Source organism: Microcebus murinus, chromosome 31 (assembly GCF_040939455.1).
Source record: "Microcebus murinus isolate Inina chromosome 31, M.murinus_Inina_mat1.0, whole genome shotgun sequence".
NCBI classification, from domain to species: Eukaryota; Metazoa; Chordata; class Mammalia; order Primates; family Cheirogaleidae; genus Microcebus; species Microcebus murinus.
The window spans coordinates 1,552,258-1,696,436 of NC_134134.1; the positions used below are offsets into that span (position 1 = coordinate 1,552,258).

Consider the following 144,179-nt stretch of genomic DNA (forward strand, 5'->3'; position numbering starts at 1 on the left):
TGTCTATGAAAAATTAGCAGTTATGATTTCTAAAAGAATCATGGTTGTCAGTATATTTTTAAGGTCATACATCTATGATAGTATATATGACAGTATATTTTTAAGGTCAGACATGGATGATAGATACCGTTGCTAATTTGCTTTCTAAAGTTTTATATATTCAAATTGTGAAATATATTCACCTGAGTCTAGTCAGTGAGATACTTTGTTATTTTCATTTCTTTCAGAAGTGTCTTCCCATTGCACCAAAGAATTATTGCCAGAGCAAGGCATAAAAGACCCATTTCAGAAATCAATACTGAGACTATATGGAAGCTGTGGCCTTGAAAATGTACACTTAAAAAGAGAATGGGATTGTGTGGTAGAGTGTAAGAAGCAGAAAGTATGTTCTGATGGCCTTACCCAATGTCTGTCAAGTTGCCATAGAAAAATCTTCAAAGGTTATAAATGCATAAAAGTCTTTAGTAAATCATCAAATCTAAATAGACACAACAAAAGACATACTGGAGAAAAAACATTCAAACTTAATGAATGTGGCAAAATTTTTAATCACAGCTTTAATGTATCTGGACATAGGAAATTTCATATGACAGAGAAATCCTACAAGTGTGAAGAATGTGGAAAATCCTTTAACTGTTGCTCAAAACTTATTATACATGGGAGAATTCACACTGGAGAGAAGCCCTACATATGTGAAGAATGTGGCAAAGCCTTTAACCAGTCCTCAAACCTTACTCAACATAAAAGAATTCATACTGGAGAGAAACCCTACAAATGTGAAGAATGTGGCAAAGCCTTTGCCTCGTGTACAAAACTTACTGTACATAACAGAATTCATATGGGAGAGAAACCCTACAAATGTGAAGAATGTGGCAAAGCCTTTAACCAGTGCACACACCTTACTCAACATAAAAGAATCCATAGTGGAGAGAAACCCTACAAATGTGAAGAATGTGGCAAAGCCTTTACCTGGTGTACAAACCTTGCTCTACATAAAAGAATTCATATGGGAGAAAAACCATACAAATGTGAAGAATGTGGAAAAGCCTTTACCCAGTTTACACACCTTACTCGACATAAAATGATCCATACTGGAGTGAAACCCCACAAATGTGAAGAATGTGACAAAGCCTTTACCCGGTGTACAAATCTTACTCTACATAAAAGAATGCATATGGGAGAGAAACCATACAAATGTGAAGAATGTGGCAAAGTATTTACCCAGTGCATACAGCTTTCTCGACATAAAAGAATCCATTCTCGAGAGAAACCCTACAAATGTGAAGAATGTGGAAAAGCCTTTACCCAGTGCACATACCTTACTGAACATAAAAGAATTCATACAGGAGAGAAACCTTACAAATGTGAGGAATGTGGCAAATCCTTTACCCAGCCCTCAACCCTTACTCAACATAAAAGGATCCATACTGGAGAGAAACCCTACAAATGTGAAGAATGTGGCAAAGCCTTTACCTGGTGTACAAGCCTTACTCTACATAAAAGAATTCATATGGGAGAGAAACCATACAAATGTGAAGAATGTGGAAAAGCCTTTACCCAGTGCACACACCTTACTCAACATAAAATAATTCATACTGGAGAGAAGCCCCACAAATGTGAAGAATGTGGCAAAGCCTTTAAGCAGTCCTCAATCCTTACTCAACATAAAATGACCCATACTGGAGAGAAACCCTACAAATGTGAAGAATGTGACAAAGCCTTTGCCTCATGTACAAAACTTACTGTACATAAAAGAATTCATATGGGCCAGAAACCATACAAATGTGAAGAATGTGGCAAAGCATTTACCCAGTGCACACACCTTACTCGACATAAAAGTATCCATACTGGAGAGAAACCCTACATATGTGAAGAATGTGGAAAAGCCTTTACCCAGTCCTCAACACTTAGTCAACATAAAAGAATTCATACTGGAGAGAAACCCTACAAATGTGAAGAATGTGGCAAAGCATTTACCCAGTGCACACACCTTACTTGACATAAAAGAACCCATACTGGAGAGAAACCCTAAAAATGTAAGAATGTGGCAAAGCCTTTACCAGGCTAAGAGACCTCACTCTACCTAAATGAATCCATACAGGAAAGAAACCATACAAATGTGAGGAATGTAGCAAAACATTGTCCCAGTGCTCACACCTCTACATAAAAGAATTCATATCAGAGAAAATTTCTACAAATGTGGATATTGTGGCAAAATCTTTACAAACTGCTCACATCTTATTGGACATCAAAGAAATCATACTAGATAAATGTTAGATAAATGTAATGTGTATGGAAGTGCTTTCCCAAAGTATTAGCCTTAAAATGCACAACAGTACTTACAGTAAACTATAATAATGTAGAGAGCTGACAATAGCTTTAGTTATAACAGAGATCTTATTGGACATGGGAGAACTTACACTGAAATAAATGCTCCAGTATTTTCTCAAACATTGCTCAACATCACAACAATTTTAAGGAATAGAAATCTTATAAATATAATGAATGTGAAAAAATATTTATGCAAAAGATATACCTTAGAGAACAACAAAGAATTGATACTTAAAACTACAATACAGATATAATAAATTTCAGAATGCAGTTAATCAAAAATCAAGTCTAAACAGATATCAGAGGACTCACGACAATGCACTGAGTCACTAACATATTCTCACATTTCTTTAAACCAAGTTTTTTATTATACAGAACACCCAGTTAAAATAGTTGATTTTTTTGTATGTCAGCTTTAAAAAAGAGGGAGATTTTCTGAGAGTTATGTTATATGTAAGATACACTTTCTGGTTAGGGTGCAGTTAAAATGTAATAAAGCATGATTTTTTGCTATTTTTAACATGCAAATACTGATGTTATTCAACTTTAAATACAGTAGATGGTATGTTTTCATTCTTTGCTTGTATGTGAATGTGTGTGGTTAATGATAGCTACATCACATTTTTTCTATCTTAAGAATACAGTCTGTGTATATTAAGTAGGCATTATTCATGTACTTTTCCATGGAAAATTGAAAACACTGAAATGTAAGATTTAGGAAATGGAGAGGTACTATGGAGATTTCTTATAACAAACAGTATTTCAGGTGATGTATGATGTAGGTATACAGACTCATATTCTTCTCATTATGATCAGAATGAAAAAATTACAATATTAGAAATAAATTGTTTTATAATTGCACATTACAATAATAAAATAGAATGATATTTGGAATGTTTTTAGATAACATGTAAACTTAATGTGTTTCATTAAATTAAAAATATTTTTAATGTGTCAAACATGTTGTAGATAGAATGAAGTGTTATTTTCCACCAACTTTAACCTATCCCATGTTAGTCATAGTCATATCCCAAGTGTTATTTTGCACCAAATTTAACCTATCCCATGGATTGTAAAAATGTACTTTTGGGTTACACAGTACAAAGACATCATTTGTGATCCTTTTTATCAGTGGCTCTACTTTGAAGAATAATGTTTCCAAAGCTTTTTTTCATTATATTTATAATTACATTGTTGCTGTAATGCTTATAATAAAGATTTTGCACTTAATGAAAATCCATACATTTCCGAACATGGAATGAGTAGTTGTTACATTCTATCCTACATTTTTCTTTCAACATGCGACCTTCCTGCCAGTGAAACAGAAATAAGCATATTTTTTTATTTATATTGAATCAAATATATAAATACATCACAGTTTAGTTGAATTATAGTTGTAGCATATTTACAGAATAAGTAATTATGTTTGTTTGAATGTGGATGTACACTTATTTTGAGCAGAAAAGAAGAAATATTAGACAAAATGGGTAATTTCAAAAGTGTTGAGAATTTACTAGCAAACTAGAAACTTCAAAGATTCTGAAAGGAAATATTTTGTTCCCTTTATATTGAATTAATTGTTTAAAACCCTTAAGCCTCTGAATGGGAACCTGCCCATGCCAATCCCCTGTTCTTACATGCTTATTACTCATGCTAGGCCTAGTATGTTTTTTTATTATTTCAAAGTTCATTAAGTATTGGTTATGTGATGTGATCTGCAATTACAGCAAAGATTGTTATGAAACTTACTGGTGCTCATAAAATTACCTGAAGGTATGAATAATTCCACAATGTAGTAATATCATTTTACTTAGTACATTCTACCTTTTCATTCTAATTTGGGAAGCATATTGAAAGCACTTGTTGGTTACTGTTTCTTTTACTTTTGGTCATCGAACTAATTGATTTATTGACTTTATCAGGCTACTTTGTTCAGGTAAACACTAAGAAGGATTTATAAATTATGGAGTTGATTTTATATTTAAATAGGAGAAAAAAGTACAGGACAGTGTTAGATATGTAATAGATGCTTCATAAGTAGCAGTCAATATGTCTGTGGGAGTGAGCTTGTGGCTGCAGAGAAGAAATTGAAAATGTCCGGGGTAAAAAAAAGTCATTGATTTTGCATGTGGAGTGAAGGGACAAACAGAACAACCAACTCTTGGAATTTATAAGTGGAAATTCTGCTTCTTTCATTTCATAATTATCTCCAGTTTTTTGCCATTTTTTATCTTCATTCACTTCTGCAACTGTATCTAAGCCATTCTTGTTTTGGCCTCTGCTTGTGCTACAATATTCTCACCATTGTGCTCACCCCCAGCCAGTTCACACAGTAACTTAAAAGTTCTGATGAGCAGTGTAGAATATTTTTAATTTCATGAAAAAAAATTTAACTAGAGAGCTTGAGACCATTTACAGGCTATACATACAGCATTCTGATTATTTAATTAAGATTAGAGAGTTTCAGTTTCCTAAGGTTAAAGTTAGAGCCTTAAAGTCCAAAGAAAGATGAACAATTCTGAAGGCCAGAGGATTAAATCAGGAACTCAGCATTGTTTGCTTTGTAAAAGCAAACTGTTACTAGATCCTAACATATAACGCCATAAATATGAAAATAATTACAAGAAGTGAAGCATTACAAAGTGTATGATGCATATCTTAAGTACTATATAAAGAAATATGAGAATTTGGCAATCTCTTAATGGGGATTTTAGGTAAATAGGATTGAATTTAATTTTCTATGAATTACTTATAGTACAACATATGCATCCATCTAGAATCCACTTAGTGTGTATTTTCAGGGTTAGAACATAATGGAATGATTTATCTGGATTGAAAATATTTGCAATAATCTTTATGTGATATTTAAATCTTAGATAATTTATTTTACATAACTTCAGCTTCCTTTATTTTAGTAGGTGCAGGGTACAGTACACAGTTCTCATTTTTAGTCATCTACCTTTGGCCAACAATTCAGTCATTCTTTCTAAGGGAATTTCAGGGATCATGGCTACTTTTTGATTGAAAATTTCATTAGTGATTTTGGATGAAATCTTGTTATCTGTGCTCACAGTGGCCAGAGGGGAGACAGTGAGCACCACATACCTCTTCAGTCCTCTTCCATAACATAATCTTCAGCACCAGGAAGTCCAGGTGTCTTTAGTTTCAAATAAAAGCATTAAAACCCCTTTCATGTTCTATGCTGAATTATGAATCTGTTGGTAAATAACAGAGTTCCCTTGCTTAGGACAGACAAATGGAATGGCAAAAGCAGCACTCTCACTCTGTTGCCTGGGCTAGAGTGCCATGGCATCAGCCTAGCTACAGTAACCTCAAACTCTTGGACTCAAGCAATCCTTCTGCCTCAGCCTCCCTAGTAGCTGGGATTACAGACATATGCCACAATGTCCTGATGATTTTTCTATATATTTTTATTTGGCTGATAAATTTATCTCTAGATTTAGTAGAGACATGGTATCGTTCTTGCTCAGGCTTTTTTCAAACTCCTGACCTTGAGTGATCCTCCTGCCTTGGCCTCCAAGAGTGCTAGGATTACAGGTGTGAGCCACTGTGCCTGGACAGCACAGACTCTCTTCACACCAAGAGCTCATTTAAAGAATTGGCTCAAATAGAAAGGTTAATTCCTTAGGATTGGAAATCTCCTGTGCAAATAGTTATATTTCCACCTACAATTTTACAGTGCACCACTTGATGCAGGACTCAGATGTGTCAGAACCCCTAGCTAAATGAGTCTACAGACCCACCAGTAAAAATGTCTGGCACAGATTATGGGTCCACACCTCTCATCTCTCACAAATATCAACTCACAATGGATGAAAGACGTTATCCTATGGCATAGTAGAAAATGTTGAAAATACTCTTACATACTTCAGCCTAGACAAAAAATTTAGGAAGATTACCCCAAAATCAATCACACCAACAACAAAAATAAATAAATCAGGCCTCATCATACTAAAAAGTTTCCACACAGCCATTAAAAGTATAACTAGAGCATACAGACAACCTAGAGAATGGGAGAAAATATTTGCATGCTATATATTCAATATATTGCTAATAGCTAGAATTTATACATTAGTCCAGGAACTCAGTAAGATAAAATCAAACAACCTGATTAAAAGTGTGCCAATATATGAACAGAAAGTTTTAAAAAGGACATGTACTATGGCCAAGAAGCATATGAAAAAAGTGTGTACATCTCTATTCATCAAGGAAATGCAAATGAAAACCAAACTGAGATATCCCTTAACTCCAGTGAAAATGGCTTTTATCAATAAGCCTAAATAAGTGTAGGTGTGGATGTAGAGAGGTAGGAACACTTATATATTACTAGCGGGACTGCAAACTGGTACAATCTCTCTGGAAAGTTATATGGAGACACAGGAAAGTACTAAATTTAGAACATCCATTTGATCCAGAAATCCCACTACTTGGTATCTAACCAATGTAAAAACGTCATCCTATAATAAATACATCTGCACTTTAATGTTTATAACATCAAAATTTACAATTGCAAACAGGTAGAAACATCCTTGGTACTTATAAATACATTAATATAAATATATCTATAAATAAATATAAAATGTGATATATGTATACCATGGAGTACTACTGAGCCTCAAATTCAGTGGCTAAATGACAACCTTTTATATTATCCTTGATTGTGCTGGAGGCCTTTCTTTAAAGTAAACTATCACAAGAATGGAAAAACAAGCACCACAAATAGTCCCTATCAAATTGTTACCAATCGATCAACACATATGTGAACAAATGGAAGTAAAATCCAGTGGGTATTGGGCTGTTGAAAGGAGGAGAAGGTGTTGGGAAAATCCACTCCTAATGAGTGTGGTGCACACGATCTGTGGATGGGCACAGTTGTAGCTCTGATCAGTCGATGCAAAAGCAATATACATATTCTAAATGATTTACTCCGATAATATTTTGAAATTAAAAAAACAATTTTGTAATTTGTAAGAAAGTTTTGAAAAGTTCATCTCTGTATCTCTTTAAGATATTCTTTTTATTTTAATTATTGTAAAATCACAAAAATTGAAATCTTAATTACTTTTAGTTGTTAACATCAGTCATGTGAGCTATATTTATATCATCATGTACTATATTGTCTGGAATGTATGTAGTAAGTAAATGTGAATTTCAGTACACATGAGAAAACTACCTGTTTTGCCCATTGCCTAACTGCTGACGAAAAGCATTATGTTTTCTGTTCCTAGGAGTGTAACAGCTTAGAAATATCCTATCCATACAATCAAAATACATCTGTCTTATTGTGACTGAGGTTTCATTAAGCATATTGTCATCGAGGTTTATCTATATTGTGGATGTTATTAGAGAATCTGTTTTTTTCTTAAGCTGAGAAATAATCCATTATTTCTACATTTCAAATAGTATTTATCTGTTCATTTGGCAAAGGCAGTTTGGGTTGCTCTCATCCACTGACTTTTGTGAATTATGGTGAAATAAATATGCATATGAATAGAACTCTTTATTTTACAATATATGCAAGAGCTTATTTGTGTTTCTTTCTCATTCATTGGTCCAGGTGTCTCTGCCATTAGATAACTTCTTTGACTACTGTATCATTTTTTTTTTATTTTTCTATTTTTATTTCAGCATATCATGGGGGTAGAAATGTTTAGGTTATGTGTGTTGCCTTCACCCCGGAGTCAGAGTTTTAAGTGTGTCCATGCCCAGATGGTGCACATCAAACTCATTATGTTTGTATATACCCATCTCCTCCTCCCCCTCCTACGTGCCCAACACCCAATAAATGTTATTCCTATATGTCCACTTAGGTGTTGATCAGTGAAACCAATTTGCTGGTGAGTACATGTGGTGCTTATTTTTCCATTCTTGGGATACTTCACTTAGGATAATGTGGTTCAGTTCTATCCAGGATATTACAAGAGGTGCTATATTAGTGTTGTTTCTTATAGCTGAATAGTACTCCAAAGTATACATTTTTAATGTTTTAAAATGGGTAAGTGTGGTACCTATAGCATTGCCTCTCTTTTTGGTGATTGTTCACATCTTTGTGGTCTCTTGAGATTTCATATTATTTTGGGGTTTGCTATTTCTATTTTTGAAAATAATGAAATTGAGAATTTGAAAGGAATTGTATTTAATCTGTAGATCACTTTGGACATTTTCACAACATTAGGTCTTCTTCCCTTGAACAAGAACATGTACAAGAGTATGTTGTTTATTTTCCTATGCTTTTGAATTTCTCTGTGTTTTTTGTGTCACTTATCTACAGTTTCATTTCATTCTGATCAGAAATTGTGTAAAATTTCAATTTTCAAATATTGGTTAAGACATGTTTTGTGTCTGAACAGGTAGATTTTGTAGGAAGAATTTTTATGAGCTATCAAGAATATTGTATATTCTGTTATTGTTTCACAGAGTGTTCTCTATATATGTGTGAGGTCTTGTTGCTCTCTAGTGTTTTCAAATCTCCTGTTTTCTTACTAGTAATTTGACTGTCTTTATTAGTATTGAAAGTGGAATACCATGCTATCCTATTATTTTTATGTACATTTCTTGCTTCAATTGTGTCAATGCTTTTTATATATTTGAGAACCTTTATGTGAGATATAGATAGATATCAGATATATCTATTATATTTAAAGGGTTCTCAGTGAATGACCTATTTTTATATTAAATGTCCTTGTTTATCCCTTGTGGCAGTTGTGACTTAAAGTATATTTTATAAACTATAACATTTTGCACTTCTAAACTAATGTGCCTAATATAATTTTGAACTCCACTGCTCTTGTATGCTGAGCATTTTCATGGTATGTCTTGTTATTTCCTGTCACTTTTTGTCTATTGCTTTCACCAGATATGAAGTCAAGTCTCTTTAGAGAGAATAGAGTTGGACTTTTTAATTTCTTTATTTAACTGTGTCTTCTGAGTAGAAATACTAGTACATAAATATTTGCATAATTGTCTAAAAGGGACGGATTCAAAATTGCCCTAATATTAATTGTTTATTTAACTTTTGTCACTATTTAGTCTTTCTTTCCACTCCTTTTCTCCTCATTCCACCTCACTGATTTTTAGTGATATATTTTGCTTCTGTCGCCACCTTCATTTGTGTATTGCTTTAAACATTTTTCTGGTGTTCACTGTGAGAATTACCTAAAATTTTTGAAGTTGCAACTTATGTTAAACTCGTGACTACTTAACTTCAATTGTACATAAAAATTCATAATATTTATATCTGCCCTCAACTTCATGATATAGATGTCAGTAACTATGTCTCTTTACATTATGTCAATTAACATGTGGGAATGATCATTTTTACTTTGTCTTTCAAATTTGATAGCATAATTAAATGTTTTTGCACCATCAATATAATACTGCAGAATTTTATGTTTGATATGTGCATATCTTTCCCAGAATGTTATGTAATTTTCTTGGAAGATAGAAACCAGACATTCAAAGGCCATCAAAAACCAGATGTATGGACACATGCCATTGGTTTGAGTCTCTTTTGAAAGGGAATCCAGGAAATGGAATTTTACTGCTAAAGTGAGAACTCTGTATCAGTGGGGAGGAAGAGTTTTGCTGGGTAAATATAACAAATGTTCCTTCCCCTTCCATATGGTTCTTGGTGTCATACTCATCTGGGGTGCCATGAAATATTATCACTTATGACTTCTCAATGAATCATGTTTGCAAATATATTTTGAATGCCATACATCTATGATGGAAGTAAGACTATGGTATTCTATTGCACTTTCTTGCTAATGTGCTTGTTATAGTTTTGTATATTAAAATTATGAAGTATATTTACATAAGTATAACTAGTGAGATACTTTGTTATTTTCATTTCTTTCAGAACTCTCTTCCCATTGCACTGAAGACCCAATGCCAGAGCAGGGCATAAAACATTCATTCCAGATATCAATAATAAGACTATACGGAAGCTGTGACCAGGAAAATGTACTTTTAAGAAAAGACTGGGAGTGTGTTGATGAGTGTAAGAGGCAGAAAGTAGGTTATGATGGTCTTATCCAATGTTTGTCAGGTAACAATAGGAAAATCTTGAAAGGTTATAAATGTATAAAAATGTTTAGCAAGTCCTCAAATCTAAATAAACCTAAGATAAGACATACTGGAGAGAAAAGTTTCAAACATAATGAATGTGGCAAACCTTTTATGCACAGCTCAAAAGTTCTTGGACATAGGAAATTTCACACTATAGACAAACCCAGCAAGTGTGAAGAATGTGGAAAACCCTTTAACTGCTACACAAATCTCACTATACATAGGAGAATTCACAAAGGAGAGAAACCCTACAAATGTGAAGAATGTAGCAAAGCTTTTACCCATTGCTCAATCGTTACTGAACATAAAAGAATTCATAATGGAGAGAAAACATACAAATGTGAAGAATGTGGCAAAGCCTTTACCCAGAGCACACACCTTACTCAACATAAAAGAATTCATAGTGGAGAGAAACCCTACAAATGTGAAGAATGTGGCAAAGGCTTTATCAAGATTGGAGACCTCAATCGACATAAACGAATTCATACAGGAGACAAACCCTACAAATGTGAAGAATGTGGCAAAGCCTTTTCCTGGTGCTCAACCCTAAGGCGACATAAAATATTTCATACTGGAGAGAAACCATACAAATGTGAAGAATGTGGCAAGGCCTTTACCCAGTGCACAAAACTTACACAACATAAAAGAATTCATAGTGGAGAGAAACCCTACAAATGTGAAGAATGTGGCAAGGCCTTTACCCAGAGCACATATCTTACTCAACACAAAAGAATTCATAGTGGAGAGAAACCCTACAAATGTGAAGAATGTGGCAAAGCCTTTAACAAGATTGGACATGTCCATCGACATAAACGAATTCATACAGGAGAGAAACCCTACAAATGTGAAGAATGTAGCAAAGCCTTTACCCGGTGCTCAACCCTTACTGTACATAAAAGAATTCATAGTGGAGAGAAACCCTACAAATGTGAAGAATGTGGCAAAGCCTTTAACAAGATTGGACATGTCCATCGACATAAACGAATTCACACAGGAGAGAAACCCTACAAATGTGAGGAATGTAGCAAAGCCTTTACCTGGTGCTCAACCCTTACTCTACATAACAGAATTCATAGTGGAGAGAAACCCCACAAATGTGAAGAATGTGGCAAAGCCTTTACCCACAGCACACACCTTACTGAACATAAAAGGATTCATAGTGGAGAGAAACCATTCCAATGTGAAGAATGTGGCAAAGCCTTTATCAAGAATGGAGACCTCAATCGACATAAAGAATTCATAGTGGAGAGAAACCCTACAAATATGAGGAATGTGGCAAAGCCTTTACCCGGTGCAGAGAACTTACACAACATAAAAGAATTCATAGTGAAGAGAACCCCTACAAATGTGAAGAATGTGGCAAAGCCTTTACCCAGAGCACACACCTTACTGAACATAAAAGAATTCATAGTGGAGAGAAACCCTACAAATGTGAAGAATGTGGGAAAGCCTTTAACAAGATTGGACATGTCAATCGACATAAACGAATTCATACAGGAGAGAAACCCTACAAATGTGAGGAATGTGGCAAAGCCTTTACCCAGTGCTCAACACTTACTCTTCATAAAAGAAATCATAATGGAGAGAAGCCCTACAAATTTGAGGATTGTGGCAAAGCTTTCATCCAGTGCTCACACCTTAATCTATATGAAAGAGTTCATAACAGAAAAAATTTTATAAATGAAAATTGTGACAGTCTTTAATAACTGCTCCAATCTTACTCATCATCAAAGAAATTATACTAGATATAAGTGAGATAAATGCAATGACTTTGGAAGTACTTTCCCAAAATATTAGCTTTAAAATGCACAACAGTACTTATACTTATGTAAACAATAATAATGTAGAGTGCTGACAATATCTTGAGTTATGACAGAGATTTTATTGGACATGGGAGAACTTTCACTGAAATTAATTCTCCAATATTTTCTGAAACATTGTTCAACATCACAAAAATTTTCATAGATAGAAACCTTACAAATATAATGAATGTGAACAAATATTTATGAAAAAGGTATGCCTTAGAGAACAACAAAGAACTGATACTTAAAACTCCTTTACTGATATAATAAATTTCAGAACACATATAATCAATATTAAGTCTAAACAGATATCAGAGGACTCACAGGAAAATGTGCTGAGGCACTAACACATTTAAACATTTCTTTAAACCAGGTTGTTGAGTATAGAGAATAACTCTGTTAAAATAGTTAGATAAATTATTTTTATATCAGTTTTAAAAATGAGAGATTTTTTGAAAATTATAATGATGTGTAAAATATACTTTCTCATCAGGGTGGGATGCAAATGCAATAAAGTATAATTTTTTTTGCAACCTTTGACAAGGAAATACTGATGTTATTCAACTTTAAAAGCAGTAGATGCTATGCTTCATTTTTAGTGTGTATGTGAATGTCTATGGTTAATGATAGCTGCGTAACAGTTATTAGAAGTCTTTGTGTATTAAGTACATATCATTCATATACTTTTCCATAGAAAACTAAAATCACTGAAATGTAAGATGTATGAAATGGAGAGGTGCTGTGTGGTAGACTTCTAACAAACAGTATTTCAAGTGATATATGATGTAGGTATACAGATTAATATCCTTCTCATTAAAATCAGAATAAAACAATGACAATATTACAAATAATTTGTTTTACTTATTGTGCATTCGAATAATGAAACAGTGAATTTTTAAATATTTTTAGATTACATGTAAACCTAATTTGTTTTATTAAATTAAGAAAGGTTTTTGTTGTGTCAAACGTGTTGTAGATTGAATGAACTGCTAGTTTGTTACCAACATTAACCTATTCCATGTTACTCAAAGTTGGAGGCAATGGATTGTAAAAATGTACTATTGGGTTACACAGTAAAATTAAATCATTTGTGATCTTTTTTTCAGTGGCTTCAAATTTCTAATTCTTTGAAGAATAATGTTCCCACAAGTTTTATTTTTTATTATTTTTATAATTCATTGTCACTGTAATGCTTATAATAAAGTTTGTCCACGTAATGAAAAGCCATATATTTCTGAACGCTGAAAGAGTACTTGTTACATTTTATGCTACGTTTTTCTTTCAACGTGCCACCCGTCTGGCCAGTTAAACAGAAATAAACACACTTTTTTATTTATACTGAATCAAATATACAAATACATCACATATAAGATGAACTTTGGTTGCAGTAGATTTATAGAGTAAGTAATTATGTTTGTGTGAATATGGATGTATACGTATTTTGAAAAGAAAAGTAGAAATATTGAAAAAATAGTTAATTTCATAATTGTTCAGAATATAGTAGCAAACTAGAAACTCCACAGATTCTGAGAGCAATTTTTTTGCTTTATGTTGAATGAATTTGTTTAAAATTCTAAAGTCTCTAATTCAGAACCTGCCCGTGCCTATCTTTTGTTCTTACACGGTTATTACTCATGCTAGGCTTAATATATTATTTTATTAATTGGAAGTTTGTATTTATTGTATATACGACCTACTCTGCAATTATAAGAATGATTTTTATAAAATTTAATTGTGGCTCCAGGTAAGAGATTGAAATGTCCAGGGTGAAAAATGTCACTGATTTTCATGTGGAGTGATGAGACCTGCAGAACAAACAACTCTCAGAATTTGTCAGTGGGAATTCAGCTTCTTTCATTTCGTAATTATTTCCAGTGTTTTTTTTTTTTTTTTTTTTTGGTCTCTTTTTATCTTCATTCCCTTCTACAAATGTATCTATGCCATTCTTTTTTCTGCCTGCACTTGGGCTACAATATTCTCACTGTTGTACTCACCTGCTGAGAGTGAGTACACATAATACTTTAAAGGTTCTGATGAGAATTGTAGAATTAATTTAATTTGGTGAAAATCATTTAACTATAGAATTTGAGGGAATTTATTGGCTATACATGCAGTATTCTGATTACTTAATTTAGATTAGAGAGATTCAGAATCCTAAGCTTAAAGTAAGAGCCTTAAGAACAAAGACAGATATACAATTCTGAATGCCAGAGGATTAAATCAAGAACTCAGTATTGTGTGCTTTGTAAAAGCAAACTGTTATCAGATCCTAACATATAATGCCATAAATATGAAAATAATTTCAATAAGTAAAGCATAAATAAGTGTGTGATGCATACAGTAAGTACTATATAAAGAAACATGAGAATCTGGCAATCTCTTAATAGAGAGTTTGGGTAAATAAAGAAGTTTGAATTTAATTTTCTATAAAGTACTTATAGTACAACCTATGCATCCATCTAGAATCTACTTATGAGTGTGTATTTTCAGGGTTAGAATATAATAGAATTATTTCTGTGTATTTAAAATATTTGGAATAATATTTATCTGATATTTCAATCTAGAGAATTTATTTACATGACTTTACCTTCCTTTATTTTAGTGGGTGCAGTACACAGTGCACAGTTTTCATTTTTAGTCATCTAACTTTGACAAACGATTCGGTCATTCTCTCTAGAGGAATCTCATGGATCATAGCTGCTTTTTGATTGAAAATTTCATTAGTGATTTTGGATGCAATCCTGCTTTCTATGTCCACAGTGGCCAGAGGGGAGACGGTGAGCACCACATACATCTTTAGTCTCTTTCATAACATAATCATCAGCACCAGGAAGTCCAGCTGTCTTTAGCTTCAAATAAAATTGTTAAAGCCCCTTTCATGTTCTGTGCTGCATTATTAATCTGTTGGTAAATATCAGAGTTCCCTTGTTTATGAATGACAGGTGGAATGACAAAAACAGCACTCTCACTCTGTTGCCCAGGCTAGAGTGCCATGGCATCAGTCTAGCTCACAGCAACCTCAAACTCTTGGGCTCAAGCAATCCTTCTGCCTCAGCTTCCCTAGTAGCTGGGATTACAACCATATGCCACAATGCCCTGCTGATTTATCTATATATTTTTATTTGGCTGATTAATTTCTTTCTATTTTTAGTACAGACACAGTCTTGCTCTTGCTCAGGCTGGTTTCAAACTCCTGACATTGAGTGATCCTCCTGCCTTAGCTTCCCAGAGTGCTAGGATTACAGGTGTGAGCCACTGCACCCGGTCAGCACAAACTCTCTTTACACCAATAACTCGTTTAAAGAATTGGCTCAAATGGAAAGATTAATTCCTTGGGTTTGGCAATCTCTTGTGTGAACCGTTATATCTCCGTGTAAACTTTTAAAGTTCACCACTTAGTGCGGGGATTAGATGTGTCAGAAACCCTAGCTAAATGAGTCCACAGACCCACCAGTAAAAATCGATGGCACAAATGATAGGACAGGAAATTTGGTTTGATATTAATGCTTAACTAAAATATGATGATCAAGCTATTTCTCAAATTCAACAGTGCTGTATTAAGAATGGAAAAAGATAGCTTCTCTTAGACTGTAGCTTCCTATATAAATGTTAAACAAAATGTTAATGAAACTCATGTAGATTTTATTGCTAGATTGTAAGAAACATATGGTGCAAGAAATGGTTAGTCCTCCTAATTTAAGAAATATGGTTTTACATATATTGGCTTTTAATAATGTTAAATCTAAATGCCAGCGGCTTTATGCCCAGAAAAATTAAAGTGCATGGTGCCACCGCTGCCATGGCTGCTGAGCCACCAATGCTGTGGCTGTGCTCAGCCAGGCAGCCCAGCTCCAGCTCCGCACCACCGCACCCCAATGGCACCTTATGGAGGAAGGGGATCACCTGGCTGCTGAAAAAACTTTTAAGAATTTGCCATTATTTGTCCTGGTCCGACAGGCACATTAATATTAATAATTTGGTCATATTTTTGTTACATGAAAAGGAGTATTAATGCATTTAGGTGTAATTGATTCAGCTTATTCAAAAGTAATTTCAGTTATCAAGGAAAATAGCTCCCAATCCCACAATTTCCATCTGAAGATGGGATCCAAAGTTCAGTGAGCACCTGCCTTTAAGTTGCAAAATTATCTCCTCCTGTATTAACTTCAGAAGCTTGTTTTTTATTGGAATTTAACCAATTATCAAAAAAAGAGAGTCTCACTAATTACCCAGTAAGTTTATGGTGCACTGTTTAGGACAAATAGGGCTGTCTAGACTTCTTCCTTCAAAGCTAATTATTATTCATCTAGATAACATTTATGTAAAAGTTAGGATATGCTTAGTTATGTACAGGAACGACTTTATGTGTCCCTTTGCAATCTCTCAGTGTATTGGCACTGTGCACATCACATTGTGATTTGAGTAATAAAAGGGTTTCTTTTAATTCTCTTTTACCTTTGTGGAGTGGTTTTCTTAGTTTGATACTCTTTACTATTAATACTTCCTGAACACTTTCCAGAATTAAAACTGCAACATAAACATAAAATGTGCCCACCATTTCTAAATTAGAAGGGCTTTGAACACTAGGTTCCTTCTTGAGCTTCCAGTCTGTAACCAGCAAGTCTGAAGCAGAGAGCTTCACTGTCCCCACATCTGAACACAGTGAGTTCTCTAGACCTCTTTGGTGTCTAGTGTTCCTCCGGAGTATAGTTAGACCAGATTCCTGTGAATACACTCCCATAGGATAATAATTAGTAGTTCTATCCTTTCTGTAAATGCATCTCACATCTTTAGAACTTATATGGATTCAGATACCATTGGCCTCGAACACAAATGGGAACAATATTATGCACAATGAATTGGACACATAAACTCCCTTTCTGCCTTCAATTCTTGCCGAAATGCAAGGAAATGGGCAGTGAGCCCTACTGAATTCATGCCTCTCTAGAGACCTAAATCTGCAGCTCTGAACTCTGAATCCAAGGTCTGAGTTTCCTAGGATGCATTAGAGCAGCTTCCAAAGAGGAATTTCTCTTCCTGTTTTCCTTCCCTCTCTGTAAAAGCAAAGAATACACAAATTTGATCCAAACTAAACCTGGCCTCAACCTGGAATTTGCAAGAAAGGGACACGCTTTGGACTGAGGATGGATCAAAATATCCGGGGAGAAATATGCTGCAGTGTAAGAGATCAACATGGACTTGTAAGCGGACGTTGAAAAGACCTATTAGGGATAAGTGTAAACAATCTTCCAGATCTTGTGTAGTGTCATATTATAGTTGCATGAGGAGAAAAGAAAGGCTGGCACCACATCTAAATTTTTCTGTAAATTATTGAACACTTATTACTCACCTTTTCTTGTATAATGAGGATTAAATCACACAATGTAAAGGCTTCTTGACAGTGCAACAAACCATACTTCTGAGCACATAGGACATGCTCAGTAGACATTGCATTATGTTGCTCTTCATATGGATATTAAGTATATGTTGTGATGAGTGTTGGGCAAAAGGCAGTATGCATGCTGTGCTTTCTGTCTCTACTGAGTGCTACCAATAATGGATCTATGTTGAGCAACATCAGCACTAAAAGGGACATGGCTAAGAACCCAATTAATGTGCCCCTTCCACCCCAGGAGACCACAATTCTTAGAGTGAGGCCTACAGTACCACATGATTTATATTCTCATTGATGTTTCAGACACAAATTTAAGGTAATTACCTTTCAGCTAGGCTTTCAATTAGGATAATCTGGCTAGATTGAAGAAACACCATCACCTGCCAGTTGGGCTGGATGGGAACATCCATGTGGTTTTAATTGTGCCCCAACTAATTCTAATTTGAAAACAGGTCAAGCATTAGGATTCCTGCATATATTCATGAGAATTGGGTTTAGCCTTTGTTGTAGAGGAAAGTCACAGGTTCTGCTCTCTTGGGCTTGTTAGAGGCAGATCACTGTGGTCAGATTCCCATTCCTGTAGCAGAAACTCCTGGCACCTGTAGCAGGGGAAGGTAACCAGAATAAAAAACAGGAGAACCTCACATTTTGGTCTCCATGAATGAGCTGATCATAGCTGACTCTTTACTGTAAGCAAGAGTAATTGAGTGTAGCCCTTCTGCATTTTATGTTCCTCCTGCTTGTGAATGTGGTGGAAACAAGGGATGAAATTGTGCTCACTGCTTTAAGTGCAGTCTCAACATTTAATTCTAATTGATTTACAAAATCTCAGCTGAAAAGAAATTTCAGAGTAGGAGAAGAGGAAGAAGAAATGGCTGGTTTTCAGGTAAGTGTGTCCCAGATTAGAGGTTGTGTCCACTGTTTCTCCTAGAAAGTCATGTAGAACTTCAGTTTTTTGAACTTGTAAACCTTTAATTTTTTACTTTTGTTGTGTATGCCTAAGAAGTTTGTAAGTACATTTTTTTTCTTTCTTCTTATGATAGTCAAGAAGCTCTGGAAAATCCTTCCTTCCTATATAACAGAGCCTACTCTACATTCTCGCCCAGAAGCTTCCTAATACAATAACCCGATTTTATAAGAACTGTATGATATGTAATATGAAAATGTGCCCATTGTGACAGGTCAAGATAGAATAGTGTGGATGTCTGAAATTCCTGTTGGGCATTGGATATAGTCTTTGAATTTGAACTCTCAAAGTTTTATCTGGTTGCTTTATCAGCTATACATAAAATATCATTAGGAGAATTTAGGAAGAGGATAGCATTGATAGTGTAGGATAACCAGGAAATTATGGAAAGAAAGGAAAATAGAAGACTTACTCTGTGTGATGCTAAAGTATTTACATACATTATTAAAGATAACAAAACATGGGAAACTTCTGTATCTGAAATTTGCATACAACTGATGATTTTTCATGGTTACATATTGTTGGCCACTACTATCCCAGCGGTGATTTTGTATTCTACTCTTTTGCAATGATGCCTAACAACAATTTGTCCCACTAAAGTGGTATTAATTACATTCACTTGCTTAAGATGCTCTCTGAGAGATTGTTCCCATATAAAGTTAATTGTGTTTTTTTTCTCTTTATCATTAAATGTCTCATGGAGATTTACTGAGTGATGTGCATGAAGGATCATATTTAATATGGAAGCTCCCCTTTCTTCTTGTAGCTTGCTTTGAAAAATGAGGGCTATCATCTGTGTTCTGTTCTGATGAACTGAGATAAATTCTACCTTTTACTGGATGTTGACAACATACTCTCCTTAGGCAAGAAGCATTGATATCAGCAGTTATATCATGTGCCATGCAGAGATTCAGACCCCACCCCAGATCTCCTGAATCAGAATCTGTATTTTAACAAAATCTCTAGTTCTTCATTGTACTCGTAAAAATTAGGTGATACTTTCTAACTCACTATGTTTCTCTATGTGAGAAATATGCACAATTTATCAATGTGATGTAAATATAACACCCATAAATTTATATTACTGTTGTAAGGCCCTTAATTTTGTATTCAATGATTTATCATCCAAAGCATAATCATGTGCACACTTTTTCATACATCTTTTGTGATCCTCATTCCAGCGGATAAGAGAATATGTGCAAGAATATCAATGTGCTAAAAATTATCTTATTGGATAACTGCAGTCACTCGTATGTCAGAAACAGTTCTCATAACTCATTTTGCTTGCAGTCAAATTAAGAACTCTCTCTATGACCACTTGGGAAATATGTGTCTTTTTACAGGAGCTGGTGACATTCAGGGATGTGGCTGTAGAATTCTCTCCAGAGGAGTGGGCATGCCTTGACAATGCTCAGCAGAATTTGTATAGAGATGTGATGTTGGAGAACTATGGAAACCTGGTCTCCCTTGGTGAGGATCACTTATATACAGAATTCATATTCCACATTAAGGCCATTACTTTTTTTTTTGATAGTTTCTTAAAGGTTTCTACTTTACATGAATGAATTTTATTTTTTTTTATTTTTATTTTAGTGTATTATGGGGGTACAAGTCTTAAGGTTACTTATATTGCCCATGCCCCCCTCCCCCCTTGAGTAAGAGTTTCAAGCATGTCCATCCTCCAAACATTGCACATCTTACTCGTTGTGGTTGTATACACCCATCCCCTCCTCCTCCCTCCCACCCTCCTGACACCTGATAAATGTTACTCATATGTGTCCCCTTAGGTGTTGATCCGTTAATACTAATTTGCTGGTGAGTACATGTGGTGCTGGTTTTTCCATTCTTGAGATACTTCACTTAGTAGAATGGGTTCCAGCTGTATCCAGGAATATATGAGAGGTGCCATATCACCATTGTTTCTTAAAGCTTAATAGTATCCCATGGTATACATATAGCAAATTTTATTAATCCATGCATGAATTGATGGGCACTTGGGTTGTTTCCATAGCTTCACAATTGTGAATTGTGCTGCTATAAACATTCGAGTGCAGGTGTCTTTTTCATAAAGTGACTTTTGATCTTATGGGTAGATGCCCAGTAGTGGAATTGCTGGATCAAATGGTAGATCTACGTGTATCACTTTGAAGTATCTCTATATTGCTTTCCACAGAAGCTGAACCAGTTTGCAGTCCCACTAGCAGTGTAGAAGTGTTCCTATCTCTCCACATCTATGCCAATATTTATTGTTTGGGGACTTTTTACTGGAAGGTCATTCTTACTAGAGATAAATGATATCTTATTGCAGTATGCTCAACATCTCTGATCATCAGGGAAATGCAAATCATTTTATTCTTAATGTATTTTTAATTTTTGATCTGTTCTATGTCTATGTTGTATAATATTAGAATCCAAGGTTCAGAATAACATGGCAGCATTTCAATTTCTCTACATTCTCAACATATTTATGTATGTATGTATGTATGTGTATATACGTTTACTTATTTAAAAGTTCTCAATGTAATCCAAACGTTCCCAAACAGCAAATGTTGGTGTGGATGCAGAGAGAGAGGAACGCTCCTACACTGCTGGTGGGACTGCAAACTAGTTCAACCTCTGTGGAAAACAACATGAATGAATTTTATATCCATGCTTTTAAAGAAAATTTGAAGATTTTGGTCCATAAAATAAAATCATTAGATGTCTCATGTTATCTTGGACCTTTCCCTTTGTTGGGATTTCACACTAGATTAGTGGTTACTCTAGAAATCAGGGTATAAAATTGTTGTCTGCACCTTGGAATAGAATTTGCACCTCTTATTTATTTGGTGCTAATGGGAATTGGTGCTCTAGTCATAAATTAAATCAATTTTTATCATTCTACAGGGTCTGTGAGAAAGCAATATGTTGCAAAGGAGTTTTCTAGAACCTTCTCTAATATTCTCTCTACTAAGGATAGTACTGCATTAGTAATTGGAAAGTCTTCAGCAAGAGTCATGTGAAATTTCTCTAATGAAACAGGTCTTGCCGAGTCAAAGCCAGAGCTGATCACGTGCCTGGAGCAAAGGATAGATCCCTGGATTATGAAGAAAGAGGAAACAACAGCTAAATATCCAGGTAGGTGAGATTCAGTGAAGTAGATTAACAAATGTTAGAGAGCGAAAACTCAAGGAGGAAGGCAGATATTAAAAAGTGGGTTGGAATATTCTGCTCTTTTGGAAATGATTTTTAGAAGCCTGTGTATGTTTCTCTTTATCTCACAGAAGGACATCTTCTGTCCCACGCTCTTAAACTCTCTAAGAACTCTACCCATGCAGTGATCTTCCTTAGAATTCAGTGAGAGCCAAACTTGTTCTCATGGCTTATAAGGGAATATATTATCTGTCAGCATTTCTATTGCTTAGGAGTTATGGGATTATCTGCATATTTTAAAGACCATGACATTAAACCATCTTTGACAGTATTTCAGTTTTCTGTCCTTTCTGGAGTACAGTGGCTGATCATAGCTCACTGCAACCTCAAACCTATGGGCTCCAGAGATCCTACAACCTCTGTCTTCCAAATAACTAGATCTATGGGCATGAGCTACCATTTTGTTATTATTATTTTCTTATAAAAATGGAGTCTCCTCGTGTTGCTAGGGCTGGTATCAAGATCCTAGCTTCCTTCTTGCTTGGTCTCCCAAAGTGCTGGGATTATAAGTGTGATCCTCCATGCCCAGGTCCATGTTTTAAGTTCCTTTTGATGCCTCATTTCTGAAATGTGTAAAGGGGAATAGTGAAGATGTTGGGATTTGTTTCTGGAATGCAAGAAACACTAGGGAAAGATATTTATATTTTCTGCATCATGATTTCCAATTCTACGTTTTCAGAGGCAATCCTACAGAAAGTCAGATTCACTAATTTTGTACAAATGCATATCCTCTTCCTAAATGTAAAAATATCTAATGTTATTGACTTAAAATAATCTTTTTCTAGTATAAAATGAGAGTAAAATTTCAACTTTATTATACCCAAATACCCAAACTATAATATAGTTTATTTTCTCTGTTCACCTTATATAATTCTTAAATACACTGTCTCATTCAGTGCTTCCAATAACTGAATATATTTATACTCCCAATTGATAGATAATACTTTGATAACTTATGTTCCATAATTTCCTCCTATTTAGTAGCATCAGAAATGTGTCACTCATATGTGTGTGTGAATATATTTCTGTGTGTGGGGTGCTTAATGGGTGGAAGTCTCCACAAATAATATTTGTATAACTGCATAAATTTATTGTACACACTGTAGTGATCTGATGTGTGTATGAATGGTAAAACAATATAATTAAGGTAATAAACATATCCATCATCTCACATATTTATCATTTAATTATAGTGAGAACATTTATTAATAGTGAGTTCTATGGTCTTAAAAATTTTAAGCATATAAAACATTATTAATAACTCTAATCATGTTGCCATACAATAGATCTCCAAAATCTATTCATGTTATAACTAAAAGATTTTACCCTTAAAATCTCCTCATTTTTCCTTACTCTACACCCTGGAAACCACTGTTGTACTCTTTACTTTTGTAAATTCAACTTTAAAAAAATTATCCATAGCAGTATTTATCTTTCTGAGAATGGCTTATTTTACTTAGCATAATGCCTTCTATGTCCATCCATGTTGTTGTGATGGCAGGATATTTATCATTTTCATGGCTTAGTAATATTATATAGTGTGTGTTTGTACAGTCATTTTTTATTCTATTCAACAAAGCAGGCATTTAGTTTGTTTCCATTTTCTTGGCTAATGTGCATAATGCTGCAATATATATGGGGGTGCAGAATCTTCTTCAGATACTGATTTTACATGAGTATACTCATAGGTAGAATTGGTGAATGACGAGGCAGTTATATTATTTAAATTTTTTAACAAATCTGTATGATGACACTATCCATTTATAATCAATAATAGTCTACAGGGATGGATTTCCTGCACACTCTTGTCCTCACTTATATGTCTCTTGTTTTGGACATTAGCCATTTTAAAAGTCTACAAATGTGAAGAATGTGGCAAAGCCTTTACCCAGTGCACACACCTTACTCGACATAAAAGAATCCATTCTGGAGAGAAATCCTACAAATGTGAAGAATGTGGCAAAACCTTTACACGGTGCACACACCTTACTCGACATAAAAGAATCCATAATGGAGAGAAACCCTACAAATGTGAAGAATGTGGCAAAGCCTTTTCCCAGTCCTCAATCCTTATTCAACATAAAAGAATACATACTGGAGAAAAACCCCACAAATGTGAAGAATGTGGCAAAACCTTTACACGGTGCACACACCTTACTGAACATAAAAGAATCCATAATGGAGAGAAACCCTACAAATGTGAAGAATGTGGTAAAGCCTTCACCCAGTGTACAAAACTTACTCTACATAAAAGAATTCATATGGGTGAGAAACGATACAAATGCGAGGAATGTGGCAAAGCCTTTACTCGGTGCACACACCTTACTATACATAAAAGAGTCCATACTGGAGAGCAACCCTACAAATGTGAAGAATGTGGCAAAGCCTTTAACCAGTCCTCAATCCTTACTCGACATAAAAGAATCCACACTGGAGAGAAACCCTACAAATGTGAGGAATGTGTCAAAGCCTTTACCCAGTGCACAAACCTTACTCGACATAAAAGGATTCATACCGGAGAGAAACCCTACAAATGTGAAGAATGTGGCAAAGCCTTTACCCAGTCCTCCACCCTTACTCAACATAAAAGAATTCATACTGGAGAGAAACCCTAGAAAAGTATAGAATCTGGCAAAGCCTTTATCCAGCTAAAAGGCCTCACTCTACATAAATGAATCCATAGAGCAGAGAAACCATACAAATGTGAAGAATGTGGCAAAGCATTTTCCCAGTGCTCACACCTTAATCTACATAAAAGAATTCCTATCACTGAAAAATTTTACGAATGTGAGATTTGTGGCAAAGTTTTTAATATTTGTTCACATCTTATTCAACATCAAAGAAATCATACTAGAAAAAAGTTAGATAAATGTAATGAGTATGTAAGTGCTTTTCCAATGTATTAGCCTTAAAATGCACAACAGTACTGAAACTTAAAGTAAAATATAATGATGTAGACTGCTCACAATACCTTTAGTTATAACAGAACTTACCAGATATGGGAGAACTTACACTGAAAGAAATGCTCCAATATATTCTAAATATTGCTCAACATCAGAATAATATTAAAGAATAGAAACCTTACAAATATAATGAATGTGAAAAAATATTTATGCAAAAGATATACCTTGGAGAACACAAAAAGAGTTGATACATAAAACTACTTTAATAAATTTCAGAATGCAATTAATCAAGAATCAAATATAAACATATATCCGATGACTCGCAGTGCAATACACTAATGCACTAACAGATTCACACATTTCTTTAAACCAGGTTGTTCATTATAAAGAACTACCCAGTTAAAATAGTTAGTTGATTTATTTGTATGTTAGCTTTAAAACAAGAGAGATTTTCTGAGAGTTATAATTACATGTAAAATATACTTTCTTGTCAGTGTGGGGTGAAATTGTAATAAAGTGAAATTTTGTTTTGCTATTTGTGACAAGCAAATACTGATATTATTCAACTTTAAATACAATCGATGGTATGCTTTCATTCTTAGCGTGCATGTGAATGTGTGTGGTTAATGATAGCTACATCACATTTATTAGAGGTCTTTCTGTATTAAGTAGGCATTATTCATGTACTTTTCTATGGAAAATTAAAAACACTGAAATGTAAGATTTACTAAATTGAGAGGTACTATGGAGTTTTCTTATAACAAACAGTATTTTAAGTGATGTATGATGTAGGTATACAGACTAATATTCTCCTCATAATCAGAATGAAAAAATTACAATATGAAAAATAACTTGTTTTAATATTGCACATTATGATAATAAAATAAAATGAAATTTGGAATGTTTTAGATTGCATGTGAACTTAATTTGTTTCATTAAATTAAAAATATTTTCAATATGTCAAACATGTTGTAGATAGAATGAAGTGTTATTTTGCACCAACATTAATCTATCCCGTGTTATTCAATGTTGGAGGTAATGGATTACAAAAATGTACTGTTGGGTTACACAGTACAAAGACATCATTTGTGATCCTTTTTATTAGTTGCTCTACTTTGAAGAATATTGTTCCCAAAGCTTTTTTTATTATATTTATAATTATCTTGTTGCTGTAATGCTTATAATAAAGATTTTGCACTTAATGAAAAGCCATACATTCCTGAACATGGAATGACTAGTTGTTACATTTTATCCTACATTTTTCTTTCAACATGCAACTTGCTTGGCCAGTAAAACAGAAATAAGCATATTTTTTTAATTTATATTGAATCAAGTATGCAAATACATCATGGTTAAGTTGACCTATAGTTGCAGTATATTTACAGAGTAAGTAATTATGTTTGTTTGAATGTGGATATATACTTATTTTGAACAGAAAAGAAGAAATATTAGACAAAATGGGTAATTTCAAAAGTGTTGAGAATTTACTAGCAAACTAGAAACTTCAAAGAATCTGAAAGGAAATATTTTGTTCCCTTTATATTGAATTAATTGTTTAAAACCCTAAGCCTCTGAATGAGAACCTGCCCATGCCAATCCCCTGTTCTTACATGCTTATTACTCATGCTAGGCCTACTATGATTTTTTATTATTTCAAAGTTCATTAAGTATTGGTTATGTGATGTGATCTGCAATTACAGCAAAGATTGTTATAAAACTTACTGGTGCTCATAAAATTACCTGAAGGTATGAATAATTCCACAGTGTAGTAATATCATTTTACTTAGTACATTCTACCTTTTCATTCTAATTTGGGAAGCTATTGAAAGCACTTTTTGGCTACTGTTTCTTTTACTTTTGGTCATCGAACTAATTGATTTATTGACTTTATCAGGTGACTTTGTTCAGGTAAATACTCAGAAGGACTTATAAATTATGGAATTGATTTTATATTTAAATAGGATTAAAAAGTACAGGACAGTGTTAGATATGTAATAGATGCTTCATAATTAGCTGTCAATATGTCTGTGGGAGTGAGCTTGTGGCTGCAGAGAAGAGATTGAAAATGTCCAGGGTAAAAAAAAGTCATTGATTTTGCATGTGGAGCAAAGGGACAAACAGAACAACCAACTCTCGGAATTTATAAGTGGAAATTCTGCTTCTTTCATTTCATAATTATATCTAGTTTTTTGCCATTTTTTATCTTCATTCCCTCTACAACTGTATCTAGCCATTGTTCTTTTTGTCTGTGTTTGGTCTACGATATTCTCACTGTTGTACTTAACCCCAGCCAGTTCACAAAGTTTTTAAGAAGTTTTTTTTTTTTTTTTTTTTTTTTTTGAGACAGAGTCTCGCTTTGTTGCCCAGGTTAGAGTGAGTGCCGTGGCGTCAGCCTAGCTCACAGCAACCTCAAACTCCTGGGCTCGAGTGATCCTTCTGCCTCAGCCTCCCGGGTAGCTGGGACTACAGGCATGCGCCACCATGCCAGGCTAATTCTTTATATATATATCAGTTGGCCAATTAATTTCTTTCTATTTATAGTAGAGACGGGGTCTCACTCTTGCTCAGGCTGGTTTTGAACTCCTGACCTTGAGCAATCCACCCGCCTCGGCCTCCCAAGAGCTAGGATACAGGCGTGAGCCACAGCGCCCGGCCTTTTTAAGAAGTTTTGATGAGAATTGTTGAGTATTTATAATTTGGAGGAAAATAACATTTTAACTAGAAAGCGTGAGACCATTTACAGGCTATACATATAGCATTCTGATTATTTAATTAAGATTAGAGAAATTCATTGTCCTAAAGTTAAAGTAAGAGCCTTAAAGTCCTATGAAAGATAAACAATTCTGAAGGTCAGAGGATTAAATCAAGAACTCATTGTTTGCTTAGTAAAAGCAAACTGTTACTAGATCCTAACATATAACATCATAAATATGAAAATAATTACAATAAGTGAAGCATTAATAAGTGGGTGATGCATATGGTAAGTACTATATAAAGAAATATGAGAATTTGGCAATCTCTTAATAGGGAGTTTAGGTAAATAAAGAGCATTGAATTTAATTTTCTATGAATTACTTATATTATAACATGCATCCATCTAGAATCTACTTATGAGTGTGTATTTTCAGTGTTAGAATATAATAGAATGATTTCTCTGGATTGAAAATATTTGGAATAACCTTTCTTATCTGATATTTCAATTTTAGAGAATTTGTTTTACATAACTTTATCTTCCTTTATTTTAGTATGTGCATGGTGCAATACACAGTTCTCATTTTTAGTCCTCTACCTTTGGCCAACAATTTGGTCATTCTCTCTAGAGGAATCTCAGGATTCATGGCCACTTTTTGATTGAAAATTTCATTAGTGATTTTTGATCCAATCCTTTTTTGTATGCTCACAGTGGCCAGAGGTGAGACAGTGAGCACCACATACCTCTTCAGTGTCTTCCATAACATAATCATCAGCACCAGGAAGTCCAGGTGTCTTTAGCTTCAAATAAAAGCATTAAAACCCCTTTCATGCTCTGTGCTGGATTATGAATCTCTTGGTAAATATCAGAGTTCCCTTGTTTATGAGTGACAAATGGAATGACAAAAGCAGCACTCTCACTCTGTTGCCAAGGCTAGAGTGCCATGGCATCAGCCTAGCTTACAGCAACTTTAAATTTCTGAGCTCAAGCAATCCTTCTGCCTCAGCCTCTCTAGTAGCTGGGACTACAAGCATATGCTACAATGCCCTGCTGATTTCACTATATATTTTTATTTGGACAATTAATTACTTTCTATTTTTTAGTAGAGATATGGCCATCTTCTTGTTCAGGCTGGTTTCAAACTCCTGACCTTGAGTGAACCTCCTTCCTTTGCCTTCCAGAGTGCTAGGGTTACAGGGGTGAGCCACTGGGCACAGCCAGCACAAACTCTCTTGACACCAAGAGCTCACTTAAAAAATTGGCTCAATTAGAAATGTTAATTCCTTGGGATTGGAAATCTCCTGTGTGAACAGTTATATCTCTGATTAAATTTTTACAATTCACCACTTGGTGCAGGGATAAGATGTGTCAGAGACCCTAGCTAAATGAGCTTACAGACCCACCAGTAAAAATTTCTGGCTCAAATTATGGGTGAAGAAAATTGGTTTGATATTAATGTTCAACTAAAATGTGATGATCAGGCTATTTCTCAAATTCAACAGTGCTGTATTAAAGTATGGAAAAAGATACCTTCTCTTAGACTGTAGCTTCCTATATAAATGTTAAACAAAATGTTAATGAAACTCATGTAGATTTTATTGCTAGATTGCAAGAAAGATATGGTGCAAGAAATGGTTAGTCCTCCTAATTTAAGGAATAGTATTTTACATATATTGGATTTTAATAATGTTAAATCTAAATGCCAATGGCATTATGCCCAGCAAAATTAAGCAGCATGGTGCCACCGCTGCCATGGCTGCTGAGCCACCAAGGCAGTGGCTGTGCTCAGCCAGGCAGCCCAGCACCAGCTCCCCACCACCGCACCCCAATGGCACCTTATGTAGCAAGTGGAGCACCTGGTGGCTAAAAAAACTTTTAAGAAATTCCCAAAAGATTTGCTCAGACATTTAAAATGCAACTTTTGGCTGAGACTTTTGGCACAAAAGGTAATTTTAGAGAACAAAAACCATCTTGTGACAATGGCCTGTTAATACCATCTATTGATATATATATATATATATATATATATATATATATCAGTTATATATATATATCAGTTATATATATCAGTTATATATATATATTAGTAGATGATATAGCTTGCTGGACTCTGAAAATTGCAGAAATGTCTACAGAACTCATATGTTCAACACTATGTTTTTCAGTCCTAGACACATTGTAGAATATATTCCTTCCTCAATGAAAGAATGAGTGAATGAATAAAATATACAGTGGAGAACATCACAGACCTTAACCTCAGTGTTTAGGTACTTACTAAAACTAGGGGTGTCTTTATTCTCTGCTGGAGATACTTTTGTTTTTGTATTTAAGAAATACCTATATTCTACAAACTATCTAGAAAAATCAAATTCATAGAAACAAAAATTAAAATAGTGGTGCCAGGGACTGAACAAATGGAAAAATGGAGCTATGTTTACTGGGTGTAATAAAGTTCTGCAAATTTCTTTCACATATAGTGTGATTATACTTAACACTACTGTACTGCATACCTAACAATGTGTAAGATGGCAAATATTATATTGGGTGCATTTTACCACAATTTCAAATTGCAAATTACCTATATAGTCACCAAGTGGTTTAGAATAGGACAGGGTTATTCTTTGTATATTATCACATTGGTGATATTGGCCATGTTGGCCAGAATGATTTCTCATTCATGAACCCCCATTTTTGTTTCCATTTTTGCTTTTATTCAGATAACCCATAGAGGGTTTTGATTCTATGTATGTGCTTAAAATTGGGAGAGGTTTTAGACCTCTTTCAAAATATTTTTTTTTAGAAAATAGGTATCCAAGCTGAGTTCCAATATTATGTCCATTACCTTGTGGGTTTGCCCTACACAGCAAGCCCTTTCCTTACAGCATTCAGGGGCAGTTCTAGTAACAAGGCAGGTCCTCAGAAGCCAGAGCATGTGAGTGGAGCAAGAAGAGGGTGGGGCATGAAAGAAGATCCTGAGAGGTGAGAACATGGTGGAAGGGGTGTAGACAGGAAAATGGGTGACCTGAGTGATCTCTACTCCAGCAGAGGAGAAGCACAGGAATGCTTTTGTCTCAGGACAGCAGAAGACCCTGGACCAGGCCAACTGCCAGAGAGTACTGAGAGAGCTCTGGACTGGATCAAGCAGTGGCAAGGCCACCATGGCACACCAGAGAGAGAAGGTGATCTAAGACGATATTCATCAGAACTAAATTGATCTTGTGTCAGGTGGCTTAGAGGGTGGAGGATGGGATGAGTATATACATACCTAATGCTTGCAGTGCTCACCATCTGGGGGATCAACATAATGGAAGCTCTGACTCATGTGGGGCAAAGGCCATATACATAATGTAAACATTTTTACCCCTGCAATATGCTGAAATAAAAAAAAAATTAAAAAGACCTCAATCTTTTGGGAAAGGTACTACAAGGAGCTACTAACCCAAAATGTCTATACTCATCATTACAGAAATGCCCTCCAGAAGTGAGAGACATGGTGATTGTTACAATGGGCAAGAGTGGCGAGGGCACCCCAGGAAGGAGGAGTCAGGGGTGAGGATGGGGGTTGCAGGTGATAGTGAAAGAGAAGACGTCTTTTTGCACACCCCAACCTCTTTCATAGACTTCAAAAATAGTAAATTTGGAAGGGGTGTCTCATTCCATATCACAGTGGTAAGTAGGCTTAAATTCCATCAATTCCTTAATATTTCTCTTACCTGACTCCTATGTTCTTACCTCAGGAAGAAATACCATTCTGCACTTCATCTCACTTCTAATATTGCCTGAATCTACCTCTCTCCTTCCTCAATGCCAAAACCTCAGCAGGGCCCTAGTCACTGCCACCGTGACTGGTCTGATGGGTTTCCAACTATGCTTTTCCCCTGAAAGTTGGCTCCTCCAACCCACCCCCTACACCACTACTAGCTAGAGGGATGCTAAACAGCCAGTTTTAACACATCAATCCCTCCATAAAATTCTTCAGAGCCCTCCACAGTCTCTGAGCTTTCATAATCAGTATATAAAGCTCCTTTGGATTGGACTCTAATTCCTGATAGTTTCCTTCCATACTCTCCTTCATCATTCCGCCTGTGTTATTTTCATAAATGTTTAAGTATCTACTATGCAGCAGCCACTGCTGAAGGATACTACACATGACCCATGCTCTCTCACCATTTACAAATAAATGGAATTCCTAATGACACCATGCCATTTTCTACTACTTTACCTATACAAACATTGTGGTTTTTTTTTTTCTATTCCTGAACTCCTTCTCCAACTCCTGTGCCTAATTAGCTACAGTCCATAGAAGCCTGACTACAGAGATAAAATATAGTGTGTTTTCTTTACTTATAACTTACCTGGTTTTCTTTAGGAGCCTCCAGCCACAAATTTCAGAAAAAAAAATTAAGTCTAATTCCCATTTTACAAATGAGAAAACTGAGAGTCAGTAAGCATAAAGAACTCGTTCAAAGTTATATACCAAGTAGACGAGCTTCATTTGCCCAAAAGTGGTACTTATAAGTATGCCATATGCCTTCTTTCCAAATGGCTTGTTTATGGAAATTTTTGCATTACTTATAGGAGCTTTTGGCTGTGAAGAAGTTATGCTATATACTGAGTGGCAAAAATTTGGTCCATTCAACCAATTTAATTAATCCCTTCTGACAACTTTAAGACTTTATAAGGAAGCACATTCACTCAATTAATGTCCCTTAGGCAAATGATACATTGGGGTAAAGTGAGAGAATACTAGAACTTGTATAGATGTTTACTTTTATCCTTAAATGTAGTGATGATGCTTTGCTAATATACTGGTACTAGTAAATAAAGAGTATATGTATGAATTTTAGGGGTGCATGCCCCAAAGTATTTTACTCTAGGAGTTTGAGAGAAATAGTATAAGGACCCTGTTCTCTACTGACATCTGCACCTTTCTTTCTATTCTCCACACAAATCGCACCACTTGAGCCAAAACTCACCAAGCTCACACTCAGGTTCTTCCCACATATCCTCACACAGTACACTCATTACCTTCATCCAGGCCCCTGATCAAATGGATCTCCCTAGGGGCACAAGACCCACACCCCACCCCACCATCAACTCTCCTTCCACTATTCCTGTTTTACTCCTCTCCATCACAGTTACATTTACCTGACATTATATATTTGTGCCCATCACTACAAACAGAATGAAAGCTTACAAAGCCTGGGAGTCTTCTCTGTTTTGTTTCCAGCCTTTTCTCCATTGCAGTAGGAATTATGACCTGAATGGATGAATGTAGATTTTGCTCTCTGTTACCATGTACACTCCTGAGTGTACATCATCCTTTGGCTAAGCTTGTTTGGCTGCCTTGTGGGTTTGTATTATGTACAGGCCAGTACTGTCTCTTCCTATGGCTGGTGTCTGCTTGGCATCCAAGAGAACATTCTTCAATACTGAAAATGTTTGGTATCCATGCAATAGTATAAGCTGTAGCCTTTAAACACATGTTGCTATTTAGCTCTAACTAGCTCTTAGTCTAGTGTAACTAAATTATTGTATATGGTTCTTCAGAATGTTTACTGTAATTGTGAGAGGATTTCAATTTATAGAACTTTAATTAAGGTAAAAATATTTCAAATATACATGTTCAAATACAACAGTGATTATGCTCTCTCCTCCAATGTGTCAAATGTCATATTCTAGAACTCCTTTATGATTCCTTAGTAAATCCTGGTGAAATGCAAATGTAATTATTTACTGAAACTAAAAGAAGAAGGGCAGGGCAAAAATGAATTTAAAGTGCTGGAAAGTGCCTTGTGATTTAATTTAGAGTAATTATGTACAGATTGTCAATATATCTCTTTCAATCTGTCTCGAAAGTTAACAAGTAAGGAACAACCACGGCAGAACAACCAGACATCAAGGGTGATGTCATCCTTTCTGCCTGTTTCACAGAACCCAGAATCCCTGGCTTATTTTTGTCCTCACCATGCTGGAAATCCTGGTCCTTTCTGGAAACACCACAGTCATCCTTCTCATTTAGCCCTACCCACCTCTCCACTGCCGTATATATTTTCTGATGACCAAGCCATCTATCATGTAGCAGTTCTATATGTCCATGTTTGTTCCTCAAATGGCCCTCAACTTTCTCTCTAGGGATCATGACATCTCTCTCACTAAATGTGGCATTCATTTCTTTCTTCTCATCACCCCGTCAGCAGCAGAGTGTCAGATGCTGGCCGTCCTGGCTTAGGACTGCTACGTGGCCATCTGTCACCCATTGCACTACCCCATCCACATTCCCCATGTTCTCTGTGTTCTCCTGGTACTTCCATCTTGGCTGAGGAGCGTGCTGAATGCCTTGATCCATGTGCTCGGCCCTCTGACTTTCCATAACTTCCCTTACAGGAAAGGTCATCATTTTGTTTCTGTGATCCCAGCTGTATTTAACAGTCTCTGCTGACACGTCCCTCTATATAAGGGTCTTTTTATCCACGGTGTTATTTTCCTCTTCCCTCCTATCTTAGCTATTATGGCCTCCTATGTATTTATACTGTCCACTTGACTAGTTGCAGTCTCAAGCCTGGGGCACATGGAAACTCTTGCTACTTACTTCTCTCACATGCCCCTGGAGTCTCTAATCTATGTGGCTTCAATTACCAATTCCCTTCTACAAAAGTCTCATTCCCCTGAGCAGGAGAACTGGCCTCTGTCATCTACACCATCCTAATGTGAATGCTCAACCCACTCATCTACTATCTGACAAACGGGGATGTCTTTGGAGCCCCCAGGAGAGTTCTCAGAAAATAGGGAATATGACATATTTAACTTTCCACTGAAAATACAAATCTAAAACAATGAAACATATACATTGAAATATTGGGATTTACCATATGTAGAGAGACATATTCATATGCATTTAACTATAAAGTCAGATATTTTGAGGAACAGATCATGGACAAAAAGAAATGATCCTGCCTTGAAAGTTGATATGTAAATTGGTCATTTTCTTCCTTTTATTCATTTCTGTATTTGTACTAAAATATAATATATTTGGAATGTGGCTTATTTGTGCACTATATCAAATATCCATTTCTTATTCCTGTGCAATCATCTTATTTGGTCATTGTTATTTACTTTCCTACATTTTTGTTTTTAATTGACAAATAATTGTATATGTATATATTAGACACAGTGTGATGATTTCATCTACGCATACTTTGGGAAAGATATGATAAAACTAATTGACATTTCTCAAAAGACAGAAATCAATGTTCAACAGATATATGTCAAAATGCTCAACGTATCTAATCATCATGGAAATGAAAGTTAAAGCCACAATGAGCTATTTGCTCACACCTGTGAGAATGCCAGTTCTCAATATGATGATTGCTAAGTGCTGGTGAGGATGTGGGGAAAAGGAAACACTTGCATATTGTGGCTGTGAATGTAAATCAGGATAGACAAATTTATTTGTATTACAATAAATCTGGGGGGGTACCAGTTGTGTTTGTTTCTTTGATGAATGTATGAATTGTATAGTGTTAAATTCAGAACATTTATTGTATCAATCATTCAACGAATGTAGGTTTCACCCAGTAGATAAGATTTGATCCCTCAATCCCAAACACCATCCTCCCTTCTTAGCCTTAAAATCTATTTTCTCAACACAGCCATTGTAGAAAATAGTATAGAGATTCCTCAAAAATGAAAATTGAATTACCATATGATCCATCACTCCCATTTCTAGATGCATATTCAATTGAAGCAAAACCAGTATGTAGAAGATATATCTGTCCTTCCATATTCATTACAAAAATATTCATTCTAGCCCAGGTATAGAAGCAGCTTAAGCGTCCACCAGCACATGAATAAATGAAGAAAATGAGGTGCATTTACACAATGAGCCTTCAAACAGAATGAAATTCTCTCATTTGTGACAACATGTTTTGAACTGGAGGACATGATGCTAAGTAAAGTAAGCCAGGCACAGGAAGACAAATACTGTATGATCTCACTTATCTGTGGAATCTAAAGAAAGCTGATTTCATAGTGGGAAGTGTGGTTACCACAGAGAGTGGGATGGGGAAAGAGAAAAACAAAGGGTACGGAATATCTGTTTGTGCATTTTTTAAAATTCATAGACCTCTAAATAGATGAACCATGGTATCTTTACATAATTATCACCATTAAAATGTAGTAATATTCTAATATTACTATTGTAGACAAGGTAATAATTTGTATTTTTTAATATATAATTTTTTCCTAAATTTTAAATTTCCCCTAAAATCACCCTAACCCTAACTTCCTGGCATGAGATTACTAAATCAAACTTTATTGATACATTGATAATTTTCAAATAAACTTGACTTTTTTGCTTAAGTTACTTTGAAATCATACTTGATTGACTTTTATATTTGCTTTGTTACTCAATATTTGGTATTTTTATAAAGTTTAGGAAAGAAGTATGGTTTTTATATTCATTTTTTTATTACAAGAAAATATGAGAGTACAAACATTTTAGTCACATTTTATATCTTTGCCTCTCCCTACCAAGGGTTAGAGTTATGCCCTTCTTCTTCATGGAGATCAAGGCATCCCTAAGATGTGGGTCTTCCTCCAAACTCCTGAATCCCTGATGAACACCACCACCATTTGAGCACCATACTTTTAATCAATTAGTACCAATTTGATGACTAGTACATGTGGAGCCAGTCTTCTGATCTTGTGTCACTTCACTTTGCATAATGGGCTCACTCAATTCAGGAAAATATAAGCAGTGCTAGCTCCTTGTCATTTCGTAAATTGAATAATATTTCATTGTAAACATATACCAAATATTAATAATCCACTCATGTAATGACAGGCTCTTGGGTGTTTTTTATTATTTTACTTTAAAATTGTAACATGCTCATTAATTTTATTTCATCAGAATTTGTATCTTCAGAAGTGTAGATTATTATCAAATAATCAACTGGTGTCCTGAAAATTTCATCACACTATAGGAGCTCTTTCTAAGAATGGCCATGGAGAAAGGTGAACTGCAATGCAGATGAAAGCTAATGACTTATTAATTACACTTAGGATACCCTAGGTCACTTTGTAAATCTTATTATGCCTTGGCTGGGAAAAGGCTAGATTGATAAAGCATTCCCTCATTCCTCAGGTATAGAAGTGGCTCAGGGGAGAATGAAGGGTGGAGCAGAACAAAAATGGAATGGCAGCCTTATCCATCTCTCCAGGTGGAGCAATTGCTGGAAACAGCACCAAAACGGGGCACCATTGTCCCCAAAAGAACCAGAGATCCTAAGTATCTGCCTAAGATTTGAATATCCTTTTGAAAGATTTTTAAAAAAAGGTTTTTTAAGAATATTTTTCTGAAACTGAGAAACATCTCTTTGAAATGATATATCCAGGAAGATAATTTCCTATCCCAAAATTTCAATAAGATGGGATCCTAACTTCAGAGAGCACCTAGCTTTAAGTTGCCAAATTATCTCCTCCTGCATTGATTTGAGACACTTGTATTTTATTTGAATTTAACCAATAACCATAAAAAGAGTCTCACTAATTACCAAGTAAGTATACAGTGCACTCTTTATTACAAAATAGGACTGTTTAGTCTTCTTTCTTCAAAGCAAATTATTATTTATCTAGATAACATGTATGTAAAAGTTAGGATTTGCTTAGTTATGTACAATAATAACTTTATGTGTTACTTTGAAATCTCTCAGTGGATTCGCACTGTGCACATCACATTCTGATTTAATTGAGTAATAAAAGGGTTTTCTTTTAATTTTCTTCTAACTTTGTGGAGAGGTTTTCTTAGTTGGAATCTCTTTTAATATTTCCTGAACACTTTCCAGAATTAAAAATGCAACATAAATATAAAATGTGCCCACCACTTCTAAATTAGTAGGGCTTTGAACACCAGATTCCTTCTTGAGCTTCCAGTCTGTAACCTGCAAGTCTGCAGCACAGAGCTTCACTGTCCCACATCTGCACACAGTAAGTTCTCTAGGCCTCTTCGGTGTCTACTGTCCCTCCAGAGCATACTTAGAGCAGATTCCCTTGAATACACTCTCATAGGATAATAATCAGTTGTACTATCCTTTCTATAAATGTATCTCACATCTTTAAAACTGAAATGGAGTCAGAGACCATGGGGCTCAGACACAAATGGGAACAAGATTATGTGCACTGTGTGCAACGCATAAACTCCCTTTCTGCCTTCTCTTCTTGTCCAAATGCCAGGAAATGTGCAGTGAGTTCTACTCAATCCAGGCCTCTCTAGAGACCTAAATCTGCAGCTCTGAATTCAGAATCCAAAGTCTGAGGTTCCTCAGAAAGCCTTAGAGCACGTTCCAAGGAGGAATTTCTCTTCCTGTTTTCCTTCCCTCTCTGTCAAAGCAAAGAATACAGAAGTTCCATCCAAACTAGACATGGCCTCAACCTGGAATTCACAAGACAGGGACATACTTTGGACTAAGGATGTACAAAAATCTCAGGGGAGACATATGATGCAGTGTAAGAGATCAGCATGGACTTGTAAGTCGAGCTGGAAAAGACCTTTTTAGGGTGAGTGTAGACAATTTTCTGGATCTTGTGTCATCTTGTATTATACTTGAGTGAGAAGAATAGAAAGGCTGGCACCACATCTAAAATTTTCTGTAAATTATTGGACAGTTACTACTCACCTTTTCTGGTATAATAAGGAATACATCACACAATTTAAAGGCTTCTTCACAGTGCAACAAACCATACTTCTGAGCACATAGCACATGCTCAGTAGACATTGCATTATGCTGCTCTTCGCTTTGGAAATTAAGTATATGTTGTGATGAGTGTTGGGCAAAAGGCAGTATGTATGCTGTGCTTGCTGTTTCTACCTGAGTGCTACTAATAATGGATCTAGATTGAGCAACATCAGCACTAAAAGGGGACCTGACAAAGAACCCAATGAATGTACCCCTTCCACACCAGCTGACCACATTTCTTAGAGTGAGGCCCACAGTACCACATGATTTATATTCACAGTGATGTTTCAGAGACAATTTTAAGGTAATTGCCTCTTATCCCAGGCTTTCAATTAGGATAACCTGGCTATATTGAAGAAACACCATCACCTGCCTGCTGGGCTGGGTGGGAACATCCATGTGGTTTTAATTGTGCCCCAAAAATTCCAATTTGATACCAGGGTCAAGCATTAGGACTCCTACATATATTCATGAGAGTTCAGTTTAGCCTTGTTCCAGTGTAAACAAGGTTCTTCTGTCTTGGTTTTGGTAGAGGCAGATCAGTGTGGTCCAGATTCCCATTCCTGTTGCAGAAATGCCTGGCACCTGTAGCAGGGGGAGGTAACCGGAAGAAAAGACAGGAGAACCTCACATTTTGGTCTCCATAAAGGAGCTGATCATAGATGTATGTTTCCTTTGACAAAGAACAACTTAGTGTAGCCTTTCCACATTTTATGTTCCTCCTGCTTGTGAATGTTTCAGAAACAAGGGAAGAAATTGTGCTGATGCCATTAAGTGTAGTCTCAGGATTTAATTCTAATTGTTCTACACAATATCAGCTGAAAAGAAATTTCAGAGTAGGAGTAGAGGAAGAGGAAATGGCTGGTTTTCAGGTAAGTGTGTCCCAGATTAGGGTTTGGGTCCACTCTTTTTTCCAGAAATGCATGTAGAACGTAAGCTTTTTGAACTTGTAAACCTTTACTTCTTTACTTGTGATGTGTATGCCTAATAAGCTTTGTAACTACATTTTTTAAATTTTTTCTTACAATAGTCAAAGATCTCTGGGAAATCCTTCCTGTACAGGGCCTGCTGTACATTCTCTCCCACAAGCTTGTTAATACAATAACCAAGTTTTATAACAAATGTATGACATGGCCGGGCGCGGTGGCTCACGCCTGTAATCCTAGCACTCTGGGAGGCCGAGGTGGGAGGATTGCTCAAGGTCAGGAGTTCGAAACCAGCCTGAGCAAGAGCGAGACCCCATCTCTACTATAAATAGAAAGAAATTAATTGGGCAACTAATATATATATAGAAAAAATTAGCCGAGCATGGTGGCGCATGCCTGTAGTCTCAGCTACTCGGGAGGCTGAGGCAGGAGGATTGCTTGAGCCCAGGAGTGTGAGGTTGCTGTGAGCTAGGCTGATGCCACGGCACTCACTCTAGCCTGGGCAACAAAGTGAGACCCTGTCTCAAAAAAAAAAAAAAAAAAAAAAAAGAAATGTATGACATGTAATATTAAAAATGTCCCCTTCATGACAGGTCAAGATAGAATAGTGTGAATGTTTGAGATTCCCATTGAGGATAGGATAGAGTCTTTGGATTTGAATGAGGAAGGGAAACAGATACTCTCAAAGTTTGATCTAGATGATTCATCATCTCTACCTAATATAATATTAGGAAAGTTCAGAAAGAAGATAGCATTGATTACCTAAAATAACCAGAAGATTATGGAAAAAATATAAAAGACTTGCTCTGTATGATACTAAAGTATTTACATACATTATTTTTTTTCTATTTTTTTATTTAATTTACATATTTTTTTCTTTTTTTTTAATTTTTAAGAACATGTTCTGTAATATACATACATTATTAAAGGTAACAAAACATAGGAAGTATCTACATCTGAAATTTGCGTAAATCTAATGATTTTTCATGGCTACATATTGTAGGCCGCTACCATCCCAGCAGTGATTTTGTATCCTCCTCTTTGCAATGGCGCCTAACACCAATTTGTCCCACTAAAGTTATGTTAATTTCATTCATTTGCTTAAGATGCTTTCTGACAGATTCATCCAATATAAAGTTAATTGTTTTTTTTTCTTTATCATTAAGTGCCTTGTGGAGATTTACTTACTGATGTGCATGAGCCATCACATTTATTCTGGAAGCTCTAATTTCTTCTTATAGCTTGCTTTGAAAAATGAGGGCTATTATCTGTGTTCTGTTCAGATGAACTGAGATAAATTCAAAGTTTGCCACTTACTGGATGATGACAAAATACTCTTCTTAGGCAAGAAGCATTGTTATTGGTAGTTAGTTATATCATGTGACATGCAGAAATTCAGACCTCACCCCAGATCTACTGAATCAGAGTCTGTCTTTTAACAAAATCTCCAGTTCTTTATTGTACTCGTAAAAATTAGGTGAAACTTTCAAACGCTCTTTGTTCCTCTGTGTGAGTAATATGCACAATTCATTGATATGATGTAAATATAACACCCATAAAGTAATATTACTGTTGTAAGGCCCTAAATTTTGTATTAAATACTTTATCATCCAAAGAATAATTATATGCACACAGTTTCATACATCTTTTGCGATCCTCATTCCTGTGAATAAGAGAATATATGCAAGAATATCAATGTACTAAAAATATCTTATTGGATAATTCCAGTCCCTCATATGTCAGAAACAGTTCTCATAACTCATTTTCCTTGTAGTCAAATTACGAACTCTCTCTATGGTCACTTGGGAAATATGTGTCTTTTTACAGGAGATGGTGACATTCCAGGATGTGGCTGTAGAATTCTCTCCAGAGGAGTGGGCATGCCTTGACAATGCTCAGCGGAATTTGTATAGGGATGTGATGTTAGAGAACTATGGAAACCTGGTCTCCCTTGGTGAGGATCACTTATATACACAATTCCTATTCCACATTAAGGCCATGAATTTATTTTTGCAGAGAGTTTCTTAAAAGTTTCTACTTTACATGAATGAATTTTATATCAATGGTTTTAAAAAAACATTTGAAGATTTTTGGTGTATAAAATAAAATCATTAGATATCTCATATTATCTTGAACCTTTCCCTTTCTTGGGCTAATATATATATTTCACACTAGATTAGTGGTTACTCTAGAAATCAGGGTATATAATAGTTGCCTGCACCTTAGAATATAATTTCCACCTCTTATTTATTTGGTGCTAGTGGTAATTGGTGCTCTCATTATAAATTAGAAATAATTTTTTATGATTCTACAGGGTGTGTGGGAAAAAATATGTTTCAAAGGAATTTTCTACAATATTCTATAATGTTATCTCTACTAAGGATAGTACTACATTAAGAATTGGGAAGACTTCAGCAAATGTCATGTGCATTTTTTTCTTACAAAACAGGTCTTGCTGTCTCAAAGCCAGAGCTGATCACATGTCTGGAGCAAAGGATAGAGCCCTGGATTATGAAGAAAGAGGAAACAACAGCTAAATATCCAGGTAGGTGAGATTCAGTGAAGCAGATAACAAATGTTAGAGAGGTAAAGCTCAAGGAGGAAGGCAGATATTAAAAAATGGTTTGGAATATTCTGCTTTGTTGGAAATGATTTTTAGTAGCCTTGTATGTTTCTCTTTAACTTACAGAAGGACATCTTCTGTCCCATGCTCTTAAACTCTCTACAAAGTCTACCCATGCACTGATTTTCCTTAGAATTCAGCAAGAGCCAAACTTCCTGTCATGGCTTTTAATGGACTCTATTATCTGTCAGTATTTCTATTGTTTGGGGTGATATGAGAATATCTGTACATATTTTGAAGACCTGTACATTAAATCATTGTTTGACAGTTTGCTCTGCTGCCTCTTCTGGAGTAGAGTGGCTGATCCTAGCTCACTGCAACCTCAAACTTCTGTGCTCCAGGGATCCTAATACCTCAGTCTTCTAAGTAGCTAGGACTATGGGCATGAGCTACCATTGCAAGCTAACTTTTGTTATTAATATATATATATATATATTTTTTTTTTAAATGGAGTCTCCTTATGTTGCTGGGGCTCGTTTCAAGATCCTGGCCTCAAGTGATCCCAAATTCTGGGATTATAAGTGTGATTCACCATGCCCAGCTCCATGTTTGAAGTTCCATTTGTTGCCCCATTGCTATAATTTGTAAATGGGGAATAAGAGATACTAGGATTTGTTTCAATAATGCTAGAAATACTAGGGAAAGATGTTCATATTGTCTGCACCATAATTTGTAATTCGAAGCTTTCAGAGGCAATTGACAGAAATTCAGACTCACCAATTATATAGAAATGCATAGCCTCTTCCTAAACATTAAAATATCTAATGTTATTTCACTTCTAAATATCCTTTATTCTAGTACAAAATAAGAGTAAAATTGCAATTTTATTATACCCAAATTCACAAACAGTAATATAGTTTATTTTGCATATTCACCTCATAGAATTTTTAAACATACTGTCTCATTGAGTGCTTCAAATTGCTGAATATATTTAAAATCATAATTGATACATAATATTTTGATAACTTATATTTCCTAATTTTCCCCTAATTAATACTATCAGGAATGTGTCATTCCTATTGCGTATATGTGTGTGTGTATATACATATGTGTGTGTGTTTGTGTGTTTACCAGGTGGACTTTTCCACAAATTAGAATTATATAACTGTATACATTTATTGTATATGCTGTAATGATTTGATGTGTGTATACATTGTAAAATAACAGAGTTAAAATAATAAACATATCCATCATCTCACACATTTATCATTCATTTATAGTGAGAATATTTAAGTATAGTGAGGTCTATGGTCTTAACAAATTTCATGCATATAAATCATTGTTAATAACTGTAACATTATTAATAACTGTAAAGATGCCATGAATTAGATCTCCAAAACTTATTCATCTTATAACTAAAAGATTTTCCCTCAAACATTTCCCTACTTTTCTTGCCACCACACCCTGGGAATCACTGTTGTACTATTTATTTTTATAAATTCAACTATTTTATATAACCCATAGCAGTATTTATCTTTCTGGGAATGGCTTATTTTACTTAGCACAATGCCTACCATGTACATCCATGTTGTTCAAATGGCAGGATAATTATAATTTTTATGGCTTAATAATATTCTATGGTATGTGTCTGTATACTCATTTTTTGGTCTATACAACATAAACAGTCATTTAGTTAACATTTTATTGGCAAATGTGCATAATACTGCGATATACATGGGTGTGCAGAATCTTCTTAAGATACTGATTTTACATCTTTGGTTATACTCATAAGTAGAATTGATGAATGATAAGGCAGTTCTATATTTTTACAATTGTTAATGAATCTCTATGATGACATTGCCAATTTATGATCAATAACAGGGTACAGGGATTGCTTTCTTGCATACTCTTGCCCGCACTTGTTATATCTCTTCTTTTGCACATTAGCCATTTTAACAGTTGGGAAGGGGATACCTTACCAAAATTTTGCTTTGTGTTCACATGATGTTTTAGTGATGCTGAATTACTCTTCATGTTACTTGTAAACTTGTATGTTTTCTTTGAAAAAAATTACACAAAGTTTTGCTTATTTTTGATTGGATTAGGATGATAATATTGTATTGGGTTTTGAATAATAGGAGTTTCCTATATATTTGGGGTATGAACATATTATACAATATAAAGTTTGAAAATTTTTTCTCCCATTCTATGTTTTCTTATGTTTTTTGTTTCCTTGCTGTACAGAGGATTTGAAGTTTGATGCAGCTCAAACTTTTTATATTTTGTTCCAGTGCTCATTTTGTAAAATCCATAATACAAACAACAAAAAAAGATAATTTCAAGACTTATATCAAGGTTTTCTCATATTTCTTCTTTTTATTTATGCTTTTTATAAAAGAAACATTACACTTTTAAGTCTACCATTTAAATCATTAATAAATCTCAAGTTAGTTTTGGTGTATCATGTAAAAAACAATAGTATACTTTTATTAATTTGTTTGTGGGTATCCAGTTTTCCATCACCAAGCCTTGAAGAGATCATACTTCCTGCATTCGCATTGCTAGTGCCTTAGATAAAGATTAGATACCTTATATGCTTAATTAATTTCTGAGCTCTCCATTCTATTCCTTTGCTTTTTGTGGTCGTTTTTATACACATATTTTTTTTGTTTTTATTACTATCACCTTGATATATATTTAAAAATCAGAAAATGTAATGCCAGAACCTTTTCTATTCTTTCTAAACATAGTTTTAGCTCACCAAAGGTATTTGTGATATGAAACAAATATTAGAATTTTTTTGTTAATACTGTGAATAATACCTCTAGAATTTTGATAGGGAGTACATTGAATGTATGCATTGTTTTGGATAATATCTTTCTATTTACTGATGTCTTCTTCAATTTCCTTTATTAATATCTTCTAGTACACAGTGCAAAGGATTTATTTTTACCACTTGGTTAAATTTATTTCTTATGAATCTATTATCTTGATACTATTGTATCACAGTGTTTTCTTTTCTTAATGGATAGTTTGCTAGTGTATAGAAAAACAATTGATATTTGTATGTAAATTTTATATCCTGTGAGTAGCTGAGTGGTTTTACTACTTTAAAAAAATTTTCCCATCTTCTTTATGGTTTTTGGTATATAAGATAAGGTCATCTGCAAACAGTATTATTTTTACTTTTCTGTTTCTTATTTGAGTGGATTTTTGTTATGTTCTTGCCTAACATGTCTGATTAGATATTGTAGTAATATGATAAAATAGAAGCATTATGAGTGGTTGCACATTATCCTTATATTGGTGTCTGTGCATGTGAAGGATTCAATACTTTTCCAGTTTTTATAAACTGATTTTGGAAGGTAAAGATATTTGCTTTAGTGTCCTGGGTTTTCAATGGATAGTTGCTGTAGCTAGGTAACAAGGCTGCCCCTTGCTCTGCAGTGGAGGGTGCATTTGGTGGGTCACTTCTGAAGTACTAGGGCCATTTTTAATCCTCTCTTGTGTCTGGGTAAACTGGTTTCCTTCAGGATTTTGATCTGTAGGACACTGACTAGGGCATGGTTGTATAGTGAGTCTGCATATGGTGGGGCTGATATTAGCTGTGTGGATGGGTGTGGCTCCGAATGAATGCATTGGAAGTTTCCCTTCAGGTCACCATGTGGATCTATGCACTGAAAGAACTGGACATGGACTGTAGTTGAGACTGCTGCAGCAGAGCCACAGGTCTGCTTTACAGATGATAACAAGACTAAGTTATATAGGCCTGCCTTCATGGCTGCACATAGGTGTGTCTCTCCCAAAGTCACTGGATGAGCAGCACCACTCCAACTTTCACAGGGAACCACTGGAGACTCTGTGTATCAAAGATGATGACCCATGTTATAGTCTGTAGTCAGGACAAGGAGTCCTTAATTTTGCCAACTAGATGAGAGCCTGAAATTCAAAATGACCTTCCTAGATCTGTGCTCCCTCTATGGTTTAATTACCATCTATTTTAGTCCCAAATTCAGAAAAAAATAATTTTCTGTGGATGGCTGCCAAATTTTTGTTGTTTGGGATAAAACAAGTGGATATTTCCCCTCTGACCATATTGTTCATTTTACTCTTCTTTTTTTTTTTTATTTCATCATATTATGGGGTACAAATGTTAAGGTTACGTATATTGCCCATGCCCCCTTTCCCCCACCTACCCTCCGGACAGATAAATGTAATTCCTATATGTCCAATTAAGTGTTGATTCGTTAATACCAATTTGCTGATGAGTTCATGTGGTGCTTGTTTTTCTATCCTTGAGATACATCACTTAGTAGAATGGGTTCCAGCTCTATCCAGGAAAATACAAGAGGTGGTATATCACCATTGTTTCTTTCTTTCTTTTTTTTTTTTGAGGCAGAGTCTTGCTTTGTTGCACAGGCTAGAGTGAGTGCCATGGCATCAGCCTAGCTCACAGCAACCTCAAACTCCTGGGCTCAAGCAATCCTACTGCCTCAGCCTCCTGAGTAGCTGGGACTACAGGCCTGCACAACCATGCCTGGCTAATTTTTTCTCTATATATTAGTTCGCCAATTAATTTCTTTCTATTTATATTAGAAACAGGGTATCCCTCTTGCTCAGTCTGGTTTTGAACTCCTGACCTTGAGCAATCCTCCCGCCTCGGCCTCCCAAGAGCTAGGATTACAGGCGTGAGCCACCGCTCCCGGCCTCTTCATTTTTATTGCTTATTCATTTGATGTTACATCTACTAAAACAGTGTCAGGACCAATATCATGACTTTTCCTTTATATTTTCTTCTAAGAGTTTTATATTGTATTTCTTATGTTTTAGCATTTAATTCAACTAAAATATATCCTACATATAGTGGAAGGAAAGGACCCAACATCATTTTTTTCTTTCATAGATATTCAGTTTTCCACAATATTTGTTGAAAGGGCTATTCTTTTTGATTGTGTGGTCTTTGTAATCTTGAGGCATGTAATTTGATCATGGACACAAAGATTTATTTCAGGGTTCTCCATTCTGTTATTTCATTTCATATTTGTCTTGGTGCCAGTAACATGTTGCTTTTATTCCTGTAGAGTTGTTTTCAAATCAAGAAGTGCAATGCTCCATGTTTTTACTTTCAAAAACAGTCTTGGTATTTACTATTCCAATACACTTTAGAATTTATTTTTATATATATCCAAAATAAGTATTAATGGAATGTTATAGACATTGCATTAAATTTGTAAATCACTGAGAATGGTATTGACATCTTACAATTTCAAATTATCTGACCATTGAGCATGAATACCTTTAAGAGTGTGTTTAATTTTGATATATTTTTCTATTAGCCACTTTATATTTCGCTTTTGATTTCTACTTCCACTTCATTTTTTTTTTTCAGAAAATATATGTTGAATATTTTTAGGCTTCTTCAACTTGATAAGATTTAATTGTAGTAATATAATTTGCCATGTATGATTTAAACTATTGTATATTCTGCTGCTTTGGACTGAAAAGCTCCTTAAATGCCTTTTACATCTAAGTGGTCTATAATGTTTTTCTCATTATCTGTTTTCTTATTGATCTTCTATTAAATCTTTGTACTTAGTGAAAGTGAGGTCTTGCAGTCTCCTATAACTAATTTGTTGCTAGTTGTTTCTTGCCACACTTCTGTCCGTACTTTTGTTCATATTTGCTTAACATATTTAGAAGCCCTAATATATAATATATATGTAAAATATCTATGATAAAATATGTACAATAAATGTATATCATCTGTGTTTGTGTATTCTATAGATTTATCCTAAATGACCTATTTTATCATTATCTTATAGCAGTCTTTGTCTCTTCTGCTGGTTTTTCACTTAAAGTGTACTTCTCTTAATTATGTCCATGATATCCTCCCCTAAATACTTACATAGATTTTTTTTATTACTTTCTGCCAATATGACATTTTAGAGCTAAAGGAAGGCTTTTGTAGGTGGCATATTGTACGGTTGTTTGTTCTTTATCCATATACTTGTCTTAGTTTTCTTTAGAGAGTCTAAAACATTTATATTTAAAGTAACTTCTGAAGAAAATGAAGTTATTGCCATTGGTTAATTCTTTTCCATGTGCCTTGTCAATACATTATTCCTCATGCCTGTCTTACTCTGTTTATTTTTGTTATCTTAATTTTGAAGTGACATGCTTTGATTGCTTTCCAATTTGCTTTAGATTATATTCTATAGGCATTCTGTTTGTTATCACATTAGGAAATGGAGGCTACTTAAAATATTTCTGTTACAACAATATATCTTAATCTCATAACAACTTCAGTTCAAGTGAATACAAAACCCACATATCTTAGAGTGCCACATTTTGTTATTAATGTCACAAATGATGTGTTTTTTATTTTATATATGAGAACAGATTTTTTCACACTTGTGCTTTTGTTTATTTTTAATTCTATAGAACAATTATGAGGGTTTATGAGCCATCATGGTCCTATAGAATTCTATATATGTTTACAGATTTATCTTTAGTACAGAGCTTTATGTTTTTAAGTGTTTATTATGCTACCCAACATCATTTCATTTTTCATCACAGTGGACTCCATTTACTTTCTTGTGGGCTGTTCTAGTGGAGATGAACACCATTGGCTTTTGCTTAGCTTGGAAAATATTTAGTTTTTGTATTGTTTTTGAAAAAATTCTAGATAAAGTATTCTTAGTTGATAGTATATTTTTTTTATCACTATAGCATTTTGAAAAATCTCAGCTGCTTTATTCTCCAAATAATCTTCCTGCCACTGTCCCACTATATTCTTCTTCTAGGAGTCTTTCTTAAATATATTAATCTATTTGATTATGTTCAATAAATCCCATAATCTATCTTCACTTGTCTCTCTTTTAAAATTTTGCTTCTATGACTCAAGATTTATACATGAAATGTCTTCAACTTTCTGATTCTTCTGCTTCATTAACAGTGCTTCTGTGCTTGCCTAGTGAATTTCTCAACTCAGTAATTGTATACTTGAGGTCTACAATTTTTATTAGGCTCTTGCTATACTTTTTATGGCATTGTTTATATATCACTTTCTTCAGGCAACAGATTGTGTTGGCAGTGTTTTGTTATTTCTTGCAGAGGATGGTTCAAATGATTATGTTTCATTTATTTCAAATACAGTAAATATCTCCATTTCTTAAGACTTGATTCCCAGAGATTTATATTTTTTGTGGATGTGGGACAGGTTTTGTGAATCATCTGCTTGCCCTGAAATCTTATGATAAGTTCAGTTAATTTTATCTTTGTTTTTAACTAGACTTTGTAATTTTGTGTGGCGATATTAAACTCGGCTCACTTTAACACTGTATGGGTTAACATTTAAATAAGAAATAGCCATTTATCCATCGCTAAAATAATTCTCTATGTGTTTGTGTGACCATATGTGTAATGATTATGTATATTTTGTTTGAAATTTAAATATTTGTTATCTTGGTTTGTGCCCAATAGTTCTTTTGTCTTCACTAGGTGATTAGTCATGGAAATTGTAATTTCAGCAGCTCTTTATCTGTGAAAATGTATTATATTTGTGTAAGAAAAATAATTGTGTAAGAAGACTTCAAGATCACTGATGAGAATCAAGGCTTGTTGGACTTTCCAAGTAGAACATTGAGGATTGAACATAGGGGAGTGGAAGATGATTCCTGGTCAGCATGGAACAGTATAGACAGAAATAAGTGGAGTCTAGAACACTAACACAGGTAGTAAGCAGTTGAGAGAGAGGAGGATAGAAGGTCGAAACTCACATAATCAAAATCAGAGGACTTCTGGAGCCCAGGGAAAGAGTAAGGGGTTTTGACCTCCCCCACCCAAGTGCCTTGGGAGTGCAATGGATCAGGTTTCTCATCCTATGGGAGTGTGCTAAGAGCAACACGAGAGCCAGAATCACTACACCTGGACACCCCCTCCTCTGCATCTGCTACACTCCAGGCATCCCAGAAAGAAACCTTTTGGTTCAAGGTTCTCATACATGTGTGACCACACTCACCCCATAGCAGCTGCCAAAGCACCTTGTACTGAGTGCCTGAGCCTGCCTTGGGCAATGGGTAGAACGCTTCCAGCACAATCTGGACTGAATGACTGAGCATGCTTGGGCAGTGGGGTGCAAAATGCCAGCCAATGCTGTCTTCTAAAGTGTAGCTGGTGCTACAACTCAAAGTGGAGGAGGGTGGTTTGACACACAAACAACAGCTTCAGAGTGCTACAGGAAGACCATGGCACCTTCTCACCACAATAGTCGATGCTGGAATTGTCTGTGCAGAGATGCCCCCCTTTCTGTGCCAGGGGTACATTTTCACCAAGCTCCATCAGCATGGCCTTAGCTTGTGATCTACCCATTGACAGGCTTTTCATGCTATTTCTATTTTTGAAAACATGAAATTGAGAATTTGAAAGGAATTGCATTTAATCTGTAGATCACATTGGACATCTACACAACATTAGGTCTTCTTCCCTTGAACAAGAACGTGTTCAAGAGTGTGTTGTTCATTTTCCTATACTTTTGCATTTTTTTTTGTCTTTTTTGTTATTTATTTACAGTTTCATTCCATTCTGGTCAGAAATTAAAGTGTGTAAAATTTCAGTTTTCTAAAATTGGTTAAGGCTTGTTTTGTGTCTGAAAAGGTAGTTTGTAGGAAGAATGTATAATGAGCTATCAAGAATATTGTCTATTCTACTATTATTCAGCAGAATGTTCTCTATATATCTGTGAGGTCTAATTGCTCTCTAGTGTTTTCAAACCTCCTGTTTTCTTATTAGTAATTTGACTGGCTTTATTATTATTGAAAGTGGAATACCACGGATCCTATCATTTTTTCTGTCTATTTCTTGCTTCAATTGTGTCAATGCTTTTTTATGTATTTGAGAACCTTTATATGAGATATAGATAGATATCAGATATACCTATTATATTTAAATGGTTTGCAGTGAATGATCTCTGTTTATATTAAATGTCCTTGTTTGTCTCTTGTGGCAGTTTTGACTTAAAAGTATATTTTATAAACTATAACATTTTGTACTACAAAAGTAATGCGCCTAATATAATTTTGAACTCCACTGGTGTTGTATGCTTAACATTTTCGTGGTATATCTTGTTATTTCCTTCCACTTTTTGTCTATTTCTTTCACCAGGTATGAAGTCAAGTCTCTTTAGAGAGAATATAGATAGATTTTTTTAAATTCCTTTATTTGACTGTGTCTTCTGACTAGTAATACTAGTACATGTATATTTGCATAATTTTCTCAAAGGGATGGATTTATAATTTCCCTAATAATTGTTTTATATAACTTTTGCCACTATATTTTCTTTCTTCCCACTCCTTTCCCCCTCATTGCACCTCACTGATTTTTAGTGATACATGTTTTTACTGAGGCCACCTTTTTTGTGTGTGTCTTTAAAGATTTTTCTGCTGTTCACTGTGAGAATTACATAAAATATTTTGAAGTTGCAATTTATGTTAAACCGATAACTACTTAACTTCAATTGTATACAAAAATTCATAATCTTTACATCTGCCCTCAACTATATGATATGGATGTCAAAAATTATGTCTTTTTATATTGTATGTCACTTAACACATGGGAATGATCATTTTTATTTTGTCTTTCAAATTTTATAGCATAATTAAATGTTTTTGCACCATCAATATAATACCGTGGGGTTTTAGTTTTCATATGTGCATATCTTTCCCAGAGAGTTATGTACTTGTCATGGAAAATAGAAACCAGCTATTCAAAGGTCATCAAAAACCAGATATATGGACTCATGTGCCATTGGTTTGAATCTCTTTTGAAAGGGAATCCAGGAAATGGAATTTTACTGCTAAAGTGATAACTCTGTATCAGTGGGGAGGAAGGTTTTTGCTGGGTAAATGTAACAACTTTCCCTTCCCCTTCCATATGGTTCTTGGTGTCATTCACATCTGGGATGCCATGAAATATTATCACTGATGATTTCTCAATGAATCATGTTTGCAAGTATATTTTGAAGGTCTTACATCTAAGATGCAAGTAAGATTATGGTATTCTATTGCACATTATTGCTAATGTGCTTGCCATAGTTTTGCACATTCAAATTGTGAAGTATATTTACCTAAGTATAATTAGTGAGATACTTTGTTCTTTTCATTTATTTCAGAACTGTCTTCCCATTGCACCCAAGAACTACTGTCAGAGCAGGGTATAAAAGCTTCATTCCAGAAATCAATAATGAGACTAAATGGAATCTGTAACCTTGACATTGTACATTCAAGAAAGGACTGGGAGTGTGTTGGTGAGTGTAAGCGTCAAAAAGTATGTTATGATGGTCTTGCCCAATGTTTGTCAAGTAACCATAGGAAAATCTTCAAAAGTTATAAATGTATAAAAATGTTTAGCAAATCTTCAAATCTAAATATATCTAATATAAGACATACTAGAGAAAAAAATTTCAAATATAATGAATGTGGCAAACCCTTTAACCACAGATCAAACATTCTTGGACTTAGGAAATTTCACACTGTAGAGAAACCCTACAAGTGTGAAGAATGTGGAAAACCCTTTAACTGCTACCCAAAATTTACTATACATAGGAGAATTTACACTGGAGAGAAATCCTACAAATGTCAAGAATGTGGCAAAGCCTTTACCTGGTGCACAAATCTTACTCAAAATAAAAGAATTCATAGTGGAGAGAAACCCTACAAATGTGAAGAATGTGGCAAAGCCTTTACCCAGTGTACAAATCTTACTCAACATAAAAGAATTCATACTGGAGAGAAACCCTACAAATGTGAAGAATGTGACAAACCCTTTATCTGGCTCAGAAACCTTACTCGACATAAAATAATTCATACAGGAAAGAAACCATACAAATGTGAGGAATGTGACAAAGCCTTTACCCAGTACACACACCTTGCTCGACATAAAAGAATTCATAGTGCAGAGAAACCCTACAAATGTGAAGAATGTGGAAAAGCCTATACCCGGTGCATAAACCTTACTCAACATAAAAGAATTCATACTGGAGAGAAACCCTACAAATGTGAAGAATGTGGCAAAGCCTTTATCTGGCTCAGAAACCTTACTCGACATAAAATAATTCATACAGGACAGAAACCATACAAATGTGAGGAATGTGACAAAGCCTTTACCCAGTACACAAACCTTGCTCCACATAAAAGAATTCATAGTGCAGAGAAACCCTACAAATGTGAAGAATGTGGAAAAGCCTATACCTGGTGCATAAACCTTACTCAACATAAAAGAATTCATACTGGAGAGAAACCCTACAAATGTGAAGAATGTGGCAAAGCCTTTATCTGGCTCAGAAACCTTACTCGACATAAAATAATTCATACAGGACAGAAACCATACAAATGTGAGGAATGTGACAAAGCCTTTTCTCAGCACACACACATTACTCGGCATAAAAGAATTCATACAGGAGAAAAACCCTAGAAATGTGAGCAATGTGGAAAAGCCTTTTCCCAGTGCTCAATCCTTACACTACATAAAATAATTCATAGTGGAGAGAAACCATACAAATGTGAAGAATGTAGCAAAGCCTATATCTGGTGTAGAGACCTCAATCTACATAAAACAATTCATACAGCAGAGAAACCATACATATGTGAAGAATGTGGCAAAGTCTTTATCTGGCTCAAAGACCTCAGTCTACGTAAACGAATTCATACAGGAGAGAAACCATACAATTGTGAGTAATCCGGCAAAGCTTTTACCCAGTGCTCACATATTAATCTACTTGAAAGAATTCACCACAGAGAAAAATTCTACAATTGTTACAAAATCTTTAATACCTGCTCACATTTTACTCATCATCAAAGAAATAAAACTAGATAAAAGTGAGATAAATGTAATGACTTTGGAAATACTTTCCCAAAATATTAGCTTTAAAATATACAACAGTACTTAAAGTAAACAATAATAATATAGAGTGCTGACAATACCTTGAGTTATAACAGACATTTTATTAGACATGGGAGAACTTACCCTGAAAGTAATGCTCCAATATTTTCTCATTGTTCAACATCACAAAATTTTTCATAGATAGAAACCTTACAAATATAATGAATGTGAAAAAATATTTATGCAAAAGGCATACCTTTAGAGAACAACAAGGAATTGATGCTTAAAACTACTTTACAGATATGATAAATTTCAGAATGCATTTAATCAAGAATCAAGTCTAAACAGAATCAGAGGACTCAAAGGGCAATGCACTTGGGTTCTAACACATTCACAGATTTCTTAAACCAAGTTGTTGAGTATAGAGATTAAACCAGTTAAAATAGATAACTTATTTGTATGTCAGTTTTTAAAACAAGAGATTTTTTTAAGTTATAATGACATGTAAAATATACTTTCTAGTCAGGTTGGGATGCAAATGTAATAAAGTATAATTTTTTGCGATTTTTGATAAGGAAATACTGATGTTATTCAACTTTAAGAACAGTGGATGCTATGCTTTCATTTTTAGCGTGTATGTGAATGCCTATGGTTAATGATAGCTACATCACAGTTATTAGAAGTCTTTGTGTATTAAGTACACATCATTCATGTACTTTCCCATGGAAAATTAAAATCACTGAAATGTAAGATGTCTGAAATAGAGAGGTGATTTGTAGTTGACTTCTAAAAAACAGTTTTTCAAGTGATATATGATATAGGTATATAGACTAATATCCTTCTCATTATAATCAGAATGAAACAATGACAATATTACAAATAACTTTTTTTACTAATTGTACATTAGAATAATGAAACAGTGAGTTTTGAAATATTTTAGATTACATGTAAACTTAATTTGTTTTATTAAATTAAAAAATATTTTATTGTGTCATCGTGATGTAGATTGAATGAACTGTGAATTTGCCACCAACATTAATCTATTGTATGTTACTCAAAGTTGGGGGAAATGATTGTAAAGATGTATTATTGGGTTACATAGTAAAATTAAATCATTTGTGATCCTGTTTTAAGTGACTTCAAATATGTAATTCTTTGAAGAATAATGTTCCCAAAGTTTTTTATTATTATTTTTATAATTTCATTGTAACTGTAATGCTTATAATAAAGTTTGTCCATTTTATGTAAAGCCATACATTTTTGAATACTGAATGAGTACTTGTTACACTTTATCCTACATTTTTTTTTCAACATGCGACCTGTCTGGCCAGTGAAACAGAAATAAACACTTTTTTTAATTTCTACTGAATCAAATATACAAATACATCATGGTTCAGATGAACTTTAGTTGTATTAGATTTGCAGAGTAAGTAATTATGTTTGTGTGAATGAGGATGTATACATATTTTGAAAAGAAAAGGAGAAATATTGAAAAAATAGGTAATTTCATAATTGTTGAGAAGTTACTAGCAAACAAGAAACTCCAAATATTTTGAAAGCAAAGGGTTTTTTTTTGCTTTATGTTGAATTAATTTGTTTAAAATTGTAAAGTTTCTAATTCAGAACCTGCCCATGCCAATCCTCTGTTCTTACATGCTTATTACTTATGCTAGGCCTACTCTATTATTTTATTATTTGAAAATTTGTTATGTATTGTATATATGTCCTACTCTGCAATTATAAGAATGATTTTTATAAAATTTAATTGTGGCTCCAGGTAAGAGATTGAAATATCCAGGGTGAAAAATGTCACTGATTTGCATGTGGAGTGAGGGGACCTGCAGAACAAACTCTAGAATTTATAAGTGGGAATTCTGCTTCTTTCATTTCATAATTGTCTCCAGCATTTTTTCCTATCTTTTTATCTTTTTCCTATCTTTTTCCTTCTACAAATGTATCTAAGCCATTGTTTTTCTGCCTGCAATTGGGCTGCAACATTCTCATTGTTGTACTCACCCCCTGTGAGTTCACATAATACTTTAAAAGTTCTGATGAGAATTGTAGAATTATTTAATTACATGAAAAAAATTTAAGTAGAGACTTGAAGCCATATATAGGCTATACATGCAGTATGCTGATTACTTAATTAAGATAAGAGAGATTCAGAATCCTAAGCTTAAAGTAAGAGCCTTAAGTATAAAGACAGATATACAATTCAGAATGCCAGTGGATTAAATCAAGAACTCAGTATTGTTTGCTGTGTAAGAGCAAACAGTTATTAGATCCTAACCTGTAATGCCATAAATATGAAAATAATTACAGTAAGTAAATAATGAGTGTGTGATGCATATGGTAAGTACTATATAAAGAAACATGAGAATCTAACAATCTGTTAATTGAGAGTTTAGGTAAATAAAGAAGATTGATTTTAATTATTAAGTACTTCATTAATTATGAAGTACTTATAGTACAACATATGCATCCGTCTAGAATCTATTTATGAGTGTGTGTTTTCAGTGTTAGAATATAATAGAATGATTTCTCTGGATTGAAAATATTTGGTTATAAAAAAAAAAAAGAAAATATTTGGAATAATCTTTCTTTATCTTTTATTTCAATGTAGAGAATTTATTTTACATGACTTTATCTTCCTTTACTTTAGTGGGTGAAGTGCGTAGTCCACAGTTCTCATTTTTAGTCATGTAACTGTGGCCAACAATTTGATCATTCTCTCTAGAGGAATCTGAGGGATCATGGCTGCTATTTGATTGAAAATTTCATTAGTGATTTTGGATGCAATCCTGTTTTCTATGCTCACCGTGGCCAGAGGTGAGACAGTGAGCACCACATGCCTCTTTAGTCTCTTCCATAACATAATGATCAGCACCAGGAAGTCCAGGTGTCTTTAGCTTCAAATAAAAGTGTTAAAGCCCCTTTCATGTTCTGTGCTGGAATATTAATCTGTTGGTAAATATCAGAGTTCCTTTGCTTATGACTGACAACTGGAATGACAAAAGCATCATTCTCACTCTGTTGCCCAGGCTAGAGTGCCATGGAATCAGCCTAGCTCACAGCAACCTCAAACTCTTGGGCTCAAGCAATCCTTCTGCCTCAGCCTCCCTAGTAGCTGGGATTACAGCCATATGCCACAATGCCCTGCTAATTTTTCTATATATTTTTACTTGGCCGATTAATTTCTTTCTATTTTTAGTAGAGACACAGTCTTGTTCTTCCTCAGGCTGGTTTCAAACTCCTGACCTTGAGTGATCCTCCTGCCTTGGCTTCCCAGAGTGCTAGGATTACAGGTATGAGCCACTGCACCCGGTCAGCACAAACTCTCTTTACACCAATAACTCGTTTAAAGAATTGGCTCAAATGGAAAGATTAATTCCTTGGGTTTGGAAATAAATCTCTTTTGCGAACCGTTATATCTCTGTGTAAATTTTTAAAGTTCACCACTTAGTGCAGGGATTAGATGTGTCAGAAACCCTAGCTAAATGAGTCTGCAGATCCACCAGTAAAAATTGATGGCACAAATGATGGGACAGGAAATCTGGTTTGATATTAATGCTTAACTAAAATATGATGATCAAGTTATTTCTCAAATTCAACAGTGCTGTATTAAAGAATGGAAAAAGATAGCTTCTCTTAGACTGTAGCTTCCTATATAAATGTTAAACAAAATGTTAATGAAACTCATGTAGATTTTATTGCTAGATTACAAGAAAGATATGGTACAAGACATGGTTAGTCCTCCTAATTTATGAAATATGATTTTACATATATTGGCTTTTAATAATGTTAATTGTAAATGCCAGCAGCTTTATGCCCAGCAAAATTAAACTGCATGGTTCCACCACTGCCATGGCTGCTGAGCCACCCAGGCTGTGGCTGTGCTCAGCCAGCAGCCCAGCACCAGCTCCCCACAACCGCACACCAATGGCACCTTATGTAGCAAGGGGAGCACCTGGCTGCTGAAAAAACTTTTACGAATTTGCCTAAAGATCCAGTCAGACATTTAAAATGCAACTTTTGGCTGAGACTGTTGGCTCAAAAGATAATTTCACAGAACAAAGACCATCTTGTGACAATACATATACCTATATATATATTTGTCCTGGTCCTACAGGCACATTAATATTAATTAATAATTTGGTCATTTCTATTACATCAAAAAGAGTATCAATACATAGAGATAGAATTGATTCAGCTTATTGGAAAGTAATTTCAGTTATGATGAGTTTCACTTCCAATTATAGTATTCAGGCTGGAGTAGTATTGCACAATTTCTGCTATTAATATGTAAATTAAAAAATCTAATGTTTTAAGACAAGGAGGATTTGGAAGTACTGGAATAAATGTATATTAGCAAACCTTTATTAATGACCAAAAACCTCAATTAGAAATTAAGGTAAATGGCAAATCTTTTGTTGAACTTATAGATACTGGAACAGATGTTACAATTTTTCTAAAGGTTTCTGGCTAAGGGTTGGCATAATAATAGATTTAAAAGATTGTTTTTTACTATCCTTTTGCAAATATCTGATAGAGAAAAATTTGTCTTAACCATACCTGCTTTAAACAATCAACAGACAACTAAATGGTATCAATGGAATGAAAGGGAAACAATTCTATACAAAATTTATAAATAAAAATGACTTAAAACAAAAGTATTTTATTAAGAGATAATTTTGGATAATTTATTGTTTTTTTTAAATCAAGTACATTCAATATGTGAATGAGCATTAAAAATTAAGTGTATGTAAAAGTTAAAGGTTATAAAACATTTATAAAATCTTAGCTTACAGTCAAATTGGTTAGAATTAGGTGGATTTGTTTATAAGATTTTATTAAAGTTAACTATCATTGATACACTAATAGAATGAAATTTGGTTTTCTCTTTCAATATAGATTGTCATGATATGAATAGAAATAACAAGATTTTGTATTCACCTTTTAATAAATTGCAAAAATGAAGGCAAAGAAAAAAAGACAGACTCAGCCTGCTTTTTAACTTGTACTATAGTCTGTCTATTAGGTCTTATACTTGTTTGAAAAACTGAGTCTCCTCTCTCAAGGAATGGGATTTTTGCATTTTGAAAAATATTTGAATTATTAGTTTGGCTATAATTTTATAGGAACCTATAAACTTGTTTCATGATGACAAAAGTCTTATGATAAAAAATTCATGACTTCCTGCTTTTTAAGTTTTCATTAAAATTTAATGTTACTAAAAATAAGAATTCTGGTCAATGCATGCAATTCTACATATAAGATACAGCATAGAATAAGATGTTTGTGATAGGAAAAAATATAAAAGAAAAAGAATGTGTTCTTGTTAAAATATATATTTTGTCTAATTCATGGGTTATTTAAAGATTGAATCAAAATAAATTTAAAAACAAAATAAAAAGAAAATTTCACTTGTGAGTAAGAAAAAGATGTAAGAAGTCAAAGAATATAACGTTTTATTTAGAAATTTTTTTTTTTTTATTTTTGGCTGACAATAAATCCTTTCTTTTTATTATTTCCATAAAGAAAAGATAATGTAAAGAAAGGATATTGCATAGAATTTTTTGTTCTAAAAATGACTGGTTATTCAGGAAAAAGGAGTTAGGGCAAAACACAAAGTTTTAAGGTATATTTTATAGATGCTGCGTGATACATGCAAGATGGGATAAAGTTTATGAAAAGAAATTTATTAGGGAATTTTGACTAAAACAAAGATCTTTGTTAATATTAATTTACTCTTAATAAAATGGCCTGCGTACTCATCTTAATTCTTTAACATGTTTTCCTTTTAATTAAAAAATTATGACTATGTAAGGTTTTTCTTTAATTTGGTAACTAACCTAAAAAAAAAACAGAAACAGACTAGAACAAATGAGTAGCCAAGTCCCTGAAAAAAATATTATTCCTCTTACTAATTCACAAATTCAAATGGCTATCAGTGAAATCTGGATTGGCAATCAGATATATCTGCTTTTATAGAAAAAATTGATAATCACTGTCCAAAAAATAAATTATTCAGATTTCACATTTAACTCAATAGATATTACCTACAATAGTAAAAACATACTCATCAAACCTTAAAATATATGTTATTTAAACAAAAAGGGGGAGGTATATGATCCCCCAGAGATAGAATAAATTAAGCCTTCTTTAATTTTTTTGAGTTATCATAAAAAAGATACTTTAAAAGCAGTATAAGGTATTGGAAAGGGAGCCATCCACCAGATACTTTCCCTGACTAGCCTATCTGGTGGAAAGGTGATAGAGAAGAATAAATGGAAAGAAGGATGGGTGAAGGTGTGGGGTAGAGGTTTTGGCTTGTGTTTTGACAGATGATGGACAAACAGTCTGGATTCCAAGCAGAAGAATCAAACCCAGAGTGGAAACCCAAGGTGAAAAAATGGAAGAGACCACCAGAAGTGAACCAGGCCCTGGCTGAGGGCATTAAGAGGATGAAAATAAAGAATAGGAAGTGCTGAAGCAAGAAAACATCCCAGCCATGGATCATGACATGCAGACAGCTGAAGAGGACCTATGAAGAAGCAGACAAAATATTGAAGTTGATGTCTGTACCTAAAACATCTGTAAACCTCTTTCTTCTCATGATCTGCATAGTGAGCATGGCGGTAAGAATGTCTGATAACCCCACTTATCATTACTGGGCCTGTATTCCCAACCCAACTTTAAATAAGATTGTCAATCGGGCTGGCATTCCTTTCCTAGTATTTAATAATGATTCTAATTGGCTACCAGGACCTTACGATTATTGTGGTCCAATGAAACTCCATGAATAGGACACTATAATTAATAAATATGATGATGAAACATAAGGCCCTCCCATATGTATTGGTAAAGGTATTCATTGTTTAAAATCTGCTACTCAAATCCGTCTAATCACCTGCAACTCTACCAGTGACAAAACAAAACCCTGGTTATTTCTTTTAACTGTCTCCTTTTTTTTGCTTCTGGACATATTACATTTGCACCTACAGATGTACCCATCTGTAAGGAGGTAGTAATTTCTGACCCTAAATCCTGGGTACAATGGAGAAATTGTAAAAGTCACATGGGACGCATTCTTACTGGGTCACCTTCTTGAGGTTATGTATTAATTGAACTGGAGTCCCCACGGACATCCTGCCTCATCTTATAAAGTTAAAAAACTTTGTTATAAAAAAACCTGTCACCTCGATGTCTATAACAGACACTAACTTTGTAAGTCATGTTACATGGCTCAATTATGGTATGAGCACTCCAGCTCCTCATAGTTTAGATGGCTCTATTCATCAGCAACTGTGGAAATTATCGGCTGCTTTACACCCTTTGCAGTCCTGGATTACCACAAACACATTAGATATAAACAGCAGCGGAGAGTGGAATTTTTACCTAAACTCTACTCATTATACTCAACCTTGTGTTAAATTGCCTTACTTATTCCTGACTGGACATGCTATATATGATGCACCCTCCTTCCTAGTGACTTATAACAGCTGTTCTTATTTTTCTCTATTGATTATTCCATAAAATTCAATCCTCATAAAGAAACACTTTATATTCTTAAAGCCAGAGCAGGGCTGTGGTTACCTGTTAAAATGAATAGAATTTGGTAGGGATCCTCAGCAAAGTTTGCTTTGGATAAACTACTTAACCACATTCTTAAACTTACAAAAAGATTTATTGGTCTATTAATAGCAGCTACTTTGGGAATTATTGTTGTCACTGCATCTACCAACACAGCTGGTGTAGCATTACAACAAACAGCTGAAACTACTGAATTTGTTCAAAAAATTGGCATTATGAATCAAATCAATTATGGTCCAATCAGAATCAAATTGACAGCAAATTTGCTGGTTAAGTGGCTGACTTACAACAAGCAGTCACCTTACTGGGAGACCAGGTCATAAGTCTGCAAAAGCAACTTAGGCTCTGTTGTGATTGGAATATCACTCAATTGTATTTCTCTCTCTCTCTTTCTCTCTCTCTCTCTCTCTCTCTCTCTCTCTCTCTCTCTCTCTCTCTCTCTGTGTGTGTGTTTATACACACACATATATAATCAAACTGTATTTCTTTGGCATCATCCTAGCTCACAGCAACCTCACACTCCTGGGCTGTGGCAATCTTACTTTCTCTGCATCCCAAGTAGCTGGGACTACAGGCATGCACCACCATACCCGGCTATTTTTTTTTTTCTATATATATTAGTTGGCCAATTAATTTATTTCTATTTATAGTAGAGATGGGGTCTGTATCTTGCTCAGGCTGGTTCAAACTCGTGACCTTGAGCAATCTGCCCACCTCGGACTCCTAGAGTGCTAGGATTACAGGCTTGAACCACCGTGCCAGGCCTATGCAGGTTTTCTATTTCTGGTTTTAAATTTTCTGAAAATTAATATCTTTATAGAACTTACCCATTTGTCTGAAGCTGTCAAATGTATTGATCAAATTGTACAGACTATTCCTTTAGAATAAATTTAAATCGGTATGATTTTTAATGAAGTTCCACTTTTATTCATTATATTGGACATTTATGTTTTCTTTTATCTCCTAGATTAATCTAGCTAGAAGTTTATCCAGGGTGTTGATATTTTCAATAAACCAGCCTTATCTTGATTGGCTTGTGGAGTCCTTGCTAGGTAAAAAACTCAGACATGAAATTCTGAAATATCTCAACCAGCAAATGGAGTTATATTTACTCTGAGTAAAAAAGTAGTGGAGATTTCTTTCACATAGTGTGAATATACTTAACACTACTGTACTGTATGCCTAACAATGTGTAAGATATTATACAGGGTGTATTTTACCACAAATTCAAATTTTATAGTACCTATATAGTCAGTCACCAAGTGATTTAGAATAGGAGAGGATTATTCTGTCTATATTATCACATTGGTGATATTTGCCACATTGACCAGAATGTTTTCTAAGTCATGAAACCCCCATTTTTGTTTTTATTTTTCCTTTTTTCAGATAGTCCTAGAGGGTTTTGATTCTATGTATTTTCTTAAAAGTGGGAGAAGTTTTAGAACTCTCCCAAGACTTTTTTTTGAAAATAGATATCTAAGGTGAGTTCTAATATGTCCATTTCCTTGTGGGTTTGTCCTAGACTGCAAGCCCTTTCCTGGCAGTATCCAGGGGGCAGTTCTAGTAATAAGGCAGTTTCTCAGAAGCCAAGGCATGTGAGTGGAGCAAGAAGAGGGTGGGGAATGAAATAAGATCCTGACAGGTGAGGAGAAGGTGGAAGGGATGCAGCCAGGAAAGTGGGTTACCTGAGTGAGATCTTCCCCAGCAGGGGAGTAGCACAGCTGTGCTTTTATATGGATCCAACAGAAGACCCTGGACAGGGCCATCTGCCAGAGAGTACTGAGAGAGCCCTGACCTGGATCAAGCAGTGGCAAGGTCACTATGGCAACCAGAGGGAGAAGGTGATCTAAGATGATATTCATCAGAACTAAATTGATCCCATCTAGAAAGGAGGAGAGCGTGAAGGAGTGAATGGGTACATACACACTTAATGGTTGCAGTGCTCACTGTCTTGGGGATGGACACACTTGAAGCTCTGATGCTTGTGGGGCAAAGGCCATATACATAACTTAAACATTTTTACCCCTGTAATATAAAGAAATAAAAAGAAATATTTGAAATAACTAAATCTTGTGGGAAACATACCACAAAGAGCTACTAAACCAGAAAGACTATACTCAGCATTACAGAAGCCCCTCCAAAAGTGAGAGATGTGGTGATTGGTACAATGGGCAAGAGTTGGGAGGGCACCCCAGGAAGGAGGAGTCAGGGTCTGAGGGATGGGGGTTGCAGGTGCCAGTGACAGAGAAGACGCCTTTTTGCACACCCCAAACTCTTTCATAGACTTCAAAAAATAAATAAATTTTGAAGGGGTCTCATTCCTCATTACATTACACATATTAGCTATGTAAAAATTCATCCACAATGTGATTCAAAAATATTGTTGTGTGAAAAAAGCAGAATGGCTTTTGATAACATTTCTTTGCAAATAATTATATTTTACAAGGTTTTCACATTTTGATTTTATTTGTATTTTGGTTTGTTTTTAACAAGCTAGAGGTTTTACATCAGGCTTCTGATATTGTTTTAGACCTTTGAAAGTTCACAGGTAGTAGCTTCTAGGCCTGTGTTACTCCCCTGATAAAACAAACTTACCCTCCACTCTTCACTGAGCACACTCCTTGGGCAGTTTTATCTAGTCCTGTCACATCAGCTCCCCCTAAATGCTACAAATGCTAAAATGCAGCTTCAGGTCCACACACCAAACCACAGCCCAGAGGTGGTTGCCTTCCCTGGGTAACACATACTCACACTTAGCAGGTGGAAAGCTAGGCTCACTCTGGACCTTCTTTTACACCCTCTTTGGTACTTCAGATCATCTTGTCTCAGCAGAAGACACCACAATCATTTGTCCTCTGAATTTGAAAGCCCAAGGGTCATTATCAAGGCCTATCCTTCACTCCATATTCTTAACCACTTTGGTTCTGTGCTTACTGGCCATTAAACCTTGCCCTCAGCTGGCACTCACAGTCAGCCTGATAGTTTGAGCTGTACATTGATGACGAATCCATTTTGCTCTTGTGTGATGAAGAAAGCTTTCAAGCACTGAAAGCTTGCTTTACTTTAAGGCAGCTTAGGAAAATAACTATAATAACTCATAGTAAGGACTTGTTAAAAGGTCACAGATACATAGTAATATATTAGGTGAACATACACACTGCAACTACAGAGATAAAAGCTATAAAAGTAAGAGCTTTTGGCTGTCGACTAATGTAGACACTCAGCTGTGCACCTTCATATCAGGGCTGTTGACTAAAGTCCATGCTCAGCTGTGCATGTTCATCTGTGGCTGTCAACTATAGTTGATGCTCGTATCAAAGTTGTTAGTAGGCTTAAATTCCTTCAATTTCTTAATATTTCTCTTGCCTGACTCATATGGTCCTACCTCAGTAAAAAATACCATTCTGCACTTCATCTCACCTCTAATATTACCTGAATATACCTCTCTCCTTCCTCAATGCCAAAGCCTCAGCAGGGCCCTAGTCACTGCCACCTTGATTGGTCTGATGGGTTCCCAACATGCCTTTCCCGTGAAAGTTGGCCACTCCAACCCATCTTCTACACCTCTACTAGGTAGAGGGATGCCGAAAGGCAAGTTTTATCACATCAATCCCTCCATATAATTCTTCAGAGGCCCATATAATTTCTGAGCTATCAGAATCAGTATAGAAAGCTCCTTTGGATCGTACTCTAATTCCTGATAGTTTTCTTCCATACTCTCCTTCATCATTCTCCCTGTATTATTTTCATAAATGTTTAAGTATCTACTATGCACTAGCCACTGCTGAAGGATCCTACACATGTCCCATGCTCTCTCACCATTTACAAATAAATGGATGTTCTAAATACATCATGCCATTTTCTACTACTTTACACATACAAACATTGCGATTTTTTTCCCTGAACTCCTTCATCAATTCGAGTGCCTAATTAGCTACAGTCCATAGAAGTGTTACTACAGAGATAAAATGTAGTGTGTTTTCTTTACTTATAACTTACCTGGTTTTCTTCAGGAGCCCCCAGTCTCGAATTTCAAGAAAAAAAATTAAGTCCAACTCTCATTTCACAAATGAGAACACTGAGATTCAGTAAGCATAAAGAACTTGTTCAAAGTTATACACGAAGTAGAGGAGCTTGATTTGCTCGAAGTGGTACTTAGAAGTATGCTATACAGCTTCTTTCCAAATGGCTCGGTTATAGAAGTTTTTGCACTGCTTACAGGAGCTTTCTGCTGTGAAGAAGCTTTGCTATGTCCTGAGTGGCTAAAATTTGGTCCATTCATTCAATATAATTAATCCCTTCTGGCAACTTTCAGACTTTATAAGGAAAGAAAATCTCTCACTTAATATCCCTTAGGCAAATAATACATTGGGGTAAATTGAAAGAAAACTAGAACTTGTATTGATGTTTACTTTTACCTTTAAATGTAGTGATGATGCTTTGCTAATATACAGATAATAATAAAGACTCTCATGTGCATGAATTAGGGTTGCATGCCACCAAGTTTTAGACAAACAGTAGGGACCCCTGTTCTCTACTGACCTCAGCTCATTTCCTTCTACTCTCCACCCAGCTCATTCCACTTGAGCCACAACTCACCAAGCTCACATTCATTCGGCCCAACCCACCTGTCCACTGCCCTATATATTTTCTGATCAGCAAGCCATCCCTCATGTGCCAGTTCTCTAAGTCTATGTTTGTTTGTCAAATGGCCCTCAACTTTCTCTCTCGGGATCATCCCATCTCTCTCACTGACTATGGCATTCATCTCTTCCTCCACATCACCCTGTTGGCAGCAGAGTGTCAGATGCTGGCCGTCCTTGCTTAGAACTGCTACGTGTCGTTATGTCACCCATTGTGCTACCCCATCCACATTCCCCATGTTCTCTGTGTTCTCCTGGTGCTTCCATCTGAGGACAGTGCTCAATGCCTTGATCCATGTGCTCTATCCTCTGACTTTCCATTACTTCACCTCCAGGGAAGGTCATCATTTACTTTCTGAGATCCCAGCTGTATTTAAACTAGTCTCTGCTGACACTTCCCTCTATATAAGGGTCTTTTTATCCATGGTGTTATTTTTCTCTTCCCTCCTATCTTAGCTATTACGGCGTCCTATGTATATATACTGTCCACTCGACTGGTGACAGTCTCAAGCCTGGGGCACATGGAAACCCTGGCTACTTACTTTTCTCACATGTCCCTGGAGTCTCTATTCTATGTGGCTTCCATTACCAAGTACCTTCTACAAAATGCTCATTCTCCTGGGCAGAAAAAGTGGTCTCTGTCATCTACACCATCCTTATTCCAATACTTAACCCTCTCATCTACAATCTGACAAATGGGGATGTCTTTGGAACCCCCAGAAGAGTTCTCAGAAAATAGGGAATATGACATACTTAACTTTCCACCGAAAATCCAAATCTAAAACAATGAAATATATACATTGAAATGGTGGTATTTACCATATGTAGAGCACATATTCATATACATTTAACTATAAAGCCAGATATTTTGAAGAACAGATAATAGACAAAAAGAAATCATCCTGTCTTCAAAGTTGATATGTGAATTGGTCATTTTCTTCCTTTTATTCATTTCTGTGTTTGTACTCCAATATAATATATTTAGAATGCAGCTTATTTGTGTACTATATCAAATATCCATTTCTTATTCCTGTGCAATCATCTTATTTGGTTATTGTTATTTATTTTGCTATATTTTTGTTTTTATTTGAGAAATAATTGTATATGTACATGTTGGACACAGTGTAATGATTTTATCTAGGCATACTTTGGGAAAGATGTGATAAAACTAATTGATATTTCTCAAAAAGCAGGAATGAATGTTCCACAGCTATATGTCAAAAACCTCAACCAATCTAATTGTCATGGAAATGAAAGTTAAAGCCACAGTGAGCTATTACCTCACACCTGTGAGAATGCCTATTCTCAATATGATGAATGCTAAGTGCTGGTGAGGATGTGGAGAAAAGGAAACACTTGCATATTGTTGCTGTGAAAATAAATTAGGACATCCAAATTTATTTGTATTTCAATAAATTAAGAGGGTATCAGTTGTGTTTTTTTCTTTGATGTCTACCCCCCAGCCCTGAATCCCTGGTGAGCACCACCACCATTTGAGCACTGTAGTGTTAATCAGTCAGTACCAATTTGATGGCAAGTATATGTGAAGCCCATTCTTCTGATCTTGTGTCACTTAAATTTGGATATTGGGCTCACTCAATTCAGGAAAATATAAGCAGTGCTAGCTAACTGTCATTTCTTAAAATTGAGTAATATTTCATTGTAAACATATGCCCAATATTAATAATCCACTCATGAATTGATGGGCTCTTGGGTGGCTTTTATTTTTTTACTTTAAACTTGTAACATGCTCATTAATTTTATTTCTTCAGAATTTGTATCTTCGAAAGTGTAGGTGCTTATCAAATAATCAACAGGTGTCTTGAAAGTTTCATCAAACTATAGGAGCTCCCACTAAGAAAGCCCACAGGGGAGGGTGAACTGCAATGCAGATTACGGGTAATGACATATTCATTACCCTTAGGATAACCTAGGTCACTTTGCAAATCTTATTATGTCTTGGATGGGGAAATGCTATATTGATAATACATTCCCTCCTTCCTCAGGTGTAAAAGTGGCTCAGGGTAGAATTAAGGGTGGAGCAGCACCAAATTGGAATGGCAGCCTTATCCATCTCCACAGCTGGAGCAATTGCTGGAAACAGCGCCAAAACAGGGCACCATTGTCCCAAGAAGGACCAGAGATACTAACTATCTTCTTAAGATTTGTAAATTTTTTGAAAGATTTATAAAAGTTTTTTTTTTAAAAAAATACTTTTTCTGAAACTGAGAAACATCACTTTCAAATGAAATATCAAGGAACATAGCTCCCTATCCCACAATTTCCATGTGAAGATGGGATCCAAACTTCAGTGAGCACCTAGCTTTAAGTTGCAAAATTATCTCCTCCTGCATTAATTTCAGAAGCTTGTTTTTTATTTGAATTTAACCAATTATCAAAAGAAGAGAGTCTCACTAATTACCCAGTAAGTTTATGGTGCACTGTTTAGGACAAATAGGGCTGTCTAGACTTCTTTCTTCAAAGCTAATTATTATTTATCTAGATAACATTTATGTAAAAGTTAGGATATCCTTAGTTATATACTGGAACGACTTTATGTGTCCCTTTGCCATCTCTCAGTGGATTGGCACTGTGCACATCACATTGTGATTTGAGTAATAAAAGGGTTTCTTTTAATTCTCTTTTAACTTTGTGGAGTGGTTTTCTTAGTTGGATACTCTTTACTATTAATATTTCCTGAACACTTTCCAGAATTAAAACTGCAACATAAACATAAAATGTGCTCACCATTTATAAATTACAAGGGCTTTGAATACTAGATTCCTTCTTGAGCATCCAGTCTGTAACCTGCAACTCTGCAGCACAGAGCTTCACTGTCCGGACATCTGCACACAGTAAGTTCTCTAGGCCTCTTTGGTGTCTACTGTCCCTCCAGAGCATACTTAGACCAGATTCCTGTGAATACACTCTCATAGGATAATGATCAGTAGTTCTATATTTCTCTAAATGCATCTCACATCTTTAGCACTGAAATGGATTCAGAGACCATGGGGCTCAGATACAAATGGGAACAAGATAATGCACTCTGGGTTGGACACATAAACTCCCTTTCTGCCTTCTCTTCTTGCCCAAATGCCAGGAAATGTGCAGTGAGCCCTACTGAATTCATGCCTCTCCAGAGACCTAAATCTGCAGCTCTGAATTCTGAATCCAAGGCTCCTCAGGATGCATTAGAGCAGGTTCCAAAGAGAAATTTCTCTTCCTGTTTTCATTCCCTCTCTGTAAAAGCAAAGAATACAAAAGTTCAACCCAAACTAGACCTGGACTGAACCTGGAATTCACAAGACAGTGACATACTATGGACTGAGGAAGGACCAAAATCTCAGGGGAGACATATGCTTCAGTGTAAGAGAACAACATGGACTTGTTAGTTGACTTTGAAAGGACCTATTTGGAGTGAGTGTAAAGAATTTTCTAGATCTTGTGTAGTGTCATATTATAATTGTGTGAGAATTGAAAGAATGGCACCACATCTAAATTTTTCTGTAAATTTTTGTACATTTACTACTCACCTTTCTGGTATAACAAGGATTAAATCACACAATGTAAATGCTCTTCACAGTGCAACAAACCATGCTTCTGAGCACATAGCACATGCTCAGTGTACATTGCATTATGCTGCTCCTCACTTTGTAAATTAAGTGTATGTTGTCATGAGTGTTAGGCAAAAGGCAGTATGTATGCTGTGCTTGCTGTCTCTACCTGAGTGCTACTAATAATGGATCTAGGTTGAGCAACATCAGCACTAAAGGGAGACCTAACAAAGAACCCAATGAATGTACACCTTCCACACAAGCAGACCACATTTCTTTGAGTGAGGCCCACAGTACCACATGATTTATATTCAGTGATGTTTCAGAGACAATTTTAAGGTAATTACCTCTGAGCCCAGGTTTTCAATTAGGATAACCTGGCTAGATTGAAGAAACCCCATCACTGGGCTGCTGGGCTGGGTGGGAACATTCATGTGGTTTTAATTGTGCTCCAAATAATTCTAATTTGATACCAGGGTCAAGTATTAGGACTCCTGCATATATTCATGAGAATTGAGTTTAACCTTTGTTCTCAAGGGAAGTCACAGGTTCTGCTCTCTAAGGTTTGGTAGAGGCAGATCAGTGTGGCCCAGATTCCAATTCCTGTAGCAGAAACTATTGGCACCTGTAGCCGGAGAAGGTAACCAGAAGAAAAGACAGGAGAACCTCTCATTTTGGTCTCCCTGAATGAGCTGATCATAGCTAATTCTTTCCTGTGACCAAGAATAAGTGAGTGTAGTCCTTCTGCATTTTATGTTCCTCCTACTTGTGAGTGTTGTGGAAAAAGGAAAGAAATTGTGCTGACTCCATTAAGGGAAGTCTCAAGATTTAATTTTAATTGTTCCACACAATCTCACCTGCTAAGACATTTCAGAGTAGGAGAAGAGGAAGAAGAAATGGCTGGTTTTCAGGTAAGTGTATCCCAGATTAGGGGTTCTGTCCACTATGTCTTCCAGAAAGCCTTGTAGAAGTTTAATTTTTTGAACTTGTAAACCTTTCCTTCTTTACTTTTGATGTTTATGCCTAATAAGTTTTGTAACTACATTTTTTTTTTCTTATGGTAGTCAAGGTTCTCTGGGAAATCCTTCCTCCCTATGTAAGAGAGCCTGCTGTATATTCTCTCCCACAAGCTTGTGACTACAATAACCATGTTTCATAAGAAATATATGACATGTAATATTAAAAATGTTTCCATCGTGACAGGTCAAGATAGCATAGTGTGAATTTGTGAGATTCCCATTGGGAATAGGATAGAGTTTTTGGATTTGAGTGAGGAAAGGAAACAAGTACTCTCAAAGTTTGAACTGGATGCTTCATCATCTGTACGTAATATATTATTAGGAAAGTTCAGAAAGAAGAAAGCATTGATTGCCTAGGATAACCAGAAAATTATGGAAAAACTATAAAAGACTTGCTCCGTATGATGCTAAAGTGTTTACATACATTATTAAAGATAACAAAACATGGGAAGTATCTGTATCTGAAATTTGCATAAATCTGATGATTCTTCATGGTTACATATTGTTGGCCACTACCATCCCAGCAGTGATTTTGTATCCTCCTCTTTGCAACAATGCTTAACACCAATTTATTCTGCTAAACTTATGCTAATTTCATTCACTTGTTTAACATGCTTTCTTACAGATTCATCCAATATAAAGTTAATTGGTTTTTTTTTTTGTTCATCATTAAGTGTCTTGTGGAGATTTACTGACTGATGTGCATGAGCCATCACATTTAATCTAGAAGCTCTAATTTCTTCTTATAGCTTGCTTTGAAAAATGAGGGCTATTATCTGTGTTCTGTTCAGATGTACTGAGATAAATTCAAAGTCTATCACTTACAGGATATTGACAAAATACTCTCCTTAGGCAAGAAGCATTGTTATCAGTAGTTATATCATGTGACAGGCAGAGATTCAGACCCCACCCCAGATCTACTGAATCAGAGTCTTTTAACAAAATCTCCAGTTCTTTATTGTACTCGTATAAATTAGGTGAAACTTTCTAACTCTTTTGTTTCTCTATGTGAGTAATATGCACAATTTATTGATAGGATGTAAATATAACACCAATAAACTTATATTACTGTTGTAAGGCCCTTAATTTTGCATTAAATACTTTATCATCCAAAGCAGAATCATATGCACACAGTTTCATACATCTTTAGTGATCCTCATTCCTGTGAATAATAGAATATGTGCAAGAATATCAATGTGCTAAAAAATATCTTATTCGATAATTCCAGTCCCTCTTATGTCAGAAACAGTTCTCATAACCATTTTCCTTGTAGTCAAATTAGGAACTCTCTCTATGTCCCCTTCGGAAATATGTGTCTTTTTACAGGAGATGGTGACATTCCAGGATGTGGCTGTAGAATTTTCTCCAGAGGAGTGGGCATGCCTTGACAATGCTCAGCGGAATTTGTATAGGGATGTGATGTTAGAGAACTATGGAAACCTGGTCTCCCTTGGTGAGGATTACTTATGTACAGAATTCCTATTCCACATTAAGGCCATTATTTTATTTTTGTAAATAGTTTCTTAAAAGTTTCTAATTTACATGAATGAATTTTATATCAATGCTTTTATAGAAAATTTGAAGATTTTTGGTGAAAAAAGGAAAATCATTAGATGTCTCATGTTATCTTGAACCTTTCCCTTTCTTGGGCTGATATGTATATTTCACACTAGATTAGTGGTTACTCTAGACATCAGGGTATATAATTGTTGCCTGTACCTTAGAATAGAATTTCCACCTCTTATTTACTTGGTGCTATTGGGAATTGGTGCTCTAGTCATAAATTAGAAGTAATTTTTTTTTATCATTCTACAGGGTCTGTGAGAAAACCACATGTTTCAAAGAAATTTTCTAGAATCTTCTATAATGTTCTCTCTACTAAGGATAGTACTGCATTAGTAATTGAAAAGTCTACAGCAAGAGTCATGTGAATTTTTTTCTTAAAAAAACAGGTCTTGCTGTCTCAAAGCCAGAGCTGATTGCATGTCTGGAGCAAAGGATAGAGCCCTGGATTATGAAGAAAGAGGAAATGACAGCTAAATATCCAGGTAGGTGAGATTCAGTGAAGCAGATAACAAATGTTAGAGAGGTAAGGCTCAAAAAGGAAGACAGATATTAAAAAGTGGTTTCCAATATTCTGCTCTGTTGTAAATGATTTTTAAAAGTCTGTGTATGTTTCTTTTTACCTTATAGAAGGACATCTGCTGTCCCATGCTCTTAAACTCTCTAAAAAGTCTACCCATGCACTGATTTTCCTTAGAATTCAGTAGAGCCAAACTTCTTTTTATGGCTTATAAGGGACTCTATTATCTGTCATTATTTCTATTTTGGAGGGGGATATGAGAATATCTGTACATATTTTGAAGACCTCTGCATTAAACCATCTTTTGACATCTGCTGTCCCTTCTGGAGTATAGTGACTGATCATAGCTCACAGCAACCTCAAAATTATGGGCATCAGGGATTTTACTACCTCAGTCTTTAAGTAGCTAGCAGTAACTATGGACATGAGCTACATTTGCAAGGTAATTTTTGTTATTAATAATTTTTTGGAAAAAAATGTAGTCTCCTTATGTTTTTGAGGCTGGTTTCAAGATTCTGGCCTCAAGTGATCCTCTTTCCTTGGCCTCCCAAATTGCTGGCATTATAACTGTTATCCACCATGCCCAGATCCATGTTTTAAGTTCCTTTTGTTGCCTTATTGCTGTAATTTGAAAGGGGGATATTAGAAACATTAGGATTTGTTTCAGTAATGCTAGAAACACTAGGGACAGAAGTTCATATTCTGCATCATAATTTCCAATTTGAAGATTTCAGAGGCAATCCTTCAGAAATTGAGACTCATTAATTTTGTATAATTGCATAGACTCTTCCAAACATAAGAAAAGTTAATGTTATTTCACTTCTACATATTCTTTTTCCTAGTTCAAAATAAGAGTAAAATTGCAACTTTATTATACCCAAATTCCCAAATAGTAATATAGTTTATTTTGCATACTCACCTTATAGAATTCTTAAATATACTATCTCATTGAGTGCTTCAATTTGGTGAATATATTTATAATCACAATTGATACATAATATTTTGATAACTTATATTTCATAATTTTCCCCTAATTGGTACTATCAGGAATGTGTCATTCCTATGTGCGTGTGTGTGTGTGTGTGTGTGTGTGTGTGTGTTTGTAATAGGTGTACTTTTCCACAAATAAGAATTGTATAACTCTATACATTTATTGTTTATGCAGCAATGATTTGATGTGTGTATACATTGTAAAATAATAGAGTTAAAGTGATAAACATATCATCTTTGGGGGAGTGTGTTTTCTGTTTGGTTCTTCATATTTCTGGAGTTCCTTCAGTGATTTCTTCCCATGTCGATCAGTTGTTGTTTCTTTTCTTTAGGTTTTTGTTTGGGTATACACACATCTTGTTTAGTTTCTGAGCCAGTAGGTGGTTTCTGTGGGTGAGATTTGACCACTCCCTGCATAATGAGTCAGTAGGTGCCCTGAAAAGGCTGTGCAGGATGTCATCCATGTCAGTAGGTGGCGCTTGTTTGGAGGAACAGGCTACGCTGTTGTTTTTGTGTCCTGTTATCAGCTCTTGTTCCTGTAGGGAGGCACTCTAGTGCGTCAGGTGGTGGATGGGGCCCTGGGACTTCCAGGTGTGTCCTTTTCTCCCTTTCAGGGAGGGCTGGTCTAGGAGAGAGTCTGGGCAGAGCTGGGTTGGGTAAGCCTGCCCTCAGGCACCACCAGTGCTGTTAGCAGGGGTCAAAGTTCTGTTCTCTGCTTCCAGGAAAAGCTGTCAGGGTGGGGCTGGAATGGCCCGGCTCAGTCAGAGAGTCTGCGTGTGGGGATGGGGCTGTCTGAGACTCGCAGTCTGGAGCGGGCCTGGCTTCTTTCCACCATCCCCAACTCCGCAGCTACTGCTGGGCCTCTGCCAGCAGGCCAGACCACAAGCCACCAGGCCTCCCCGGACTGTGATGCCGGCGGGGAGGTTCCCTGCATAGGAACAACACCTGGGCTGGGTGCACGGCCTCCTTTTGTGCTGACAGTTGCTCTCTAGGATGCTGATCTGCCCCTGAAGGCACACAGACCTCAGTAGCTGTTCACATATATCCCTTCTGTGCCCTGAGCAATGTGAGACCTCGGTGCAGGAGATCTGGTCTGCAGGTCTGACCTCTGGGCCCCAGAGTTCAAACTATATCCCCACCAGGGAGAGGAGTGCCGGTCCCAATTCACCCATGGGGGCCCAAGCTGGGTCTATGTCTCTCAGCCTCAGGGTCTGCCCCATTCTCCTGGGATCACCATGCCAGCAGCACCTGGGAGGGCTGGCAGGTAGAGAGCTCACAGTCTGAGTTCCCCTGAGTCAGCTGCAGGGCCCCAAAAGGGAAGGTCCCGTTCCCTGTAGGTGCCTCCGTCTGGTGGTTGTATTGTCTCTCTGGGCAGCCGCGGGTAGGGTCAGCAGAGGGGAGAAGGTGGCAATATGGCGCCTGCTGTGGGCCTTGGGTCTGTGCACACGGAGGTGCCCCGAGGGATTTGGGAACCTGGTGCCGCCTCCGCTACAGGCTCACCGCTTGCTGGCAGCTGCTGTCTCTGGCCTGGTGTCCGCAGGTCTCTCCACCTGCTGGGGAGCCCACCAGCAGTCCCAGATGCAGGGAAGGGGAAAGGTGACTGATCCACCCACCCTTCCCACTGCTCTCTGGGATGTTCTAGTGGTCTCAGCTTCCAGTTCTCCTCTGCCACCTCCTCCCGTGGAGTCTCCTGTGGTCTTAGGTACCCCTTCTTCCAGCCTCGTCCACTGTATGCTCGTCTTCTTGCTTCTTTATTCTAACGTCTGCTAGAATCTGTCTTTTCTACAGAGACACTCTGTCTGGTGATGTTTCTCGTCCGCCATCTTCATCCTCCCCCCTCTGACCACTTTTTATATTTAATATCCTTGTTTGTCTCTTGTGACAGTTTTGATTTAAAGTATATTTTTAAAACTATAACATTTTTTACTTCAAAAGTAATGTGCCTAATATCATTTTGAACTCCATTGCTCTTAGATGCTTAATGTTTTCCTGATATATCTTGCCATATCCTGCCAGTTTTAGTCTATTGTTCACACCAGGTATGAAGGCATGTCGCCTTAGATAGAATATAGTTGGCTTTTTTAATCCCTTTATTTAAATGTGTTCTGACTGGAAACACTAGTACATAAATATTTACATAATTTCTCAAAGAAAGGACTTACAATATCCCTAATGTTAATTGTTTTATATAACTTTTGTCACTATCTTCTCTTCCTTTCCTCTCCTTCTTTGTTCATTGTGCCTCAATGATTTTGATTTACATTTGGTTTCATTGCCCAGCTTTCTTTTTGTATCTGTATAAACATTTTTTCTGATATTCACTGTTAAAAATATGTAAAATCTTTGAAACTTGCAACTTATGTTAAATGGATAACTACTGAACTTCGGTTGCATACAAAAATTTTTAATCTTTACATCTGCCCTCACTTTTATGATATTGATGTCAATAATTTTGGCTTTTTATATTGTAAACAAATTAACACATGGGAATAATCATTTGTTTTATTTTGTCTTTCAAATTTTATATCATAATTAACTGTTTTTCACCATCATTATGATAATGCAGAATTTTATTCTTGATATGTGCACATTTTTCCCCAGAGAATTATGTAGTTGCCATGGGAGATAGAAACCAGCCTTTGGAAAGGCCATAAAAAATAGATGAGTGGACATGTGCCCATAGTTTTATTCTCTGTTGAAAGGGAATCCGGTAGACGGGATTTTTCTACTAAAGTGATAAATCAGTATGAGCGTGGAGGGAAGGGCTTTGGTGCATAAATGCAACAAAGTTTCCCTCCCCTTCCATGTGGTTCTTGGTGGGTGTTTTTCACATCTGAGGTGCTGTGAACAATTAGCAGTTATGATTTCTAAAAGAATCATGGTTGTAAGTATATTTTTAAGGTCATACATCTATGATGGAAGTAATGCCATGCTATTCTATTGTGCTTTATTGCTAATGTGCTTTCTATAGTTTTATATATTCAAATTTTGAAGTATATTCATCTGAGTTTAGTTAGTGAGATACTTTGTTATTTTCATTTCTTTCAGAACTGTCTTCCCATAGCACCAAAGGCCAAATGCCAGAGCAGGGCATAAAAGACCCTTTTCAGAAATCAGTAATGAGACTATATGGAAGCTGTGGCCTTGAAAATATACACTTAAGAAGAGACTGGGAGTGTGTGGATGAGTGTAAGAAGCAGAAAGTATGTTCTGATGGTCTTACACATAGTTTGTCAACTTGCCATAGAAATATCTTCAAATGTTACAAATGTATTAAAGTCTTTAGCAAATCATCAAATATAAATAGACGCAAGACAAGACATACTGGAGAGAAAAGTTTCAATCTTAATGAATGTGGCAAAACTTTTCATCACAGCTCTGATGTTTCTGGACATAGGAAAATTCATACCAGAGAGAAATCCTCCAAGTGTGAAGAATGTGGAAAAACCTTTAACTGTTGCTCAAAACTTATTATACATAGGAGAATTCACGCTGGAGAGAAACCTTACAAATGTGAAGAATGTGGCAAAGCCTTTAACCAGTCCTCAATCCTTACTCAACATAAAAATATCCATTTTGGAGAGAAACTCTACAAATGTGATGAATGTGGCAAAGCCTTTACCTGGTGCACAAAACTTACCCTACATAAAAGAATTCATATGGGAATGAAACCATACAAATGTGAAGAATGTGACAAAGCCTTTACCCAGTCCTCAACCCTTATGCAACATAAAACAATTCATACTGGAGAGAAACCCTACAAATGTGAAGAATGTGGCAAAGCCTTTCACTGGTGCACAAGCCTTACTCTACATAAAAGGATTCATTCTGGAGAGAAACCCTACAAATGTGAAGAATGTGGCAAAGCCTTTACCCAGAGCTCAACACTTATGCAACATAAAACAATTCATACTGGAGAGACACCCTACAAATGTGAAGAATGTGGCAAAGCCTTTACCCAGTCCTCAACACTTATGCAACATAAAACCATTCATACTGGAGAGAAACCCTACAAATGTGAAGAATGTGGCAAAGTCTTTAACCAGTGCTCAACCCTTATGCAACATAAAACAATTCATACTGGAGAGAAACCCTACAAATGTGAAGAATGTGGCAAAGCCTTTCACTGGTGCACAAGCCTTACTCTACATAAAAGGATTCATTCTGGAGAGAAACCTTACAAATGTGAAGAATGTGGCAAAGCCTTTACCCATTCCCCACACCTTACTCAACATAAAAGAATTCATACTGGAGAGAAACCCTACAAGTGTGAGGAATGTGACAGAGCCTTTACCCAGAGCTCAACTCTCATGGAACATAAAAGAATTCATACAGGAGAGAAACCCTACAAATGTGAAGAATGTGGCAAAGCCTTTACCCACTCCTCGACTTTTACTCGACATAAAAGAATTCATACTGGAGAGAAACCATAAAAATGTGTAGAATGTGGCAAAGCCTTTATTAGGCTCAGAGACCTCACTCTACATAAATGAATCCATACAGGAGAGAAACCATACAAATGTGAGGAATGTGGCAGAGCATTTCCCAGTGCTCACCCCTTAATCTACATAAAATAATGCATAACAGAGAAAATTTCTAGGAATGTGAGAATTGTGGCAAAGTCTTTAATAACTGCTCACATCTTATCCAACACCAAATAAATCATACTAGATAAAAGTGGGATAAATGTAATGAGTATGGGAGTGCTTTCCCTAAGTATTCGCCTTAAAATGCACAAGAATACTTATACTTAAAGTAAACAATCATAATGTAGAGTGCTGACAATACCATTAGTTATAACAGGGATCTTATTGGACATGGGAGAACTTACACTGAAAAAATGCTCCAATATTTTCTCTAATATTGCTCAACATCACAAAAACTTTAAGAGATAGAGACCTTACAATTATACTGAATGTAAAAAATATTTATGCAAAAGATATAACTTAGAGAACCACAAAGAATTGATACTTAAAACTACTCTACAGATATAATAAATTTCAGAACGCATTTAATGAAGAATCAAGTCTAAACATATATCAGAGGACTCACAGTGCAATTCACTAATGCACTAACACATTCACACATTTCTTTAAACCAGGTTGTTGATTATAGAGAACAACACAGTTAAAATACTTAGTTGATTTATTTGTATGTCAGCTTTAGAAAGAGAGAGAGATTTTGTGATAGTTATAATTCCATGTAAAATATACTTTCTGGTCAGGGTGGGGTTAAAATGTAATAAAGTATAACGTTTTTGCTATTATTGACAAGCAAATACTGATGTTATTCAACTTTAAATACAGTAGATGGTATGCTTTCTTTATTAGCATGTATGTGAATGTGTGTGGTAAATGATAGCTACATCAGATTTATTAGAATTCTTTCTGTATTAAGTAGGTATTATTCATGTACTTTTCCATGGAAAATGAAAAACACTGAAATGTAAGATTTATGAAATGAAGAGGTACTATGGAGTTATCTTATAACAAACAGTATTTCAAGTGATGTATGATGTAGGTATACAGAGTAATATTCTTCTCATTATGATCAGAATGAAAAAATGACAATATTAGAAATAACTTGTTTTACTATTGCACATTATGATAATAAAATAGAATGTAATTTGGAATATTTTTAGATTACATGTAAACTTAATTTGTTTCATTAAATTCAAAATGTTTTTACTGTTTCCAATATGTTGTAGATTGAATAAAGTGTTATTTTGCCACCAACATTAACGTATCCCATGTTACTCAAAGTTGGAGAAAATCGATTGTAAAAATGTACAATCGATTTTCTCCAACTTTTATTTTTTAATAATTTGGGAAGCATATTGAAAACACTTTTTGGTTACTCCTTCTTTTACTTTTGGTCATCGAACTAATTGATTTATTCACTTTATCAGGCTACTTTGTTCAGGTAAACACTCAGAAGGATTTATAGATTATGGAGTTGTTTTTATATTTAAATAGAAGAAATAAGTACAGGACAGTGTTAGATATGTAATAAATACTTGATAATTAGCAGTCAGTATATCTGTGGGAGTGAGCTTGTGGCTCTAGATAAGAGATTGAAAATGTACAGGGTCACTGATTTTGCATGTAGAGTGAAGGAACTGGCAGAACAACCAACTCTTGGAATTTATAAGTGGAAATTCTGCTTCTTTTATTTCCTAATTATCTCAGGGTTTTTGCCAATTTTTATCTTCATTCCCTTCTACAACTCTATCTAAGCCATTCCTCTTTCTGCCTGTGCTTGAGCTACAATATTCTCACTGTGGTACTCAAGTCTGGCTGGTTCACACAGTACTTTAAAAGTTCTGATAAGAAGTGTAGAATTTTTTTTTTAATTTGGTGAACAAAAATTTTAGCTAGAGAGCTTGAGGACATTTATAGGCTATACATACAACATTCTGATTACTTAATTAAAATTGGAGAGATTCACTGTCCTAAGGTTAAGGTAAGAGCCTTAAAGGCCAAAGCAAGATATACAATTCTGAGTGCCAGTGGATTAAATCAAGAACAAAGTGTTGTTCACTTTGTATAAGCAAACTGTTATTAGATTCTAACATATAATGTCATAAATATAAAAATAATTAAATAAGTGAAGCATTAATAAGTGTGTGAATGCACTTCTTAAGTACAACATAAAGAAATATGAGAATTTGGCAATCTCTTCTTAGGGAGTTCAGGTAAATAAAGAGGATTGAATTTAATTTTCTATGAATTACTTATAGTACAACATATGCATCCATCTAGAATCTACTTATGAGTGTGTATTTTCAGTGTTAGAATATAATAGAATGATTTCTCTGGATCGAAAATATGTGCAATAATCTTTATCTGATATTTCAATCTTAGAGAATTTATTTTATATAACTTTATCTTCCTTTATTTTATAGGTACAGGTGCAGTATACAGTTCACATTTTTAGTCATCTAACTGTGGCCAACAATTTGGTAATTCTCCCTAGAGGAATCTCAGGGATCATGGCCACTTTTTGATGGAAAATTTCATTAGTGATTTTGGATGCAATCCTGTTTTCAATGCTCACAGTGGCCGGAGGGGAGACAGTGAGCACCACATACCTTGTTAGTCTCTTCCATAACATAATGATCAGCACCAGAAAGTCCAGGTGTCTTTAGCTTCAAATAAAAGTGTTAAAGCCCTTTTCATGTTCTATGCTGGATTATGAACCTGCTGGTAAATATCAGAGTTCCCCTGCTTATGACTGACAAATGGAATGACAAAAGCAGCACTCTCACTTTGTAGCCTGGGCTAGAGTGCCATGGCATCAGCCTATCTCACAGCAACCTCAAACTCTTGGGCTCAACAAATCCTTCTGCCTCAGCCTCCCTGGTATATGGGACTACAGGAATATGCCACAATGCCCTGCTTATTTTTCTATATATTTTTATTTGGCTGATTAATTTGTTTTTATTTTTAATAGAGACACAGTCTCATTCTTGCTCAGGCTGGTTTCAAACTCCTGACTTTGAGTGATCCTCCTGCTTTGGCCTCCCAGAGTGCCAGGATTACAGGTGTGAGCCACTGCTCCCATCCATCACAAACTGTCATTACACAAAGAGTTCGATTAAATAATTGGCTCAATTAGAACTGTTAATCCCTTGCGATTGGAAATCTTTTGTGCAAACAGTTATATCTTCACCTAAACTTTTATAGTTCACCACTTGGTGCAGGGAAAAGATCCATCAGCAACCCTAGCTAAATGGGTCTACAGACCCACGAATAAAATTTTCTGACTCAAATTATGGGCCAGGAATACTGGTTTGACATTAATGCACAATTAAAATATGATCAGGCTATTTCTGAAATTCAACAGTACTGTATTAAAGTAGGGAAAAGATAGCTTCTCTTAGGGTGTATCTTCCTATATAAATGTTAAACAAAATGTTAATGAAACTTACATAGATTTAATTGTTAAATTGCAAGAAATATCATGTTCAAGAAATAGTAAGTCCTCCTAATTTAAGAAATATCACTTTACATATATTGGCTTTTAATAATGTTAATTCTAAATGCCAGCAGCTTTATGTCCAGCAAAATGAAACAGCATGGTGCCACCACTGCCATGGCTGCTGAGCCACCCAGGCTGTGGCCATGCTCAGCCAGGCAGCCCAGGACCAGCTCTCACCACCGCACCCCAATGGCACCTTATGGCCCAAGGGGAGCACCTGGCTGCTGAAAAAACTTTTAAGAAATTGCCAAAAGGTCTGATCAGACATTTAAAATGGAACTTTGGCTGAGACTCTTGGCCCAAAAGGTAATTTCAGAGAACAAAGATCATCTTGTGACAATGGACACTTAACACCATCTACTGAGATTTATATATACCTATAGATATATTTGGCCTGATCCTACAAGCACATTAATATTAGTTAATAATTTGGTCATATTCCTATTACATTAAAAAGAGTAATAATACATTTAGGTATAATTGATTCAGCTTATTCGAATGAAATTTCCGTTATGATGAGTTTCAATTCCGATGATGTTATTCAGGCTAGAGACTGTATTGCACAACTTCTGCTATTAATATGCAAATTGAAAAATCTAATGTTTTAAGACAAGGAGGTTCTGGAAGTACTGCAACAAAAGTATATTGGAAAACTTTATTAATGACCAAAAACCTCAATTAGAAATTAAGCTAAATGACAAATCTTTTGTTGGATTTATAAATACTGAAACTGATATTAAAATTTATCTAAAGGTTTTTGGCTAAGGATTGGCATATTATAATAATAGATTTAAAAGACTGTTTTTACTATCCTTTTGCAAATATCTGATAGAAAAAATTTGCCTTCACCATACCTGCTTTAAACAATCAACAGCCAACTAAACAGTATCAATGGAATGAAAGGGAAACAATTCTATACAAAAATTTTTAATAAAAATGATTTAAAACAAAAGTATTAGTTTTATTAAAAGATAATTTTGTTTAATTTATTGATTTTTTTAAAACCACTTGGTTTATGTAATGATAAAAGCAGAAGAATAAAAGTACAGTGCTGACTTGTCATACACACAGTCAGCCAGCAAACATTTACCCAACACACACATCTCCATACTGTGTCAGGCATTAGTGATGCAGAGATTGATCAGATACATTTGTTCATTTTAAGTAACTTACACATAAAAATACATTTAGTAAAGTACCTATAGATTTCAGGTAGAGCATAGCACAAATAAACATAAAAATGTGGACCATAAAGTCTGGAAAATATTGTTGTATGTTCTCCAGACAGATGTTAAAAATGGGAGGGAGGAAGCCTTCTGGTAAAACAGCAGGAGGTAATAAGGGAGGAATTATGGAATAGATCGTTGGACTCTTAAAACTGCATAAATGTCTACAAAGCTCATATGTTCCACAGTGTGTTTTTCAGTCCTAAACACATTCTAGCACACATTGCTTCCTGAATTAATAAATGAATGAATAAAAATACAGTGAGGAAAATCATAGGCCATAAAGTCAGTATTTAGGTATTTACTGAAACTGGGGGTTCCTTCTTTCTCTCTGTTGGAGATACTTTTGTTATTGTCTGTTTAAAAAATAAACTATGTTGCACAAAGTATCTAGAAGAATCAAATTCATAGAAGCAAAAATTAAAATGGTTGTGCCAGGGACTGGATGGAGAAATGGAGTTATGTTTAATCAGTGTTCTGGAAAAAAGTTCTCGAAATTTCTTGCACATAATGTGAATATGCTTAACACTACTGTACTGCATACCTAACAAGTTTAAGATGGTAAATATTATATTGAGTGTATTTTACCATAATTAACAATTTGAAATTACCTATATAGTCAGCAAGTGATTTAGAATAGGACAGGGTTATTCTGTCTATATTATCACATTGGTGATATTGGCCAAATTGGCCAGAATTTTTCTCAGTCATGAAATCCCCATTTTTGTTTTCATTGTTGATTTTTGTCAGATAGTCCTAGAGGGTTTTGATTCTATGTACGTGCTTAAAGTGGGAGAGGTTTTAGAACTCTTCCAAATCCTTTTTTAGAAAATAGATATCCAAGCTGAGATCCAATATTATGTCCATTACCTTGTGGGTTTACCCTATACAGCAAGCTCTTTCCTGGGAGAATCCAGGGGAAGTTCTAGTAACAAGGCAGGTCCTCCGAAGGGCATGTGAGTGGAGCTAGAAGAGGGTGGGACATGATATAAGATCCTGGGAGGTGAGAACATGATGGAAAGGATGCTGACAGTGAAGTGAGTGACCTCTTTGAGGTCTACCCCAGCAGAGGAGTAGCACAGGAATGCTTTTGTCAGGAGACAGCTTTTGTCAGGAGACTGCTTTTGTCTGGACCAGGTCAGCTGCCAGAGAGTATGAGAGAGTCCTGGACTAGATCAAGCAGTGGCAAGGCCACCATGGCACACTAGAAGGAGAAGGTGATCTAAGATAATGTTCATCACAACTAAATTCATTGGGTGTTGGGCTAATGGGAGGGTAGAGGAGGGGACGGGTATATACACACCTAATGGCTGCAGTGCTCACCATCTTGGGGATGGACACACTTGAAGCTCTAACTCAGGTGAGACAAAGGCCATGTACATAACCTAAACATTTTTATCATTGTAATATGCTGAAATAAAAAAAATTAAAAGAGCTAAATCTATTGGGAAAAGAACCACAAGGGACTACTAACCCAGAAAATCTACACTGAGTATTCCAGGAATTTCCTTGAAAAATGAGGGATGTGCTGAGGTGTAGAATGGGCAAGAGTGGGGAGAACTCCCCAGGAAGAAGGAGTCAGAGACTGAGGGATGGGTGTTGCAGGTGCTAGTGAAAGTGAAGATGCATTGTCACACACCCCAACCTCTTTCATAGACTTTGAGAATAATAAATTGGAAGTGGTCTCTTCCCACATTACATTAGACATATTAGCTATATGAAAAGTCATCCACATCATCATTCAATAATTTTGTTGTAGGAAAAGAGCAGAATGGCTTTTAAGAATATTTCTTTGGAAAAAATTATATTTTGCAAGATTTTTATGTTTCATTTTTTTTTGTACTTTTGTTTGTTTTTAACCACTTCAGTATGGTGTTCACCAGTCATGAAACCTTGCCCACAGGCGGAAGTCATAGTCTGCATGATAGTTTGTGCTTTGCATTGAGGACGAATCCATTTTGCTCTTGTGTGATGAGGAAAGCTTGAAAGCACTGAAATCTTGATTTACTTTACAGGAAGCTTTACTTGTAATGTAAATCAGAATAGGTAACATATACATATATGTTTTCATTACCTTATTTTTAAATGTTCACAATTTTATCTTGATAAATGAAAAATCAGAAAAGTGATGTCATGGTGGTCGGTTTAGTTGATGCTCGGCTGTGCACCTTCCTATCATGGCTGTCAGCTAAAGTCACTGTGCATGTTCATCTGTAGCTATCGACTATAATCGATGCTCAGCTGTGAGTTTTCATCTGTGGCTACCAACTATAATTATGATGCTCACCTGTGCACGTTCATCTGTGGCTATCAACTATAGTTGACATTTGTACCAAAGTGGTTAATAAGCTAGAGATTTTATATCAGCCTTCTGATATTGTCTTAGATATTTGAAAGTCCAGAGATAGTAGCCTCTAGTGCTGTGTTGCTCCCCTGATAAAACAACCTTACCCTCCCCTCTTCACTGTGCACACGCCTTAAGCAGCTTTATCTCATCTTGTCACATCAGCACCCCTAAATGCTACAAGTGCTAAAATGCAGCTTCAGGTCCACACACCAAACCACCTCTCAGCTGCCTGCCCTGGGCAACCCATAGGAAACTCACACTTACCAGGTAGAAAGCTAAGCTCACTCTGCAGCTTCTTTCACAACCCCCTGTGATACTTCAGGACATATTGTCACAGTAAAAGACAGCACAATCATTCACCCTCTTAATTTGGAAGGCTAAGTGTCATTGTCAACACCTATCCTTTACTCCATATTCTTAACTACGCATAAATCCCATTGATTCCTTAACATTTCTCTTACCTGACCCATCTGTTCCTACCTCAGAAAAAGACACCATTGTGCAGATCATCTCACCTCTAATATTACCTCAATCTGCCTCTCTCCTTCCTCAATACCAAAGCCTCAGCAGGGCCTAGTCAGTGCCAGGTTGATTGGTCTGATGGGTTCCCACTGTTCTTTTCCCCTGCAATTTGGCCCCTCCAACTCATCCCCTAAAACTCTACTAGCTAGAGGATTTCTAGAATGCTGATTTTATCACCTCAATTCTTCCATAAACTTCTTCAGAGGCCCCCACAGTTTCTGTGCTATCAGAATCAGTATATAAACCTAATTTGGATCAGGCTCTGATTCCTGCACAGTTTCCTCCCACACTCCCCTCCATCACTCCACCTGTGTTACTTTCATAAATGTCTAAGTATCTACTATGCACCAGCCACTGCTGAAGGATCCTACACATGTCCCATGCTCTCTCACCATTTACAAATAAATGGATTTCCTTAATTCGCCATGCCATTTTTTACTAGTTTACCTATACAAACATTGATTATTTTTCTTCCTGAACTCCTTTTCCAACTCCTGTGCCTAGTTAACTATAGTCCAGAGAAGCCTGATTACAGAGATAAAATGTAGTGTGTGTTTTTACTTATAACTTACTGGGTTTTCCTTAGGAGCCCCTAGTCACTAAATTCAGGGAAAAAATTAAGTCTAATTCCCACTTTACAAATGAAAAAAGTGAGAGTCAGTAAGCATAAAGAACTTGTTGAAAGTTATACAGCAGTAGAGGAGCTTGATTTGCCCAAAAGTGGTATTTCTAAGTATGCTATACAGCGTCTTTCCAAATGGCTTGGTTATGGAAGTATTTGCATTACTTACAGGGGCTTTCTGCTGTGAAGAAGCTTTGCTACATGCTGAATGGTAAAAATTTGGTTTTACAAGCAGTTTAATTAAACCCTTCTGGCAACTTTGAGACTTTATAAGGAAGCACCATTGCTCACTTAATGTCCCCTAGGCAAATGATACATTGGGGTAAAGTGAGAGACTACCAGAACTTGTATTGTTGTTTACTTGTATCCTTAAATGTAGTGATGATGCTTTGCTAATATACTGATAATAGTAAATAAAGACTCTCTATATGCATGAATTATGGGTGCATGCCCCAAAGTTTTTTACTGGTAGGAGTTTGAGATAAAAAGTATAGGGTCCCCTGATCTCTACTGACCTCTGTCCATTTCATTCTACTCACCACCCAACTCACTCCACTGGAGCCACAACTCACCAAGCTCACACTCAGGTTCTTCCCACATATCCTCACACAGTGCACTCACTACCTTCATCCAGGCCCCTGCTCAAATGGATCTCCCTAGGGGGACATCACCCATACCCCACCCCACCTTTAATGCTCCCTCCAATTATCCTGCTTTAGTTCTCTCCCTCACAGCTGCATTTACCTGAAATTATATTTTGTGTAAATCACCAAAAACAGAATGAAAGCTCAGGGAGCCTGGGAGCCTTCTCTGCTTTGTTTCCCATGTTTTCTCCAGTGCAGTAGGAATTATGACCTGAATGGATGAATGTAGATTTTGCTCTTCTGTTACCATGTACACTCTTGAGTGTAGGTCATTCTTTTGCTAAACTTGTTTGGCTGCCTTGTGGGTTTGTCTTATGTATAGGCCAGTATTGTCTCTCCCAGTGGCTGGTTTTTGCTAGGCATCCAAGAGAACATTCTTCAATACTGAAAAAGTTTAGTATCCATGCTGTAGTATAAACTGTAGCCTTTAACTACATGTTGCTATTTAGCTCTTGAAAACTGTCTACTGTAACTAAACACTGAATTTTTTTATTGTATTTAGTTCTTAAGAATGTTTACTGTAATTGTGAGAGGATTTCAATTTCTAGAACTTAAGGAAAAATATTTCAAAAGTACATGTTCAAATTCAACAGTGATTATGATCTCTCTTTCAATGTGGCAAGTGTCATATTCTAGAACTTTTTCATGATTCCTTAGTAAATGATGGTGAAATGCAAATGTTATTATTTACTGAAACTAAAGCCAAAGGGCATGACAAAAATGAAATGAATGGGAACATCTTCAGATCCCTCAGGATTCTTTTTAGAAAATAGGGAATATACCATATTTAACTTTCCACTGAAAATCCAAATCTAAAACAAGGGAACATATTCATTGAAATGGTGGGATTTGCCATATAGAGAGAGACATATTCATATGCATTTAACTATAAAGCCAAATATTTTGAGGAACAGATCAATATACAGAAAGAAATGATCCTGTCTTGAAAGTTGGTATGTAAATGGGTCATTTTCTTCCTTTTATTCATTTCTGTATTTGTACTCCAATAGAATATATATGGAATGTGGCTTATTTGTGAACTATATCAAATATCCATTTCTTATTCCTATGCAATCATCTTATTTGGTCATTGTTATTTATTTTGCTATATATTTTGTTTTGAATTGACAAATAATTGTATATGTATATATCAGACACAGTGTGATGATTTTATCTAGGCCTACTTGGGGAAAGATATGATAAAACTAATTGACATTTCTCAAAAGACAGAAATGAATATTCAACAGATATATGTCAAAATGCTCAACCTATCTAATCATCATGGAAATGAAAGTTGAAGCCACAATCAGCTGTTATCTCATACCTGTGAGAATGCCTACTCTCAATATGTGAGAATGCTAAGTGCTGCTGAGGATGAGGAGAAAAGGAAAACCTTGAATATTGTTGCTGTGAATATAAATTAGGACAGCCAAATTTATTTGTATTTCAATAAATTTAGGGGGTGCCAGTAGAGTTTTTTTTCCTTGATGAATGTATGAATTATATAGTGTTAAATTCAGGACATTTAGTGTATCATTCATTCAACGAATATAGGTTTCACCCAGTAGATAAGATTTGATTGAACAATCCCAATCACCCTCCTCCCTTCTGAGTCTTAAAAATCTATTTTCTCATTACAGCCAATGTAGAAAATAGTATAGAGATTCCTCAACAATGAAAATTGAATTACCATATGATTCATCACTCCCATTTCTTCATGCATATTCAATTGAAGCAAAACCAGTATGTAGAAGACATATCTGTCCTCCCATATTCTTTCCAATAATATTCATTCTATTGTAGGTATAGAAGCAGCTTAAGTGTCCACCAGCACATGAGTGGATAAAGAAAATGAGGTGCAGTTACACAATGAGCCTTCAAATGGAATGAAATTCTGTCATTTGTGACAACATGTTTTGAAAGTAAGCCAGGCACAGAAAGACAAATACTGTATGATCTCACTTATCTGTGGAATGTAAAGAAAGCTGATTTCATAGTAGGAAGTGTGGTAACGACAGAGAGTGGGATTAGGAAAGTGAAAATCAAAGCGTACAAAGTATCAGTTTGTGTCTTTTTAAAAATTCATAGACCTCTAAATAGAGGAACCATGGTATCCTTATATAATTATCTCTATTAAAATGTAGTAATCTTCCAATGGTACCATTATAGACAATATAATACTTTATATTTATTAATGTACAATTTTTCCTAAATTATAAATTTACCCTAAAGTCACCCTAACCCTAACTTCCTGGCATGAGATTACTCAATCAACATTTATTGATATATTTATAATTTTTAAATATGCTTGAAATTTTAGCTTAAGTTACTTTGAAATGATTACTTGATTGACCTTTCTATTTGCTTTGTGACTCAATATTGTGTATTTTTATGAAGTTTAGAAAAGATGTATTGTTTGTATTTTTATTTTTTTTATTTCAAGAAAATATGAGAGTACAAATATTTTAGTCACATTATATATCTTTGCCTCTCCCTAGCAAAGCTTAGAGGCATGCCATTCTGCTCCATGATGATCAAGGTGTCTTTGAGTTGTGGGTCTATCCCCAAACACCCAAATTCCTGGTGAACACTACCACCATTTGTGCACCGTAGTGTCAATCATTCAGTACCAATTTCATGGCGAGTGCATGTGCAGTCCATTCTTCTGATCTTGTGTTACTTCACTTCTGATAAAGGACTCACTCAATCCAGGAAAATATAAGCAGTGCTAGCTCACTGTCAAAATTGAGTAATATTTCATTATATACATATACCAAATATTAATAATCCACTCCTGTGTTGACGGGCTCTTGGGTGGTTTTAATTGTTTTACTTTAAATGCTAACATGCTCATTAATTTTATTTCATCAGAATTTATATCTTCAGGGGTGTAGGTTCTTTTCAAATATTCAAAAGGCGTCCTGAAAATTTCATCACACTATGGGATATCCCGCTAAGAAAGCTCATGGTGGAAGGTGAACTGCAATGCAGATTAAAGCTAATGACATATTAATTATCCTTAGGATACCCTAAGTCAACTTGCAAATCTTATTATGCCTTGGCTAGGGAAACACTAGATTGATCAAGCATTCACTTCTTCCTCAGGTCTAGAAGTGATTCAGGGTTGAATTAAGGGTGGAGCAGCACTGAAATCGAATGGCAGCCTTAGCCATCTCCCCAGGTGGAGCATTTCTGGGAACAACACCAAAACAGGGCACCATTGAACCAAGAAGAGCCAGAGATCCTAACTATTTGCCTAAGACATCTAAATACTTTTTAAAGATTTTTAAAATGTTTTTTTCTTAAGAAATGCTTTATCTGAAACTAAAACATCTCTTCAAAATGAAATATCAAGGAAGATAGTTCCCTATCCCACAATTTCCATATGAAAATGGGATCATAATTTCAGTGAGCACCTAGCTTTAAGTTGCAAAATTATCTCCTCCTGCATTGACTTAAGACACTTGATTTTTATTTGAATTTAACCAATTACCAAAAAAAAAGAGTCTCACTAATTACCAAGTGAGTTTACGGTGCACCCGTAACAACAAATAGGGCTGTCTAGTATTCTTTCTTCTTTCTTGAAAGCTAATTATTATTTATCTAGACAACATGTATGTAAAGTTATGATTTGCTTAGCTATGTTAAGTAACGACTTTATGTGTGCCTTTGAAATCTCTCAGTGGATTGGCACTGTGCACATCACATTCTGCTTTAATTCAGTAATAAAAGTGTTTCCTTTTAATTCCCTTTTAAGTTTGTGGAGAGGTTTTCTTATTTGGAGACTCTTGACTTTTAATATTTTGGGAACACTTTCCAGAATTAAAATTATTCCAGAAAATTCAATCCTCATAAGGAAACACTTTATAACGTTAAAGCTAGAACAGGACTGTGGTTACCTGTTAAAATGAATAGAATTTGGTCGTAAACCCCAGCAATACATGGTTTGGATAAACCCACATTCTTAATTATACAAAAAGATTTATTGGTGTATTAATAGCAGCTACTTTGAGAATTATTGCTGTCACTGCATCTGCCTCCAAGGCTAGTGTAGATTTACACCAAATAGCTAATAAGTAGTTCTATCCTTTCTCTAAACGCATCTCACATCTTTAGAATTGAAATAGATACAGAGACCATGGGGCCCAGATACAAATGGGAACAAGATAATGTGCACTGGGTTGGACACATAAACTCCCTTTCTACCTTCTCTTCTTGCCCAAATTCCCGGAAATGTGCAGTGAGTCCTACTGAATCCATGTCTCTCTAGAGACCTAAATCTGAAGCTCTGAATTCAGAATCCAAAGTCTGTGGTTCCTCAGAAAGCATTACAGCATGACCCAAAAAGTAATTTCTCTTCCTGTTTTCCTTCCCTCTCTGTAAATGCAAAGAATACAAAAGGTCAATACAAACTAGACCTTACCTCAACCTTGAATTCACAAGACAGGGACATACTTTGTACTGAGTATGTATTAAAAATATCAGGGGAGACGTGTGCCTCACTGTAAGAGATAAACATGGACTTGTAAGTTGACTTTTAAAGGACCCTTTTGGGGTGAGTGTAAACAATTTCTAGATCTTCTAGTGTTGTATTATAGTAGTGTGAGAAGAATAGAAAGGCTGGCACTACATCTAAATTTTCTGTGAATTATTGGACACTTACTACTCACCTTTTCTGGTATAGTAAGAATTAAATCACACAATGTAAAGGCTTCCTCACAGTGCAACAAACCATACTTCTGAGCACATAGCACATGCTCAGTAGACACTGCATTATGCTGCTCTTCACTTTGGTATTAAGTATGTGTAATGATGAGTATTGGGCAAAAGGCAGTATGTATGCTGTGCTTGCTGTCTCTACCTGAGTGCCACTAATAATGGACCTACGTTGAGCAACATCAGCACTAAAAGGGGACCTGACAAAGAACCCAATTAATGTACCCCTTCCACAACAGCAGACATTTCTTAGAATGAGGCCCACAGTACCACATGATTTATATTCACAGTGATGTTTCTGAGATAATTTTAATGTAATTACCTCAGCCAAGGCTTTGAATTAGGATAACCTGGCTAGATTGAAGAAACACCATCACCTGCCTGCTGGGCTGGGTGGGAACATCCATGTGGTTTTAATTGTGCTCCAAATAATTCTAATTTGATACCAGGGTCAAGTATTAGCACTCCTGCATATATTCATGAGAATTGAGTTTAACCTTTGTTCTCAAGGGAAGTCACAGGTTCTGCTCTCTAAGGTTTGGTAGAGGCAGATCAGTGTGGCCCAGATTCCAATTCCTGTAGCAGAAACTATTGGCACCTGTAGCCGGAGAAGGTAACCAGAAGAAAAGACAGGAGAACCTCTCATTTTGGTCTCCCTGAATGAGCTGATCATAGCTAATTCTTTCCTGTGACCAAGAATAAGTGAGTGTAGTCCTTCTGCATTTTATGTTCCTCCTACTTGTGAGTGTTGTGGAAAAAGGAAAGAAATTGTGCTGACTCCATTAAGGGAAGTCTCAAGATTTAATTTTAATTGTTCCACACAATCTCACCTGCTAAGACATTTCAGAGTAGGAGAAGAGGAAGAAGAAATGACTGGTTTTCAGGTAAGTGTATCCCAGATTGGGGGGTTGTGTCCACTATTTCTTCCAGAAAGCCTTGTAGAAGTTTAATTTGTTGAACTTGTAAACCTTTCCTTCTTTACTTCTGATGTTTATGCCTAATAAGTTTTGTAACTACATTTTTTTTTCTTCTTATGGTAGTCAAGGTTCTCTGGGAAATCCTTCCTCCCTATATAAGAGAGCCTGCTGTATATTCTCTCCCACAAGCTTGTTACTACAATAACCATGTTTCATAAGAAATATATGACATGTAATATTAAAAATGTTTCCATCGTGACAGGTCAAGATAGCATAGTGTGAATTTGTGAGATTCCCATTGGGAATAGGATAGAGTTTTTAGATTTGAGTGAGGAAAGGAAACAAGTACTCTCAAAGTTTGAACTGGATGCTTCATCATCTCTACGTAATATATTATTAGGAAAGTTCAGAAAGAAGAAAGCATTGATTGCCTAGGATAACCAGAAAATTATGGAAAAAGTATAAAATAAAAGACTTGCTCCATATGATGCTAAAGTGTTTACATACATTATTAAAGATAACAAAACATGGGAAGTATCTGTATCTGAAATTTGCATAAATCTGATGATTCTTCATGGTTACATATTGTTGGCCACTACCATCCCAGCAGTCATTTTGTATCCTCCTCTTTGCAACAATGCCTAACACCAATTCATTCTGCTAAAGTTATGCTAATTTCATTCACTTGCTTAACATGCTTTCTGACAGATTCATCCAATATAAAGTTAATTGTTTTTTTGTTTATCATTAAGGGTCTTGTGGAGATTTACTTTCTGATGTGCATGAGCCATCACATTTAATCTAGAAGCTCTAATTTCTTCTTATACCTTGCTTTGAAAACTGAGGGATATTATCTGTGTTCTGTTCAGATGAACTGAGATATATTCAAAGTCTACCACTTACTGGATATTGACAAAATACTCTCCTTAGGCAAGAAGCATTGTTGTCAGTAGTTATATTATGTGAAATGCAGAGATTCAGACCCCACCCCAGATCGCCTGAATCAGAAGCTGTATTTTAACAAAATCTCCAGTTCTTTACTGTACTTGTAAAAATTATGTGATACCTTCTAACTCTCTATGATCCTGTATGTGAGAAATATGCACAATTTATTGATGTGATATAAATATAACACCCATACATTTACATTACTGTAGTAGGGCCCTTAATTTTGTATTAAATACTTTATCATCCATAGCAGAATCATATGCACACAGATTCATACATCTTTTTTGATCCTCATTCCAGCAGATAAGAGAATACGTTCAAGAATATCAATGTGCTAGAGAATATCTTATTGGATAATTCCAGTACTTCATGTGTCAGAAACAGTTCTCACAACTCATTTTCCTTGTAGTCAAGTGAATAACTCTCTCTATGGCCACTTGGGAAATATGTGTCTTTTTACAGGAGATGGTGACATTCCAGGATGTGGCTGTAGAATTCTCTCCAGAGGAGTGGGCAAGCCTTGACAATGCTCAGCGGAATTTGTATAGGGATGTGATGTTAGAGAACTATGGAAACCTGGTCTCCCTTGGTGAGGATCACTTATATACAGAATTTCTATTCCACATTAAGGCCATTCTTTTTTTATTAATAGTTTCTTAAAAGTTTCTACTTTACATGAATAAATTTTATTTTATTTTATTTTATTTATTTATATTTTAGCATGTTATGGGGATACAAGTGTTAAGGTCACTGACATTGCCCATGCCCCCCTCCCCCCTCAAATAAGAGCTTCAAACATGTCCAATCCCAAACGTTGCACATCTTACACATTGTTGTTGTATATACCTATCCCCTCCTCCCCCGTCCCACCCTCCCAACACCAGATAAATGTTACTCCTATATGTCCACTTAAGTGTTGATCCGTTAATACCAATTTGCTGGTGAGTACATATGGTGCTGGTTTTTCCATTCTTGAGATACTTCACTTAGTAGAATGGGTTCCAGCTGTATCCAGGAATATGTGAGAGGTGCTATATCATCGTTGTTTCTTAAAACTGAGTAGTATCCCGTGGTATACATAGACCTCATTTTATTAATCCATTCATGAATCGACGGGCACTTGGGTTGTTTCCATAGCTTCACGATTGTGAATTGTGCTGCTATAAACAATCGAGTGCAGGTGTCTTTTCATAAAATGACTTTTGAACTTTTGGGTAGACGCTCAGTAATTGAATTGCTGGATCAAATGGTAGATCTACTTGTATCGCTTTGAGGTTTCTCCATATTGCTTTCCACAGAGGCTGAATCAGTTTGCAGTCCCACTAGCAGTGTAGGAGTGTTCCCATCTCCAAATCTATGCCAATATTTATTGTTAGGGGACTTTTTACTGGAAGGTCATTCTCACTGGAGATAAGTGATATCTCATTGCAGTATGTTCAACATCTCTGATCATCAGGGAAATGCAAATCATTTTATTCTTTCTGTATTTTCTGATCTGTTGTATGTCTATTTTGTATAGTATTAGAATCCAAGGTTCAGAATAACATGGCAGCATTTCAATTTCTCTACATTCTCAACATATGAATGTATGTATGTATGTGTATATATATATACTTATTTAAAAGTTCTCAATGTAATCAAAAAGTCCCCAAACAGCAAATGCTGGCGTGGATGCGGAGACAGAAGAACACTTCTACACTGCTGGTGGGATTGCAAACTAGTTCAACGTCTGTGGAAAGCAATGTGCATGAATTTCATATCCATATTTTAAAGAAAATTTGAAGATTTTGGTGCATAAAATAAAATCATTAGATGTCTCATGTTATCTTGAACCTTTCCCTTTGTTGGGATTTCACACTAGATTAGTGGTTACTCTAGAATTCAGGGTATAAAATTGTTGTCTGCACCTTGGAATAGAATTTCCAACACTTATTTATTTGGTGCTAGTGGGAATTGGTGCTCTAGTCATAAATTAGATCAATTTTTTACCATTCTACAGGGTCTGTGAGAAAGTAATATGTTTCAAAGGAATTTTCTAGAATCTTCACTAATGTTCTCTCTACTAAGGATAGTACTGCATTAGTAATTGGAAAGTCTTCAGCAAGAGTCATGTGAAATTTCTCTAATGAAACAGGTCTTGCCAAGTCAAAGCCAGAGCTGATCACATGCCTGGAGCAAAGGATAGAACCCTGGATTATGAAGAAAGAGGAAACAACAGCTAAATATCCAGGTAGGTGAGATTCAGTGAAGCAGATTAACAAATGTTAGAGAGCCAAAACTCAAGGAGGAAGGCAGATATTAAAAAGTGGGTTTGAATATTCTGTTCTTTGGAAATGATTTTTAGAAGGGCATCTTCTGTCCCATGCTCTTAAACTCTCTAAGAACTCTACCCATGCAATGATCTTCCTTAGAATTCAGTGAGAGCCAAACTTCTTGTCATGGCTTATAAGGGAATACATTATCTATTAGCATTTCTATTGGTTAGGAGTTATATGACTATCTGTGCATATTTTGAAGACCATGACATTTAACCATCTTTTGATAGCCTTTCACTCTCCAGCTCTTTCTGGAATACAGTGGCTGATCATAGCTCACTGCAACCTCAAACCTATGGGCTCCAGAGATCCTACAACCTCTGTCTTCCAAGTAGCTAGATCTATGGGCATGAGCTACCATTTTGTTATTATTATTTTCTTATAAAAATGGAGTCTCCTCATGTTACTAGGGCTGGTATCAAGATCCTGGCTTCCTTCTTGCTTGGTCTCCCAAGGTGCTGGGATTGTAAGGGTGATCCTCCATGCCCAGGTCCATGTTTTAAGTTCCTTTTGATGCCTCATTTCTGAAATGTGTAAAGGGGAATAGTGAAGATGTTGGGATTTGTTTCTGGAATGCAAGAAACACTAGGGAAAGATATTTATATTTTCTGCATCATGATTTCCAATTCTACGTTTCCAGAGGCAATCCTACAGAAAGTCAGATTCACTAATTTTGTACAAATGCATATCCTCTTACTAAATGTAAAAATATCTAATGTTATTTGACTAAAAAAAATCTTTTTCTAGTATAAAATGAGAGTAAAATTTCAGCTTTATTATACCCAAATACCCAAACTATAATATAGTTTATTTTCTCTGTTCACCTTATATAATTCTTAAATACACTGTCTCATTCAGTGCTTCAAATAACTGAATATATTTATACTCCCAATTGATATATGATACTTTGATAACTTATGTTCCATAATTTCTTCCTATCTAGTAGCATCAAAAATGTGTCACTCATATGTGTGTGCATATATTTCTGTGTGTGGGGTGTTTAATAGGTGGAAGTCTCCACAAATAATATTTGTATAACTGCATAAATTTATTGTACACACTGTAGTGATCTGATGTGTGTATGAATGGTAAAACAATAAAATTAAGGTAATAAACATATCCATCATCTCACATATTTATCATTTAATTATAGTGAGAACATTTATTAATAGTGAGTTCTATGGTCTTAAAAATTTTAAGCGTATAAAACATTATTAACTCTAATCATGTTGCCATACAATAGATCTCCAAGATCTATTCATCTTATAACTAAAAGATTTTATCCTTAAAATCTCCTCATTTTTCCTTACTCTACACCCTGGAAACCACTGTTGTACTCTTTACTTTTGTAAATTCACCTTTAGAAAAATTATCCATAGCAGTATTTATCTTTCTGGGAATGGCTAATTTTACTTAGCATAATGCCTCCTATGTCCATCCATGTTGTTGAAATGGCAGGATATTTATCATTTTCATGGCTTAGTAATATTATATGGTAGGTGTTTGTATAGTCATTTTTTATTCTATTCATCAAAGCAGGCATTTAGTTTGTTTCCATTTTCTTGGCTAATGTGCATAATGCTGCAATATATATGGGGGTGCAGAATCTTCTTCAGATACTGATTTTACATGAGTATACTCATAGGTAGAATTGGTGAATGATGAGGCAGTTGTATTATTTACATTTTTAAACAAATCTGTATGATGACACTATCCATTTATAATCAATAACAGTCTACAGGGATGGATTTCCTGCACACTCTTGTCCTCACTTATTATGTCTCTTGTTTTGGACATTAGCCATTTTAAAAGTCTACAAATGTGAAGAATGTGGCAAAGCCTTTACCCAGTGCACACACCTTACTCGACATAAAAGAATCCATTCTGGAGAGAAATCCTACAAATGTGAAGAATGTGGCAAAGCATTTAACCAGTGCACATACCTTACTCAACATAAAAGAATCCATAGTGGAGAGAAACCCTACAAATGTGAAGAATGTGGCAAAACCTTTACTTGGTGCACATACCTTACTCGACATAAAAGAATCCATAATGGAGAGAAACCCTACAAATGTGAAGAATGTGGCAAAGCCTTTTCCCAGTCCTCAATCCTTATTCAACATAAAAGAATACATACTGGAGAAAAACCCTACAAATGTGAGGAATGTGTCAAAGCCTTTACCCGGTGCACAAACCTTACTCAACATAAAAGAATTCATACAGGAGAGAAACCCTACAAATGTGAAGAATGTGGCAAAGCCTTTAACCATTCCTCAATCCTTTCTCGACATAAAAGAATCCACACTGGAGTGAAACCCTACAAATGTGAAGAATGTGGTAAAGGCTTCACCCAGTGTACAAAACTTACTCTACATAAAAGAATTCATATGGAAGAGAAACCATACAAATGCGAGGAATGTGGCAAAGCCTTTACTCAGTGCACACACCTTACTATACATAAAAGAATCCATACTGGAGAGCAACCCTACAAATGTGAAGAATGTGGCAAAGCCTTTACCCGGTGCACAAACCTTACTCAACATAAAAGAATTCATACAGGAGAGAAACCCAACAAATGTGAATAATGTGGCAAAGCCTTTAACCATTCCTCAATCCTTACTCGACATAAAAAAATCCACACTGGAGAGAAACCCTACAAATGTGAGGAATGTGTCAAAGCCTTTACCCAGTGGTCAAGCCTTACTCAACATAAAAGTATTCATACCGGAGATAAACCCTAAAATGTTGTAGAATGTGGCAAAGCCTTTATCCAGCTAGAGGCCCCACTCTCCATATATGAATCCATAGAGCAGAGAAACCATACAAATGTGAGGAATGTGGCAAAGCATTTTCCCAGTGCTCACACCTTAATCTACATAAAAGAATTCCTATCACTGAAAAATTTTACGAATGTGAGTTTTGTGGCAAAGTCTTTAATATTTGTTCACATCTTATTCAACATCAAAGAAATCATACTAGATAAAAGTTAGATAAATGTAATGAGTATGTAAGTGCTTTTCCAATGTATTAGCCTTAAAATGCACAACAGTACTGAAACTTAAAGTAAAATATAATGATGTAGACTGCTGACAATACCTTTAGTTATAACAGATCTTACCGGATATGGGAGAACTTACACTGAAAGAAATGCTGCAATATATTCTCAAATATTGCTCAACATCAGAAAAATATTAAAGAATAGAAACCTTACAAATATAATGAATGTGAAAAAATATTTATGCAAAAGATATACCTTAGAGAACACAAAAACAGTTGATACTTAAAACTACTTTAATAAATTTCAGAATGCAATTAATCAAGAATCAAGTTTAAACATATATCCGATGACTCGCAGTGCAATACACTAATGCACTAACACATTCACACATTTCTTTAAACCAGGTTGTTCATTATAAAGAACTACCCAGTTAAAATAGTTAGTTGATTTATTTGTATGTTAGCTTTAAAACGAGAGAGATTTTCTGAGAGTTATAATTACATGTAAAATATACTTTCTTGTCAGTGTGGGGTGAAATTGTAATAAAGTGAAATTTTGTTTTGCTATTTGTGACAAGCAAATACTGATATTATTCAACTTTAAATACAATCGATGGTATGCTTTCATTCTTAGCGTGCATGTGAATGTGTGTGGTTAATGATAGCTACATCACATTTATTAGAGGTCTTTCTCTATTAAGTAGGCATTATTCATGTACTTTTCTATGGAAAATTAAAAACACTGAAATGTAAGATTTACTAAATTGAGAGGTACTATGGAGTTTTCTTATACAAACAGTATTTTAAGTGATGTATGATGTAGGTATACAGACTAATATTCTCCTCATTATAATCAGAATGAAAAAATTACAATATGAAAAATAACTTGTTTTAATATTGCACATTACAATAATAAAATAGAATGAAATTTGGAATGTTTTTAGATTGCATGTGAACTTAATTTGTTTCATTAAATTAAAAATATTTTTAATGTGTGAAACGTTGTAGATAGAATGAAGTGTTATTTTGCACCAACATTAATCTATCCCATGTTACTCAATGTTGGAGGTAATGGATTATAAAAATGTACTGTTGGGTTACACAGTACAAAGACATCATTTGTGATCCTTTTTATTAGTTGCTCTACTTTGAAGAATATTGTTCCCAAAGCTTTTTTTATTATATTTATAATTATCTTGTTGCTGTAATGCTTATAATAAAGATTTTTTTTTTTTTTTTTTGAGACAGAGTCTCGCTTTGTTGCCCAGGCTGGAGTGAGTGCCTGTGGCGTCAGCCTAGCTCACAGCAACCCCAAACTCCTGGCTCAAGCAATCCTCCTGCCTCAGCCTCCCAAGTAGCCGGGACTACAGGCATGCGCCACCATGCCTGGCTAATTTTTTGTATATATTAGTTGGCCAATTAATTTCTTTCTATTTATAGTAGAGACGGGGTCTCGCTCTTGCTCAGGCTGGTTTCGAACTCCTGACCTTGAGCAATCCGCCCGCCTCGGCCTCCCAGAGAGCTAGGATTACAGGCGTGAGCCACCGCGCCCGTCCTATAATAAAGATTTTGCACTTAATGAAAAGCCATACATTCCTGAACATGGAATGACTAGTTGTTATATTTTATCCTACATTTTTCTTTCAACATGCAACTTGCTTGGCCAATAAAACAGAAATAAGCATATTTTTTTATTTATATTGAATCAAGTATACAAATACATCATGGTTAAGTTGATCTATAGTTGCACTATATTTACAGAGTAAGTAATTATGTTTGTTTGAATGTGGATATATACTTATTTTGAACAGAAAAGAAGAAATATTAGACAAAATGGGTAATTTCAAAAGTGTTGAGAATTTACTAGCAAACTAGAAACTTCAAAGATTCTGAAAGGAAATATTTTGTTCGCTTTATATTGAATTAATTGTCTAAAACCCTTAAGCCTCTGAATTGGAACCTGCCCATGCCAATCCCCTGTTCTTACATGCTTATTACTCATGCTAGGCCACCTATGTTTTTTTATTATTTCAAAGTTCATTAAGTATTGGTTATGTGATGTGATCTGCAATTACAGCAAATATTGTTATAAAACTTACTGGTGCTCATAAAATTACCTGAAGGTATGAATAATTCCACAGTGTAGTAATATCATTTTACTAAGTACATTCTACCTTTTCATTCTAATTTGGGAAGCATATTGAAAGCACTTTTTGGTTACTGTTTCTTTTACTTTTGGTCATCGAACTAATTGATTTATTGACTTTATCAGGTGACTTTGTTCAGGTAAACACTAAGAAGGATTTATAAATTATGGAGTTGATTTTATATTTAAATAGGAGAAATAAGTACAGGACATTGTTAGATATGTAATAGATGCTTCATAATTAGCAGTCAATATGTCTGTGGGAGTGAGCTTGTGGCTCCAGAGAAGAGATTGAAAATGTCCAGGGTAAAAAAAGTCACTGATTTTGCATGTGGAGTGAAGGGACAAACAGAACAATCAACTCTCAGAATTTTTAAGTGGAAATTCTGCTTCTTTCATTTCATAATTATCTCCAGGTTTTTTTTTGCCATTTTTTATCTTAATTCCCTTCTACAACTGTTTCTAGCCATTGTTCTTTCTGTCTGTGTTTGGTCTATGATATTCTCACTGTTGTACTCACCCCCAGCCAGTTCACAAAGTTTTTAAGAAGTTGTGATGAGAATTGTAGAGTATTTATAATTTGGAGGAAAATAACATTTTAACTAGAAAGCTTGAGACCACTTACAGGCTATACATATAGCATTCTGATTATTTAATTAAGATTAGAAAAATTGATTGTCCTAAGGTTAAAGTAAGAGCCTTAAAGTCCAATGAAAGATAATCAATTCTGAAGGCCAGAGGAGTAAATCAAGATCTCAGCATTGTTTGCTTAGTAAAAGCAAACTGTTACTAGATCCTACATATAATGTCATAAATATGAATATAATTACAATAAGTGAAGCATTAATAAGTGTGTGATGCATATGGTAAGTACTATATAAAGAAATATGAGAATTTGGCAATCTCTTAATAGGGAGTTTAGGTAAATAAAGAGCATTCAATTTAATTTTCTATGAATTACTTGTAGTATAACATGCATCCATCTAGAATCTACTTATGAGTGTGTATTTTCAGTGTTAGAATATAATAGAATGATTTCTCTGGATTGAAAATATTTGTAATAATCTTTATCTGATATTTCAATCTTAGAGAATTTAATTTACATGACTTTATCTTCCTTTATTTTAGTAGGTGCAGGACATAGTACACAGTTCTCATTTTTAGTCATCTAACTGTGGCCAACAATTTGATTATTCTCTCTAGAGGAATCTCAGGATTCATGGCCACTTTTTGATTGAAAATTTCATTAGTGATTTTGGATCCAATCCTCTTTTGTGTGCTCACAGTGGCCAGAGGTGAGACAGTGAGCACCACATACCTCTTCAGTGTCTTCCATAACATAATGATCAGCACAGGAAGTCCAGGTGTCTTTAGCTTCAAATAAAAGCATTAAAACCCCTTTCATGCTCTGTGCTGGATTATGAATTTGCTGGTCATTATCAGAGTTCCCTTGTTTATGACTGACAAATGGAATGACAAAAGCAGCACTCTCATTCTGTTGCCCAGGCTAGAGTGCCATGGCATCAACCTAGGTCACAGCAACTTTAAATTTCTGGGCTCAAGCAATCCTTCTGCCTCAGCCTTTCTAGTAGCTGGGACTACAAGCATATGCCACAATGCCCTGCTGATTTCTCTATGTATTTTTATTTGGCCAATTAATTACTTTCTATTTTGTAGTAGAGATATGGTCGTCTTCTTGTTCAGGCTGGTTTCAAACTCCTGACCTTGAGTGAACCTCCTTCCTTTGCCTTCCAGAGTACTAGGGTTACAGGGGTGAGCCACTGGGCACAGCCAGCACAAACTCTCTTGACACCAAGAGCTCACTTAAAAAATTGGCTCAATTAGAAATGTTAATTCCTTGGGATTGGAAATCTCCTTTGTGAACAGTTATATCTCTGACTACATTTTTACAATTCACCACTTGGTGCAGGGATAAGATGTGTCAGATACCCTAGCTAAATTATCTGACAGACCCACCAGTAAAAATTTCTGGCTCAAATTATGGGTGAAGAAAATTGGTTTGATATTAATGTTCAACTAAAATGTGATGATCAGGCTATTTCTCAAATTCAACAGTGCTGTATTAAAGTATGGAAAAAGATACCTTCTCTTAGACTGTAGCTTCCTATATAAATGTTAAACAAAATGTTAATGAAACTCATGTAGATTTTATTGCTAGATTGCAAGAAAGATATGGTGCAAGAAATGGTTAGTCCTCCTAATTTAAGGAATAGTGTTTTACATATATTGGCTTTTAATAATGTTAAATCTAAATGCCAACAGCATTATGCCCAGCAGAATTAAGCAGCATGGTGCCACCACTGCCATGGCTGCTGAGCCACCAAGGCAGTGGCTGTGCTCAGCCAGGCAGCCCAGCACCAGCTCCCCACAACCGCACACCAATGGCACCTTATGTAGCAAGTGGAGCACCTGGCTGCTGAAAAAACTTTTAAGAAATTCCCAAAAGATTTGCTCAGACATTTAAAATGCAACTTTTGGCTGAGACTGTTGGCACAAAAGGTAATTTTAGAGAACAAAAACCATCATGTGACAATGGCCTGTTAATACTATATATATATATATATATATATATATATATATATATATATACATACATATATATATCTACTGATATATATATCAGTATATATATATTAGTTATATATATAATCATTTATATATATATATATTTTAGTAAATGATATAGCTTGCTGGACTCTGAAAATTGCAGAAATGTCTACAGAACTCATATGTTCAACACTGTTTTTCACTCCTAGACACATTGTAGAATATATTCCTTCCTCAATGAAAGAATGAGTGAATGAATAAAATATACAGTGTAGAACATCACAGACCTTAACCTCAGTGTTTAGGTACTTACTAAAACCAGGGGTGGCTTTATTCTCTGCTGGAGGTACTTTTGTTTTTGTATTTTAAAAATACCTATATTATAAAAAGTATCTAGAAAAATAAAATTCATAGAAATGAAAATTAAAATGGTGGTGCCAGGGATTCAACAAATGGAAAAATGGAGCTATGTTTACTGGGTGTAAAAAAGTTCTGCAAATTTCTTTCACATAATGTGAATATACTTAACACTACTGTACTGTATACCTAACAATGTGTAAGATGGCAAATATTATATTGGGTGCATTTTACCACAATTTCAAATTGTAAATTACCTACATAGTCACCAAGTGGTTTAGAATAGGACAGGGTTATTCTTTCTATATTATCACATTGGTGATATTGGCCACATCGGCCAGAATGTTTTCTCAGTCATGAACCCCCATTTTTGTTTCCATTTTTGCTTTTATTCAGATAACCCATAGAGGGTTTTGATTCTATGTAAGTGCTTAAAATTGGGAGAGGTTTTAGACCTCTTTCAAAATATTTTTTTAGAAAATAGATATCCAAGCTGAGTTGCAATATTATGTCCATTACCTTGTGGGTTTGCCCTACACAGCAAGCCCTTTCCTTGCAGCATTCAGGGGCAGTTCTAGTAACAAGGCAGGTCCTCAGAAGCCAGAACATGTGAGTGGAGCAAGAAGAGGGTGGGGCATGAAATAAGATCCTGAGAGGTGAGAACATGGTGGAAGGGGTGTAGACAGGAAAATCGGTGACCTGAGTGATCTCTACTCCAGCAGAGGAGAAGCACAGGAATGCTTTTGTCTCAGGACAGCAGAAGACCCTGGACCAGGCCAACTGCCAGAGAGTACTGAGAGAGCTCTGGACTGGATCAAGCAGTGGCAAGGCCACCATGGCACACCAGAGAGAGAAGGTGATCTGAGATGATATTCATCAGAACTAAATTGATCTTGTGCCAGGAGGCTTAGAAGGTGGAGGATGGGATGGGTATATATACACCTAATGCTTGCAGTGCTCACCGTCTGGGGGATCAACATAATGGAAGCTCTGACTCATGTGGGGCACAGGCCATATACATAATATAAACATTTTTACCCCTGTAGTATGCTGAAATAAAAAAAAAATTAAAAAGACCTCAATCTTTTGGGAAAGGTACTACAAGGAGCTACTAACCCAAAATGTCTATACTCATCATTACAGAAATGCCCTCCAAAAGTGAGAGACATGGTGATTGGTACAATGGGCAAGAGTGGCGAGGGCACCCCAGGAAGGAGGAGTCAGGGGTGAGGATGGGGGTTGCAGGTGATAGTGAAAGAGAAGACGTCTTTTTGCACACCCCAACCTCTTTCATAGACTTCAAAAATAGTAAATTTGGAAGGGGTGTCTCATTCCATATCACAGTGGTAAGTAGGCTTAAATCCCATCAATTCCTTAATATTTCTCTTACCTGACTCCTATGTTCTTACCTCAGTAAGAAATACCATTCTGCACTTCATCTCACTTCTAATATTGCCTGAATCTACCTCTCTCCTTCCTCAATGCCAAAGCCTCAGCAGGGCCCTAGTCACTGCCACCTCGACTGGTCTGATGGGTTTCCAACTATGCTTTTCCCCTGAAAGTTGGCTCCTCCAACCCATCCCCTACACCACTACTAGCTAGAGGGATGCTAAACAGCCAGTTTTAACACATCAATCCCTCCATAAAATCCTTCAGAGCCCTCCACAGTCTCTGAGCTTTCATAATCAGTATATAAAGCTCCTTTGGATTGGACTCTAATTCCTGATAGTTTCCTTCCATACTCTCCTTCATCATTCCGCCTGTGTTATTTTCATAAATGTTTAAGTATCTACTATGCAGCAGCCACTGCTGAAGGATCCTACACATGGCCCATGCTCTCTCACCATTTACAAATAAATGGAATTCCTAATGACACCATGCCATTTTCTACTACTTTACCTATACAAACATTGTGGTGTTTTTTTTTTTATTCCTGAACTCCTTCTCCAACTCCTGTGCCTAATTAACTACAGTCCATAGAAGCCTGACTACAGAGATAAAATATAGTGTGTTTTCTTTACTTATAACTTACCTGGTTTTAATTAGGAGCCTCCAGCCACAAATTTCAGAAAAAAAAAATTAAGTCTAATTCCCATTTTACAAATGAGAAAACTGAGAGTCAGTAAGCATAAAGAACTTGTTCAAAGTTATATACCAAGTAGAGGAGCTTGAGTTGCCCAAAAGTGGTACTTATAAGTATGCCATATGCCTCTTTTCCAAATGGCTTGTTTATAGAAATGTTTGCATTACTTATAGGAGCTTTTGGCTGTGAAGAAGTTTTGCTATATACTGAGTGGCAAAAATTTGGTCCATTCAACCAATTTAATTAATCCCTTCTGACAACTTTAAGACTTTATAAGGAAGCACAATCACTCAATTAATGTCCCTTAGGCAAATGATACATTGGGGTAAAGTGAGAGAATACTAGAACTTGTATAGATGTTTACTTTTATCCTTAAATGTAGTGATGATGCTTTGCTAATATACTGATACTAGTAAATAAAGAGTATATGTATGAATTTTAGGGGTGCATGCCCCAAAGTATTTTACTCTAGGAGTTTGAGAGAAATAGTATAAGGACCCTGTTCTCTACTGACATCTGCACCTTTCTTTCTATTCTCCACACAAATCGCACCACTTGAGCCAAAACTCACCAAGCTCATACTCAGTTTCTTCCCACATATCCTCACACAGTGACCTAACTACCTTCATCCAGGCCCCTGCTCAAATGGATCTCCCTAGGGGCACAACACCCACACCCCACCTTACCATCAACTCTCCTTCCACTATTCCTGCTTTACTCCTCTCCATCACAGTTACATTTACCTGACATTATATATTTGTGCCCATCACTACAAACAGAATTAAAGCTTACAAAGCCTGGGAGTCTTCTCTGTTTTGTTTCCAGCCTTTTCTCCAGTGCAGTAGGAATTATGACCTGAATGGATGAATGTAGATTTTGCTCTTCTGTTACCATGTACACTCCTGAGTGTAGATCATTCTTTGGCTATACTTGTTTGGCTGCCCTGTGGGTTTGTCTTATGTATAGGCCAGTACAGTGTGATCCCATGGCTGGTGTCTGCTTGGCATCCAACAGAACATTCTTCAATACTGAAAATGTTCGGTATCCATGCAGTGGTATAAGCTGTAGCCTTTAAACACATGTTGCTATTTAGTTCTAACTAGCTCATAGTCTAGTGTAACTAAATTATTGTATTTGGTTCTTCTGATGTTTACTGTAATTGTGAGAGGTTTTCAATTTCTATAACTTTAATTAAGGAAAAATATTTCAAAAGTACATGTTCAAATGCAACAGTGCTTATGTTCTCTCTTCCATTGTGGCAAGTGTCATATTCTAGAACCCTTATATGATTCCTTAGTAAATCCTGATGAAAGGGAAATATAATTATTTATTGAAACTAAAAGAAGAAGGGGAGGGCAAAAAATGAATTTGAAGTGCTGAAAAGTGCCTTGTGATTTAATTTAGAGTAATTATGTACAGATTGTGAATATATCTCTTTCAATCTGTTTTCAAAGTTAACAAGGAACAAGCAAGGCAGAACAACAAACATCAAGGGTTGTGTCATCCTTTAGGCCTGTTTCACAGCCCCCAGGATCCCTGGCTCCTTTTTGTCCTCACCATGCTGGAATTCCTGGTGTTTTCTGGAAACACCACAGTCATTCTTCTCATTCAGCCCTACCCTCGTCTCCACTGCCTTATATATTTTCTGATGAGCAAGCCATCCCTCATGTACCAGTTCTATATGTCCATGTTTGTTCCTCAAATGGCCCTCTAATTTCTCTCTAGGGATCATCACATCTCTCACACTGACTATGGAATTCATCTCTTCCTCCTCATCACCCTGTTGGCAACAGAGTGTCAAATGCTGGCCATCCTGGCTTAGGACGGCTACCTGGCCATCTGTAACCCACTGTGCTACTCAATGCACGTTACCCATGTTCTCTGTACTCTCCTGGTGCTTCCATCTTGGCTGAGGACAGTGCTCAATGCCTTGATCCATGTGCTCTGCCCTCTGACTTTCCATTTCTTCACCTCCAGGGAAGGTCATCATTTAATTTCTGAGATCTCAGCTGTATTTAAACTAGTCTCTGCTGACACTTTATAAGGGTCTTTTTATCCATGGTGTTATTTTTCTACTCCCTCCTATCTTAGCTATTATGGCCTCCTATGTATTCATTGCATCCACTCAATTGGTGACAATCTTAAGTCTGGGGCACATGGAAACCCTGGCTACTCACTTTCCTCACATACCCCTGGAGTCTCTATTCGATGTGGCTGCCATTATCAAGTCCCTTCCACAAAAGTCTCATTCCACCGAGCAGGAGAAGTGGTCTCTGTCATCTACACCATCCTAAATCCAATGCTTAACCCGTTCATCTACAATATGACAAACGGGAGCCTCTAGGAGAGTTCTCAGAAAATAGGCAATATGATATATTTAACTTTCCACTGAAAATCCAGATCTAAAACAATGAAACATATACATTGAAATGGTGGGATTTACCATATGTAGAGAGACATATTCACATGCATTTAACTATAAAGCCAGATAATTTGAGGAACAATAACAGACAAATAGAAATGATTGTGTCTTGAAAGTTGATATGTAAATTGGTCATTTTCTTTCTTTTATTCATTTCTCTATTTGTACTTCAATGTAATACCTTTGGAATGTGGCTTATTTGTGTACTATATCAAATATCCATTTTTTATTCCTGTTCAAAAATCTTATTGGGTCATTGTTATTTATTTTGCTATATATTTGTTTTTAATTGAGAAATAATTATATATGTATATGTTGGACACAGTGTGATGATTTTATCTAGGTATACTTTGGGAAGGACATGATAAAGCTAATTGACATTTCTCAAAAGACAGAAATGAATTTTCAACAGATATGTGTCGAAATGCTCAACCTATCTAATCATCATGGAAATGAAAGATAAAGCCACAATGAGCTATTACCTCACACCTGTGAGAATGCCTGTTCTCAATATGATGAATGCTAAGTGTTCATGAGGATGAGCAGAAACTGAAACACTTGCATAATGTTGCTGTGAATATAAATTAGGACAGCCAAATTTATTTGTATTTCAATAAATTTAGGAAGTACCAGTCATGTTCATTGATTTGATGAACCTATGAATTATATAATGTTAAATTCAGGACATTTAGTGTATCATTCATTGAACAAATATAGGTTTCACCCAGTAGGTAATATTTGATCCCTCAATCCCAATCACCCTCCTCCCTTATGAGTCTTGAAAAATGTATTTTCTCATTACAGCCAATGTAGAAAATAGTATAGAGATTTCTCAACAATGAAAATTGGGTTACTATATGACCCATCACTCCCAATTCTAGATGCATATTCAATTGAAGCAAAAACAGGATGTAGAAGATATATCTGTCCTTCCATATTCATTACAACAATATTCATTCTAGCCCAGGTATACAAGCACAAGAGTCCAATAGCACATGAATGGATGAAGAAAATGAGGTGCATTTACACAATGAGCCTTCAAACAGAATGAAATTCTGTCATTTGTGACCACATGTTTTGAATTGGAGGACATGATGCTAAGTAAAGTAAGCCAGGCACAGAAAGACAAATACTGTAAGATCTCACTTATCCATGGAATCAAAATAGCTGATTTCATACTGGGAAGTGTGGTTACAACATAGGGTGGGATGGAGAAAGAGAAAATCCAAGGGTACAAAGTATCAGTTTGTGCATTTTTTTAAATTCCTAGACCTCTAAATAGAAGAACCATGGTATCCTTACATAATTATCTCTATTAAAATATAGTAATCTTCTCATGCTACCATTATAGGCGACATAATAATTTATATTTTTAACGCATAATTTTCCCTACATTTTACATTTTCACTAAAGTCACCCTAACCCTAAATTCCTAGCATGAGATTACTAAATCAAAATTTATTCATACATTTATAATTTTTAAATAAACTTGACTTTTTTGCTGAAGTAACTTTGAAATCATTGCTTGATTGATGTTTATATTTTCTTTGTGACTCAATATTTGGTATTTTTAAAAAGTTTAGAAAACATGTATGGTTTTTATTTTTTTATTTGAGAAAATATGAGGGTACAAACATTTCAGTCATATTTTATATCTGTGCCTCTCACTAGCAAGGGTTAGAGTTATGCCCTTCCCCTCCATGATGATCAGGGCATCCCTCAGATGTGGGTCTATTTCCAAACTCCTGAATCCCTGGTGAACACCCACCACCATCTGAGCACTATACTGTTAATCAGTCAGTACCAATTTTATGGCGAATACATGTGCAGCCCTTTCTTCTGATCTTGTGTCACTTCACTTCTGATAATGGGCTCATTAAATCCAGGAGAATATAAGCGGTGCTAGTTCACTGTCATTTCTTAAAATTGAGTAATATTTCATTGTAAACATATAGTAAATATTAATAATCCACTCATGGGTTGATGGGCTCTTGGGTGGTTTTTATTTTTTTACTTTAAAATGGTAACATGCTCATTAATTTTATTTTATCAGAATTTGTATCTTCAGAGGTGTAGGTTCTTATCCAATAATCAACACGTGTCTTGAAAATGTCATCAAACTATAGGAGCTCCCTCCAAGAAAGCCCATGAGGAGGGTGAACTGCAATGCAGATTAAAGCTAATGACATATTAATTACCCTTAGGATACCCTAGATCACTTTGTAAATCTTATTATGCCTGGGCTGGGGAAAGGCTAGATTGATAAAACATTCCCTCCTTTCTCAGGTGTACAAGCAGATCAGGGTCGAACTAAGGATGGAGCAGCACCAATATCCAATGGCAGCCTTATCCGTCTCCCCAGGTGGAGCAATGGCTGGAAACAGCACCAAAACAAGGCACCATTGTCCCGAGAAAAGTCAGAGATCTTAACTATCTGCCTAAGATATATATATTCTTTTGAAAGACTTTTGAAAAGGATTTTTTTAAGAAATGTTTTTTCTGAAACTGAGAAACATCTCTTTGGAATGAAATATCAAGGAAGATAGTTCCCTATCCCACAATTTACATATGAAGACGGGATCCTAACTTCAGTGAGCACTGAGCTTAAGTTGCAAAATTATCTCCTCCTGCATTGACTTGAGATACTTGTTTTTTATTTGAATTTAACCAATTACCAAAAAAAGAGCCTCACTAATTACCAAGTAAATTTATGGTGCACTGTTTATGACAAACAGGGCTGTGTAGACTTCTTTCTTCTTTCATCAAAGCTAATTACTATTTATCTAGATAACATGTATGTAAAAGTTAGGATTTGCATAGTTAGGTACAGTAACAACTTTATGTGTGCCTTTGAAATGTCTCATTGGATTGGCACTGTACACATCACATTACGCTTTAATTGAATAATAAAAGGGTTTTCTTTTAATTCTCTTTTAACTTTGTGGTAAGGTTTTCTGAGTTGGATACCCTTTACTTTTAATATTTCCTGACAACTTTCCAGAATTGAAAATGCAACATAAACGTAAAATGTACCCACCACTTCTCAATTAGAAGGGCTTTGAACACTAGATTCCTTCTTGAGCTCACAGTATGTAACCTGCAAGTGTGCAACACAGAGCCTCACTGACCCACATCTGCATACAGTATGTTCTCTAGGCCTCTTTGGTGTCTACTGTCCCTCCAGAGCATACTTAGACCATATTCCTGTGAATACACTCTCATAGGATAATAACCAGTACTTCCATCCTTTCTCTAAATGCATCTCACATCTTTAGCACTGAAATGGATTCAGAGACGATCGGCCCCAGACACAAATGAGAACAAGATTATGCGCACTGAATTGGACACATAAACCCCCTTTCTGCCTTCTCTTCTTGCCCAAATTCAAGGAAATGTGCAGTGAGTCCTACTGAATCCATGCCTCTCTAGAGACTTAAATCTGCAGCTCTGAATTCTGAATCCAAGGTCTGAGGTTCCTCAGGATGTATTAGAGCAGGTTGCAAAGAGGAATTTCTCTTCCTGTTTTATTTCCTTCTCTGTAAATGCAAAGAATACAAAAGTTCAGTGCAAACTAGGCCTGGCCTCAACCTGGAATTTGCAATAAAGGGACATGATTTGGACGGAGGTTGGACCAAAAATCTCAGGGGAGGCATATGCTGCAGTGTAAGAGATTACCAGGGACTCGTAAGTTGACTTTGAAAGGACCTATTTGGGGTGAGTGTAAACAATTTTCTAGATCTTGTGTCTTGTCATATTATAGTTGTGTGAGAATAGAAATGCTGGCACCACATCTAAATGTTTCTGTAAATTATTGTACACTTACTACTCACCTTTTCTGGCATAGCAAGGATTAAATCTCACAATGTAAATGCTCTTCACAGTGCAACAAACTATACTTCTGAGCACATAGCACATGCTCAGTAGACATTGCATTATGCTGCACTTCGCATTGGAAATTAAGTATATGTTGTGATGAGAGTTGGGCAAAAGGCAGTATATGTATGCTGTGCTTGCTGTCACTATCTCAGTACTACTAATATTGGATCAAGTTTGAGCAACATCAGGACTAAAAGGGGACATAATAAGTAACCCAATTAATGTAGCCCTTCCACACCAGCAGATCACAATTCGTAGAGTGAGGCCCACAGTACCACATGATTTACATTCACATTGATGTTTCAGAGACAATTTTAAGGTAATTACCTCTGAGGCCAGGCTTTCAATTAGGATAATCTGGCTGGATTGAAAAAACACCATCACCTGCCTTTTGAGCTGGAGGGGAACATCCATGTGGTTTTAATTGTGCCCCACAAAATTCTAATTTGATACCAGAGTCAAGCATTAGGACTTCTGCATATATTCATGTGAATTGAGTTTAGCCTTTGTTTTAGAGGGAAGTCACAGGTTCTGCTCTCTGGGTTTGGTAGAGGCAGATCAGTTTGGCTCAGATTCCCATTCCTGTAGCAAAAACTCCTGGCACCTGTAGCAGGGGAAGGTAACCGGAAGAAAAGATAGGATTTTGGTCTACATGAAGGAGCTGATCATAGCTGAATCTTTTCTATGACCAAGAACAAGTGAGTGTAGCTTTTCTGCATTTTATGTTCCTCCTGCTTGTGAATATAGTGGAAGCAAGGGAAAAAATTGTGCTGACTCCTTTAAGCGTAGTCTGAAGATTTAATTATAATCGTTCTACACAATCTCACCTGAAAAGGAATTTCAGAGTAGAAGAAGAGGGAGAAGAAATGGCTGGTTTTCAGGTAAGTGTGTCCCAATTAAGGGGTTGTGTCTACTCTTTCTCCTAGAAAGTCATGTATAACCTCAATTTTTTGAACTTGTAAACCTTTACTTCTTTACTTCTGATGTATATGCCTAAAAAGTTTTGTAACTACATGTTTTTTCTTTCTTCTTATGATAGTCAAGGAGCTCTGGAAAATCCTTCCTCCCTATATAACAGAACCTGCTCTATATTCTCTCCTACAAGCTTCTTACTACAATAACCAAGTTTCATAAGAACTGTATGACATGTAATATTGAAAATGTTCCCATTGTGACAGGTCAAGATGGAATAGTGTGAATGTCTGAGATTCGTCCTGGGGATGGGATAGAGTCTTTGGATTTGAGTGAGGAAGGGAAACATGTACTCTCAATGTTTGATCTGGATGCTTCATTAGCTGTACATAAAATATCCTTAGGAAAATTTCGAAAGAGGATAGCATTGATTGAAAAGAATAACCAGAAAATTATGGAGAAAAGCGAAAATAGAAGAGTTGCTCTGTATGATGCTAAACTATTTAGATACATTATTAAAGATAACAAAATATAGGAAGTATCAGTATCTGAAATTTGTATAAATTGATGATTCTTCATGGTTACATATTGTTGGCCACTACCATCCCAGCAGTGATTTGTGTCCTCCTCTTTGCAACGATGCCTAACACCAATTTGTGCAGCTAAAGTTATGTTAATTTCATTCACTTGCTTAAGATGCTCTCTGACAGATTCATACAATATAAAGTTAATTGTTTTTTTTTCTTTATTGTTAAGTGTCTTGTGGAGATTTACTGACTGATGTGCATGAGGCATCACATTAAATCCGGAAGCTCTAATTTATTCTTATACATTGCTTTGAAAAATGAGGGCTATTATCTGTGTTCTGTTCAGATGAACTGAGATAAATTCAAAGTCTACCACTTATTGGATATTGACGATATACCCTCCTTAGGCAAGCAGCATTGTTATCAGTAGTTGTATTATGTGACAGGCAGAGATTCAGACTACACCCCAGATCTACTGAATCAGAGCCTGCATTTAAAAAAAAATCTCCAGTTCTTTATTGTACTGATCAAAATTAGGTGATACTTTCTAAATCTCTATGTTTCCCTATGTGACAAATATGCACAATTTACTGATATGATGTAAATATAACACCCATAAATTTATATTACTGTACTGAGGCCTTTAATTTTGTATTAAATACTTTATCCTCTAAAGCAGAATCATATTCACACAGTTTCATACATCTTTTCTGATCCTCATTCCTGTGAATAAGAGAATATGTTCAAGAATATCAATATGCTAAAAAATATCACATTGGATAATTCTAGTCACTCATATGTCAGAAACAGTTCTCATAACTTATTTTCCTTGTAGTCAAATGAATAACTCTCTCTATGGCCACTTGGGAAATCTATGTCTTTTTACAGGAGATGGTGACATTCAGGGATGTGGCTGTAGAATTCTCTCCAGAAGAGTGGGCATGCCTTGACAATGCTCAGCGGAATTTGTATAGGGATGTGATGTTGGAGAACTATGGAAACCTGGTCTCCCTTGGTGAGGATCACTTATGTACAGAATTCCTATTCCACATTAAGGTCATTAATTTATTTTTGTAGGTAGTTTCTTAAAAGTTTCTACTTTATATGAATGAATTGTATATCCCCGCTTATAAAGAAAATTTGAAGTTTTGGTGTACAAAATAAAATCATTAGATGTCTCAGGTTATCTTGAACATTTCCTTTTCTTGGGCTGATAGGTATATTTCACACTAGATTAGTAGTTACTCTAGAAATCAGGATATATAGTTCTTGCCTGCAAGTTAGAATAGAATTTCCACCTCTTATTTATTTGGTGCTAGTGGGAATTGGTGCTCTAGTCATAAATTAGAAATAATTTTTTATCATTCTACAAGGTCTGTGAGAAAACAATATCTTGCAAAGGAATTTGTAGAATATTCTATAATGTTCTCTCTACTAAGGATAGTACTGCATTAGTAATTGGAAAGACTTCAGCAATAGTCATGTGAATTTTTTTTTTTTTTATAAAACAGGTCTTGTTGTCTCAAAGCCAGAGCTGATCACATGTCTGGAGCAAAGGATAGAGCCCTGGATTATGAAGAAAGAGGAAACAACAGCCAAATATCCAGGTAGGTGTGATTCAGTGAAGCAGATAACAAATGTTTGAGAGGTAAAGCTCAAGGAGGAAGGCAGATATTAAAAAGTGGCTTGGAATATTCTGCTGTGTTGGCAATGATTTTTAGAAGCCTGTGTTTGTTTCTCTTTAACTTACAGAAGGACATCTTCTGTCCCATGCTCTTAAACTCTCTACAAAGTCTACCCATGCACTGATTTTCCTTAGAATTCAGTAAGAGCCAAACTTCTTGTCATGGCTTATAAGGGACTCTATTATCTGTCTCTATTTCTATTGCATGTGGGGATATGAGAATATCTGTACATATTTTGAAGACCTCTACATTAAATCATCTTTTGACAGAGTTTTGCTCTGCTGCCCCTTCTGGAGTATAGTAGCTGATCATAGCTCACTGCAACCTCAAACTTCTGTGCTCCAGGGATCCTACTACTTTAGTCTTCTAAGTAGCTAGGACTAACTATGTTCAGGAGTTACCATTGCAAGCTATTTTTTGTTATTAATAGTTTTTTTTTTTTAAAAAAATGGAGTCTTCTTATGTTGCTTGGGCTGGTTTCAAGATTCTGGCCTCAAGTGTTCCTCTTTCCTTGGCCTCCCAAAGTGCTGGGATTATAAGTGTGATCCACCATACCCAGCTCCATGTTTTAAGTTCCTTTTGTTGCCTCATAACTGTAATTTATAAAGTGGAATATTAGAGATATTAGGATTTGTTTCAGTCATGCTAGAAACACTAGGGACAGATGTTCATATTGTCTGCATCATAATTTCCAATTCCAAGGTTTCAGAGGCAATCCTACAGAAATTCAGACTCATTAATTTTATACAAATACATAGCCTCTTCCTAAACATAAGAAAATCTAATGTTATTTCACTTCTAAATATCCTTTTTTCTAGTAGAAAATAAGAGTAAAATTACAACTTTATTAGACCATAGTTTCCAAGCAGTAATACAGTTTATTTTGCATACTCACCTCATAGAATTCTTAAACATACTGTCCCATTGAGTGCTTCAAATTGCTAAATATGTTTATAATCACAATTGATACATAGTATTTGATAACTTATATTTTGTAATTTTCCCCTAATTAGTACCATCAGGAATGTGTGATTCCTATGTGCATATGTGTGCGTATATATGTGTGTGTGTGTGTGTGTGTGTGTATTTGTGTGTGTGGTGTGTGTGTCTAACAGGTGTACTTTTACACAAATAAGAATTGTATAACTGTATACATTTATTTTTTATGCAGTAATGATTTGATGTGTGTATACATTGTAAAATAATAGAGTTAAAGTGATAAACATATCCATCATCTCTCACATTTATAATTTATTTATAGTGAGAACATTTACTTATAGTGAGGTCTATGTTCTTAACAAGTTTCATGTATATAAATTATTTTTAATAACTGTAACCATGATGCTGTGCATTAGTTCTCCAAGAATTATAACTAAAAGTTATTTCCCTTAAACATCTGCCCACTTGTCTTGCCTCTGCACTCTGGAAACCAATGTTGTACTATTTATTTTTATAAGTTCAACTTTTTTATATTACCTATAGCAGTATTTATGTTTCTGGGAATGGCTTATTTTACTTAGCATAATCCCTACCATGTCCATACATGTTGTTGAAATGGCAGGATATTTATCATTTTTATGACTTAATAATATTCTATTGTATTTGTTTGTATACTCATTTTTTAGCCTTTTCATCATAAACAGTCATTTAGTTTGTTTCCATTTTATTGGCACATGTGCATAATGCTGTGATATACATGGAGGTGCAGAATCTTCCTAAGATACTGATTTTACATCTTTGGTTATACTCATAAGTAGAATTGATGGATGATAAGGCTATTCTCTTTTTTACAATTGTTAATGAATCTCTATGATGACAGTACCAATTTACAATCAATAACAGTGTACAGGGATTGCTTTCCTGCACAGTCTTGCCCACACTTTTTATGTCTCTTCTTTTGGACATTACCCATATTAACAGTTGGGAGGGTATACCTTAACAAAATTTTGACTTGTGTTTGCATGACGTTGTAGTGATGCTGAGTTTTTCTTCATGTTGCTTGTTATAAACTTGTAGGTTTTCTGTGAGAAAAATCTACACAATATTTTTCTTGTTTTTGATTGGGTAATGATGGTGAAGATAATATTGTTTCTGCTTTTGATTAATAGGAGTTTCCTTTATATTTTGGGCATTAACATATTATAGAATATAAAGTGTGAAAATATTTTCTCCTATCTTAAGTTTTCTTATTTTTTTCTTTTCCTTGCTGTACAGAGGATTTGAACTTTTATGCAGCTCACATTTTTTATATTTTTTCCAGTGCTTATTTTGTCATATATATCCCCCCCAAAGGAAAACAAAAAACAAAAAACAAAATTTCAAGACATATATCATGGTTGTCCCATATTTCTTCTTTTCACTTATGCTTCTTTTAAAGAAACATTACCGTTTTAAGTGTACCATTTAAATATTTAATACATCTCAAGTTAGTTTTGGTGTATCATGTAAGAAAAAATAGTCTACTTTTATTAATTTGTTTGTGGGTATCCAGTTTTCCAGCACCAAGCATTGAAGACACCATACTTCCTACATTCACATTGCTAGTGCCATAGATAAAGATTAGTTACCTTATATGTTTCCATTAATTTCTGAGCTCTCCATTCTCTTCCTTTTCTTTTTGTGCTTTTTTAATACTCATATTTTGTTGTTTTTATTACTGTCATCTTGACATACACTTAAAAATCATAAAGTGTGATGCCAGAACCTTTTCTCTTCTTTCTAAACATTGTTTTGGCTCATCAAAGTATTTGTGATATGGTACAAATATTAGGAATTTTTTTGTTGATACTATGTGTAATATCACTAGAATTTTGATAGGGAGTGGATTGAACGTATGCATTGTTTTGGATAATATCTTTCTATTTACTCATGTCTTATTCAATTTCCTTTATTAATATCTTCTAGTAGTGAGTGCAAAGGATCTTTTTTACCACTTGGTTAAATTTATATCTTAGAAATCTATTATCTTGATGCTATTGTAATTGACAGTGTTTTCTTTACTTAATGGATAGTTTGCTAGTGTATAGAAAAACAACTGATATTTGTATGTAAATTTTATGTCCTGTGAATAGCTGAGTTGTTTTTCTACTTTATAATTTTTTTTCTATCTTCTATATGGCTTTTGATATATAAGATAATGTCATCTGCAAACAGTGTTAGTTTTACTCTTCTGTTTATAATTTGAGTGGATTCTTCTTCTGTTGTTGCCTAAAATTTCTGATTAGATCTTGTAGTAATATGATAAAATAGATGTGTTAAGAGTCATTGCATATTATCTTTATATTAGTATCTGTGCATGTGAAGGATTACTTTTCCAGTTTTTATAAAGTGATTTTGGAAGGTAAAGATGTTTTCTTTAGGGTTCTGGGTTTTCAATGGATAGTTGCTGTAGCTCGGTAACAAGACTGCCCCTTGCTCTGCAGTGGAGTCTGCGTTTGGTGTGCTAGTTCTGAAGCACTTGGGCCATTTTCAATCCTCTCTTGTTTCTGGGTAAACTGCATCCCTTCAGGAGTTTGATCTGTATGACACCAATTAGGGCCTGGTTGTATAGTGACTCTGCATATGGTGGGGCTGATACCAGCTGTGTGGGTGGGTGTGGCTACCAATGAGTACCTTGGAAGTTACCCTTCAGTTCACCATGTGGATCTACATACTAAAAAAACTGGACATGGACTGTAGTTGAGACTGCTATAGCAGAGTCACAGGTCTGCTTCACAGATGATAGCAAGACCAAGTAATACAGGCCTGCCTTCATGGCTGCACATAGGTGTGTCTCTCCTAAAGTCACTGGATGAGCAGTACCACTCCAACTTTGTCACAGGGAACCATTGGAACCTCTGCGCATTCCTGATGGTTGACTCATGTTATAGTCTGTAGTGAGGACAAGGAGTCCTTAATATTGCCAACTGGATGAGAACCTGAATATTGAAAATGACTTCCTAGATCTGTGGTACCTCTATGGTTTAATGACCATCCATTTAAGTCCCCAAATTCACATAAATGTAATTTTCTGTGGATAGCTGCCAAATTTTTGTTTTTTGGGATAAAACAACTGGATATTTTCCACCCGACCATATTGCTCTTTTTTTTTTTTATTTTGGCTTTTTATTTTTATTTTTATTTTTTTTATTGGCTTTTTTTTTTATTTTGGCATATTATGGGGGTACAGATTTTAAGGTTTCAATAAATGCCCATTTCCCCCCCTCCCCCCAAAGGTCTGAATCTCCATCATGACCATCCCCCAGATGGTGCACATCTCACTCATTATGTATGTATATACCCACCCCCCTCCCCCCTCCCACCTGCCCAATACCCTATTACTGTAGTACCTATGTGTCCACTTAGGTGCTACTCAGTTAATACCAGTTTGCTGGAGAATATATCTGGTGCTTGTTTTTCCATTCTTGAGATACTTCACTTAGTAGTATGGGTTCCAGCTCTAACCAGGAAAATATAAGATGTGCTATATCACCATTGTTTCTTAGAGCTGAATAGTACTCCATGATATACATATACCACATTTTATTAATCCATTCTTGGATTGATGGGCACTTGGGCTGTTTCCACAGCCTTGCAATTATGAATTGTGCTGCTATAAACATTCGAGTGCAGGTGTCTTTTTTGTAGAGTGTCATTGGATCATTTGGGTAGATGCCCAGCAATGGGATTGCTGGATCAAATGGTAGATTCACTTGTATCGCTTTAAGGTATCTCCATATTGCTTTCCACAGAGGTTGAACTAGTTTGCAGTCCCACCAGCAGTGTAGGAGTGTTCCTCTCTCTCCGCAACCACGCCAGCATTTATTGTTTGGAGATTTTTTGATAAAGGCCATTCTCACTGGGGTTAAGTGATATCTCATTGTGGTTTTGATTTGTATTTCCCTAATGATTAGGGATGTTGAGCATTTTTTCATATGTTTGTTAGCCATTCTTCTGTCTTCTTTAGAAAAGTTTCTGTTCAAGTCCTTTGCCCACTTTTTAATGGGGTTATTTGATTTTTCCTTCCTGATTTTCATGAGTTCTAAGTATATTCTTTTTATCAGTCCCTTATCAGATGCATAGGATGCAAAAATTTTCTCCCATTCCGTAGGTTGTCTGTTTACTTTCATGATTCTTTATGTATTTTTAAGTTCTGATCTGTTTCATGTCTATGTGTTATAATATTAGAATCCAAGGTTGAGAAAAACATGGGAGCATTTCAATTTCTCTACATTGTCAACATATGTATGTATGTGTATATATATTTACTTATTTAAAACTTCTCAATGTAATGGATGTGAGGTAATATCCCATTGTGATGTTGCTTTGCATTTCTCTAAAGATTAATAATTTTGAGGACCATTTCAAATTCTGTTTGGCCATTTGTATATCTGCTTTTCAGAAATGCCAGATCAATCCATTGTCCATTATTTAATCAAGTCATTCATTTTTGTTGTTGAGTTGTAGTCATTTTTATATATTGAGGATGTAATCTATTATGGTTAAGTGGGCTTCATCCGAGAGATGTAGGCATGGTTAAACATAGGCAAATCCATAAATGTAATTATATACATAAAAGGAAAGTAAAAACAAAGATCATATAATATTCTCAAGAGACCCAGAAAAAGCATTTAACAAAATCAGGCCTCTTTGGTGTAAGAATGCTTAACAAGATAGGCATTGAGGGGACTTACCTCAAAATGATAAAGGTCGTATATGACAAACCCCCAGTCAATCTCACACTGAACAGAGAAAATTTGAAAGCATTCCTGCTTATAAACAGATAATATATCCCTTTAAGTTATTGTAAACATAGTACTGGAAATCATTGCTAGAGCTTCTGGCAAGGGAAGGAAACTAAGGGAGTCTCAATCAGAGCAGAACAGGTCAAACCATCACACTTTACAGATTAATGATCTCAGAAAACACCAAAGAGTCTGCCAAAAGCTACTGGAGTTGATAAATAAGTTCAGCAAAGTCTCAGGTTACAAAATCAATGTACACAAATCAGGAACTTTCTCATAGGCCAACAACTGTGAAACTGAGAACCAAATCAAAGATGCATGCCTTTCATAATTGAAACAAAGCAAATGAAATACTTAGGAATATATTTACTAAGGATGAGAAGAACTTCTACAGGGAGAATTATAAAACACTGAGGAAGGAAATAGAAGAGAATAGAAACATACGGAAAAGCATTCCATGGTCAAAGATAGGCAAAATCAACATTGTTAGAATATCTATACTACCCAAAGTAATCTACAGATTCAATACAATTTGTGTTAAACTAATAACATCATTGTTTACAGATTTAGAAAAGTAATTCTATACTTCATATGGTACAAGAGAAGGCCCCATAAAACAAAAACGACATTGAGGAGCATGAACAAATTGAGAGGCATCCCTTTACCAGACTTTAAGCTATAGTACAAGACTATCATAACCAAAACAGCATGGCATTGTCACAAGAACAGGACATAGAACAAAAGACCAGAACTGAGATCATAGATATAAAACCATCCTCATATAGTCATGGAATAGCAGACAAGAACATGTACAGGGGAAAGAAATCCCTTTTGAATAAATGGTCCAGTGAAATTTGGATAGCCACACGTAGAAGAATGAAGCAGGATCCACACCTATCATCTCTCACAAAAATCAATTCACAATGGATGAAAGACTTTATCCTATGGCATAAAACCATAGAATTTTAGAAGAAAATGTTGAAAATGCTCTTACATACTTCAGCCTAGACAAAAAATTTAGGAAGACTACCCCCAAATCAATCACCCCACCAACAAAAATAAATAAATCAGGCGTCATCATACTAAAAAGTTTCTACACAGCCATTAAAAGTATAACTAGAGCAAACAAACAACCTAGAGAATGGGAGAAAATATTTGCATGCTATATATTCAATATATTGCTAATAGCTAGAATTTATACATAAGTCCAGGAACTCAGTAAGATAAAATCAAACAACCTGATTAAAAGCATGCCAATACATGAACAGAAAGTTTTAAAAAGGACATGTACTATGGCCAAGAAGCATATGAAAAATGTGTGTACATCTCTATTCATCAAGGAAATGCAAATGAAAACGAAACTGAGATATCCCTTAACTCCAGTGAAAATGGCTTTTATCAATAAGCTGAAAATAAGTGTAGGTGTGGATGTAGAGAGTTAGGAACACTTATGTACTACTAGCAAGACTGCAACCTGGTACAATCTCTCTGGAAAGTTATATGGAGACACAGGAAAGTACTAAATTTAGAACATCCATTTGATCCAGAAATCCCACTACTTGGTATCTAACCAATGTAAAAACGTCATCCTATAATAAATACATCTGCACTTGAATGTTTATAACATCAAAATTTACAATTGCAAAGAGGTAGAAACATCCTTGGTACTTATAAATACATTAATATAAATATATCTATAAATAAATATAAAATGTGATATATGTATACCATGGAGTACTACTGAGCCTCAAATTCAGTGGCTAAATGACAGCCTTTTATATTATCCTTGATTGTGCTGGAGGCCTTTCTTTAAAGTAAACTATCACAAGAATGGAAAAACAAGCACCACAAATAGTCCCTATCAAATTGTTACCAATCGATCAACACATATGTGAACAAATGGACGTAAATTTCAGTGGGTATTGGGCTGTTGAAAGTGGGAGAAGGTGTTGGGAAAATCCACTCCTAATGAGTGTGGTGCACACGATCTGTGGATGGGCACAGTTGTAGCTCTGATCAGTCGATGCAAAAGCAATATACATATTCTAAATGATTTACTCCCATAATATTTTGAAATTAAAAAAACAATTTTGTAATATGTAAGAAAGTTTTGAAAAGTTCATCTCTGTATCTCTTTAAGATATTCTTTTTATTTTAAGTATTGTAAAATCACAAAAATTGAAATCTTAATTACTTTTAGTTGTTAACATCAGTCATGTGAGCTATATTTGCATCATCATGTACTATATTGTCTGGAATGTATGTACTAAGTAAAGGTGAATTTCAGTACACATGAGAAAACTACCTGTTTTGCCCATTGCCTAATTGCTGACAAAAAGCATTATGTTTTCTGTTCCTAGGAGTGTAACAGCTTAGAAATATCCTACCCATACAATCAAAATACATCTGTCTTATTGTGACTGAGGTTTCATTAAGCATATTGTCATCGAGGTTTATCTATATTGTGGATGTTATTAGAGAATCTGTTTTTTCTTAAGCTGAGAAATAATCCATTATTTCTACATTTCAAATAGTATTTATCTGTTCATTTGGCAAAGGCAGTTTGTATTGCTATCATCCACTGACTTTTGTGAATTATGGTGAAATAAATATGCATATGAATATAACTCTTTATTTTACAATATATGCAAGAGCTTATTTGTGTTTCTTTCTCATTCATTGGTCCAGGTGTCTCTGCCATTAGATAACTTCTTTGACTACTGTATCATTTTTTTTATTTTTCTATTTTTATTTCAGCATATCATGGGGGTAGAAATGTTTAGGTTATGTGTGTTGCCTTCACCCTGGAGTCAGAGTTTTAAGTGTGTCCATGCCCAGATGGTGCACATCAAACTCATTATGTTTGTATATACCCATCCCCTCCTCCCCATCCTACGTGCCCGACACGCAATAAATGTTATTCCTATATGTCCACTTAGGTGTTGATCAGTGAAACCAATTTGCTGGTGAGTACATGTGGTGCTTATTTTTCCATTCTTGGAATACTTAGGATAATGGGGTTCAGTTCTATCCAGGATATTACAAGAGGTGCTATATTAGTGTTGTTTCTTATAGCTGAATAGTACTCCAAAGTATACATTTTTAATGTTTTAAAATGGGTAAGTGTGGTACCTATAGCATTGCTTCTCTTTTTGGTGATTGTTCACATCTTTGTGGTCTCTTGAGATTTCATATTATTTTGGGTTTGCTATTTCTATTTTTGAAAAAATGAAATTGAGAATTTGAAAGGAATTGTATTTAATCAGTAGATCACTTTGGACATCTTCACAACATTAGGCCTTCTTCCCTTGAACAAGAAAGTGTTCAAGAGTGTGTTGTTTATTTTCCTATGCTTTTGAATTTCTCTGTGTTTTTTGTGTCACTTATCTACAGTTTCATTTCATTCTGATCAGAAATTGTGTAAAATTTCAATTTTCAAAAATTGGTTAAGACATGTTTTGTGTCTGAACAGGTAGATTTTGTAGGAAGAATTTTTATGAGCTATCAAGAATATTGTATATTCTGTTATTATTTAGCAGAGTGTTCTCTGTATATGTCTGAGGTCTTGTTGCTCTCTAGTGTTTTCAAATCTCCTGTTTTCTTACTAGTAATTTGACTGTCTTTATTAGTATTTAAAGTGGAATACCATGCTATCCTATTATTTTTATGTCCATTTCTTCCTTCAATTGTGTCAATGCTTTTTATATATTGGAGAACATTTATGCGAGAAATAGATAGATATCAGGTATAGCTATTATATTTAAAGGGTTCTCAATGAATGACCTCTTTTTATATTAAATGTCCTTGTTTATCTCGTGTGGCAGTTTTGACTTAAAGTATATTTTATAAACTATAACATTTTGCACTTCAAAAGTCATGTGCCTAATATAATTTTGAACTTCACTGCTCTTCTATGCTGAGCATTTTCATGGTATGTCTTGTTATTTCCTGTCACTTTTTGTCTATTGCTTTCACCAGGTATGAAGTCAAGTCTCTTTAGAGAGAATAGAGTTGGATTTTTAATTTCTTTATTTAACTGTGTCTTCTGAGTAGAAATACTAGTACATAAATATTTGCATAATTGTCTAAAAGGGACGGATTCAAAATTGCCCTAATATTAATTGTTTATTTAACTTTTGTCACTATTTAGTCTTTCTTTCCACTCCTTTTCTCCTCATTCCTCCTCACTGATTTTTAGTGATATATTTTGCTTCTGTGGCCACCTTCATTTGTGTATTGCTTTAAACATTTTTCTGGTGTTCACTGTGAGAATTACCTAAAATTTTTGAAGTTGCAACTTATGTTAAACTCGTGACTACTTAACTTCAATTGTACATAAAAATTCATATTATTTATATCTGCCCTCAACTTCATGATATAGATGTCAGTAATTATGTCTCTTTACATTATGTCAATTAACATGTGGGAATGATCATTTTTACTTTGTCTTTCAAATTTGATAGCATAATTAAATGTTTTTGCACCATCAATATAATACTGCAGAATTTTATTTTTGATATGTGCATATCTTTCCCAGAATGTTATGTAATTGTCTTGGAAGATAGAAACCAGACATTCAAAGGCCATCAAAAACCAGATGTATGGACACATGTGCCATTGGTTTGAGTCTCTTTTGAAAGGGAATCCAGGAAATGGAATTTTACTGCTAAAGTGAGAACTCTGTATCAGTGGGGAGGAAGAGTTTTGCTGGGTAAATATAACAAATGTTCCTTCCCCTTCCATATGGTTCTTGGTGTCATACTCATCTGGGGTGCCATGAAATATTGTCACTTATGACTTCTCAATGAATCATGTTTGCAAATATATTTTGAAGGTCATACATCTATGATGGAAGTAAGACTATGGTATTCTATTGCACTTTCTTGCTAATGTGCTTGTTATAGTTTTGTATATTAAAATTATGAAGTATATTTACCTAAGTATAACTAGTGAGATACTTTGTTATTTTCATTTCTTTCAGAAATCTCTTCCCATTGCACTGAAGACCCAATGCCAGAGCAGGGCATAAAACATTCATTCCAGATATCAATAATAAGACTATACGGAAGCTCTGACCAGGAAAATGTACTTTTAAGAAAAGACTGGGAGTGTGTTGATGAGTGTAAGAGGCAGAAAATAGTTTATGATGGTCTTATCCAATGTTTGTCGGGTAACAATAGGAAAATCTTGAAAGGTTATAAATGTATAAAAATGTTTAGCAAGTCCTCAAATCTAAATAAACCTAAGATAAGACATACTGGAGAGAAAAGTTTCAAACATAATGAATATGGCAAACCTTTTATGCACAGCTCAAAAGTTCTTGGACATAGGAAATTTCACACTATAGACAAACCCAGCAAGTGTGAAGAATGTGGAAAACCCTTTAACTGCTACACAAATCTCGCTATACATAGGAGAATTCACAAAGGAGAGAAACCCTACAAATGTGAAGAATGTAGCAAAGCTTTTACCCATTGCTCAATCCTTACTCAACATAAAAGAATTCATAATGGAGAGAAAACATACAAATGTGAAGAATGTGGCAAAGCCTTTACCCAGAGCACACACCTTACTCAACATAAAAGAATTCATAGTGGAGAGAAACCCTACAAATGCGAAGAATGTGGCAAAGCCTTTATCAAGATTGGAGACCTCAATCGACATAAACGAATTCATACAGGAGAAAAACCCTACAAATGTGAAGAATGTGGCAAAGCCTTTACCTGGTGCTCAACCCTAACTCTACATAAAATAATTCATACTGGAGAGAAACCCTACAAATGTGAAGAATGTGGCAAGGCCTTTACCCAGTGCACAAAACTTACACAACATAAAAGAATTCATAGTGGAGAGAAACCCTACAAATGTGAGGAATGTGGCAAAGCCTTTAACAACATTGGACATGTCCATCGACATAAACGAATTCATACAGGAGAGAAACCCTACAAATGTGAAGAATGTGGCAAAGCCTTTACCCAGTGCTCAACCCTTACTCTACACAAAAGAATTCATACTGGAGAGAAACCCTACAAATGTGAAGAATGTGGCAAAGCCTTTAACAAGATTGGACATGTCCATCGACATAAACGAATTCACACAGGAGAGAAACCCTACAAATGTGAGTTATGTAGCAAAGCCTTTACCTGGTGCTCAACCCTTACTCTACACAAAAGAATTCATAGTGGAGAGAAACCCCACAAATGTGAAGAATGTGGCAAAGCCTTTATCCACAGCACACACCTTACTGAACATAAAAGGATTCATAGTGGAGAGAAACCATTCCAATGTGAAGAATGTGGCAAAGCCTTTATCAAGAATGGAGACCTCAATCGACATAAACGAATTCATAGTGGAGAGAAACCCTACAAATGTGAGGAATGTGGCAAAGCCTTTACCCGGTGCAGAGAACTTACACAACATAAAAGAATTCATAGTGAAGAGAACCCCTACAAATGTGAAGAATGTGGCAAAGCCTTTACCCAGAGCACACACCTTACTGAACATAAAAGAATTCACAGTGGAGAGAAACCCTACAAATGTGAAGAATGTGGCAAAGCCTTTAACAAGATTGGACATGTCAATCGGCATAAACGAATTCATACAGGAGAGAAACCCTACAAATGTGAGGAATGTGGCAAAGCCTTTACCCGGTGCTCAACACTTACTCTTCATAAAAGAAATCATAATGGAGAGAAGCCCTACAAATTTAAGGATTGTGGCAAAGCTTCTATCCATTGCTCACACCTTAATCTATATGAAAGAGTTCATAACAGAAAAAAATTGTATAAATGAAAATTGTGACAGTCTTTAATAACTGCTCCAATCTTACTCATCATCAAAGAAATCATACTAGATATAAGTGAGATAAATGCAATGACTTTGGAAGTACTTTCCCAAAATATTAGCTTTAAAATGCACAACAGTACTTATATAAACAATAATAATGTAGAGTGCCAACAATATCTTGAGTTATGACAGAGATTTTATTAGACATGGGAGAACTTTCACTGAAATTAATTCTCCAATATTTTCTGAAACATTGCTCAACATCACAAAAATTTTCATAGATAGAAACCTTACAAATATAATGAATGTGAACAAATATTTATGAAAAAGGTATACCTTAGAGAACAACAAAGAACTGATACTTAAAACTCCTTTACAGATATAATAAATTTCAGAACACATATAATCAATATTAAGTCTAAACAGATATCAGAGGACTCACAGGAAAATGTGCTGAGGCACTAACACATTTAAACATTTCTTTAAACCAGGTTGTTGAGTATAGAGAATAACTCTGTTAAAATAGTTAGATAAATTATTTTTATATCAGTTTTAAAAACGAGAAATTTTTTGAAAATTATAATGATGTGTAAAATATACTTTCTCATCAGGGTGATATGCAAATGCAATAAATTATAATTTTTTTGCAACCTTTGACAAGGAAATACTGATGTTATTCAACTTTAAAAATAGTAGATGCTATGCTTCATTTTTAGTGTGTATGTGAATGTCTATGGTTAATGATAGCTACATCACAGTTATTAGAAGTCTTTGTGTATTAAGTACATATCATTCATCTACTTTTCCATAGAAAACTAAAATCACTGAAATGTAAGATGTATGAAATGGAGAGGTGCTGTGTGGTAGACTTCTAACAAACAGTATTTCAAGTGATATATGATGTAGGTATACAGATTAATATCCTTCTCATTAAAATCAGAATAAAACAATGACAATATTACAAATAATTTGTTTTACTAATTGTACATTCGAATAATGAAACAGTGAATTTTTAAATATTTTTAGATTACATGTAAACCTAATTTGTTTTATTAAATTAAAAAAGGTTTTTGTTGTTTCAAACGTGTTGTAGATTGAATGAACTGTTAGTTTGTTACCAACATTAACCTATTCCATGTTACTCAAAGTTGGAGGCAATGGATTGTAAAAATGTACTATTGGGTTACACAGTAAAATTAAATCGTTTGTGATCTTTTTTTCAGTGGCTTCAAATTTCTAATACTTTGAAGAATAATGTTCCCACAAGTTTTATTTTTTATTATTTTTATAATTCATTGTCACTGTAATGCTTATAATAAAGTTTGTCCACTTAATGAAAAGCCATATATTTCTGAACACTGAATGAGTACTTGTTACATTTTATGGTACGTTTTTCTTTAACATGTTTAACATGCCACCCGTCTGGCCAGTTAAACAGAAATAAACACACTTTTTTATTTATACTGAATCAAATACACAAATACATCACGTATAAGATGAACTTTGGTTGCAGTAGATTTATAGAGTAAGTAATTATGTTTGTGTGAATATGGATGTATACTTATTTTGAAAAGAAAAGTAGAAATATTGAGAAAAATAGTTAATTTCATAATTGTTCAGAATACACTAGCAAACTCCACAGACTCTGAGAGCAATTTTTTTTTGCTTTATGTTGAATGAATTTGTTTAAAATTCTAAAGTCTCTAATTCAGAACCTGCCCATGCCTATCTTCTGTTCTTACACGGTTATTACTCATGCTAGGCTTAATATATTATTTTATTAATTGAAAGTTTGTATTTATTGTATATATGACCTACTCTGCAATTATAAGAATGATTTTTATAAAATTTAATTGCGGCTCCAGGTAAGAGATTGAAATGTCCAGGGTGAAAAATGTCACTGATTTTCATGTGGAGTGATAAGACCTGCAGAACAAACAACTCTCAGAATTTATCAGTGGGAATTCAGCTTCTTTCATTTCTTAATTATTTCCAGTGGTTTTTTTTTTTTTTTTTTTTTTGGTCTCTTTTTATCTTCATTTCCTTCTACAAATGTATCTATGCCATTCTTTTTTCTGCCTGCACTTGGGCTACAATATTCTCACTGTTGTACTCACCTGCTGAGAGTTCACATAATACTTTAAATGTTCTGATGAGAATTGTAGAATTAACTTAATTTGGTGAAAAACATTTAACTATAGAATTTGAGGGAATTTATTGGCTATACATGCAGTATTCTGATTACTTAATTAAGATTAGAGAGATTCAGAATCCTAAGCTTAAAGTAAGAGCCTTAAGAACAAAGACAGATATACAATTCTGAATGCCAGAGGATTAAATCAAGAACTCAGTGTTGTTTGCTTTGTAAAAGCAAACTGTTATTAGATCCTAACATATAATGCCATAAATATGAAAATAATTTCAATAAGTAAAGCATAAATAAGTGTGTGATGCATACAGTAAGTACTATATAAAGAAACATGAGAATCTGGCAATCTCTTAATAGAGAGTTTGGGTAAATAAAGAAGTTTGAATTTAATTTTCTATAAAGTACTTATAGTACAACATATGCATCCATCTAGAATCTAATTATGAGTGTGTATTTTCAGGGTTAGAATATAATAGAATTATTTCTGTGTATTTAAAATATTTGGAATACTATTTATCTGATATTTCAATCTAGAGAATTTATTTTACATGACTTTATCTTCCTTTATTTTCGTGGGTGTAGTACACAGTGCACAGTTCTCATTTTTAGTCATCTAACTTTGACAAACGATTCGGTCATTCTCTCTAGAGGAATCTCATGGATCATAGCTGCTTTTTGATGGAAAATTTCATTAGTGATTTTGGATGCAATCCTGCTTTCTATGTTCACAGTGGCCAGAGGGGAGACAGTGAGCACCACATACATCTTTAGTCTCTTTCATAACATAATCATCAGCACCAGGAAGTCCAGGCATATTTAGCTTCAAATAAAATTGTTAAAGCCCCTTTCCTCTTCTGTGCTGCATTATTAATCTGTTGGTAAATATCAGAGTTCCTTTGTTTATGAATGACAGGTGGAATGACAAAAACAGCACACTCACTCTGTTGCCCAGGCTAGAGTGCCATGGCATCAGCCTAGCTCACAGCAACCTCAAACTCTTGGGCTCAAGCAATCCTTCTGCCTTAGCTTCCCTAGTAGCTGGGATTACAGCCATATGCCACAATGCCCTGCTGATTTATCTACATATTTTTATTTGGCTGATTAATTTCTTTCTACTTTTAGTCCAGACACAGTCTTGCTCTTGCTCAGGCTGGTTTCAAACTCCTGACCTTGAGTGATCCTCCTGCCTTAGCTTCCCAGAGTGCTAGGATTACAGGTGTGAGCCACTGCACCCGGTCAGCACAAACTCTTTACACCACTAACTCGTTTAAAGAATTGGCTCAAATGGAAAGAATAATTCCTTGGGTTTGGAAATCTCTTGTGCGAACCATTATATCTCTGTGTAAATTTTTAAAGTTCACCACTTAGTGCAGGGATTAGATATGTCAGAAACCCTAGCTAAATGAGTCCACGGACCCACCAGTAAAAATTGATGGCACAAATGATGGGACAGGAAATTTGGTTTGATATTAATGCTTAACTAAAATATGATGATCAAGCTATTTCTCAAATTCAACAGTGCTGTATTAAAGAATGGAAAAAGATAGCTGCTCTTAGACTGTAGCTTCGTATATAAATGTTAACCAAAATGTTAATGAAACTCATGTGGATTTTATTGCTAGATTGTAAGAAACATATGGTGCAAGAAATGGTTAGTCCTCCTAATTTAAGAAATATGGTTTTACATATATTGGCTTTTAATAATGTTAAATCTAAATGCCAGCGGCTTTATGCCCAGCAAAATTAAAGTGCATGGTGCCACCGCTGCCATGGCTGCTGAGCCACCAATGCTGTGGCTGTGCTCAGCCAGGCAGCCCGGCACCAGCTCCCCACCACCGCACCCCAATGGCACCTTATGGAGGAAGGGGATCACCTGGCTGCTGAAAAAACTTTTAAGAATTTGCCATTATTTGTCCTGGTCCAACAGGCACATTAATATTAATAATTTGGTCATATTTTTGTTACATGAAAAGGAGTATTAATACATTTAGGTGTAATTGATTCAGCTTATTCGAAAGAAATTTCAGTTATCAAGGAAAATAGCTCCCTATCCCACAATTTCCATCTGAAGATGGGATCCAAAGTGCAGTGAGCACCTACCTTTAAGTTGCAAAATTATCTCCTCCTGTATTAATTTCAGAAGCTTGTTTTTTTATTGGAATTTAACCAATTATCAAAAAAAGAGAGTCTCACTAATTACCCAGTAAGTTTATGGTGCACTGTTTAGGACAAATAGGGCTGTCTAGACTTCTTTCTTCAAAGCTAATTATTATTCATCTAGATAACATTTATGTAAAAGTTAGGATATGCTTAGTTATGTACAGGAACAACTTTATATGTCCCTTTGCAATCTCTCAGTGTATTGGCACTGTGCACATCACATTGTGATTTGAGTAATAAAAGGGTTTCTTTTAATTCTCTTTTACCTTTGTGGGGTGGTTTTCTTAGTTTGATACTCTTTACTATTAATACTTCCTGAACACTTTCCAGAATTAAAACTGCAACATAAACATAAAATGTGCCCACCACTTCTAAATTAGAAGGGCTTTGAACACTAGATTCCTTCTTGAGCTTCCAGTCTGTAACCAGCAAGTCTGCAGCAGAGAGCTTCACTGTCCCCACATCTGAACACAGTGAGTTCTCTAGACCTCTTTGGTGTCTACTGTCCCTCTGGAGTATAGTTAGACCAGATTCCCGTGAATACACTCTCATAGGATAATAATTAGTAGTTCTATCCTTTCTGTAAATGCATCTCACATCTTTAGAACTTATATGGATTCAGATACCATCGGCCTCAAGCACAAATGGGAACAATATTATGCACACTGAATTGGACACATAAACTCCCTTTCTGCCTTCAATTCTTGCCCAAATGCAAGGAAATGGGCAGTGAGCCCTACTGAATTCATGCCTCTCTAGAGACATAAATCTGCAGCTCTGAACTCGGAATCCAAGGTCTGAGGTTCCTCAGGATGCATTAGAGCAGCTTCCAAAGAGGAATTTCTCTTCCTGTTTTCCTTCCCCCTCTGTAAAAGCGAAGAATACACAAATTTGATCCAAACTAAACCTGGCCTCAACCTAGAATTTGCAAGACAGGGACACGCTTTGGACTGAGGATGGATCAAAATATCCGGGGAGAAATACGCTGCAGTGTAAGAGATCAACATGGACTTGTAAGCGGACATTGAAAAGACCTATTAGGGATAAGTGTAAACAATCTTCCAGATCTTGTGTAGTGTCATATTATAGTTGCATGAGAAGAAAAGAAAGGCTGGCACCACATCTAAATTTTTCTGTAAATTATTGAACACTTATTACTCACCTTTTCTTGTATAATGAGGATTAAATCACACAATGTAAAGGCTTCTTCACAGTGCAACAAACCATACTTCTGAGCACATAGGACATGCTCAGTAGACATTGCATTATGCTGCTCTTCATATGGATATTAAGTATATGCTGTGATGAGTGTTGGGCAAAAGGCAGTATGCATGCTGTGCTTGCTGTCTCTACTGAGTGCTACCAATAATGGATCTATGTTGAGCAACATCAGCACTAAAAGGGACATGGCTAAGAACCCAATTAATGTGCCCCTTCCACCCCAGCAGACCACAATTCTTAGAGTGAGGCCTACAGTACCACATGATTTATATTCACATTGATGTTTCAGACACAAATTTAAGGTAATTACCTTTCAGCTAGGCTTTCAATTAGGATAACCTGGCTAGATTGAAGAAACACCATCACCTGCCTGTTGGGCTGGATGGGAACATCCATGTGGTTTTAATTGTGCCCCAACTAATTCTAATTTGATAACAAGTCAAGCATTAGGATTCCTGCATATATTCATGAGAATTGGGTTTAGCCTTTGTTGTAGAGGAAAGTCACAGGTTCTGCTCTTTTGGGCTTGTTAGAGGCAGATCACTGTGGTCAGATTCCCATTCCTGTAGCAGAAACTCCTGGCACCTGTAGCAAGGGAAGGTAACCAGAATAAAAAACAGGAGAACCTCACATTTTGGTCTCCATGAATGAGCTGATCATAGCTGACTCTTTACTGTGAGCAAGAGTAATTGAGTGTAGCCCTTCTGCATTTTATGTTCCTCCTGCTTGTGAATGTGGTGGAAACAAGGGATGAAATTGTGCTCACTGCTTTAAGCGCAGTCTCAACATTTACTTCTACAAAATTGTTCTACAAAATCTCAGCTGAAAAGAAATTTCAGAGTAGAAGAAGAGGAAGAAGAAATGGCTGGTTTTCAGGTAAGTGTGTCCCAGATTAGAGGTTGTGTCCACTGTTTCTCCTAGAAAGTCATGTAGAACTTCAGTTTTTTGAACTTGTAAACCTTTAATTTTTACTTCTGTTGTGTATGCCTAAGAAGTTTGTAAGTACATTTTTTTTTCTTTTTTCTTATGATAGTCAAGAAGCTCTGGAAAATCCTTCCTTCCTATATAACAGAGCCTGCTCTACATTCTCGCCCAGAAGCTTCCTAATACAATAACCAAATTTTATAAGAACTGTATGATATGTAATATGAAAATGTTCCCATTGTGACAGGTCAAGATAGAATAGTGTGAATGTCTGAAATTCCTGTTGGGCATTGGATATAGTCTTTGAATTTGAGTGAAGAGGGGAAACATGTACTCTCAAAGATTTATCTGGTTGCTTTATCAGCTATACATAAAATATCATTAGGAGAATTCAGGAAGAGGATAGCATTGATTGTGTAGGATAACCAGAAAATTATGGAAAATAAAGAAAATAGAAGACTTGCTCTGTGTGATGCTAAAGTATTTACATACATTATTAAAGATAACAAAACATGGGAAACATCTGTATCTGAAATTTGCATACAACTGATGAATTTTCATGGTTACATATTGTTGGCCACTACTATCCCAGCGGTGATTTTGTATTCTACTCTTTGCAATGATGCCTAACAACAATTTGTCCCACTAAAGTGATATTAATTACATTCACTTGCTTAAGATGCTCTCTGAGAGATTGTTCCCATATAAAGTTAATTGTGTTTTTTTTCTCTTTATCATTAAGTGTCTCATGGAGATTTACTGAGTGATGTGCATGAAGGATCATATTTAATCTGGAAGCTCCCCTTTCTTCTTGTAGCTTGCTTTGAAAAATGAGGGCTATCATCTGTGTTCTGTTCTGATGAACTGAGATAAATTCTACCTTTTACTGGATGTTGACAACATACTCTCCTTAGGCAAGAAGCATTGATATCAGCAGTTATATCATGTGCCATGCAGAGATTCAGACCCCACCCCAGATCTCCTGAATCAGAATATGTATTTTAACAAAATCTCTAGTTCTTCATTGTACTCGTAAAAATTAGGTGATACCTTCTAACTCACTATGTTTCTCTATGTGAGAAATATGCACAATTTATCAATGTGATGTAAATATAACACCCATAAATTTATATTACTGTTGTAAGGCCCTTAATTTTGTATTCAATGATTTATCATCCAAAGCATAATCATGTGCACACTTTTTCATACATCTTTTGTGATCCTCATTCCAGCAGATAAGAGAATATGTTCAAGAATATCAATGTGCTAAAAATTATCTTATTGGATAATTGCAGTCACTCATATGTCAGAAACAGTTCTCATAACTCATTTTGCTTGCAGTCAAATTAAGAACTCTCTCTATGACCAATGGGAAATATGTGTCTTTTTACAGGAGCTGGTGACATTCAGGGATGTGGCTGTAGAATTCTCTCCAGAGGAGTGGGCATGGCTTGACAATGCTCAGCGGAATTTGTATAGAGACGTGATGTTGGAGAACTATGGAAACCTGGTCTCCCTTGGTGAGGATCACTTATATACAGAATTCATATTCCACATTAAGGCCATTACTTTTTTTATTGATAGTTTCTTAAAGGTTTCTACTTTACATGAATGAATTTTATTTTTTTAATTTTTATTTTAGTGTATTATGGGGGTACAAGTCTTAAGGTTACTTATATTGCCCATGCCCCCCTTCCCCCTTGAGTAAGAGTTTCAAGCATGTCCATCCTCCAAACATTGCACATCTTATTCGTTGTGGTTGTATACACCCATCCGCTCCTCCTCCCTCCCACCCTCCTGACACCTGATAAATGTTACTCATATGTGTCCCCTTAGGTGTTGATCCGTTAATACTAATTTGCTGGTGAGTACATGTGGTGCTGGTTTTTCCATTCTTGAGATACTTCACTTAGTAGAATGGGTTCCAGCTGTATCCAGGAATGTATGAGAGGTGCCATATCACCATTGTTTCTTAAAGCTTAATAGTATCCCATGGTATACATATAGCAAATTTTATTAATCCATGCATGAATTGATGGGCACTTAGGTTGTTTCCATAGCTTCACAATTGTGAATTGTGCTGCTATAAACATTCGAGTGCAGGTGTCTTTTTCATAAAGTGACTTTTGATCTTATGGGTAGATGCCCAGTAGTGGAATTGCTGGATCAAATGGTAGATCTACGTGTATCGCTTTGAAGTATCTCTATATTGCTTTCCACAGAAGCTGAACCAGTTTGCAGTCCCACTAGCAGTGTAGAAGTGTTCCTATCTCTCCACATCTATGCCAATATTTATTGTTTGGGGACTTTTTATTGGAAGGTCATTCTTACTAGAGATAAATGATATCTTATTGCAGTATGCTCAACATCTCTGATCATCAGGGAAATGCAAATCATTTTATTCTTAATGTATTTTTAATTTTTGATCTGTTCTATGTCTATGTTGTATAATATTAGAATCCAAGGTTCAGAATAACATGGCAGCATTTCAATTTCTCTACATTCTCAACATATTTATGTATGTATGTATGTATGTGTATATACGTTTACTTATTTAAAAGTTCTCAATGTAATCCAAACGTTCCCAAACAGCAAATGTTGGTGTGGATGCAGAGAGAGAGGAACACTCCTACACTGCTGGTGGGACTGAAAACTAGTTCAACCTCTGTGGAAAGCAACATGAATGAATTTTATATCCATGCTTTTAAAGAAAATTTGAAGATTTTGGTCCATAAAATAAAATCATTAGATGTCTCATGTTATCTTGGACCTTTCCCTTTGTTGGGATTTCACACTAGATTAGTGGTTACTCTGGAAATCAGGGTATAAAATTGTTGTCTGCACCTTGGAATAGAATTTGCACCTCTTATTTATTTGGTGCTAGTGGGAATTGGTGCTCTAGTCATAAATTAGATCAATTTTTATCATTCTACAGGGTCTGTGAGAAAGCAATATGTTGCAAAGGAATTTTCTAGAACCTTCTCTAATATTCTCTCTACTAAGGATAGTACTGCATTAGTAATTGGAAAGTCTTCAGCAAGTGTCATGTGAAATTTCTCTAATGAAACAGGTCTTGCCGAGTCAAAGCCAGAGCTGATCACGTGCCTGGAGCAAAGAATAGAGCCCTGGATTATGAAGAAAGAGGAAACAACAGCCAAATATCCAGGTAGGTGAGATTCAGTGAAGTAGATTAACAAATGTTAGAGAGCCAAAACTCAAGGAGGAAGGCAGATATTAAAAAGTGGGTTGGAATATTCTGCTCTTTTGGAAATGATTTTTAGAAGCCTGTGTATGTTTCTCTTTATCTCACAGAAGGACATCTTCTGTCCCACGCTCTTAAACTCTCTAAGAACTCTACCCATGCAGTGATCTTCCTTAGAATTCAGTGAGAGCCAAACTTGTTGTCATGGCTTATAAGGGAATACATTGTCTGTCAGCATTTCTATTGCTTAGGAGTTATGGGATTATCTGCATATTTTAAAGACCATGACATTAAACCATCTTTGACAGTATTTCGGTTTTCTGTCCTTTCTGGAGTACAGTGGCTGATCATAGCTCACTGCAACCTCAAACCTATGGGCTCCAGAGATCCTACAACCTCTGTCTTCCAAATAACTAGATCTACGGGCATGAGCTACCATTTTGTTATTATTATTTTCCTATAAAAATGGAGTCTCCTCGTGTTGATAGGGCTGGTATCAAGATCCTGGCTTCCTTCTTGCTTGGTCTCCCAAAGTGCTGGGATTATCAGGGTGATCCTCCATGCCCAGGTCCATGTTTTAAGTTCCCTTTGATGCCTCATTTCTGAAATGTGTAAAGGGGAATAGTGAAGATGTTGGGATTTGTTTCTGGAATGCAAGAAACACTAGGGAAATATATTTATATTTTCTGCATCATGATTTCCAATTCTATGTTTTCAGAGGCAATCCTACAGAAAGTCAGATTCACTAATTTTGTACAAATGCATATCCTCTTCCTAAATGTAAAAATATCTAATGTTATTTGACTTAAAATAATCTTTTTCTAGTATAAAATGAGAGTAAAATTTCAGCTTTAATATACCCAAATACACAAACTATAATATAGTTTATTTTCTCTGTTCACCTTATATAATTCTTAAATACACTGTCTCATTCAGTGCTTCAAATAACTGAATATATTTATACTCCCAATTGATATATGATACTTTGATAACTTATGTTCCATAATTTCCTCCTATCTAGTAGCATCAGAAATGTGTCACTCATATGTGTGTGTGTGCATATATTTCTGTGTGTGGGGTGTTTAATGGGTGGAAGTCTCCACAAATAATATTTGTATAACTGCATAAATTTATTATACACACTGTAGTGATCTGATGTGTGTATGAATGGTAAAACAATAAAATTAAGGTAATAAACATATCCATCATCTCACATATTTATCATTTAATTATAGTGAGAACATTTATTAATAGTGAGTTCTATGGTCTTAAAAATTTTAAGCGTATAAAACATTATTAATAACTCTAATCATGTTGCCATACAATAGATCTCCAAGATCTATTCATCTTATAACTAAAAGATTTTACCCTTAAAATCTCCTCATTTTTCCTTACTCTACACCCTGGAAACCACTGTTGTACTCTTTACTTTTGTAAATTCAACTTTAGAAAAATTATCCATAGCAGTTTTTATCTTTCTGGAAATGGCTGATTTTACTTAGCATAATGTCCATCCATGTTGTTGAAATGGCAGGATATTTATCATTTTCATGGCTTAGTAATATTATATGGTAGGTGTTTGTACAGTCATTTTTTATTCTATTCATCAAAGCAGGCATTTAGTTTGTTTCCATTTTCTTGGCTAATGTGCATAATGCTGCAATATATATGGGGGTGCAGAATCTTCTTCAGATACTTATTTTACATGAGTATACTCATAGGAAGAATTGGTGAATGATGAGGCAGTTGTATTATTTATATTTTTAAACAAATCTGTATGATGACACTATCTATTTATAATCAATAACAGTCTACAAGGATGGATTTCCTGCACACTCTTGTCCTCACTTATATGTCTCTTGTTTTGGACATTAGCCATTTTAAAAGTCTACAAATGTGAAGAATGTGGCAAAGCCTTTACCCAGTGCACACACCTTACTCGACATAAAAGAATCCATAGTGGAGAGAAACCCTACAAATGTGAAGAATGTGGCAAAGCCTTTACCCAGTGCACACACCTTACTCGACATAAAAGAATCCATAATGGAGAGAAACCCTACAAATGTGAAGAATGTGGCAAAGCCTTTTCCCAGTCCTCAATCCTTATTCAACATAGAAGAATACATACTGGGGAGAAACCCTACAAATGTGAAGAATGTGGCAAAACCTTTACATGGTGCACACACCTTACTCGACATACAAGAATCCATAATGGAGAGAAACCCTACAAATGTGAAGAATGTGGCAAAGCCTTTTCCCAGTCCTCAATCCTTATTCAACATAAAAGAATACATACTGGACAAAAACCCTACAAATGTGAAGAATGTGGCAAAACCTTTACATGGTGCACACACCTTACTCAACATAAAAGAATCCATAATGGAGAGAAACCTTACAAATGTGAAGAATGTGGTAAAGCCTTCACACAGTGTACAAAACTTACTCTACATAAAAGAATTCATATGGGAGAGAAATGATACAAATGCGAGGAATGTGGCAAAGCCTTTACTCAGTGCACACACCTTACTATACATAAAAGAATCCATACTGGAGAGAAACCCTACAAATGTGAGGAATGTGTCAAAGCCTTTACCCTGTGCACACACCTTACTCGACATAAAAAGATTCATACTGGAGAGAAACCCTACAAATGTGAAGAATGTGGTAAAGCCTTCACCCAGTGTACAAAACTTACTCTACATAAAAGAATTCATACAGGAGAGAAACCCTACAAATGTGAAGAATGTGGCAAAGCCTTTAACCATTCCTCAATTCTTACTCGACATAAAAGTATCCACACTGGAGAGAAACCCTACAAATGTGAGGAATGTGTCAAAGCCTTTACCCAGTGCACACACCTTACTCGACATAAAAGGATTCATACTGGAGAGAAACCCTACAGATGTGAAGAATGTGGCAAAGCCTTTACTTGGTGCACACACCTTACTCAACATAAAAGAATTCATACTGGAGAGACACCCTAGAAAGCAATAGAATCTGGCAAAGCCTTTATCCAGCTAAAAGGCCTCACTCTACATAAATGAATCCATAGAGCAGAGAAACCATACAAATGTGAGGAATGTGGCAAAGCATTTTCCCAGTGCTCACACCTTAATCTACATAAAAGAATTCCTATCACTGAAAAATTTTACGAATGTGAGATTTGTGGCAAAGTCTTTAATATTTGTTCACATCTTATTCAACATCAAAGAAATCATACTAGATAAAAGTTAGATAAATGTAATGAGTATGTAAGTGCTTTACCAATGTATTTGCCTTAAAATGCACAACAGTACTGAAACTTAAATATAGTGATGTAGACTGCTGACAATACCTTTAGTTATAACAGATCTTACCGGATATGGGAGAACTTACACTGAAAGAAATGCTCCAATATATTCTAAATATTGCTCAACATCAGAAAAATATTAAAGAATAGAAACCTTACAAATATAATGAATGTGAAAAAATATTTATGCAAAAGATATACCTTAGAGAACACAAAAACAGTTGATACTTAAAACTACTTTAATAAATTTCAGAATGCAATTAATCAAGAATCAAGTATAAACATATATCCGATGACTCGCAGTGCAATACACTAATGCACTAACACATTCACACATTTCTTTAAACCAGGTTGTTCATTATAAAGAACTACCCAGTTAAAATAGTTAGTTGATTTATTTGTATGTTAGCTTTAAAACGAGAGAGATTTTCTGAGAGTTATAATTACATGTAAAATATACTTTCTTGTCAGTGTGGGGTGAAATTGTAATAAAGTGAAATTTTGTTTTGCTATTTGTGACAAGCAAATACTGATATTATTCAACTTTAAATACAATCGATGGTATGCTTTCATTCTTAGCGTGCATGTGAATGTGTGTGGTTAATGATAGCTACATCACATTTATTAGAGGTCTTTCTGTATTAAGTAGGCATTATTCATGTACTTTTCTATGAAAAATTAAAAACACTGAAATGTAAGCTTTACTAAATTGAGAGGTACTATGGAGTTTTCTTATAACAAACAGTATTTTAAGTGATGTCTGATGTAGGTATACAGACTAATATTCTCCTCATTATAATCAGAATGAAAAAATTACAATATGAAAAATAACTTGTTTTAATATCGCACATTACGATAATAAAATAAAATGAAATTTGGAATGTTTTTAGATTGCATGTGAACTTAATTTGTTTTATTAAATTAAAAGTATTTTTAATATGTCAAACATGTTGTAGATAGAATGAAATGTTATTTTGCACCAACATTAATCTATCCCATGTTACTCAATGTTGGAGGTAATGGATTATAAAAATGTACTGTTGGGTTACACAGTACAAAGACATCATTTGTGATCCTTTTTATTAGTTGCTCTACTTTGAAAAATATTGTTCCCAAAGCTTTTTTAATTATATTTATAATTATATTATTGCTGTAATGCTTATAATAAAGATTTTGCACTTAATGAAAAGCCATACATTCCTGAACATGGAATGACTAGTTGTTACATTTTATCCTACATTTTTCTTTCAACATGCAACTTGCTTGGCCAGTAAAACAGAAATAAGCATATTTTTTTTTATTTATATTGAATCAAGTATACAAATACATCATGGTTAAGTTGATCTATAGTTGCACTATATTTACAGAGTAAGTAATTATGTTTGTTTGAATGTGGATATATACTTATTTTGAACAGAAAAGAAGAAATATTAGACAAAATGGGTAATTTCAAAAGTGTTGAGAATTTACTAGCAAACTAGAAACTTCAAAGAATCTGAAAGGAAATATTTTGTTCCCTTTATATTGAATTAATTGTTTAAAACCCTAAGCCTCTGAATGAGAACCTGCCCATGCCAATCCCCTGTTCTTACATGCTTATTACTCATGCTAGGCCTACTATGATTTTTTATTATTTCAAAGTTCATTAAGTATTGGTTATGTGATGTGATCTGCAATTACAGCAAAGATTGTTATAAAACTTACTGGTGCTCATAAAATTACCTGAAGGTATGAATAATTCCACAGTGTAGTAATATCATTTTACTTAGTACATTCTACCTTTTCATTCTAATTTGGGAAGCTATTGAAAGCACTTTTTGGCTACTGTTTCTTTTACTTTTGGTCATTGAACTAATTGATTTATTGACTTTATCAGGTGACTTTGTTCAGGTAAATACTCAGAAGGACTTATAAATTATGGAATTGATTTTATATTTAAATAGGATTAAAAAGTACAGGACAGTGTTAGATATGTAATAGATGCTTCATAATTAGCTGTCAATATGTCTGTGGGAGTGAGCTTGTGGCTGCAGAGAAGAGATTGAAAATGTCCAGGGTAAAAAAAAGTCATTGATTTTGCATGTGGAGCAAAGGGACAAACAGAACAACCAACTCTCGGAATTTATAAGTGGAAATTCTGCTTCTTTCATTTCATAATTATATCTAGTTTTTTGCCATTTTTTATCTTCATTCCCTCTACAACTGTATCTAGCCATTGTTCTTTTTGTCTGTGTTTGGTCTACGATATTCTCACTGTTGTACTTAACCCCAGCCAGTTCACAAAGTTTTTAAGAAGTTTTTTTTTTTTTTTTTTTTTTTGAGACAGAGTCTCGCTTTGTTGCCCAGGTTAGAGTGAGTGCCGTGGCGTCAGCCTAGCTCACAGCAACCTCAAACTCCTGGGCTCGAGTGATCCTTCTGCCTCAGCCTCCCGGGTAGCTGGGACTACAGGCATGCGCCACCATGCCAGGCTAATTCTTTATATATATATCAGTTGGCCAATTAATTTCTTTCTATTTATAGTAGAGACGGGGTCTCACTCTTGCTCAGGCTGGTTTTGAACTCCTGACCTTGAGCAATCCGCCCGCCTCGGCCTCCCAAGAGCTAGGATACAGGCGTGAGCCACAGCGCCCGGCCTTTTTAAGAAGTTTTGATGAGAATTGTTGAGTATTTATAATTTGGAGGAAAATAACATTTTAACTAGAAAGCGTGAGACCATTTACAGGCTATACATATAGCATTCTGATTATTTAATTAAGATTAGAGAAATTCATTGTCCTAAAGTTAAAGTAAGAGCCTTAAAGTCCTATGAAAGATAAACAATTCTGAAGGTCAGAGGATTAAATCAAGAACTCATTGTTTGCTTAGTAAAAGCAAACTGTTACTAGATCCTAACATATAACATCATAAATATGAAAATAATTACAATAAGTGAAGCATTAATAAGTGGGTGATGCATATGGTAAGTACTATATAAAGAAATATGAGAATTTGGCAATCTCTTAATAGGGAGTTTAGGTAAATAAAGAGCATTGAATTTAATTTTCTATGAATTACTTATATTATAACATGCATCCATCTAGAATCTACTTATGAGTGTGTATTTTCAGTGTTAGAATATAATAGAATGATTTCTCTGGATTGAAAATATTTGGAATAACCTTTCTTATCTGATATTTCAATTTTAGAGAATTTGTTTTACATAACTTTATCTTCCTTTATTTTAGTATGTGCATGGTGCAATACACAGTTCTCATTTTTAGTCATCTACCTTTGGCCAACAATTTGGTCATTCTCTCTAGAGGAATCTCAGGATTCATGGCCACTTTTTGATTGAAAATTTCATTAGTGATTTTTGATCCAATCCTTTTTTGTATGCTCACAGTGGCCAGAGGTGAGACAGTGAGCACCACATACCTCTTCAGTGTCTTCCATAACATAATCATCAGCACCAGGAAGTCCAGGTGTCTTTAGCTTCAAATAAAAGCATTAAAACCCCTTTCATGCTCTGTGCTGGATTATGAATCTCTTGGTAAATATCAGAGTTCCCTTGTTTATGAGTGA

General features: G+C 35.4%; 2 protein-coding genes across 2 annotated transcripts; both read left to right on the top strand.

The window, feature by feature from the left end:
- The first annotated feature begins 838 nt into the window (after positions 1-838).
- LOC142865680 (uncharacterized) lies at positions 839-59,963 on the top strand. Its single transcript, XM_075998863.1, is given in 4 exon segments — positions 839-1,096; positions 1,268-1,961; positions 10,766-11,217; positions 59,817-59,963. Coding segments are annotated over 4 exon segments (1,551 nt in total).
- Positions 59,964-60,104: 141 nt separating this feature from the next.
- On the top strand, positions 60,105-77,847 carry LOC105872348 (uncharacterized). Its single transcript, XM_075998864.1, is given in 3 exon segments — positions 60,105-60,110; positions 67,481-67,499; positions 76,634-77,847. Coding segments are annotated over 3 exon segments (1,239 nt in total).
- Positions 77,848-144,179: the final 66,332 nt, after the last annotated feature.